We start from the raw sequence: 144,179 nt of genomic DNA, 5'->3' as shown, positions 1-144,179 counted from the left end.
GGTGGGCTCATATGTGTGCGGTGGAGTACAGCTCATCAGAACAACCTCTGCGCACCTGGAGGTACGCAAGTGATCCCACTTGGCGGCAGTGAAGGTGTTTTTTTAATAAACAATATGCAGCAAAAGTCACTGAAAATACGTGTGGATTGGTGGTAGCCAAGTGATCCCACTTGGCGGCACTGAAGGTGCTTTTTTAATTAACAATATGCAGCAAAAGTCACATGAAAATACGTGTGGATTGGTGGTATGCAACTACGCAAGTGATCCCACTTGGTTGCACTGAAAGTGTTTTTTTAATAATCAAATATGCATCAAAAGTCACTGAAAATACGTGTAAATTGGTGGTATTCAACTACGCAAGTGATCCCACTTGGCGACACTGAAAGTGTTTTTTTAATAAACAATACTCAGCAAAAGTCACAGAATATATTTGTGGATTGATGGTACGCAAGTGATCCCACTTGGTGGCACTGTAGGTGTTTTTTTAATAAACAATATGCAGCAAGTCACTGAAAATACGTGTGGATTGGTGCTACGCAACTACGCAAGTGATCCCACTTGGCGGCACTGAAAGTGTTTTTTTAATAAACAATACTCAGCAAAAGTCACTGAATATATGTGTGCATCGGTGGTACGCAAGTGATCCCACTTGGCGGCACTGAAAGTGTTTTTTTAATAAAAAGTATGCTACAAAAGTCACTGAAAATACGTGTGGATTTTTAACAGCCCTGTGGGTGCTGCAGCTGCTGTCAGCGGTGAGGCTGGGGCCCTGTGGCTGGCCTGGCTAGCAGTGAGGCCCTGTGGGTGCTGCTGTCAGCGGTGAGGCTGGGGCCCTGTGGCTGGCCTGGCTAGCAGTGAGGCTCTGTGGGTGCTGCTGTCAGCGTTGAGGCTTGGGCCCTGTGGCTGGCCTGGCTAGCAGTGAGGCCCTGTGGGTGCTGCTGTCAGCGGTGAGGCTGGGGCCCTGTGGCTGGCCTGGCTAGCAGTGAGGCTCTGTGGGTGCTGCTGTCAGCGTTGAGGCTTGGGCCCTGTGGCTGGCCTGGCTAGCAGTGAGGCTCTGTGGGTGCTGCTGTCAGCGTGAGGCTGAGGCACTGTGGCTGGTCTGGCTAGCAGTGAGGCTCTGTGGGTGCTGCTGTCAGCGGTGAGGCTGGAGCCCTGTGGCTGGCACTGGCAGACAGTACGCTGCGCTAAACTCCCTACCTACCCAAAGCTAAACCCCAAAGCAAATGGCGCTGATCACGCGCGTTCGGGTGTTTATGCACCCGAACACGTGACCCACTCGGCCAATCACAGCGCGAGGTGCGCGTTCTGCCGAACGTACGGCCACGTCGGGCCGAACGTTCGTCAAGGACAAATTCAAGCCACGTGGCCGAGCATCCATCACAGACACTGAGGTGTTCGGATGGTGTTCGCCGCGAACTCAAACACCACAAAATTTGCCGAATCCCGAACAGTGGCAAACACTGTTCGATCAACACTACTTATCAGGTGTTTTTCCTCTATGGTCACAGAGATGTTTGCCAGCGGAGCCATCGACTCCTGAAGAACATTAGCTTATGCAGGACTTTAGCCATGCTCCCTGTGCCTGCTTGGTTTCAATGCTGTTGGGTGGCACCCATGTCTGCATCCACTAACCATTTATCACTCCTGTCCATCAGCCTACATATATGTAATTATGTACACTGCCGGTGAGTTGGGTGCAAAGTGAGCCGAATTCCTGTCGGCGTAAAATACTATTCCCCTCTGAGTTACAGCAACTTAGAAGGAAGAAGTAAATCAGGGTCCGGTGGAACCCCGAATTACCAGTGTGCAGGGCGTGCACTTTAGCACTAGTGCTATAGCGGTGCCCAAGTCAGATGCTGCATACCTCGCGCTGGGCGCCAAAAGCACCTGCTTCTTGTCCATCATGTCCTTCCTCCAGCAAGGCCGTCTTTGCTGTGCACCCTATCTCCTGATTGTCTGAGCTCAGACATTTATCCTTTGGCTAGGATTAAAGTAAAGTGAGCCAACTGGCCCCACCCATTTTCTGGTTTACTATGTTTATTCAGGAATCATTTTCTGGCATTGCAAATTTGTATGCCTACTCAGGCAGCTACAGAGAACATAACTATTTGCTTGTTTACAATTTGCTGGAAAAAGAATGATGTCCTTATGACTTCAGTACACTTGATGATGATTGGATATACACTTATATCTAGGTAAATTGTGTCTGTACTTATTTCACTTTATGGTTTTCATTCACCATTCCTTGACAAAAGGGGACCCTGTTTTGCAATCCAATATTATGCCTGCAATTTTATCCAACTTCTGCATAATGGAATAACTCAAACTATCTATATATATAAAATCGGATGTATGTATTGTGTATGTGTGTGTGTATGTATGTGCCGCGATCACTCAAAAACGGCTTGACCGATTTGAACTAAACTTAGTATACGGATCCCTTACTACCTGAGATGACATGTTCTGGGGGTCTTGCGTCCCCCCTGCACATGTGGGCGGAGCTACAAACAGCAAATCAGATTTCACACATTCATGTCAATGGAAAAAATGTAAAAGGCTGCGATTCTCACAGTAACCAAGCCAGAGTCCCCACACTTGGCACAGTTGGTCAGTGGTCACTTGGTGGCCGAGGTTACAAATCCAGGAAAAGTGGGCAGAGCATAAAACAGCCAATCAAATTTCAGCCATTCATTTTAAATGGTAAAATGTAAACTGCAGCCATTCTTAGACTGTTAATCGCAGGGTTTTCAAACTTACCACACTTGGTCACTGGGTGAATGAGATTAAGATTCAAGAAAGTGGATGGAGCCTACAACAGCCAATCATAATTCACCTATTGATTTTCAAGGGGAATATTTGAACTGCTGCTATTCTTACACTGTTAATGGCAGAGGCTTCAAACTTGCTACAGTCAGACATTGGGTGACTGGGGTCCAAATTCACTAAAGGGGCGGAGCCACCAACAGCCAATCAGATTTCCTTGGTGCATAAACGGCTTCCATTCACACATTTTTGATGCCGGGAACTTGAAAGCTCACAAACTTGGTCATTGAGTGACTGTGTGTTCAGTTTACAAAAAGTGGGTGGAGCCAAAAATAAATTTTTCTGGGAAAATATAAACTGCAGCCATTCTTACACCGTTAATGGCAGGGATCTCAAACTTTGCACAGTTGGTCACTGGGTGGATGAGATTATGATTTTGGAAAGTGGGTGGAGCCTACAACAGCAAATAAAAATTCACCTTTTGATTTTCAAAGGGAATATTTAAGCTGCTACCATTCTTATACTGATAATAGCAGATGCCTCAAACCTGGTACAGTTGGTCACTGGGTGACTAGGGTTCAAATTCAGAAAGGGGCAGAGCCACAAACAGCCAATCAGATTTGTTTATTTTTCAATGGGAATATACAAAGTATTGTTACGAAGGACCCCAAAGCTGATAAACTTGATAACTGAGTATGTCGAGGTTAAAAAAAGTGGGCGGCGCCAACAACTTCATTTTTTACATGGCAGGGTTCCCAAACTTGACACAATTGGCCACTGGGTGACTGGGATTAATATTCAGAAATGTAGGTGGAGCCTACAACAGCCACTCAAAATTCACCAATTTATTTTCAAGGGGAATATTTACATTGCTACTATTCTTACACTGTTAATGGCAGAGGCCTCAACCTTGATACAGTCAGTCATTGGGTGACTGGGGTCCAAATTCACTAAAGGGGGTGGAGCCACAAACAGCCAAGATTTGTTAGATTGATTTCAGCCATTCTGTTATTGGCAGGGTTCTCAAACTTGACATAGCTGGCCACTGGGTGACTGTGACTAATATTCAGGAAAGTGGGTGAAGCCTACAGCAGCCAATCAAAATTCACCTTTTGTTGTTCAAGGGGAATATTTACATTGCTGCCATTCATACACTCTTAATGGCAGAGGCCTTAAATCTGGTACAGACAAACAGATGTGTTTAGCTTCAATGGTAAAATGCAACTTATTGATGCCAAAGACCCCAAAGCTCATAAACTTGGTCATTGAGTGACTGTATGTCATAATGTCAATGTTAGAAAAAGTGGGTGGAGCCAAAAACAACTAACTTTTTACATGGGAAAATATAAACTGTAGCTATTCTTACACTGTTAATGGCAGGGTTCTCAAAATTGACACAGTTGGTCACTGGGTGACTGGGAAGCCTACAAGAGCCAATCAAAATTCACTTATTGATTTTCAAGGGGAATATTGAAACTGCTGCCATTCTTACACGGTTAATGGCAGAGGCCTCAAACCTGCTACAGTCGGTCGTTAAGTGACTGGGGTTAAAATTCACTAAAGGGGCGGAGCCACAACCAGCCAGATTTCTTAACTGGATAAACTGCTTCCATTAGCACAATTTTGATGCTTGGAACCCAAAAGCTCACAAACTTGGTCATTGAGTAGTGACTGTGTGTCAAGGTTACAAAATGTGGGTGGAGTCAAAACTGATTTTTTTTTGGGGGGGGGGATTGTAAACTGCAGCCCTTCTTCACTGTTAATGGCAGGTTTCTCAAACTTTGCACAGCTGGTTACTGGGTGACTGGGATTAATATTAAGAAAAGTGGGTGGAGCCTAAAAAAGCCAATCAAAATTCACCTGTTGATTTTCAAGGGGCATATTAAAATAGCTGCCATTCTTGCACTGTTAATGGCACAAGCCTCAAACCTGGTACAGTTGGTCATTGGGTCACTGGGGTTCAAATTCAGAAAAGGTGACAGAGCCAGAAACAGTAAGATTTGTTTCATTTAATGGGAAAATACAAATTATTGATGCCAAGGACCCCAAAACTCACAAACTTGGTCATTGTGTGTTAGGGTTAGAAAAAGTGGGCGGATCCAACACCAGTCAAATATATACACGGACCACGCCGGGTCATCAGTGGGTGGAGACAAATGCAAATTTCACTGGGAAAATGTAAACTGCAGCCATTCTTACACTGTTGATGGCAGGGTTCTTAAACTTTGCACAGTTGGTCACTGGGTGACTGGGATTATTATTTAGAAAAGTGGGTTAAGCCTACAAAAGTAAATCAAACATCACCTATTGCTTTTCAAGAGGAATATTTAATTTCTACCATTCTTCCACTGTTAATGGCACAGGCCTCAAACCTGGTACAGTTGGTCACTGGGAGACTGGGGTTAAAATTCAGAAAAGGGGGTGGAGCTACAAACAGTCAATCAGATTTTTTCATTTCAATGCAAATTATTGATGCCAAAAGACGACAAAGCTCACAAACTTGGTCATTGAGTAATTGTGTGCTAGGGTTAGAAAAAGGGTGGGCGGAGCCAACACCAGCCAAATACATACCCGAGCAATGCCGAGCAATCAGCTAGTCATAAATAAAGATTCATAAACACAAGATTTATGTTGCTGTACCTACTATTTATTTATTGTATTTATAAAGCGCCAACATATTACACAGCGCTGGACATTAGTTAGAGTTACAGACAATATTTAGGGGTGACATGACATACAGCAATAAGATAATACAGGAATACATGCAAACCAGATCACGCAGCACAGTATGAGTACAAGTTAATGCTTAGTCAGTCACTGGATGGGAGCATGGAAATTAGGCAAGTCGAGTTCTCTCAAGAGTTCACGCAAATTCACAGCATGGGTGTACAGTAATGGGAAGAAGGAGAGTGAAGAGGCACTGTCGTTGCAAAAAGAGATACCTTTTAAATCACAGTGAAGAGACACACAGGGGGGGGGGGGGGTGAGGGAGGCCTGACAGCTGTTTCGCTTTAAACAAAAGTTTCCTCAAAGGCCGATAGAAAGAACAACTTGACCTTTTTATGGGGATGGGAGAAAAGATATATCTTCGGGGCAGACATTCCATTCAAGGAGAAAATCGGCCACTGGTACCGTTATGTGGATGATGTGGTTCTGACATGGAGGGGCATGGTAAGTGAATTTGAGGAGTTCCTCATTTATACCAACTGCAATGATCTCAACAGGGGTGCTGGCTAGTCCCAGCTTACATTTTCTCGATCTTGAGCTGTATGTTGAGAACAATCTTGTACTTAGTAAAGGGCACAGAAAAGAAACTGCCACTAATTCCATGCTCCTCCAGTCTTGTTTCCACCCTCTGCATACGATCCAGTCTATCCCCTATGGACAGTTTGTCAGGCTCAAGCGTAATAATGTTAAGAGAGATGATTTCATCCTCCAAAGTAAAGAGCTGGGGATCAGATTGTCCACTAGGGGATACAACATGATTGAGTTAAATCAGGCATTCCGTAGGGCAGTAGGGCAGATGCTTTAAAATCAGAGGAACTGATGACCAACAGAAAAAAGGGCAAGACAAGGTTGGAAATCCACTGGACAATAATTTACATGTGTATTTGATTACTCCCCAATGGCAGAGAAGATTAAAGCCATAGTTCAAAAACATTGGTGCGAATTTTAGGCCAGTGAGGGTTCACTTGGTTTTGTTAACAACAAACCTCTTATCTCTTTTAGGAGGGCACAAACTATTGGTGATACTATCACCAGAAGCGAGATCAGGACGGTACATGAGCAGAATTGGTTGCAGAGACACATTCCAGTTGGAAATTTTAGATGCAGAAATTGCAATCACTGTGCTCAATTTAAAACTGGAAAAAGCACACGTTTGGGCGCAAGGATGATCCATTTTAAACAGTTTTTGCATTGCCGATCTAAAAATACAGTGTATGCGATAATCTGTTTATGTAATCGTTTCTATATTGGACAGACAACCCGTATGATCTGCACCAGGTTCCAGGAGCATGTCAACTCTATTGTGACAGGCGTGGGTGCAGGAAGATTTATCACGCACATGCGTGACTGCCACAGTGGAAGTGCAGACTCCTTGCAGTTTATGGACTTAAAGCAAATCCCTGCCCCTCATAGAGGGGGCAAATATGAACAACTATTACTTCAACATGAAGCAAGATTGATCTCTGAAACTGGAGCTTGTGGCCCCCTTCGGCTGAATGAGAAAAACGAGCTCCATTGTTTTCTTTCAAAATATGAATATATTCATTATGCCTTTTCTGCTCCTTGATATATATTTGTATGCTCTCTTTTTTTTTTCTATAAGTTTATGTCACTCAACTAATGTCTATTGTATCCTAGATGGTTGTGTCCCCTTGTATGCTGTAGCTTCTAGTTAGTGATCGCAATGACAACCATACACCAATTGCAGCCAGTGGGTGGGCAGGCTGTGACGCCAGACTCAAGATGCGTCAACGCGCAGGAAGCGGGGAGACCTGCCGCTCACCAATAGGTTGGAGCAGCGTAGACATCACTTCCAGGGGGGCGGAGCCTACATGCCAGGACGCCGCGGCCACTGTGAGTGGGCGTTGTGCACTGCCTAGATGGCGGTAAGTAGTGGTGCTCAAATACCCCTTTTTAAAATTCGAGTTTGGTCGAATTCGAATAGTAAATTATTCGAGGTCAGTCGAATATTCGAGTCGAATAAATTTTACTATTCGATTCGACCTCGGACTTCGAGCTCACTATTCGAGTCGGTATTCGAGCTCATTATTCGAGCTGACTATTCGAATTGGCCTTAAATAGCTTCCCAACACTTGTTTTGAGGGTTAATGATGCAAGAAACATATTTTTTTCCAAGTGACAACAGCAAGTGATTATGTGGGGATGTTCCTTTAAAAAAAAAAAAAGGTGAAAAGAGAAGTTGTGTCCAGAATTTTGTTCAGTACTGTATATACTTCTTCTTCTTCTTCTTCTTTATCTTCTATATCTTCTTCTTCTTCTTCTATATCTTCTTCTTCTTCTTCATCTTCTTCTTCTTCATCTTCTTCATCTTCATCTTCTTCATCTTCATCTTCTTCATCTTCTTCATCTTCATCTTCTTCATCTTCTTCTTCATCTTCTTCATCTTCTTCATCTTCATCTTCTTCATCTTCTTCTTCATCTTCTTCATCTTCATCTTCTTCATCTTCTTCTTCTTCTTCTTCTTCTTCTTCTTCATCTTCTTCTTCATCTTCTTCATCTTCTTCTTCATCTTCTTCATCTTCTTCTTCATCTTCTTCATCTTCTTCTTCTTCTTCTTATTCATCTTCTTCATCTTCTTCTTCTTCTTCTTCATCTTCTTCATCTTCATCTTCTTCTATATCGTCTTCTTCGTCACTTATTTCTCTTTTCATTTTTTTTTTTTTTAAAGAAATGCAGCTATTTTTGAGCGTAACAACAAATAGCTGGTGGCGCACGCATGTTGGAAGCGCCATTGTATGTGCTCCCTGGCAGTGGAAACACACAGACAGCAGGAGGTAAATTTAGCAGCAGGAGGAGGAGGATGAGTGTGTGGCAGCATGCAGTCAATGAGGCAGGCAGCGTGACATAATAGCCCTGGTACCTAGCGGTGATACCATGGCTGTAAATAAACACAACAGGAGGTCCCAGACAGCGGTCGTGCAGCCCACATTGTGTCCAATACACAACTGGGACAACACAGTTTTCAACCCGGGCACCTCAGAAAAATTAAACCTTTTTTTTTTTTTAATGTTTTTTTGGTTTTTGGTTTTACAACCAATTTAGCTATTGTTTGACGTAATAGCTGGTGGCAGAGTGGCAGCAGAAGGTAAATCATCTGTGTACCCTGGCAGTGGGAAACACAGACAGACAGCAGCAGCAGCAGCAGGAGGAGGTATGGAGGAGCAGTGTGAGTGTGGCAGCAGGTAGGCAGCGTGACATAATAGCCCTGGTACCTAGCGGTGATACCAGGGCCGTAAATAAACACAACAGGAGGTCCCAGACAGCGGTCGTGCAGCCCACATTGTGTCCAATACACAACTGGAACAACACAGTTTTCAACCCGGGCACCTCAGAAAAATTAAACCTTTTTTTTTTTTAATGGTTTGTTTGGTTTCGGTTTTGCAACCAATATAGCTATTGTTTGACGTAATAGCTGGTGGCAGAGTGGCAGCAGAAGAAGGTCATTCTGTGTACCCTGGCAGTGGGAAACACAGACAGACAGCAGAAGGGCAGTACACAGCAGCCCACTGTAGGTGTAAAATGTGTGGCTGCAGGCGACGTAATAGTCAAAGTGAACCAGGCTGGCTTAGTGAGCAGGAGCCAGGAGGTGGTAAAGGGTGGTAAGGCACATTAACGATGGTTCCGGCAGCCAGTTCATGTCCCCCTCTCGCCGACAACAGGGGCCAGGAACTCGCCTTCCACCCACGCCTGGTTCATCTTGAGAAACGTCAGTCTGTCCACAGACTTGTGAGACAGACGTGAGCGTTTCTCGGTGACCACGCCACCAGCTGCACTGAAGCAGCGCTCGGACAGCACGCTGGAAGGGGGGCAGGACAGCACTTCCAGGGCGTACTGCGCTAGCTCGCTCCAGATCTCCATGCGCTTGACCCAATACTCCATGGGATCAACAGGGGCATCGCTGTCAAGCCCGCTGTACGACCCCATGTAGTCAGCCACCATGCGGGTCAGGCGCTGGCTGTGACCGGAGGAGGATGCTGCTGCATGCATCTCCTCTCTAGTCACTGCTGCCGGAGCCTCTACAGTCCTGTAGAGCTCGTGGCTGAGAGACAGCAGGTCTGTGGGGCGCTTGCTGCTGCTGGATGCAGGCACCTGCTGCTGCCTCTGTGCTGGCTGCTGGACAGTGGGGGTGGAAGGCTGGGGGAAGGCTTCCTCCAAGCGCTCAACAAGGGCCTGCTGCAAGCTCCTTATTTGTTGCGCTGGGTCTCCTCCTGCAGGCGGCAGGAACTGGCTCAACTTCCCCTTGAGGCGTGGGTCCAACATCATGCTGATCCAGATGTCCTCCCTCTGCTTCATCTGGATCACCCTGGGGTCCCTGCGCAGGCACGCCAGCATGTGCGCTGCCATTGGGAAGAGGCGGGCCACGTCTGCTGGCACATCGACGTCAGTGCTGTCCTCATCCTCCTCCTCTGCCGCCTCATCCTCTCTCCACCCCCGCACCAACTCAGCTGCGCTGTGCTGATCCCCCTCATCAGCAGCCAGGTCAGGGACCTCCACCAAGTCCTCCTCCTCCTCCCCCTCAGAGGTGGACTGCGCAGCTGGTTGCCGCTCCTGCTGGTCCAAGGCTGCCGCTCCCTGTTCCAGCAAACCATCGAGGGCCCTGTTCAGCAGAGAAACCAGGGGCACCCACTCGCAGACCATAGCATGGTCCCTGCTCACCATGTTTGTGGCCTGCAGGAAGGGAGCCAGCACAAAGCACACCTGCTGCATGTGCCTCCAGTCATCATCGGGGACGATGGACGGGATGTTGCTGGTCTTGTCCCTTCTCCGAGCTGCGGAAACAGTGGCCAGGGCAAGGTACTGGTTGACAGCGTGCCTCTGTTCAACCAGACGCTCCAACATCGCCAGGGTGGAGTTCCAGCGAGTCGGAACGTCAATGATCAGCCGATGGCGTGGCAGATCCAGCTCCTTTTGCACGTCTTCCAGGCTCGCACAGGCTGCAGCCGAGCGCCGGAAGTGACGCACAACATTCCTTGCCGTTTCCAGCAGTTCGCCCATCCCCTGGTAGGTGCGCAGGAACTTCTGCACCACCAGGTTCAGCACGTGGGCAAGACAGGGGATGTGGGTCAGGTTTCCCCTGTCTATGGCAGCAACCAGATTGGCCCCATTGTCGGACACCACCTCTCCGACTCTGAGGCCTCTGGGGGTCAGCCAAATCCTCTCCTGCTCCTGGAGTTTGGCCAACACGTGGGCTGCCGTCAGCTTGGTCTTGCCAAGGCTGACCAAGTGCAGCAGCGCTTGGCAGTGGCGGGCCTTCACGCTGCTGCTGAGGCGGGGGGTTTGGCCAGGTGTGGCGGAGGATGGCAGAGGATCGGAGGAACCCGCTGCAGTTCCCCTGACCCTGCGGGGTGGCACCACCCACTGTGTTGCTGCTGCTGCTGCTGCTGTGCCCGCTGCTGCTCTCCCATCCTCACCCCCTTCCACCAAGCTGACCCAGTGGACAGTGAAGGACAGGTAGCGGCCTGTCCCGAAGCGGCTGCTCCAGGAGTCCATGGTGACGTGGACCCTTTCACCAACCGCGTGCTCCAGCCCTCGCTCCACATTGGCCATCACAAAGCGGTGCAGTGCTGGAATGGCCTTGCGGGAGAAAAAGTGTCTGCTGGGGAGCTGCCAGTCTGGGGCTGCACAAGCAAGCAGCGCCCGCATGTCGCTCCCCTCCTGCACGAGCGTGTACGGCAGGAGTTGGGAGCACATGGCCCGTGCCAGCAAGCCGTTCAGCTGCCGCACGCGACGGCTGCTGGGAGGCAGAGCCCTAACCACCCCCTGGAAGGACTCGCTCAAAAGGCTCTGGCGTGGCCTTTTGCTGACACGGGAATCACCAGACACAGCGGAGGAGGCCACTGAGGACTGGCTGCCAGAACAGGCCTCAGTGTCGGCGGCAGGAGTTGCAGAGGGGGGAGGAGCAGTGCGTTTCCGCACTCCTGCTGGTGCTGCTGGAGGAGCAGGAGGGCGGGTGGCTGCTGTTGCTGCTGCTGAAGGCTGTGCAGTGATGGGTGTGGTGCCACTGCCAGCACCAGATGCCTTCAGCCTCTGGAACTCCTCATGCTGGTGGAAATGTTTAGCCGCAAGGTGGTTGATCAGCGAGCTGGTGCTGAACTTTAAGGGGTCTGCACCTCTGCTCAACTTCCGCTGACAGTGTTTGCAAGTGGCGTACTTGCTGTACACAGTGGGCATGGTGAAAAAGCGCCAGATTGGTGACAGAAACATCCCCCTACGGCATGGAAGCGCTGCTGCCTGTCTCCCTGTGGTGGTTGGGGGGGGGGCTTGGGTGCGGCTGGTGGTGGTACTGGCTGATGCTGCTGCTGCTGCTGCTGAGCCTGAGACACCAGCAGGCTGTGGGTCGCTGCCAATGCTTGCAATGATGCGCCTCCTTGCAAGGCCCACAAGCGCATCCTCCTCCTCCTCCGAGCTGCTGAGGACGACATCCCCTGGAGGTGGTGGCACCCAGTCTCTGTCTGTCACCGGGTCATCAACATCATCCTCCCCCTCCTCAAACATGTCCTGCTGGGATGATGACCCCCCAAACTCCTCTCCTGATGCATGGATGGGCTGCTTGACTGTCGCCACAGTCTTGCTGTCCAATCCCTCATCCCCCAAAGTGCCCATCAGCATCTCCTCCTCAAAATCGCCAACAACAGCAGACAATTGACTCATCATGTCTGGGGTCAAAAGAGTGCTGAATGAGAGGTCGGCGACTGACGGTGAACTGGCCTCCTCCCCAGACCCTGCTGGGCGGCTGCTGCGAACAGGGGTGGTGGTGGTGGTGGTGGTGAGGGTGGAGGCCTCGGATGCAGAGCTGATGGCGGGCTGCTCATCCTCCGTCATGAGTTGCACCACAGTGTCTGCATCCTTTTCCTCAATGGGACGTTTCCGACCCGGCTGGAGGAAAATCGGAGCAGGTGCTACACGCTGCTGCTGCTGTGTCTCTGCAGCGTGAGTTGCAGATGCTCCTGCTGGGCGGCGCCCAAGGCGTCCACGGCCAGTGGCTATGGGAGGAATGTTAGCCACTGACGCTGCTGCTGCTGCTGCGGAACTGTGCATGGTGGCGCGCCCGCGGCCGCGGCTTGCCACAATGCTGCTCCCTCTCCTCCTGATTCCCTTGCTGCCCTTCCCCTTGCCCAAACCGCGCTGGCTGCCACTTCCAGACATCTTCAATGTTTTGGGCGTATAGACAAAAGTTTTTTAAAAGGGCGGGTGAAAAGTGGGGTACTTTAATGGAGTGGGTTGGTTGGTGAGGTGACTGAGTGAGTGTCCCCTAGTACAGTAAGTAAGTAGTAACAGTCAGGAAGTACAACTAGCAGTTACAATAATCAGTAGTAATCACAAGTAAATTTAGTGTGTGTACACTCAGACAGTGAGTGCACGCAGGCAGGAGCTAGTAGCCTATGAACACAGTGACTGAGTGTCCTAGACTCCTAGTACAGTAAGAGTAAGTAGTAGCAGTAAGAAGAACTAACTAATTACAATAATCAATCAGCGATCAGAAGGAAATGGAGTGTGGGTGTGTGAACACTCAGACAGTGAGTGCACGCAGGCAGGAGCTAGTAGCCTATGAACACAGTGACTGAGTGTCCTAGACTCCTAGTACAGTAAGAGTAAGTAATAACAGTAAGTAGAACTAACTAATTACAATAATCAATCAGCGATCAGAAGGAAATGGAGTGTGGGTGTGTGTACACTCAGACAGTGAGTGCACGCACGCAGGAGCTAGTAGCCTATGAACACAGTGACTGAGTGTCCTAGACTCCTAGTACAGTAAGAGTAAGTAATAACAGTAAGTAGAACTAACTAATTACAATAATCAATCAGCGATCAGAAGGAAATGGAGTGTGGGTGTGTGTACACTCAGACAGTGAGTGCACGCACGCAGGAGCTAGTAGCCTATGAACACAGTGACTGAGTGTCCTAGACTCCTAGTACAGTAAGAGTAAGTAGTAACAGTAAGAAGAACTAACTAATTACAATAATCAATCAGCGATCAGAAGGAAATGGAGTGTGGGTGTGTGTACACTCAGACACTGAGTGCACGCACGCAGGAGCTAGTAGCCTATGAACACAGTGACTGAGTGTCCTAGACTCCTAGTACAGTAAGAGTAAGTAATAACAGTAAGTAGAACTAACTAATTACAATAATCAATTAGCGATCAGAAGGAAATGGAGTGTGGGTGTGTGTACACTCAGACAGTGAGTGCACGCACGCAGGAGCTAGTAGCCTATGAACACAGTGACTGAGTGTCCTAGACTCCTAGTACAGTAAGAGTAAGTAATAACAGTAAGTAGAACTAACTAATTACAATAATCAATCAGCGATCAGAAGGAAATGGAGTGTGGGTGTGTGTACACTCAGACAGTGAGTGCACGCACGCAGGAGCTAGTAGCCTATGAACACAGTGACTGAGTGTCCTAGACTCCTAGTACAGTAAGAGTAAGTAATAACAGTAAGTAGAACTAAATAATTACAATAATCAATCAGCGATCAGAAGGAAATGGAGTGTGGGTGTGTGTACACTCAGACAGTGAGTGCACGCACGCAGGAGCTAGTAGCCTATGAACACAGTGACTGAGTGTCCTAGACTCCTAGTACAGTAAGAGTAAGTAGTAACAGTAAGAAGAACTAACTAATTACAATAATCAATTAGCGATCAGAAGGAAATGGAGTGTGGGTGTGTGTACACTCAGACAGTGAGTGCACGCACGCAGCAGCTAGTAGCCTATGAACACAGTGACTGAGTGTCCTAGACTCCTAGTACAGTAAGAGTAAGTAATAACAGTAAGTAGAACTAACTAATTACAATAATCAATCAGCGATCAGAAGGAAATGGAGTGTGGGTGTGTGTACACTCAGACAGTGAGTGCACGCACGCAGGAGCTAGTAGCCTATGAACACAGTGACTGAGTGTCCTAGACTCCTAGTACAGTAAGAGTAAGTAGTAACAGTAAGAAGAACTAACTAATTACAATAATCAATCAGCGATCAGAAGGAAATGGAGTGTGGGTGTGTGAACACTCAGACAGTGAGTGCACGCAGGCAGGAGCTAGTAGCCTATGAACACAGTGACTGAGTGTCCTAGACTCCTAGTACAGTAAGAGTAAGTAGTAACACCAGTAAGTAGAACTAACTAATTACAATAATCAATCAGCGATCAGAAGGAAATGGAGTGTGGGTGTGTGTACACTCAGACAGTGAGTGCACGCAGGCAGGAGCTAGTAGCCTATGAACACAGTGACTCAGTGTCCTAGACTCCTAGTACAGTAAGAGTGAGTAAGTACAAGTAGTAACAGTAAGTAGAACTAACTAATTACAATAATCAATCAGCGATCAGAAGGAAATAGAGTGTGTGTTGTGTGTGTACACTCAGACAGTGAGTGCGCACACGCAGGAGGTAGTAGTAGCCTATATGAACAGTGACAGTGAGTGTCCCTACGGGTACAGTAAGAGTAAGTAGTAAGTAAGTACAACTAACAATAATCAAACAGTAATCAGAAGGAAATAGAGTGTGTGTACACACAGACAGTGAGTGAGTGCACACACGCAGGAGCTAGCTAGTAGCCTATAAACAGTGACAGTCAGTGAGTGTCCTACTCCTAGTACAGTATAACTACAATACTATTAGTAAAGGACAGCAGAAATACTGGTATAGAATATGAGAGAAATAAACAGAGGACAGCTGCCCACAGAGGCAAGGCCCCCCTGAGGCCTAAACCTGTAAGCTTGCAGCAGCTGCCTGCAGTTCTCTAATGTAACACACAAGCTACTAACTAAAATACAATGTCTATCTAACTAACAACAATATAGGTGTATATGGCAGGTGTAGGTGAGCAAAAACGCTAGGTAAATGACCACAATAGAGCACTTGCTAAGCCAAAGCACAAAGGAGCAACTCTCTCTCTGTACAAGTCTCAGGCAAGCATGGAAAAACCGAACATGGCGGCCGCTATTTATAGGGTAGGGGCTGGCCAGGGTCCCCCTCTGTGATTGGCTGCCGTCAGAGGGCCTGGGAGCCCTCTGATTGGCTCTAAGGACATCAATCTGGGCTATGACGCTATTCGAGCTCGGTACCGAGCTCGAATAGCGCCGGGTGGCTCGAATAGCTCGAATAGTGAATGGGCTATTCGAGTGTACTCGGATAGCCCATTCGAATAGCTCCAGCTATTCGGAGCTCGAATACCGAGCTCGAATAGCTGAAAAAGAGCTCGAATATTCGAACTACTCGAATATTCGAGCTCTGCTGAGCACCACTGGCGGTAAGTGACACTATTTTTTGCCAAACATTACTTGGGTCAAGTTGTTGTTCTATTGGCCTATGAGGAAGATTTTGTTTAAAGCAAAACAGCTATCAGGCCTTCCTTCACCCCCACTGTGTACCCTGATGTGTCTCTTCACCATGGATTAAAAGGTATCTCTTTTTGCAACGACAGTGCCTCTTCACTCTCCTTCTTCATATTGCATGTTGATTGCACATGGAAGCATGGAATACATGATCCGGCGAACCCAGTTTTTTTTCTTTTTGCTGACATCTAGTGCCAGTCTTTTCTCTCCTCAATAGTGTACAGTAATGGAGGTGCACGAACAGGTAGGAGACACAAGGAGGAGGACCCTGCTGAAGGCTTACAATCTATGTCATTCCCTGCTTGGGGACCATAGGCTTGCAGCTGAAAAACCTTTGTGCACTTCACTACAAGGAAACCCCTAGATGTCCACTCCATTACAGGTCTATTTTAATCTGTTTCACTCCTTTTGTGGACTTGAATTCTTTAAAGTGTCTTTTTCTTCCACATACTTGTTCCAAAATTTTCATATGTAAACCTCTTTCCCCTTCCTTGCTTTTTGTTCTTCTATTCCCCTGTCTTCTGCCTTAATTATTTCTCTTCTTTCTTCAAATATCTTGACTGCAGAGCCAACACACACTGCTGTTCACCCCAATAACTACTACCAACCGCTTTGAACTGGCTGGCTGGGCTTTCTGTTGGTACAATAGCATCAACACTACAAACATTCCCAACAGGTGCAACAATGTGGACCAATCGGAAATCTACAGGAGAAATTCAAATGATTCCCCATCAGCCCTTCTCCACTGCACCCCTCCTTCCTGTAGTAAATGTAATAGTTACATTTATTGCCTATTGGTTTATTCATATCGCTTTTATTTAGTAAATGTCAGTGCTTTGCCGTACACACCTTAAATTTAAAATGTGAATCACTCTCATTGTTTTTCCTGGATTTGGACTTGAAAATAGAAATTCAGTAAATATTTGTAGGAAAACAGCAATAAAGTAGACAAAGTAGACTAAAAATACATATACTCAGCTCAGCCTGCGGTCACTTTTTCATTAAAAAAAGGGATAAACACTTTTGTGTATAAGAGCTTGTTTTTCTTCTGAAGCATGTTCAGGGTGTGCAGCAACCTATCCATAATAAGCCTCCTCTCTCCCTGTCACTAGCACTCATACCCAAAGCTCTCCTCTGACCCTGTGTAACTAACTTTGCTTATATTGAGAGTAAACAAGCTACAGTGCATGGTAATTCATGCTTGAAAAATGTTCTTTGAAACTGTTCCTACCACCTTAACAGTTGTAAACTACACTAACATCTGCAAACACTGAATTCAGGTCTATAGGCTGGTGATGACTTATTTTTATAATGTAAACAGTGGCAGTGACAAGCTTGTATTTTACCACTGAGGTAGAGGGCTGTAAATACCAACTACTGTTAGTGCAAATGAAAAGACAATCACATATAGTATTCAACTTCTTTGTATGTACCACATAGTTAGAATCAGTAGTGCAAGTACTTTATTTAATACATTATTGATTAGGGCCTCAATTTAATTTTTTTAAGTTAAATTAGGTATAACTAAACTAACAGCAAGAAGACAATCTTTGTTACAAATACCCCAAATTATGTGAATTAAATGGAGTAAGTCAAAATAATAAAGAAATGATGACCTGAATCATAATATAAAATCAGATTGTTTTATAAAAAAAAATTATTGCACTGTATTGAAAAAGCTATTTTGCAAGAATATCCCTTGGGATGCAATATAAAGATTTTGTAATCGACCAAGGAAAAAAAATCTTTATAGATTAAAACATGAGAAAACTAATGTGCCCAAAATCGATGTTTCACAAGGTATACACAAAACTTTAAATTCATTTTCGAAAACTGCTTTTAAAACTTTTCTACCATGGTACCACAAATGACCCTGGCATATGTACTGTAGCAAATCTGGTTATGAATGCACATATGGGAGTTTCACAATGAGCCAAAACCATTTTAATAGGGCTCAAAAATGGATTTTCTGAAAAACTTAAAGGTCTTTTCAAATTGTTTTTGACATCCTTCCACTATTGGTCCTGACATGCGTACCATATTTTGTGATGATGTCGTGGACATGCTTTTTAATTAACTGTGAAAGGCAGCAGCATGGTCTTCAATGCAAAATTCACTGTAAGTTAATTATTTGTGAAAATGCAGTCGGGCGTTCATAAGTCGGGGACTACCTGTACTGCATGAAGAGGGACACGCTGAAGAGGTATATTTCTCTTGTTTTTGTAAGTCCAGACATTGAGTGTCTGCGCCTCCTTCTGGCTCCCTCCAGACATGCCTTTGCTGCATGATCTTGCTAGTATAAATAGTCAAAGGTGGCATGAGGGAGCCCAAGCCATAGATTTGGAAGGAATAGCAGCTCATCTGAAGACTTCAGGACAAGTTCAGCCTGTTACTTTGTATGCTATACTTTGCATTGGGAAGAGAGGACAAGGAGGCAGAACAAGCTCTGGGTTGTTTGGTAGGGGCTACACCGCATAAGGTACTATAACAGACTGTCAGGGCCCCATGCCTCTTAACACAGATGAAACACATGGAGCTTCCCTAGGGCATGGAATCCAAGCAACCACTGTACTTCAACAAAGTATTCCACAATTTGCAGTGGGCAGTGACCCCTAGCAGGCAACAAACTACTTTAGCTTGAGCACCTGATGAATCATGAGGCAGTGACGAAACATGTCGGGCGGGGCTTAGATGAACCAGGAACTGTGTCAGCGAGTGGTGAGGTCCAAACGGAAGCGTGTGAGAGACGCTACCCGAAGCAAGGGCGAGCCTCAGCTGGGACGCAAAGGGGAGACCCTGTACTTAATTACTCTAAGTGCAATATCCTGGAGGATCATGTGAGTGTATTTTAATTAATAAAGTATATTTTTATAACAGCATCACGCTACGGGAGTTTCTTTGCATTTGAGGTTATGACATACTGTTGCATTTGAGGGGCACAAGGGACTGGGATCCTGATGATACAAAGGTCTACCTGTATAAAGCACATCTGACCAATCTAACAGTGGTCACTCATCTCTGGTGAGTTTGTTCCCCGAAGGGTGCCCTGGTGGTGTTCTGATGTCTCCCATAGCAACTGGATTTAAAGCGGATCCGAGATAAAAAACTAACCATAACAAGTACGTTGTCTATATATCTTATCTAAAGTTTAGATAGTTTACACAGAAAATCTGGCTGCATACAGCTTCAACAGTTTATGATGATTTATTCCTGTGATACAATGAGAGTGGCCATGTTCTGTTTGTTTGTAGTTTGTGGTAATCTGCAACTGCATCTACACCCCTCAGCCTGTGAAAAATTCACTCCCCCCTCCCCTCTGCCCCTGAAATCTCTGGCTAGTAACCTCCTCCTCGTCCTGCCCAGACTGAGCTCCCATAAGCCCTTGCTACATGGGTCTGAGTGCCTTGGTGTGTTGGAGAAGCTGTGGGCAAGGCTTGTTTAGTTTATAGGGAATTAGAGTATTAAAAAAAATATATATTTGGCTTGAGGAATGCCCTATAAACTATATGTAAGGAACACAATTATGCAATGAATAAAAGTTCATCTTGGATCCACTTTAACCTATTTTAGTTCCTGGACGTAGAAACTACATCCAGGAACCATGCGCGCTCCCGCGGTCGACTGCGTGTGTGCACGCGTGCTCCCGGCCCACGGTTCGTTAGCCATGCAATCAGTGAATCGGGCTATGGTGCCCGATCACTGATTCCTCCCCCCGCTCTCTCGGAAGCTGCACCTTTTCTGGCTGTTACCTCCCCCATGCGTCTCTCTAAGCGTATGTTACGCTTAGAGTGACGTCATGTAAACAAACTCATGGCCGCCATCTTGTGGCCAAAAAGTAATACTACAACTAAAAGTAAAAAAAAAAAAATCAACACACATTTACATTATAAACCTATTGTTTACATCCCACTCTCCCAAAACTACCCAAATAAAATGTTTCATATTAAAAAAAAACATTACAATAAAAAAAAACATGTAAATATTTACCTAAGAGTCTAAACTTTTTAAATATCAATGTAAAGATGAAATATTTCTATATATTTTTTATTTTAAACTTGTAAATAGTGATAGATGCAAAACGGAAAAAATGCACCTTTATTTCCAAATAAAATATTGTCGCCATACATTGTGATAGGGACATAATTTTAATGGTGTAATAACCGGGACATATGGGCAAATATAATACGTGAGTTTTAATTATGGAGGCATGTATTATTTTAAAACTATAATGGCTGAAAACTGAGAAATAATGAATTTTTTTCCGTTTTTTTTCTTATTCTTCCTGTTAAAATGCATTTACAGTAAAGTGGCTCTTAGCAAAATGTACCCCCCAAAGAAAGCCTAATTGGTGGCGGAAAAAACAAGATATAGATCAGTTCATTGTGATAAAGTTATAGGCTAATGAATGGGAGGTGAACATTTCTCAAGTGAAAACGACGGAACGCGAATGGGTTAAGGAAGAATATCATTGCATTGTGTGATATGATTTTATCATACATAGAATAATAACAAATAAGATTAAAAGTAGTGATTTGCGCTAAAACAGTTCTTGTATGCCAATCCTTCCCTATTTTTCCCTGTCACTGGCTCGGTAGTTTATTGGAGGTATTGTCTCCCACAAAAGTGAAAGATGGTAAATGTACGTTAGTAATATAAAAAGGGAAATGGTGGTGTGCTTGAGTCTGCTGACCAAACAGGTGTTGCCTGGTTTGCTTTGTTTTTGTTAATGTGTTTTGGCAGATTATTGTGTATTAAAGTAATTAGTAAACTCCAATGTTAAAAAAATAGGCAACACCCTTTAAAATGACAATTCTGATGCGGACTCACTTATTTCCTAAACTTTATTTTGCTTACCTGAGCTAATATATGACATCAAGAGACAAACATGGACCAGTCTTACTCAGCCTTTGTCTATGTTCCCTTTTTATTTTATCCTTTTCTGCAAAGGTTAATACACCACTGCTTTTCAAATGGAACAGTTGGACTTGCAGTGAATGCGGCAGCTCTTCTGAAAAGTAAATATAATCAAAACACTCCTGATAACAGAATAGAGCTTAAAATAAAAAAGTTAATTACGGTATTTTTAATCATTTCTGGGTTGTTAATTAATAAATTAACCTGGCATACCTTTTGTTTACACTTCATGACATTTCTATTTACTACTGTACACAGTTAATTATAACATAAGTTTATTTGCATTTCAGATTTGGTTTAAAAGAAATTTAATTTTTATTTTTTAAAATCTTTTTCATGCTGTCATCAGCCATCTCTGGAAAATAAAAGATGGCTGCAAATTGAGAATTAAAAGTAAGTTTTAATAATATATTTAAAAAATAGCTTGTCAGTACTAACATACTGTATGTTTTAATAATTGATTTAACCCTGTAGGGGAATTAACATATTCGTGGGATTTTTTTCTCTTTGTTTCTCTGTTTCCCAGCTTTATTAGAACTCCTGAAATGTCAGCCTTGATTTAGATTAATGAACAGGACCACACTAATTGGGTTTAAATATTTAAACACATTTAAAGATCTGAAACCTCCAAAATTATAAGTGGCACTAAAATCTGCTAAAAATAACAGTCTGCGTGGCAAGGACATGATAAATTTAGAAAAAATGTTGTCTGAAGATGGATGAATATATTGAGAATGTAGGTTTTAGGTGGAAGTTCTTAGGATGGCTGATGTGGTCAACAGCAGGACCTCTACATTCCTAAAAGCTTCTATTTAAAAAAAACTTTAAAAAGCCAATTGTATGGTTGAATCACCGTGGCAATAAATGCTCACACCCTACTGGTGCAATGCCTTGCATTTATATAAAAACAAGAGGCCTGGTCTTTGCTTCTGCCAGTATAAAGTTAAGTTGCAACCGCTTGGCACATGGTGATGGAATGTGGTAATAACCTCAAACACCCTGAGTGAAAGGTCCTCCACAAGTCTACATCTCTTGAATAAAGCATGAACTCATAGCCTTGCCACCATTGCTAAGAACAATGCATGGCTATTTGCAGGTCTAGTAGTTATTTTAACTCTGATACAAACTATGGAACTTTGCTGATAATAAGCAGAGCTGGATCAACTGGACAAACTATTCACAAAAAATCTGTTACCTTTACCTGTCGATCCTGATAAGATAGGACAAGGAGATCTAATTAGCATGTATAAGTACAGAGTACAGAGGGCAATATAAAAGCTTCTGAGAACTCCCTCTAGAACTCTCAGTTAATGAACATTCGTACAGATCACCTGTCAGAACTAAAGATGTTACCACCAGTGATACATTTCAGAATGTAAATCAGAGAGAGAGAATATTTTACAATGGGCTGACACCGACTAAATAATCTACTGTATAAATGAATACTATAAAAAAAAAATCAGCAATTTTATTCAGTGTTATTTTCACTACAGTTCCTCTTTAAGACAAGGCCCTGCCACACCTCCAGCCACACCCCTAGTCACGCATACCACAAAGCATTCTTAAAGAGTAACTGTTAGGCAATAAATACAAAATTAATTCTCTATTGCAGGCTGTTACAATGTTAAAAAGGATGCTAACCAGGCAAATCAAAACTTTAAAATCAAACTTACTTTTTTCCAATTAGGTTTTCTCACCCCATGCCCCCAGGCTCTATATTGGTACACAGATGCAAAAGAGAAGTGACATGGCATGCTGAATCAGCCTGATTGGCTGAAGCCTCTGTAACTCACCTTTCTGGTCTGTGATTGGCTGCCTGATCTCCCCTTCATTGTGGTGGTCGCAGCCGCTGTTAGGGCGCACGGAGGGGGGCCAGAGACTATCTCCTGTCACTGTCCTCGGCCCCCTCTCCTCCAGTGGCATGTCCACTCCCTTTGCTGCATCTGCCGCCCGCCACATTCCCCCCAAAGGCGGCGCACACAGACTCATCTAATAATGGTTCAGGCGCTGCGATTTCCTTCTATACTCTCTGCACTACTGCCGGTGGTAGTGCAGAGAATAGATGGGAACGGCAGCGCCTGGATCCATTATTAGGTGCGTCTATGCCTGCTGAATTTATCCTCCCCACTGTGCTCAGAATTATTGCGGGGAGGAGGGGAATGCGGGGGAGAGGGGGGTTCTTTAACCTGGAGGGTTTTTGTGGGGGGCATATTATGCCTAACGGTTGCTCTTTAAAGAGAAACTCCGAACAAGAATTGAACTTTATCCCAATCAGTAGCTGATACCCCCTTTTACATGAGAAATCTATTCCTTTTCACAAACAGACCATCAGGGGGCGCTGTATGACTGATATTGTGGTGAAACCCCTCCCACAAGAAACTCTGAGGACCGTGGTACTCCTGGCAGTTTCCTGTCTGTGAACCTTGTTGCATTGTGGGAAATAGCTGTTTACAGCTGTTTCCAACTGCCAAAAAAGCATGCAGCAGCTACATTACCTGCCAACAGTAAAAATGTCGTCATGTGCTAAATGTCCGAATGTAAATCAGGGATTTAAAAGATTTTACAATGGGCAAACACTGACTAAATCATTTATACATAATTATTGTAAAAATGAAGCATTTTTTATTACATTATCTTCACTGGAGTTCCTCTTTAAGCAAAAGATGTAGATTTATAATCCCAACCACACTGGCCCTTTCCATCATCAGTAGTTGTACTTCATATTAACATTTAAAAATAAGAAATACTGTATATCAATTTAGAAGACGGAGATAAAATCCAATCATTTAAACATATTTTTCAATAGAAAAATACATATATTTACATAGACCTGTACATCAGTCCTGAAAAAGGGAAGACAGGGGGACATGGCTCCCAAAGAGGGACTGTCCCTCCAAAAAAGGGACAATTAGGAGCTGTGGCTTCTCAGCTGACAGAACATTGCATCATCCCTGTAACCCAACCCCTTATCTCAGGCAATATCACCATAGAGGTGCACATCTCTATGTTACGTCCTCTCTTCCTCGCAGGTAGACATGTCCAGCCAGAAGCAGTGATGTGGCCACATGGCAGCACACTAGAGGGGAATGTTCCTCAGCTACGCAGACCAGGCACAGTGATAAAAAGCAGGGGAAGCAGTACCCATTCTCCTAATGGCTTTCTGTTATTTGAAGGGAATCCTGAGTCACAGGATGGACTTTTCCTGTACTGAGTGAGTAATGGCATACTCCCCAGATTATCTTTACAACCCATGACAAATCTGGGAAGGTGAAATGGTGAAGGAAGGTTTGAAAAATACTGAAAAGCATCACTGTGGTCCAACACTCTACTACAACTTGATTATAAATATAATAAATATACATTTTCTTTTTCCAATGATGTTAATATCCTAATCTTCAGCCGGTGGCCCAGTTAAGGTTTATGACAAAGCTTGTTAGTGTTATATGGAGACTGAATGGGATCCTCATGTCAAGCGATGCTTCACCCACGCTCCCTGGAATCTACGCATATTCAACCTATTTAACTTTATCAGATGTTGGATTCTGCTGCTGGCACAGAACAAAACCACATTTGGATGTTCCCAGGGAAGAAGGAAAAACCTTGTGTTTCAGGCATAGGTCAGCTTCAGTGGGAACTCCTTGTCCTGCTATCAAAGGTCATTCCCAATGCCACAGGCTTCTTTCAGCAATCTCTGTGTATTGATGTACATTGACAGTCTATATCTACAAATATCCTATGGCCTCTCAGCTTTGAATAGGGTATACTGATTAATCTGGGTTACAAAATAATCCTTTAATTTATCTTTTAAGAGCTTTTGTTTACTTCATGGGCAATGCAAAACAGCTGTGTGACACAGCATAGCCAGTGCCATGCATTATAGGGAAATTATAGTCAGTCAGTGGAATATGCAGACCATCTTTAGCCCTGTTTACTTTGTGCTGCTTGGCTGATCATATTGAGCCTCCACCAGGAATGCTTTCTTAGTCAATGGCCCAGAACAAGTATTTATCCTACACTATAAAAAGTTTAGGTCTGACTCACTAAAGCAAAACATATTGGTTGCCTTATACTCCAATTAGACCCTAACTTGCAGTGGGGAGGGGGTGGGGTGTCAGACACCTCTCTCTCCTGTATGCTGCTGCTTCTGCAGTGCAGTGGGCTTAATCTCCTCCATCCCAACCCTCTCATCCTCCTCCTGATGGTATGCTGGCCAGTATTTTGCTTTCAGATTTTCCCACCCTCCCGGCTGCCCGCCTATTTCCCCCATGTGCCGTACATGCATGCAGAGTGAATAGAGCGGACATACTGTACGTTACTTAGTCCACTGTGTCCTCTGATCTCCTCTTCCACATGCCATGAGCGTGCAATAGGGTCTCTTCAGCTACCAGTGTCACATGACGAGGAGGGGTTTATGTCTGTACTTGAGGACCAGGAGAGACTAATGGCTGTACTTGGGCACCAGGAGAGGTTAATGGCTGCAGTACAGACATTAACCCCTCCTGGTCCCCAAGTGCAACCAGTAACCACCATGGCCCCTGCTTGCAGCCATTAACATTCCTGGGCCGACTTATATTTGATGCTTCAAAAAATTCTAGATTAATAAGGTTAATTTTTGGGTCGACTCATACATGAGTTTGACTTATATTCAAGTATATACAGCAGAATAAGTGATCCTATTCACATCTGACTCTACCGTCTGCACGCTTGTTCCAGTTGACATGAAGACATGAAGACATCAGGGTGGCAAGTTGGCAACCAGACATTTAGCATTTGTGAAAGGAAATAAAGATGATTATATGATATATATATACCAGACATTTAGCATTTGTGAAAGCAAATAAAAACGACTATATGATATATATATATATATATATATATATATATATATATATATATATATATATATACACTCAATGGTGGATGACCAAGGTTTGACCAAGAAGTCAAGGCAAGACTAAATAAATTAAACACAGACAAGGCACCTGGCACCGGGTCCTAAGGGAATTAAGTTCAGTTATCGATAAACCCCTTTATCTTATCTTTTGTGACTCCCTTTCAACTGACAACTGGCAGAGTTCCAGTAGATTGGTGTACAACCCACGTTTTCCCATTATTTAAGAAGGGCAAAAAATCAGTTCCGGGAAATTATAGACCTGTAAGCATAACATCAGTTGTATGCAAACTATTCGAGAGGTTACTAAGAGATACTATACAAGACTTCATATTAGAAAATAATCTTATTTCTCAGCATCAGAATGGGTTTACTAAAGACAGTTTCTGTTTGACTAACATGATTTTTATGAGGACATTGGGAATGCTGTAGATGTGATATACCTGGACTTTGCAAAAGCCTTTGACACTGTTCCCCACAAAAGTCTGGTGCAAAAGTTGAGGAAGCAAGGACTGGGGAAGAGTCTATGTGCATGGATAGGGAACTGGCTAATGGACAGAAAAAAAAAGAGTTGTGGTCAATGGATCATATTCAAAATGGGAGACTGTTAGCAATGGGGTCCCACAGGGGTCTGTACTGGGTCCAGTGCTCTTCAATTTATTTATTAATGACCTAGTAGATGCAGTAGTGAGCAATGTTGCTATTTTTGCAGATGATACAAAATTGTGCAGAATCATCAACTCTCAGGAAGATAGGGACATATTGCAACAGGATCTGGATAGAATGGCTATATGGGCACATAAATGGCAGATTAAATTAAATGTTGAAAAATGTAAAGTCATGCATTTTGGTTGTATCAATGGTCTAGCACCATACAAAATAAACGGGATTCATTGATTGGACTCCAGCTGGCAAACACCTCACTCCAATTAGCGCTTATATTTTTTTTTCATTGTTATAAACAATATTTTCATATTGCATTACATGGAAGAAATTATAAAATAAAGTTATACACAATATTATACAATTATAACGATTATACATATATTATCTTTTTCAGTGTTGTAAACAATATTTTCAGATTTTTTATTAAAAGAAAAAGCAATAAAATATTGTATTATATTATAATATTATTGTTATTGATGATATCATAAAATTTCAGCTACACCACGCGCCCTTTTTTCAGGCGCCTTTTTTATGTATATGTTATGGCCAGAACCCGAAGTCTGGCCACATTGGGTTCTGGCCGGTCAAAATGCGAAGTGGCTGTGCCCCTGTGGCCAATGTGTAAAATTAAGATTCCCGCCCGCATAAATGAATGAATTCCGCCCATATAAATGAATGACAGATAAAGTCGGCTCTGCCTCTTCCCCCGGCCCCTCTCCTATGCAGCTGTGGCAGCCGGGAACACGCGTGTCGCCCGGGGTCGTTCGTAACGGCAGGGAATCCTGCCGTTCGTTCCTCTGCAGAGCAGGTGCTGGCAGAAGCAATGTCTGCAGCCTTCCCGCTCTGCTTCCCTGCTGCTACGAACGACTCTGGGGGACACACTTGTCCCCGGCTCTCACTGCTGCATAGGAGAGGGGCAGGGGGAGGAGGCAGAGCCAAAGTGCCGGCTTCATCTGTCAGATTGCTGCTAGGGAATTCATTCACTTATGCCCCCGGGAATCTTAATTTCACACATTGGCCTCAGTGAGACGGCCACCTAAATCACTTATGCGGATGAAAATCTTCATTCCTTACATTGGCCACAGGGGAACAGCCACTTCACATTTTGACCGGCCAGAACCCGCATTTTGACCGGCCAGACTTCAAGGATATATATATATATATATATATATATATATATACACAGTAGCAGTAAAAAGTATGTGAATATATAACTGACATTTATTGCATTTTCAGAAAGTGATTCCAAAACCTTTAGAACTAATTATTGGAACTCAAATTGGCTTGGTAAGCTCAGTGACCTACATACACAGGTGAATCAAATTATGAGAAAGAGTATTTAAGGAGGTCAATTGTAAGTTTCCCTCCTCTTTTAATTTTCTCTGAAGAGTAGCAATATGGGGGGGTCAAAACAACTCTCAAATGACCTGAAGACAAAGATTGTTCACCATCATGGTTTAGGGGAAGGATTGTAACAATCGGTGTAACACAGAGAGGGTCTGATTACCGGTGATCTGCAGTATCACCGAGAATGCAGAATATCCCCGATTATTGATGATCTGCAGTATCACCGATAATCAGATATATCTTCTAACCTCTGGACACCTGAGAGATGAGAGTGTTTGGTGCAACAGTAATAATTTGAGGAAAGCACCCGTGGGATGGGTGCTAGACAGTAGGAGTTACTGTTATGGATCAGCTTCCTTCCACAGGCCTGATGCTCCCCCAGGGGCGGAGCCAGGCTGAGATAGTGGGAAGGACAGAACGTGAGTGACACCAAAGGAGAAGTGTCACTGACAGATCTGTGAACTATCTCCTAACAGGAGAGATAGTTCTCGAGGTCGGACAAGCCAGGTCGTTAACACACGGACAGATACAGTACAGAGACAGTAGACAAGTACAGAATCCAGAGACAAGCCGAGTATTGGCAACAGAGAATCAGAAAGGCAAAGGTACAAAATCAGAGATCAGGAGAATGGTCAGGAATGCAGAAAGTCATAACTGGTAATCAACAATGCCTAGACTTGAGTGTGAGCTCCAAGATTCTCACACTCCGGGAACTAAACTAGATAATACAAATAATACAGATGGTACAGAATTCCTAGACTAAGGTGTGAGTTCCGTGGCCGTCAACACCTTGGAAACTGGTCTAGATAACAATACAAATAATAACAGGATTCCTAGGCTAAGGTGTGAGCTCCGTAATCATCAACACCTACGAAACTGACTAATAAACACAGATACTGACAAGGTCTGAGTGCTACCACGTAGTGATCGCAACGCCAGACACCAGATGAATGACCAGCACCCAGTATATATACACTAGCGCTCACCAGTGCCTCCCCTAAGTGCTGGACCAATGGAAGTTACTGAAATTGTCAGCTGACCAGCTTGGTCAGCTGGCCCTCTTCTGACTGCCATAAAGGCCCTGCCTCTCTGCGCATGCGCGCATCCTCCTAAACCAGTGTGGGCTATCAGTCCCAGCCACACCAGTCATGTGTTGTAATGTTTCTGCTTAGTTGGAATGCGGAAACCGCCGCCCCGCTGTCAGTGCGTGCGGCGTTTTCTCCGCATTCCGCATTATTGAGAGGAGCAGGCCTATGCGAGCAACTTGCCGCGGAATCCGCCGTCCTGTTGTTCGAGCATGCGGCGGTTTCTCCGCGCTCCGACTGCGTGCCAGCTGCCATGTTGAACGCGGAGTCAGTCGCCTCACCTTGAGTATTGGCGGCTTTTCCACGTTTTCTCACAGTACTCCCCCCACCCCCCCTGAGGAGTGGACTCCGGACAACTCCTACCAGGTTTCTCAGGATATCGAGTGTGGAACTCCCTTCTCAATTTGTCCGCATGCATGCGACACTCAGGTACCCATGTTCTCTCTTCTATACCATACCCCTTCCAGTGAACCAGATATTGTAGTGAATTCTGCACTACTCGTGAATCTAAAATTTTCTCTACTTCATACTCAGGTTGGTCGTCTACCATCACAGGAGAAGGAGGATTGGTACCCACATGGACTGCTGGCTTAAGCAGGGATACATGAAAAGATCTTACACCACGCATGCTAGCAGGAAGATCGATGGCATAAGTAACATTGTTGATCTTCCTGGTCACAGAAAAAGGGCCCACAAACCTGGGACCTAACTTGGCCGAGGGTTGTTTCAGAGCCAAATGACGAGTGGAGACCCAGACCAGATCTCCTGGTCGGAATTTCCACTCTAAGCATCGTTTCTTGTCAGCTTGACCTTTCTGACTTTGAAAAGCCTTTTCCAATTGTTTTTCACGATCCCCCAAATGTTTTTGAACGACTTTTGCCAAGCCTCCAGAGCTGGAAACGGAGTGGAGGCTACTGGAAATGGGGAAAACTTGGGCAACTTTCCAGTTACCACCTGAAACTGAGAGAACCCAGAAGAGGCGCTTTTCAGATTATTGTGAGCAAATTCTGCATATGGCAAGAACTTAACCCAATCAGTTTGCGCTTCTGCAACATAACACCTCAAAAATTGTTCCAAAGACTGATTAACCCTCTCCGTCTGACCATTGGTCTGTGGGTGGTAGCCCGACGAGAATGACAGTTCCATGCTCATTTGATGGCAAAATGCCCTCCAAAATCTAGAGACAAATTGGACTCCCCGATCTGACACGATGTTTTCGGAATGCCATGAAGTCGGAAAACGTGAATGATGAAAAGATCGGCCAACTCCTGGGCCGAGGGGAGTCCCTTCAAGGGCACAAGATGGGCCATTTTACTGAAGCGGTCGACTACCACCCAAACGACCGACATGCCTTCAGACCTAGGAAGCTCACCTACAAAATCCATGGACAGATGGGTCCATGGTTCACTCGGGGTGGGCAAGGGCTGCAACGTCCCCACAGGTGCCAGACGGGAGGGTTTACTTTTAGCACATACTGCACACTCTCTGACATATTCCTTGCATTCTGTTGCCAAAGAAGGCCACCAAGCACATCTAGCAATCAAGTCTTGTGTTCTGGAGGCCCCTGGATGTCCCGCATTCTTGTGTGAGTGAAACATCTGTAACACCTGGAGACGAAAAGGCACTGGCACAAACATAACCCCTTCAGGCTTTCCCTCAGGGACATCCTGCTGGAAAGGACCTAAAGTCTCTGTCCAGTCGTTCCAAGTCTCTGTAGCTCCCAGTACTACCTTCTGTGGAACAATGGGTTCAGGTTCTGAGGGCTGTGCTGTCTCTGGCTCAAAACATCTGGACAAAGCATTTGCCTTAATGTTTTTACTACCAGGAGTGTACGTAATTACAAATCTAAATCTCGAGAAAAACAGTGACCACCGAGCCTGACGTGGACTCAATCTCTTAGCCCCCTCAATGTATTCCAAATTTTTGTGATCCGTGTAGACTGTAATCGTATGTTCAGCTCCTTCTAACCAATGACGCCATTCTTCAAAGGCCAACTTAATGGCTAGAAGCTCCCTGTTACCTATATCGTAGTTTTTCTCTGCTGGAGAGAACCTCCGAGAAAAATAGGCACACGGGTGCAATCTTCCCTGCAGCCCAGAGCGTTGAGACAGCACAGCCCCTACTCCAACCTCTGAGGCGTCAACCTCTACAATAAATGGATAGGAGGTGTCAACGTGTCTCAGAATGGGTGCAGAGCAAAACAGTTCTTTCAGAGTGGAGAAAGCGGCCAGAGCTTCGGGGGACCAATGGTTGGTATCTGCCCCTTTTTTAGTGAGACTGGTGAGGGGTGCTATGACTGTGGAGTACCCCTTTATGAACCTTCTATAGTAATTTGCAAACCCTAGAAATCTCTGAAGAGATTTGAGACCTACTGGTTGGGGCCATTCCAAGACAGCAGAGACTTTGGCGGGATCCATAGAAAGGCCTGAGGTGGAAATTATGTATCCCAGAAAAGCGACAGATGTCACCTCAAAAATGCATTTCTCCAATTTAGCATAAAGCCTGTTTTGTCTGAGCTTGTGTAACACGAATCTGACATGAGCCCTGTGCTCAGAGAGGTTGTCTGAGAAGATCAATATATCATCCAGGTATATTAGGACACATTTATCCAATACCTCCCTGAAAACCTCATTAATGAGTTCCTGGAAGACGGCCGGGGCGTTACACAACCCGAAGGGCATCACCAGGTACTCGTAATGCTCGTCGGGTGTGTTAAAGGCCGTCTTCCGTTCATCGCCCTCCCTGATCCGCACCAGGTTCTATGCACCTCGTAAATCCAATTTCGAAAAAATCTTAGCCTTGGTGATTTGAGTGAATAAATTGTCTATCAAAGGTAACGGATAGCGATTTTTAACTGTGATTTTATTCAGTCCCCGGTAATCAATGCATGGCCAAAGGCCTCCGTATTTTTTTCTTACAAAAAAAAACCCTGCTCCGGCAGGCGACCGGGAAGGACGAATGAAACCCTTAGCTAAGTTTTCACAGATATACTCTTGCATGGCCACCTTTTCTGGCCCAGACAAATTGTAGAGATGACCTCTAGGGGGCATACAACCTAATCGGAGATCAATCGGGCAATCGAAAGGGCGATGTGGAGGTAGTTTATCGGCAGCTTTGGGACAAAACACGTCCGAAAACTCCGCATATTGTTCTGGAACACCCTCCACATGAATCCTGGTCTGGCCTAAGGTCACCTTCACCAAACAATGACAAAAACAGTGGGCTGACCAGCTCGTTAGCTGACCGGTAGCCCAATTTATCTGAGGGGAGTGAAGGTGTAACCACGGCATGCCAAAGATGATTGTGGAGGGTGTCATGTGCAATACAAAAAACTGCAATTTCTCTCTATGCAGCACCCCTATAGTGACTTCCACCTCCGGTGTCTGAAACAGCGGACAGTTACGCTGTAGTGGAGAGTCCTCCACTGCTGTAACCTGTAGAGGTGGTTTTACCGGGGTGAACGGAATACCTAATTTCTTAGCAAATTAGTAATCTATAAAATTAGCCGCTGCGCCTGAGTCAATGAAGGCCTCAGCGACTTCCGATTTATCCTCCCATGCAATCCTACAAGGAAAGAGCAACCGCTTATCCTCTAGGGGTGAGAGTTGCACGCCTAGGGTATCACCCCCAACTACTCCTAGGCAATGGCGTTTCCCGACTTTTTAGGGCAATTTCGTACTCTATGTCCCCCCTCTGCACAATAAAGACACAAATGCTCAGAAATTCTGCGTCTCCGCTCCATTTGAGACAGTTTTGACCGACCAATCTGCATTGGCTCGGGGGGAGGAGAAACGGGCGGAGATGGTGTCACCGGGGGTGTAGCATAGGTCAACATTTTAACATTGTCTTTGCCCCTGGTCTGTCTTTGATACCGTAACCTACGATCAATTCTGATTGCCGATGAAATGGCCTCATCGACAGTCTTAGGTTCGGGCAGACTTAACATTAGATCTGAAACCTCATCTGATAATCCTGATAGGAAACAGTCTAAAAGGGCATAGGTGTCCCACCTGGCTGAAACTGACCACCTCCTAAATTCTGCCGCATACTCCTCGACCGGACCCTTGCCTTGACGCAGTAACTTGAGCTTCCGCTCAGAAGTCGAGGCAATGTCTGGATCGTCGTAAATGATTGCCATAGCCTTAAAAAATTCATCTACAGAGTTTAAAGCTACATCTCCAGTGGGCAGACTGTATGCCCAGGTCTGGGAATCGCCTGATAATAAAGTCTTAATAAACGTGACCTTTTGGGTCATGGTTCCTGTAGATCTAGGTCTTAACTCAAAATATGACAACACTCTACTCCTAAAATTTCGAAAGTCAGATCTGTGACCAGAACATTTTTCAGGTACAGGCATACGTATGTCTGTGCTAGGAGGGGATCGCACCTCATCCACTGCCGTCTGAAGGGTACGTAAAGAACCGGACAAAGCGTCAATCATAGCTTTGTGATTACCCAGCACTAGGTTGATAGAGTCCACCGAAGTGGTAAGTGCACCCAGACGGTCAGTGTGTGCGTCCATTTGCATTTTTGATCTGGTGTTCTGTAACGATCGGTGTAACACAGAGAGGGTCTGATTACCGGTGATCTGCAGTATCACCGAGAATGCAGAATATACCCGATTATTGATGATCTGCAGTATCACCGATAATCAGATATATCTTCTAACCTCTGGACACCTGAGAGATGAGAGTGTTTGGTGCAACAGTAATACTTTGAGGAAAGCACCCGTGGGATGGGTGCTAGACAGTAGGAGTTACTGTTATGGATCAGCTTCCTTCCACAGGCCTGATGCTCCCCCAGGGGCGGAGCCAGGCTGAGATAGTGGGAAGGACAGAACGTGAGTGACACCAAAGGAGAAGTGTCACTGACAGATCTGTGAACTATCTCCTAACAGGAGAGATAGTTCTCGAGGTCGGACAAGCCAGGTCGTTAACACACGGACAGATACAGTACAGAGACAGTAGGCAAGTACAGAATCCAGAGACAAGCCGAGTATTGGCAACAGAGAATCAGAAAGGCAAAGGTACAAAATGAGAGATCAGGAGAATGGTCAGGAATGCAGAAAGTCATAACAGGTAATCAACAATGCCTAGACTTGAGTGTGAGCTCCAAGATTCTCACACTCCGGGAACTAAACTAGATAATACAAATAATACAGATGGTACAGAATTCCTAGACTAAGGTGTGAGTTCTGTGGCCGTCAACACCTTGGAAATTGGTCTAGATAACAATACAGATAATAACAGGATTCCTAGGCTAAGGTGTGAGCTCCGTAAGTAATCATCAACACCTACGAAACTGACTAATAAACACAGATACTGACAAGGTCTGAGTGCTACCACGTAGTGATCGCAACGCCAGACACCAGATGAATGACCAGCACCCAGTATATATACACTAGCGCTCACCAGCGCCTCCCCTAAGTGCTGGACCAATGGAAGTTACTGAAATTGTCAGCTGACCAGCTTGGTCAGCTGACCCTCTTCTGACTGCCATAAAGGCCCTGCCTCTCTGCGCACGCGTCCTCCTAAACCAGTGTGGACTATCAGTCCCAGCCACACCAATCATGTGTTGTAATGTTTCTGCTGAGTTGGATGCGGAAACCGCCGCACCGCTGTCAGTGCGTGCGGCGTTTTCTCCGCATTCCGCATTACTGAGAGGAGCAGGCCTATGCGAGCAACTTGCCGCATTGGACGCGGAATCCGCCGTCCTGTTGTTAGAGCATGCGGCGGTTTCTCCGCGCTCCGACTGCGCGCCAGCTGCCATGTTGAACGCGGAGTCAGCCGCCTCACCTTGAGTATTGGTGGCTTTTCTGCGTTTTCTCACAAGGATACAGAAAGCTGTCTCAGAGATTTTAGCTGTCTGTTTCCACAGTTAGGAACATATTGAGGAAATGGAAGACCACAAGCTCAATTCAAGTTAGGGCTCAAAGTGGCAGACCAAAAAAAAAATCTCAGATAAACAGAAGCGATGAATGGTGAGAACAGTCAGAGTCAACCCACAGACCAGCACCAAAGACCTACAACATCATCTTGCTGCAGATGGAGTCAATGTGCATCGTTCAACCATTCGGCGCACTTTGCACAAGGAGATGCTCTATGCAGAGGAAGCCTTTTCTCCACCCACAGCACAAGCAGAGCTGCTTCAGGTATGCTAAAGCACATTTGGACAAGCCAGCCTAATTTTGGAATAAGGTGCTGTGGACTGCTGAAACTAAAATTGAGTTATTTGGGCATAACAAGGGGCATTATGCATGAAGGAAAAAACAACACAGCATTCCAAGAAAAACACCTGCTACCTACAGTAATGCTGTGGGGCTGTGTGGCCATTGCAGGGATTGGGAACCTTGTCAAAGTTGAGGGACGCCTGGATTCCACTCAGTATCAGCTGACTCTGGAGACCAATGTCCAGGAACCAGTGACAAAGCTGAAGCTGTGCCGGGGCTGGATCTTTCAACAAGACAACGACCCTAAACACTGCTCAAAATCCACTAAGGCATTCATGCAAAGGAACAAGTACAACATTCTGGAATGGACATCTTAGTCCCCAGGCCTGAATATAACTGAAAATCTGTGGTGTGAGTTAAAGAGAGCTGTCCATGCTTGTAAGCCATCAAACCTGAATAAACTAGAGATGTTTTGTAAAGAGGAATGGTCCAAAATACCTTCAACCAGAATCCAGACTCTCATTGGAACCTACAGGAAGCGTTTAGAGGCTGTCATCTCTGCAAAAGGAGGATCTACTAAATATTGATTTCATTTCTTTTTTGTGGTGCCCAAATTTTATGCACCTGCCTAATTTTGTTTGAACAATTATTACGCACTTTCTGTAAATTCAATAAACTTCATTTCACTTCTCAAATATCACTGTGTGTGTCTCCTATATGATATATTTAACTGACATTTTTTTATCGTAACAACCAACGATTTATACAGGAAAATCATGACGATTAACGTTTCCCAAACTTTCGCATCCCACTGTACCTTTTCCACCTACACTGTGAATGTTTATATAGTGTGTTCAATAAAAACATGGAAACATTTAATTATTTGTGTGATATTAGTTTAAGCAGACTGTAATTGTCTATTGCTGCGAATTTGTGCAGAAAGCCATAGAATTACAAAGGGTTCACATACTTTTATGGCTACTATATATATATATATATATATATATATATATATATATATATATTTCCAAAAAGTCAGGGAACACAGAACACTTTAGACTCATAGCTTTTACTCCCATTATCACAAAGGTCCTCAAGCATCTAGTCCTTGCCTTCATAAAGTGCTCCGCCAGCGACCTCCTTGATCCACACCGATTCACATACAGGGCCAACAGGTCTGTAGAGGTTGCCATTAACGTGAGCCTGGCATACGTCACAGAACACCTTGACAAACCCAAATCCTGTGTCAGGATCCTGTTCCTGAATTTTAGCTCTGCCTTCAACACCATCTGCCCAGATATCCTGCTCGACAATCTTAGGCAGCTTGGAGTTGACGCCGCTCTGTGCACATGGGTTAAAGACCTCCTCACTAACAGAACACAGTGAGACAAGCTTGGCAACTGCTCCTCCCAGGAGAGAACCCACCAATATAGGGGCTCCACAAGGGTACGTACTATACCCACTCCTGTTCTCCCTGTACACCAACAGAAGTACCTCATCTGCTGACTCTGTTAAGGTCATTAAATTTGCAGATGACACAACCATCATAGGCCTCATCGATAGCAATGGGGAGCACACTTACCATAATGAGATTGAGAGAATCTGCAGGTGGTATACGGATAATAAGCTTGTCCTTAATGCAGAATGCAGAGAAAACCATTGAGATGATTTTGGATTTCAGGAAACACCCCTTCACACTCTCCCCAGTCCTCATTGGCGAGACCAAAGTTTCCTTGGTATCTGACGTGCGGTTCCTCGGCACCAATGACTTAAGATGGGAACAGAACACCACCACAATTCAAAATAAAGCCCAGCAGAGGATATTCTTCCTGCGCCAACTGAATAAATTTGGTATGCCACAAGAGCTGCTGACCAGCTTTTAACTGCTACCATAGAATCTATCCTCTGTCATAGTTCGGTATGCCGGTATGCCGGTATAACTGCAAGAGACAGGTACAAGCTTCAAAGAGTAATTAGCATGGCAGAAAAGATCATTGCATCGGCCCAGGCATCCCTACACCTCCTCCACACTGCAAGAATAAAGTCAAGGGCCTCAAAAATGGCGCATGACCCCTGCCACCTGGACAGGCACTTCCTTGAACTCCTTCCATCGGGCCGACGCTACAGAACATTCCCCTCCTGAATCACCAGGCGCACGAGCACATTCTTTTCTCAAGCAGTACTCCAACTGAACTTCTCCTGCCACACCCGTCCACCTGCACCCGCAGCACTTCAGCCGCTAGACAGTAATAGCTTCCACGCTGCCCACTGTGAACTTTTACCAAACATTACGAGCTGCTCCACACCGTAGCCGTCAGAGGTGCACAATGAACGCACCCCTTCCCCATTGTATACGTCATATCTCCATGTTCTGTCAAATGTCGTGCAATACCTGTGAATGTAATGTCTGTCCTTGTAACACTGCCAATGCCATGTGAACCGCAACTAATTCCAGGTACGATGTACCTAGCAAATAAAGAGAATTCTGATTCTTAAATATACAGTGGAGGAAATAATTATTTGACCCCTCACTGATTTTGTAAGTTTGTCCAATGACAAAGAAATGAAAAGTCTCAGAACAGTATCATTTCAATGGTAGGTTTATTTTAACAGTGGCAGATAGCACATCAAAAGGAAAAATCGAAAAAATAACCTTAAATAAAAGATAGCAACTGATTTGCATTTCATTGAGTGAAATAAGTTTTTGAACCCTCTAACAATAAAATACTTAATACTTAGTGGAAAAACCCTTGTTTGCAAGCACAGAGGTCAAACGTTTCTTGTAATTGATGACCAAGTTTGCACACATTTTAGGAGGAATGTTGGTCCACTCCTCTTTGCAGATCATCTCTAAATCCCTAAGGTTTCGAGGCTGTCTCTGTGCAACTCTGAGCTTGAGCTCCCTCCATAGGTTTTCTATTGGATTAAGGTCCGGAGACTGACTAGGCCACTCCATGACCTTAATGTGCTTCTTCTTGAGCCACTCCTTTGTTGCCTTTGCTGTATGTTTTGGGTCATTGTCGTGCTGGAACACCCATCCACGACCCATTTTCAGTTTCCTGGCAGAGGGAAGGAGGTTGACGTTCAGGATTTCACAATACATGGCTCCGTCCATTTTCCCGTTAATGCGATTAAGTTGTCCTGTGCCCTTAGCAGAAAAACATCCCCAAAGCAAAATGTTTCCACCCCCATGCTTGACGGTGGGGACGGTGTTTTGGGGGTCATAGGCAGCATTTTTCTACCTCCAAACACAGCGAGTTGAGTTAATGCCAAAGAGCTCTATTTTGGTCTCATCAGACCACAGCACCTTCTCCCAGTCACTCACAGAATCATTCAGGTGTTCATTGGCAAACTTCAGACGGGCCTGCACATGTGCCTTCTTGAGCGGGGGGACCTTGCGAGCCCTGCAGGATTTTAATCCATTGCGGTGTAATGTGTTTCCAATGGTTTTCTTGGTGACTGTGGTCCCTGCTAATTTGAGGTCATTCACTAACTCCTCCCGTGTAGTTCTAGGATGCTTTTTCACCTTTCTCAGAACCATTGACACCCCACGAGGTGAGATCTTGCGTGGAGCCCCAGAGCGAGGTCGATTGATGGTCATTTTGTGCTCCTTCCATTTTTGAACAATCGCACCAACAGTTGTCACCTTCTCTCCCAGCTTCTTGCTAATGGTTTTGTAGCCCATTCCAGCCTTGTGCAGGTCTACAATTCTGTCTCTGACATCCTTGGACAGCTCTTTGGTCTTTCCCATGTTGGAGAGTTTGGAGTCTGCTTGATTGATTGATTCTGTGGACAGGTGTCTTTTATACAGGTGACTAGTTAAGACAGGTGTCCTTAATGAGGGTAGCTAATTGAGTAGAAGTGTCTAACCACTCTGTGGGAGCCAGAACTCTTAATGGTTGGTAGGGGTTCAAAAACTTATTTCACTCAATGAAATGCAAATCAGTTGCTATCTTTTATTTAAGGTTATTTTTTCGATTTTCCTTTTGATGTGCTATCTGCCACTGTTAAAATAAACCTACCATTGAAATGATACTGTTCTGAGACTTTTCATTTCTTTGTCATTGGACAAACTTACAAAATCAGTAAGGGGTCAAATAATTATTTCCTCCACTGTATCTATATCTATCTATCTATCTATCTATCTATCTATCTATCTATCTATCTATCTATCTATCTATCTATCTATATATATATACAGTATATATCCCTGCAATTTATTAATAACAGTACTTAAACATTCACATTTGTTTTGTAATAATGATTTTCTTATTAAATTATCAATCTATTTAACCTCCTGAGCGGTATGGACGAGCTCAGCTCGTCCATCACCGCCGGAGGCTGCCGCTCAGGCCCTGCTGGGCCGATTTTCTTCAAATAAAGTGCAGCACACGCAGCCGGCACTTTGCCAGCCGCGTGTGCTGCCTGATCGCCGCCGCTCTGCGGCGATTCGCTGCGAGCAGCGGCGAAAGAGGGCCCCCCTAGCCGCCTGAGCCCTGCGCAGCCGGAACAAAAAGTTCCGGCCAGCGCTAAGGGCTGGATCGGAGGCGGCTGACGTCAGGACGTCGGCTGACGTCCATGACGTCACTCCGCTCGTCGCCATGGCGACGATCTAAGCAAAACAAGGAAGGCCGCTCATTGCGGCCTTCCTTGTTTATTATGGGCGCCGGAGGCGATCGGAAGAACGCCTCCGGAGCGCCCTCTAGTGGGCTTTCATGCAGCCAACTTTCAGTTGGCTGCATGAAATAGTTTTTTTTTAATTAAAAAAAAACCCTCCCGCAGCCTCCCTGGCGATCTCAATAGAACGCCGGGGAGGTTAAAAAAAAATATTTTGTGAAATATAATATGATATGATAGTTTAAATAAAATAATTGCTTAAAGATGTCATATTATTAATAAGCTATTTTACAGCCCATACATTTGAATTTGAAGCTTGTGAACAGTGTTAAATTCTAAAACTGTAATGATGCGGCTTAGCTCACATGCGCAAGCATCTGCATGCAGGGCAGTTTCTAGGCTAAAATGCACCCAGGGCGTGGGTGTAAAAATTGCAGTATAGGTTAGATAGGTAGCTGCCCCCAGAATAGGTTAAATTAGGTAGCTGCCCCCCAGTATAGGTTAGATAGGTAGTTGCCCCCAAGTATAGGTTAGATTAGGTAGGTGCCCCCCAGTATAGATTAGATTAGTTAGCTGCCCCCCATATAGGTTAGATTAGGTAGCTGCCCCCCAGTATAGGTTAGATTAGGTAGCTGCCCCCCTGTATAGGTTAGAATAGGTAGCTGCCCCCCAGTATAGGTTAGATAGGTAGCTGCCCCCTGTATAGGTTAGATTAGGTAACTGCCCCCCAGTATAGGTTAGATAAGGTAGCTGCCCCCCAGTATAGGTTAGATAAGGTAGCTGCCCCCCAGTATAGGTTAGGTAGGTGGTTAGATAGGTAGGTAGGCCCCCCCCATAATGGAGGGGGGAGCCGCAGCAGCGGCGAGGGCAGCCTGACCTCTCCCTTCCTCCCTCTCCCCGGGCTGTCCTTCGTGCTCCCCCCTCAGATGCAGAGTGATTGCAGCAGGGAAGCGCTGTAAATAGTAACTCACCTCCCTGGTTCCAATCGCCGATCACTCACTTGCCGCCGGTCTCCTGCTCTGCATAGGCGCGTATGCACACGCTGCTTCCTGCTAAACAGGAAGCAGCGTGTGTATACCCAGGTATGCAGAGAGGAGACCAGCGGCTAGTGAGTGATCAGCGATTGGAACCAAGGAGGTGAGTAGCTATTTACAGCGCTTCCCTGCGCACTCACTCTGCATCGGAGGCCCGGGGAGAGGAAGGGAGGTAGAGGTCGGGCTGCCCTCTCCACGGCTGCGGTTCCCCCCTCCATTACAGCGCACCCCTCCCAATAGCGTTCAGGGCGGCCGCACGGCTGCACGGCCCCTAGAAATGGGCCTGTCTGCATGCTTGTAGCTTCTGAAATTAGCTCTCCATTTAATCACACAGGGCACTTTTAAACCGTTTTAAATAAATGGGACAATAAAGTAGGGTGATGTGATCCATGACAATGCACATACGCTATTGTAGAACTGAGAATGACTGTGCTTGTGCTTCACTTTATTTCAATGAAAAGGGAGACAAGACTGAGCTGCAGTGCTGGCAACAAAGAATGCATCTCTCACCAATTGGGAAGGACATCGGGGGAAGGAGTTAGGCAATCTGTGCTCACTGGGAATAACTGGCTGGTACACGCTCCAGCTCCTCACTGAGTAACTCATTTCGGTCCAACGGACACAGCATGGATGATCTTCGTGTCACTGCCCTGAGGGGTGGCTTCAAAACGTCAAATTATCGATTAATAGCAGAAACAAAATTTATAAATTGGTTCAAAGCTGTGCAGAACGGTTTGAATAAGGACAACAACTTTCTATATTGGTATGAGATTGATGATATTTGAACTTTCTCAGCCATTATAGCTGAACTTGTGAACTAAGAATTTACGATACCTCTGTGTCAGTCCAACTCCCAGATCTGTGAGTAGGTGTTAAACAAGGATCCTTATCTTAGCTTACAACCTCTAACCCCAGGTCGATGGTCTGTGTGAATTAAGGCATCTTAATGACATGTATTTATGCTTGAAAAAAATATCTGTTTTCCCTTTTGATGTTGCATGTATATAAGCTGTCTGTACCACCAGTTTGCAAACTAACAGGATAGAAGCCAGACGAAGGCTGCAAGGCCGAAAGCTTGCTTATTTTTATTAATTTTTAGTTAGCCAATAAATGGTATCATCCTGGTTTAAAACTTCTTGCTTTAACTCATGTAGGTGAGATTGAGTGAAGAATTTGGAGAGCAACCAGTGACCTGGTCTGTCCAATAAAGTTGTACTGTTGCCTCAAAGAGAAAGAGAGTCATGCCAGGTATTTTCAATATATTTCTTTACAAAAGTAGACATGAAAATATACATAAATGTGTGCATTGCAAATTAATGAAAATGTACTGCCATTAAGAAAATGGGAACTTGGACAAATTATGCAGCAGTGAATCAAAAAAATAGAAATTCATTCACAGTATCCACTCATCAGTCAACCTTTTTATACAGCTATTACCACATGTAGACCACATACAACTAGTGCCAACAAACCAGACTGTTTATGGACCATGAACAGAAACTGGAAAACCCAGAGGAAAGGCACACAAACAACTGGAGAATGCACTGACTTCCAGCATATGCCACCCAGTTGTAAGTGAAAAAAACCTTGGTAACTCATACTCATAAATGCAATTGAAATATACATTTTTGCAGGATCATGTGTACAATCAAATCCATTACTAGGCAAGCAGTGGGGATGACTTAAATGCATAGTAACCAGTGTAAAATTTCCCTGGCTTGGCTAATCCTAACCACCCCTCTGGTGGTGCCTAACCCTAAGATCCCCCCTGGGGGTGCCTAACCCTAACCACCCCCCTGGTGGTGCCTAACCCTAACCACCCCCCTTACTGATCGCTTTATTATGTGGATAATAATGTTTTACAAATAGTGACTGTAAAAAATATATTGCAATTTACGTTACGTACTGATCGCTTTATTTTGTGAATAATAATGTTTTACAAACAGTAAGGGATAACATTTTTAATAATGTTTTAAATACGATAAATACGTTACGTACTGATCACTTTATTTTGTGAGTAACAGTAAGGGATAAAATTTTCAAATAATGTTTTAGTTAAATACGATAAATATGTTTAGTATTTTTATAAACGTTATTGGTCACGGGCGCATTTTCTAAACTTAAATCATCACAAGCACAGTTATAAAACATTAAAAATCTCCGGGCGCCGTTTGTAACACGTTAATAAACTCTGGCGCCCTTTTTTCCTGTTCGGTGCCTATTAAACGATATTTATAATGGTAGTGAATGGTGGCGCCCTTTTTGTCCGCTAGCTGCCGGCGCCCTTTTTTCCTGTTACCACACGGCTGTGCTATGCAGTTACCAAGCGATGTGACGCGCGTGAAGGTCTTCACGCGTAAAGGCTTATGCCCACGTGCTAATGAAGCTTTGCGCATGATAACGTGCGCATCATCGCGTGCAAACCTTCGATTAGCACGCAGGCGTAAGCCTTTACGTGCGCAGACCTTCGGGCGCATCACACCACATGGTAACTGCATAGCACGATTGTGCTGTTAGTTATCATGCTTTTGTGAGTCAAGCCCATAGAGTACATAGTTCTGTCACTAAAGCTGAATACTCAACTGAGGACGCAGGAAGATGGATCCCAGTGACGTCTCCTGACAACCAGCATTCCTTGATCCATCACCCTGAGGGCGGTCCATGCAACAGCATACGACTTGTGCAAACGGGAAGTCAAGCCATCGCATTACTTTGCATGGAATCATCAGGTCTGATCAGCCATGACAGTTGTTATCACAGCACATCGCAATTATTGTTCACACAATTGCATGCCTGTACCCATGTGGCAAGATTGCGGAAACCATCACTCATCATTCAAAACATCGCCACCTAGTGGGTATGGGCCTTTAATGTCCCCAGAAATGCTCACAATCTTATTCCTACCACTATAATCACAGTCCAATGAGGCACATTTATCAAACCAAGTTCATGAAAATCCAGAGTACAACTGGTGCATAAATGGCATGGATGTCAAAATTAAAGATTCTAATCGGTCTCTTTGAGCAACTGACCTGTTTTTGATAAATCTGCCCAAATATCTCTACAATGTTCTAATGGAAATTTTTGGGAACAAAAAAAATGATCAGTATGATTTTGGGATGTGGGAGGAGACAAGAAGAAACCCATGCAACTACTGGAAGAACATAAAAATTCTATGCATATAGTGTAATGGCCAAATTGCTCCCTAGGGCTGAAAGATATGAGTGTTAACCAGTATGACAAAATGTCACACCAATCACATCTTTAACTAATGCATACTGAAATATTAATTCATGGCTTTCACTTTCTTTTCTCGTGTTTCTACATGAAGGGAATGTATTCTACATAACAAAACAAAGCATGTCCTCTAAAACCTTTCAGGCCTGGGCCCACATTTATGTATATATAAAGTAAACCTTAAGTGAAAATAAACTGATCAGATAAACAATTGTATCTATCCTTCTACTCCTAAAATGACTTTTAGATATCCCACAGTTTTATGTTAAAAAAAAGTTGATTTATTGTTTTTTCTCAGCTCAATGGCACAGACTGTACTGTGTCTCGGAGACCAAAAATATGTGAACTATTGACCTTTTTATATATCCACAGCTTTTAGAAGTCAATTTTTCTTCGAGGAAGGTGTTTTATGGCTATGATTCCTTTTCAGTGAGGGGACATTATAGTCTGACTGGGTCCCAACTAGAGATAAACTGTTAGTTGTGTAGGTAAATATTAACTTTTTCAGGAAGAGAAAGAAGAAAAGGAACACATCATAGGTATTTGTATGCTTGTCACTGTACAGCTACATGTCTACATGTCACATGCCGCATAAGGTTCACTTTAACCTCCCTGGCGGTACAATAAATCCACCAGGGGGCAGCGCAGCACTTTTACATTTTTTTTTTAAAGCATGTAGCTAGCCTAGCGCTAGCTACATGCTTCCCCCCTCCCTTCGCTATCCCTTCCACCCCTCCGATCGCCGCCGGTGCTTTTACCCTGCAGGGAATCCCGTTCTGAATGGGATTCCTTGTATGGGCTTCCCTGTCGCCATGGCGACGATCGCGATGACGTCACTGACGTCATCGACGTCATGACGTCAGCGGGCATTCCGATCCACCCCTCAGCGCTGCCTAGCACTGAGTGGACAGACATCGAAAAGGGTCTGGGGGGGGCGGCGCGGATAGCGGCGAATCGGCGGGTAGCGGTGGGGTTACCACTAAGGAGGTTAAATGGAATAAGCTGGAGCCAGCACTGAAGACATTTTAGTCGTGACCTGTCTGTTCTCCTGCAAGCTAAATTAAGCTAGAATTGGCCACTACATGAACTTGGTGCTTGATGACAGTGATGCAAAATGTAAGCATGATGGGTTGCTGCCATTCCCTGAGGTTTAACTTGTGTTCTAAGTGGTAAAGGACATAACTTTCCATTTTTTAATGTTTCAAAAAGAAGGTGATGTCATTCATAGCTGTTTGGTGGAAAAGTTTCATTACCAAGGGTTTACCACCTATTATTTTAGGAGCATCCTGCCCTTCTGGACAACTGTGGAGCAGATTAAGTCAACTAAAAGCAACACACATAGCAAGCAGCACACAGCCGGCTTAACATTATAATTTTCTGAGCAGTGAAAGGAGAACCCAGCTCCATCCCTCACCCCTCTGCAGCTTCCAAGTCACCAGCAAAGTCTGTTTCCCATCATCCCTCCTGCATTAGTTATATTAGTAAAACATTTTATGTTTATTTCCATCAATAATATGAACCATGCATTCTTTAACCGAGCATTTAAGATAAAAGGGAATTTATAATTCTGGCAAATTGTTTGGAATTGTGATTTAATAGCATCTGGTTTTGATATTTTGCAGGGGGAAAAATTGGCTTTTCCTTCAGTGTATTTTATTTATATTGAAAGAAAATGGACTCTGGAACATGTACTCAGCTCCGTTTTTTCTGTTATCAGTTTAATGCGTAATCCACAATGGGTAAGCCACAGCACTCTCCTGGGATAATTGTGCGACTCAATGGATGACCTAATCTAGGAGAGAGTGAGCAAACATGGCTGATCTTCAGGAAACTCACATTGACCACAGCAGTCATAGAGGATGGCAGAAACGCCCTGGTGGGTGGCCATTTTATTCCAAGACCACAGACAAGTAATAGAGAAAAACCAAAATCAAACATATTCTGACATGGTAATGTCATTACAATGTTGTTTGATCCATTAAAAATATCTTTACACCCTCCGCTCTGCCAACAAGATGAAGCTGGTTATTCCCAGGATACACTTAACATTTGGTGCTCGGGCCTTTTCCTATGCAGCCCCTACTCTATGGAACTCACTTCCACAATCAGTACGAGAGGCTCCTTCTCTGGACAGCTTTAAAAAAAGGCTAAAAACTCACCTCTTTTCCCTAGCCTTTGAGACTGCATAATGCAGGGTCACAGCGCTTTGAGTCTCCAGTAGTGTTGGGCGAACACCTGGATGTTCGGGTTCGCGAACGTTCGCCGAACATGGCCGCGATGTTCGGGTGTTCGCGCCGAACTCCGAACATAATGGAAGTCAATGGGGACCCGAACTTTCGTGTTTTTTAAAGCCTCCTTACATGCTACATACCCCAAATTTACAGGGTATGTGCACCTTGGGAGTGGGTACAAGAGGAAAAAAATGTAGCAAAAAGAGCTTATAGTTTTTGAGAAAATCGATTTTAAAGTTTCAAAGGGAAAACTGTCTTTTAAATGCGGGAAATGTCTGTTTTCTTTGCACAGGTAACATGCTTTTTGTCGGCATGCAGTCATAAATGTAATACAGATGAGAGGTTCCAGGAAAAGGGACCGGTAACGCTAACCCAGCAGCAGCACACGTGATGGAACAGGAGGAGGCGCAGGAGGAGAAGGCCACACTTTGAGACACAACAACACAGGCCTTGCATGCGGACAAGAAGCGTGCGGATAGCAATTTGCTCTTTGTCGGCATGCAGTCATAAATGTAATACAGATGAGAGGTTCCAGGAAAAGGGACCGGTAACGCTAACCCAGCAGCAGCACACGTGATGGAACAGGAGGAGGCGCAGGAGGAGAAGGCCACGCTTTGAGACACAACAACCCAGGCCTTGCATGCGGACAAGAAGCGTGCGGATAGCAATTTGCTTTTTGTCGGCATGCAGTCATAAATGTAATACAGATGAGAGGTTCCAGGAAAAGGGACCGGTAACGCTAACCCAGCAGCAGCACACGTGATGGAACAGGAGGAGGCGCAGGAGGAGAAGGCCACGCTTTGAGACACAACAACCCAGGCCTTGCATGCGGACAAGAAGCGTGCGGATAGCAATTTGCTTTTTGTCGGCATGCAGTCATAAATGTAACACAGATGAGAGGTTCCAGGAAAAGGGACCGGTAACGCTAACCCAGCAGCACACGTGATGGAACAGGAGGAGGTGCAGGAGGAGAAGGCCACGCTTTGAGACACAACAACCCAGGCCTTGCATGCGGACAAGAAGCGTGCGGATAGCAATTTACTTTTTGTCGGCATGCAGTCATTAATTTAATACAGATGAGAGGTTCAATAAACAGGGACCGGAAGCGCTAACCCATCACAGATGTTCATTGTTCATGTTACTTGGTTGGGGTCCGGGAGTGTTGTGTAGTCGTTTCCAATCCAGGATTGATTCATTTTAATTTGAGTCAGACAGTCTGCATTTTCTGTGGAGAGGCGGATACGCCGATCTGTGACGATGCCTCTGGCAGCACAGAAACAGCGTTCCGACATAACGCTGGCTGCCGGGCAAGCCAACACCTCTATTGCGTACATTGCCAGTTCGTGCCAGGTGTCTAGCTTCAATACCCAATAGTTGAAGGGTGCAGATGGATTGTTCAACACAGCTACGCCATCTGACATGTAGTCCTTGACCATCTTCTCCAGGCGATCGGTGTTGGAGGTGGATCTGCACGCTTGCTGTTCTGTGGGCTGCTGCATGGGTGTCAGAAAATTTTCCCACTCCAAGGACACTGCCGATACCATTCCCTTTTGGGCACTAGCTGCGGCTTGTGTTGTTTGCTGCCCTCCTGGTCGTCCTGGGTTTGCGGAAGTCAGTCTGTCGGCGTACAACTGGCGGATGAGCGGTGTACTACTATTCCCAGCAGCGACACAGAGCACAATGCTATACAGTGGTGGGTGAGCGGTGTACTACTATTCTTAGCAGCGACACAGAGTGGCAGTAAACACAATGCTATACAGTGGTGGCTGAGCGGTGTACTACTGTTCCCAGCAGCGACACAGAGCACAATGCTATACAGTGGTGGGTGAGCAGTTTACTACTGTTCCCAGCAGAGACACAGAGTGGCAGTAAACACAATGCTATATAGTGTGGCTGAGCGGTGTACTACTGTTCCCAGCAGCGACACAGAGCACAATGCTATACAGTGGTGGGTGAGCGGTGTACTACTGTTCCCAGCAGAGACACAGAGTGGCAGTAAACACAATGCTATACAGTGGAGGCTGAGCGGTGTACTACTATTCCCAGCAGCGACACAGAGCACAATGCTATACAGGGTGAGCGGTGTACTACTGTTCCCAGCAGAGACACAGAGTGGCAGTAAACACAATGCTATATAGTGTGCGTGAGCGGCGTACTACTGTTCCCAACAGCGACACAATGACTGGGGGACCCTGGCTAGCCTGGCTGGAGAGTGAACTACCCTGCCTGCCTACCCAAAGCTAAACCCACAGACCATTGGCGGAGAAATGACGTGGATCGGGTATTTATTTACCCGAACCACGTGACCCGTTCGGCCAATCAGAGCGCGTTCGGGTCCGAACCACGTGACCCGTTCGGCCAATCACAGCGCTAGCCGAACGTTCGGCCATGCGCTCTTAGTTCGGCCATATGGCCGAACAGTTTGGCCGAACACCATTAGGTGTTCGGCCGAACTCGAACATCACCCGAACAGGGTGATGTTCTGCAGAACCCGAACAGTGGCGAACACTGTTCGCCCAACACTAGTCTCCAGTGAGAAAAGCGGTATATAGATATTATTGTTATTGTTATCCACTTAACCCCCCACAGTACGGATTTCTCCGTCCCTTTTTTCCCCCCCTAAAAAAACAGGGACGGAGAAATCCGTACCTTCCATGCTACCGCCGCTGTCCGCACTCCCTCCGCTCGTGCGCACGCTCCCGCCGCCCGCTCACCCGGAGATCAATGAACGGGAAAATCCATTCCCGTTCGTTGATCTAAGCCCCCGCAATGATCCGCTGCTTCTATTAGAAACAGCGCGATCATTGTGATCTTCTCAGCCTCGTACTGCTTCCTGTAAGTGTCCTTCCGGACGCTCACAGGTCGCATGTAAACAAACACACTGTGGCCATCTTGTGGCCAAATAGTGAAACTACACCCTAAAGCATTTTACATATACAAACACATTACATTTCCACAATAAATTAACTCATTACCTCCCACACTCCCCAATTTATTTTTTTTGTAATTAAAAAAAAAATACAATAAAAAAAACATAAATAGTTACCTTAGGGACTGAACTTTTAAAATATTTATGTCAAGAGGGTATAACACTGTTACTTTATAAACTGCGGGCTTGTAATTAGGGATGGATGCAAAACTGAAAAAAATGCACCTTTATTTCCAAATAAAATATTGTCGCCAAACATTGTGATAGGGACATAATTTAAATGGTTTTATAACTGGAACAAATGGGCAAATACATTTCATGGGTTTTAATTACAGTAGTATGCATTATTTAAAAACTATAATGGCCGAAAACTGAAAAATAATTTTTTCCCACATTTTTTCCTATTTTCCCATTAAAACACATTTAGAATAAAATAATTCTTGGCATAATGTCCCACCTAAAGAAAGCCTAATTGGTGGCGAAAAAAACAAGATATAGTTCATTTCATTGCGATAAGTAATAATAAAGTTATAGACGAATGAATGGAAGGAGCGCTGAAAGGTGAAAATTGCTCTGGTGTTCAAGGGGTAAAACCCCTCAGTGGTGAAGTGGTTATTATCGCCTCAGCATTGCCTTGTCCCTGGATCTTGTCCATTAGCACCTCTGTAGTCTGTAACCCTATAATCATGGCACCCTGCACAGAAATTCCTTAGCCCAACCATAACTTAAGGCCTAAGTTCTCAACATGGGCTACGCTACGCCAGAAGGTACTTGTATTATTCTCATGAAGTACTTGCCCAGGCAATCCATTAAAGTGAGTTTTAGGATTCAAAAAACTGTTAATCTATAAATAAACTTTATTTAGTATTTTTGCATAAATGAAAAGATAAAGGAATGTTTGGAAAACATTTATAATTAATTATGAATAGTGTCCTTACAAACACATACCTTGTTTCCCCAAAAATAAGTCCTACCCTGAAAATAAGCCCTAGCAGAAGTGAAAGACGAGGAAGAGGCGGCCAGCATGTGGGGACACAGTGGTGCAGTGCCGACCGGGCACCGGTCCTGTCATCCCAGCACACAGCAAAGTTATCGGCTGTGTGCAGGGATGACAGGGCAGGTACCTGATTAGTACAGTAACATACCTTCAAATACAGAAACAGCATAGTACAAAGGAACAATAAATGTTCTGGTGAGAGATACTTCCTGATAGACATATAAGACATCCCCTGAAAATAAGCCCTAGCACATCTTTTGAAACACAAATTAATATAAGACACTGTCTTATCTTTTAGTGGAAAATTGATTTCACCCTTAAAGTGTACCAGAGACGAAGCACCCTCATGTATTTTACCATATATATCAGTGGGAACATTAGAGAAAACACCTACCCTGCTCTGTGTTTCATCCATCATCATTCACTGCTCAGCCTGCTTGTTATCAGCCCTGATAAAATCCCGGACTGAACATTCAGTCTGGCTTTGCTCAGGAATCATTATAGCTGAGTCTATCTTCTCTAATGTCTTTTCAAGTCCAAGCCCTTCTGGTTCTGCTTTCCTGTTTTGTTTACTGCAGCATCACAGAGAGCTGTGATGAGATGGGAGGAGCTGCTGCTGAAGAGGAAGGAGGTTTTTTTTTATCTATATTTGTTAGTCATAAGAGGTTTTTAGAAATGATGATTTCATTTAGCAAACAGCCCACTAAATAATATGCTTTTCTGATTAACTGTGTTTTGCATGGAGTTTTAGTAAAAAAAAAAAACACAAAAAAACGGCACACCAGAGTGGCGAAAATACCAGGTATAGTATTTATTTCGTAAAATCTATTGGGGGATATGTTTATTTTGGGCCAAAGCGTTCATCTCTGGTTTCCTTTACTAAGGGGTACTTGGCAAACTCTGTCTTTAATATATAATAGGATGCCATTTGGACATTGAGATGGGCTCTGTGGAAAAAGGATGGAGCTTCAATGAATTGTAGCTTGGACATTCTGTGTTTATGAACTGTGATTATGATGTGCTTGCAGGCACTCTTCATTCAGTACATAGCAAGGAAATAAACAGCGCTACTTAAAAACAGGCAAGTGCCTACCTGCAAAAGAGTGCAAGCCCCACTTGTGGGATATAATACACACCGAGCATACACATGACCTGTCTACCACTGGAGGAGGATGTTAGTTTCCTGTAACAGCTTGCATGCAACCTATTAAGTTCTCGTCCCTCCCACTGTGAAGAAGTCGATCCTCCATGGGAGGGGCCTAACACTAACTAAATCCTAACCTATGTATATGCATAGCCTGGGTGTGGCTAATCAAATAAAATCAAAAGGTGCGTTTGTAGTTTCTGGGGGGGCTCAGCGCACCTCTGATTGGAGGCCATTTGGAGGCGGCCTGGTGTTGCGCTGATCCACCTTTTGCGCACTCTTCATTCAGTGTGGACATGTAAAATGCTGTTTAAAAGAATGTAAGTGCTAGATCACATAATCCACCAGAGGAACCAATGGTTAATTCCTTGATCACACAGTAAGCGATTGTTAACCTAATACATATTCCATTTTGAATGTCCCTACATCCTGAATGAATACGAAGATGAAACTGTTGGATTAGTAGGACTTTAAAGGGGACTTTATCATTTTTAAATAATAAAAATTTTAATAATTTTGACATGAATGTCAAACAAGAAAAACTGATGCTTTTGAACTTGGTGTGCAAGGATGAGCTCCGGATAAAATTCAGATGAAATCTGAATGAGTTTCAATCCTCTAATTAGTGCACCTGAGCGGGTGTGTGAGGGGTGTTAAACTTACCCAGCAACCTTCTTCTTTAACCCGTCCCACGCTGCGTTCCAAGCCGCGTCACGTGACTACAAACACTTCATCCTTCCAGGTTGAAGGAGAAATCGTAGTAGTCACATGACGCAGCTCGGAAAGCAGCATGGGATGCGCCGTGGACGCCGCTGCTTATATGTCCAGGTGACTGAGCTGTCAGTGAATGGGCTACTGGATGGAGTCTGAGGAATCCTTCTCAGGCCAAAAGCAACGTTAGGGTGGATTTCTGAGATTATAGGAAAGAGGTTGTGTGTATGGTAGCCGGAGATTTAATTGGATCAGGAGATCTGAAGTTGTTGCCAGGAAGGGTGACAGAAATGATGAGCACAATTTGCTACAACTAGAGGGTCTGAAATATCCGAGGCTCTGCCAAAAACTACATGAAGTGAGCCTGGGATTGTAAGCATGCATCTTTATGTTTGTTGTATGGCAGACTGCTGAGCTGCAGAAAAGTGTTTTTTTTGTATGGCTATTATTTTGCTGAATAGAGCAAGGATCCTAATTTATTTTAACCTTTTTGGAACTGGCAGCAATACTGGAAAATGCCTGCTCCATTTATGAGCTAGTCCCTCACACAATTTTAAGCCAATATGTCAATGACCACTGCCAGTGACCGCTGGTGGGGCCCTATTGGAAAACCAGGTCTGATTTCTAACATGACAAGGAGTGGAGCACTACTGTCGTGTATTACCGTCTTATTCACAATGGCAATAATGCATAAAGTATTGCATGTACAAGAAGATATTAAAATAGGGCTTATTTCAATTACAGGCAGCCTTCACATTCGACATCCACTGCAGCCATTGGGGATAAGCGATCCAAAAACCGTGGAGCTTCTCTGCTAGCCCACTGTGTGCTAAAGGTCTGATGCTGTTTTTCAATGCAACAGAGTCTTCTACAGGTCATGTGACCAGCCACGGAACTATGTCTGTTTTAATGGAGCCCACTCATGAATATTCATGTGAGAGCCTCTCTATCAAAAACGAAATGTTCACTTCAAGTTGTGTCACAATGACAATAATGCATAAAGTATTGCGCGTGGAAGAAGATCTGATTTCTAACATGACAAGGAGTGGAGCACTACTGTGGTGTATTACCCTCTTATTCACAATGGCAATAATGCATAAAGTATTGCATATACAAGAAGAAATTAAAATAGAGTTTATTTCAATCAGAGGCAACCTTCCCACTCAACATCATCACGGCCAACGGGGATAAGCGATCCAAAAATGGTGACGCTTCTCTGCTAGTCCACTCCATGTGCTATCGGACTGACAACATGTTTAAACGTGTTTCAATGCAACAGATTCTTCCTTAGGTCATGTGACCTGCCACGGAACTACGTCTGTTTTAATGGAGCCGGCTCATGAATTTTCATGTGAGAGCCTCTCTATCAATAACTAAATGTTCACTTTCAAGACACGTACACATGTAACATGAAGGCCCGTATATAAACTCAATCAATGTCACCTGACTTGGATCAATACTCATCATTGTAGGGCTGAAGCTGGAACAATACTCTTGGCCTCCGCTTGGCCTAAGTGATCTAGCAGGATGGTTGAGAGGGAGGGGTCGGTGGCTGCCATACACTCATTGGATTTACAGCAGAGGCGGCTAAGTTTTATCTAGTGTGTATATGTAGCTTTAGTGTCATCCGTCAAGATCAAGCTCCATCCCATGGGAAACACTGCAGGGATCAAGCATTGTACATGACGCTGTTCTATACCAGAATGATTCATACTATTGCTATGTAGAGGGGATGAGGGGTGATAGTAAAACACACAACATAGTGGCTTGTGGAAGAAGGGGAGGAATAATGGGCTCAGCCGAAATAATCTGACCCTCCAGACATGTAAGCAATACACCAGGGCGAACGGCTGTACACACTATTACATTCTCAGTAGAGACAGTCCAAATGTCAAGCGTAAGTATAATGGTTAAAGCTAAGCAGTGGTGCTCGGATACCCCTTTTTATTATTCGAGTTTGGTCGAATTCGAATAGTAAATTATTCGAGTTCGGTCGAATATTCGAGTCGAATATTTTTTACTATTCGATTCGACCTCGGACTTCGAGCTCACTATTCGAGTCGGTATTCGAGCTCATTATTCGAGCTGACTATCTCATCTTCTCTTCATCTTCTTCATCTTCTTCTTCTTCATCTTCTTCTTCTTCATCATCTTCTTCTTCATCTTCTTCATCATCTTCTTCTTCTTCTTCTTCATCTTCTTTTTCATCTTCTTCTTCATCTTCTTCATCTTCTTCTTCTTCATCTTCTTCTTCTTCATCTTCTTCATCTTCTTCATCTTCATCTTCTTCATCTTCTTCTTCTTCATCTTCTTCTTCTTCATCTTCTTCTTCATCTTCTTCTTCTATATCTTTTTCTATATCTTCTTTTTCTATATCTTCTTCTTATTATTATTTTTCTATTTCCTCTTCTTCTTTTTCTATATCTTCTTCTCCTTCTTCTTCTTCTTCTCCTTCTTCTTCTTCTTTTTCTATATCTTCTTCTTCTTCTATATCGTCTTCTTCTTCTTCACTTATTTTTCTTTTATTTTTATTTTTTTTAAAGAAATGCAGCTATTTTTGAGCGTAATAAATAGCTGGTGGCGCACGCATGTTGAAAGCGCCATTGTATGTGCTCCCTGGCAGTGGAAACACACAGACAGCAGGAGGTAAATTCAGCAGCAGCAGCAGGAGGAGGAGGATGATTGTGTGGCAGCAGGTAGTCAATGAGGCAGGCAGCGAGACATAATAGGCTGTGGTACCTAGCGGTGGTACCAGGCCGTAAATACACAGCATGAGGTTCCAGACAGCGGTCGTGAAGCCCACATCATGTCCAATACAGAACTGGGACAACACAGTTTTCAACCCGGACACCTTTAAAAATAATATCACAAAGTATTAATAAAAAGTATATATATTTTTATCTTTCTTTTAAAGAAATGCAGCTATTTTTGAGCGTAACAAATAGCTGGTGGCGCATGTTGGAAGCGCCATTGTATGTGCTCCCTGGCAGTGGAAACACACAGACAGCAGGAGGTAAATTCAGCAGCAGGAGGAGGAGGATGAGTGTGTGGCAGCAGGCAGTCAATGAGGCAGGCAGCGTGACATAATAGCCCTGGTACCTAGCGTTGATACCAGGGCGTAAATAAACACAACAGGAGGTCCCAGACAGCGGTCGTGCAGCCCACATCGTGTCCAATACACAACTAGGACAACACAGTTTTCAACCTGGGCACCTCAGAAAAATTAAACCTTTTTTTTTTAATGGTTTTTTTGTTTTGTTTTTATAGCAAATTACACAGATATAGCTATTGTTTGACGTAATACCTGGTGGCAGAGTGGCAGCAGAAGGTAAAATCTGTGTACCCTGGCAGTGGGAAACACAGACAGACAGACAGCAGCAGCAGGAGGAATGGAGGAGTAGTGTGAGTGTGGCAGCAGGTAGGTAGGCAGCGTGACATAATAGCCCTGGTACCTATCGTTGATACCAGGGCTTTAAATAAATACAACAGGAGGTCCCAGACAGCGGTCGTGCAGCCCACATTGTGTCCAATACACAACTGGAACAACACAGTTTTCAACCCGGGCACCTCAAAAAAATTAAAAATTGTTTTTTTTTTAATGGTTTACTTTTTTTTTTTTTTTACAGCAAATTACACAGATATAGCTAGCTATTGTTGGACGTAATAGCTGGTGGCAGAGCGGCAGCAGAAGGTAAATCTGTGTACCCTGGCAGTGGGAAACACAGACAGACAGACAGCAGAAGGGCGGTACACAGCAGCCCACTGTAGATGTAAAATGTGTGGCTGCAGGCGACGTAATAGTCAAAGTGAACCAGGCTGGCTTAGTGAGCAGGAGCCAGGAGGTGGTAAAGGGTGGTAAGGCACATTAACGATGGTTCTTCCGGCAGCCAGTTCATGTCCCCCTCTCGCCGACAACAGGGGCCAGGAACTCGCCTTCCACCCACGCCTGGTTCCTCTTGAGAAACGTCAGTCTGTCCACAGACTTGTGAGACAGACGTGAGCGTTTCTCGGTGACCACGCCACCAGCTGCACTGAAGCAGCGCTCGGACAGCACGCTGGAAGGGGGGCAGGACAGCACTTCCAGTGCGTACTGCGCCAGCTCGCTCCAGATCTCCAGGCGCTTGACCCAATACTCCATGGGATCAACAGGGCATCGCTGTCAAGCCCGCTGTAGGACCCCATGTAGTCAGCCACCATGCGGGTCAGGCGCTGGCTGTGACCGGAGGAGGATGCTGCTGCATGCACCTCCTCTCTAGTCACTGCTGCCGGAGCCTCTACAGTCCTGTAGAGCTCATTGCTGAGAGACAGCAGGTCTGTGGGGCGCTTGCTGCTGGATGCAGGCACCTGCTGCTGCCTCTGTGCTGGCTGGACAATGGGGGTGGAAGGCTGGGGGAAGGCTTCCTCCAAGCGCTCAACAAGGGCCTGCTGCAAGCTCCTTATTTGTTGTGCTGGCTCTCCTCCTGCAGGCGGCAGGAACTGGCTCAACTTCCCCTTGAGGCGCGGGTCCAACATCATGCTGATCCAGATGTCCTCCCTCTGCTTCATCTGGATCACCCTGGGGTCCTTGCGCAGGCACGTCATCATGTGCGCTGCCATTGGGAAGAGGCGGGCCACGTGTGCTGGCACATCGACGGCAGTGCTGTCCTCATCCTCCTCCTCTGCCTCCTCAGCCTCATCCTCTCTCCACCCCCGCAGTAACTCAGCTGCGCTGTGCTGATCCCCCTCATCAGCAGCAAGGTCAGGGACCTCCACCAAGTCCTCCACCTCCTCCCCCTCAGAGGTGGACTGTGCAGCTGCATGCCGCTCCTGCTGGGCCAAGGCTGCCACTCCCTGTTCCAGCAAAGCATCGAGGGCCCTGTTCAGCAGACAAACCAGGGGTACCCACTCGCAGACCATAGCATGGTCCCTGCTCACCATGTTAGTGGCCTGCAGAAAGGGAGCCAGCACTAAGCACACCTGCTGCATGTGCCTCCAGTCGTCATCGGGGTTGATGGATGGGATGTTGCTGGTCTTGTCCCTTTTCTGAGCGGCGGAAACAGTGGCCAGGGCAAGGTACTGGTTGACAGCGTGCTTCTGTTCAACCAGACGCTCCAAAATCTCCAGGGTGGAGTTCCAGCGAGTTGGAACGTCAAGGATCAGCCGATGGTGTGGCAGCTCCAGCTCCTTTTGCACATCTTCCAGGCTCGCACAGGCTGCAGCCGAGCGCCGGAAGTGACGCACAACATTCCTTGCCGTTTCCAGCAGTTCGCCCATCCCCTGGTAGGTGCGCAAGAACTTCTGCACCACCAGGTTCATCACGTGGGCAAGACAGGGGATGTGGGTCAGGTTTCCGCTGTCAATTGCGGCAACCAGATTGGCCCCATTGTCGGCCACCACCTCTCCGACTCTGAGGCCTCTGGGGGTCAGCCAAATCCTCTCCTGCTCCTGGAGTTTGGCCAACACATGGGTTGCCGTCAGTTTGGTCTTCCCAAGGCTGACCAACTGCAGCAGCGCTTGGCAGTGGCGGGCCTTCACGCTGCTGCTGAGGCGGGGGGTTTGGCCAGGTGTGCCGGAGGATGGCAGAGGATCGGAGGAACCTGCTGCAGTTCCCCTGACCCTGCGGGGTGGCACCACCCACTGTGTTGCTGCTGCTGCTGTGCCCGCTGCTGCTCTCCCATCCTCACCCCCTTCCACCAAGCTGACCCAGTGGACAGTGAAGGACAGGTAGCGGCCTGTCCCGAAGCGGCTGCTCCAGGAGTCCATGGTGACGTGGACCCTTTCACCAACCGCGTGCTCCAGCCCTCGCTCCACATTGGCCATCACAAAGCGGTGCAGTGCAGGAATGGCCTTGCGGGCAAAGTAGTGTCTGCTGGGGAGCTGCCAGTCTGGGGCTGCACAAGCAAGCAGCACACGCATGTCACTCCCCTCCTGCACGAGCGTGTAGGGCAGGAGTTGGGAGCACATGGCCCGTGCCAGCAAGCCGTTCAGCTGACGCACGCGACGGCTGCTGGGAGGCAGAGCCCTAAACACCCCCTGGAAGGACTCGCTCAAAAGGGTCTGGCGTGGCCTTTTGCTAGCACGGGAATCAGTGGACACAGCAGAGGAGGCCACTGAGGACTGGCTGCCAGAACAGGCCTCAGTGTCGGCGGCAGGAGTTGCAGAGGGGGAGGAGCAGTGCGTTTCCGCACTTCTGCTGGTGCTGCTGGAGGAGCAGGAGGGCGGGTGGCTGCTGTTGCTGCTGCTGCTGCTGAAGGCTGTGCAGTGATGGGTGTGGTGCCACTGCCAGCACCAGATGCCTTCAGCCTCTGGAACTCCTCATGCTGGTGGAAATGTTTAGCAGCAAGGTGGTTGATGAGCGAGCTGGTGCTAAACTTTAAGGGGTCTGCACCTCTGCTCAACTTCCGCTGACAGTGGTAGCAAGTGGCGTACTTGCTGAAAACTGTGGGCATTGTGAAAAATCGCCCCCTACGGCCTGGAGCCGCTGCTACCTGTCTCCCTGTGGTGTTTGGGGGGGGGGCTTGGGTGCGGCTGGTGGTGGTACTGGCAGATGCTGCTGCTGCTGAGCCTGAGACACCAGCAGGCTGTGGGACCTGCCTACTGCTGCCAATGCTTGCAATGATGCGCCTCCTTGCAAGGCCCACAACAAACGCATCCTCCTCCTCCTCCTCAGAGCTGCTGATGATGACATCCCCAGGTGCTGGTGGTGGTGGCACCCAGTCTTTGTCTGTCACCACGTCATCATCATCATCCTCCCCCTCCTGAAACATGTCCTGCTGGGATGATGACCCCCCAAACTCCTCTCCTGATGCATGGATGGGCTGCTTGACTGTCGCCACAGTCTTGCTGTCCAATCCCTCATCCCCCTCAGCATCTCCTCCTCCAAATAGCCAACAACAGCAGACAATACCCTGATGGTGCCTGGGGTAAAAATACTGCTGAGTGACAGGTCGCCAACTTGTGACGGTGAACTGGCCTCCTCCCCAGGCCCTGCTGGGCGGCTGCTGCGAACAGGGGTGGTGGTGGTGGTGAGGGTGGAGGCCTCGCATGCAGAGCTGATGGCGGGCTGCTCATCCTCCGTCATGAGTTGCACCACAGTGGCTGCATCCTTTTCCTCAATGGGACGTTTGCGACCCGGCTGGAGGAAAATAGGAGCAGGTACTACACGCTGCTGCTGCTGCTGTGTCTCTGCAGCGTGAGTTGCTCCTGCTGGGCGGCGCCCAAGGCGTACACGGCCAATGGCTATAGGAGGAATGTTAGCCACTGACGCAGCTGCTGCTGCTGCGGAACTGTGCATGGTGGCGCGGCCGCGGCTTGCCACAATGCTGCTCCCTCTCCTCTTGATTCCCTTGCTGCCCTTCCCCTTGCCCAAACCGCGCTGGCTGCCACTTCCAGACATCTTAGATGTTTTGGGCGTAAACAAAACAGTTTTTTAAAAGGGCGGGTGAAAAAGTGGGGTACTTTAATGGAGTGGGTTGGTGGGTGAGGTGACACTAATCACTAAGTGATTAGATCGCTAAGTGATTACTAGTACAGTACTAATACAAAATACAATAATTCAGTAATCAGTAAGTGTGAACACTGAACAGTGAGTGTGTCCCCTAGTACACTAACTAGAAAATACAATAATCAGTAGTAATCAGATTAAGTAGAAGGAAATAGAGTGTGTGTACTGAGTACACGCACACACAAACACGCAGGAGCTAGCCTATGAACAGTGACTGAGTGTCCCTAGTAGTAAGTAGTAAGTAAGTACAACTAGGAAATTACAATAATCAGTAGTAATCAAAATGAAATAGAGTGTGTGTACTGTACAGACAGTGCACGCACACACACACGCAGGAGCTAGCCTATGAACAGTGACTGAGTGTCCCTAGTAGTAAGTAGTTAGTAAGTACAACTAGAAATTACAATAATCAGTAGTAATCAGAAGGAAATAGAGTGTGTGTACTGCACGCACACACGCAGGAGCTATGAACAAACAGTGAAAGTGAGTGTCCTAGTACAGTTACTACAAAATACAATCACTCAGTAGTAAAGGACAGCAGAAACACTGGTATAATAAACTAACAGAGGACAGGAGGACAGCTGCCCACACAGGCAAGGCCCTGAGGCCTAAAGTTGTGAGCTTGCCTGCAGCAGCTGCCTGTCTCTATGTAACACACAAGCTACTAACTAAAATACAATGTCTATCTAACTAACAACAATATAGGTGTGTATAGGAGGTGTATGTGAGCAAAAACGCTAGGTAATTGACCACAATAGAGCACTTGCTAAGCCAAAGCACAAAGGAGCAGATCTCTCTCTGTACAAAGTCAGGCAAGGACGGAAAAACCTAACATGGCGGCCGCTATTTATAGGGTAGGGGCTGGCCAGGGTCCCCCTCTGTGATTGGCTGCCGTCAGAGGGCCTGGGAGCCCTCTGATTGGCTCTAAGGACATCAATCTGGGCTATGACGCTATTCGAGCTCGGTATTCGAGCTCGAATAGCGCTGGTTTGCTCAAATAGCTCGAATAGTGAATGGGCTATTCGAGTTCACTCGAATAGCCCATTCGAATAGCTGCAGCTATTCGAGCTCGGTATTCGAGCTCGAATAGCTGAAAAAGAGCTCGAATATTCGAGCTACTCGAATATTCGAGCTCTGCTGAGCACCCCTGAAGCTAAGTGCAGACTGAAGACTTTCATTGCCTTAAACAACAATCATTTGAGGACTGTTGAAGTGATTGTCTATTGATTGTGTAGGCATCCCTGACATCTGCCATCCCCACTCCAGCAATCCTCTGAACTGAATCTCTATTACTATTAGCTGATTGTTATTCAGGAAAATGGCTGACAACTCTGTTTCTTCATTGCAATAGACTTATCATTCTCCCTCTCTGCAATCTCATTATACTTAATGCTCAACTAAACCCAAAACTAAATTAAACTCAACATGGAACAAAACAAATTCTAATAACAGCAGGTGTCTGATCTGTCCTTCTCTGCTACAGCTGCCTGCTCTCCTTGGACCTCTGTCCTGATCTCCTGTATGTAAGCTGAGACACACTATGAAAGCATTAGAAAATAACAAACTGGAGGTCATTGAAAATCACCCACACACTATGGCTCTCTACATAGAGCTGTAAGACACCATGGAAGGCAACTGTTGACGCACTATGTGGTCATGGGAGCTGCCCCACTGATTAGGGCACACCATTTTTACTGTAAGTGACCCCAATGAATTCAATGAAAGTTCAAGATATCATCCTCTCCAACTCTGTAAAAAAAGACACACACACACACACACACATATGCAAATTACCGTAGCTGTATACACAGATGCAGCAGAGCAATTATTCAAAGTTATACAGTACAGTTCAATGGTTAAATCTAAAAATGTTTTATTTTAACTTGAATACAGAACTTCATTTAGCAAGATGTTGTTATTTCCATTAGCTGTCCAGATGGTTACATGATGCAATTAGTTTTGTATATTACACAACTGTGTTTAAAAGTGCCCTCAGGATATCTTTAACAGGTTCAGAGTTACAAACATCCTGAAATCCTCATCATGTATGTCATTGTGACTATACTTTGTTGCAACTTCAGCATTCCTAAAATGCACCTGTCACTGCGAATACACATTTTCTGATGCAATGCTATGTCAAAAATTACTCACATAGAAACTTTTATTTATAGACTCTCAGTTTACTGTATCTTCTGCTTAGAGATAAGATATAGAGATACTGTACATACACTAGTATGCTAATGACTTGGATCACATCAGCTTCACTAGCGTCCACTCCAAATAATGGTATTTTAAAACCAAACCATTACAGCTTCAAGCACAATCACCACCTGGCATACCATAAAAAAACCTTAAAGAGGAACTGTAGTGAAAATAACTCACATTTTCAACTTTTTTTGCACTATTCATTTATAGATTATTTAGTCAGTGTTTGGCCATTGTCAAATCTTTCCTCTCCCTGATTTATATTCTGATATGTATCACTGGTGGTGACATCTTTAGTTCTGCTAGGTGATCTGAACAGAATGGCGCCCAATGCTAGATTCTAATTCTAGATTCTCACAGTGAATGGCCTAATGAAATGAGTTGAATCTCACAAAACGCGTTGCCTAGTGCTCAATAAATTATTTTTCTTACTGTACTGTATGTGAATTCTTGTATGAGGTAAGCTACCTCAATTTGTTTTTAATTTTTTATGTATTTAATGCTCTTGGGCGGCTTTCTTCCATGTGTTGAACAGAATGTTAGTTACTAAGAGTTCTATGCACAGAGGTAGATAAAGCTTGCTTGGCAGTTGGAAAAATGTGTTATTTCCCACAATGCAAAGAGGTTCACAGACAGCAAAGTGTCAGGACCATAGTCATAACATCACACTGTGGGAGCCCCCTGATGATCTGTTTGAGAAAAGGTAAAGATTTCTTGTGGGGAAGGGGGTATCGTCTACTGATTTGGATGAAGTTTAATCCTGATTTAAAGTTCCTCTTTAAGCCTTATACACACAAACGAGGTTTATCACAAAAGAGGGATCCCTTTGACGACAGCGCAGAACCGAGGCTGTACAGGCGTTCTGTTGCTATGTGGTGGAGAGGAGACATTGTGGACCTATCGGTCACTAAAGGGTGTTATGATTTCTAGTCCCCTATGTTACTTTCAGGGCTGGATTTGTACTCTTTACCGCCCAAGGCCACGGTCACTAGCCGCCCCTTTCAGTAGGTAGTGAGATGACCCCACCCCCTTGCCTCCAGTATAGGTAGCCAGATGACCCCTCCCCCTTTCCCTCCGGTATAGGTAGCCAGATGTCTTCTCTCCCGTTCCCTCCGGCATCGGTAGCCAAATGACTTTTCCACCCCCTTTCAGTATAGGTAGTTAGCTACCCTTCTCACCGCAGCAGCCCTCAGTGTCACTCATTTCTCCATTCATCTTCAATGCAGAAGCTTCCTCTTCCTTTCTGTCTCCAATGCTGCCCACATCCATAGCCATTGGCCACAATGCAAACATGCACAGAGAGCAAGGTGACAGCTGCACAGGCGGATAGCAGCAGAGTACAGCAGTCAGGCGCTCACCTGAACTCCCTGCATTACAGCATTTGCAAGCTTGTAAATGCTGCAACAGTTTAGCCTGCTGATTTGGTGCCCTTGCTCCTGTGGTTCCCTGGGCCATGGCCTAGGTGGCCTTGGCCTAAATCCGGCCCTGGTTACTCTAATGGCAAAATCTTTATAGGCAGTACAGGTAGAATCTGTTTTTAGAGATGTAATAAAAGTTACGTTTTATATATCTACCAACTTCCAGTGTATGAAGGCAAGTAAAGGGCATTGCATTGGATCACAAGAGTGCCCATTGTGTGCTTTTAAGTTGGTATTCTTGTAGAAGAAAAACTACAAAAAAAAAACAATTTGGAACAAGCTTTACCTTTCAGCCTTGTTGGTACTGCTATACAAATGTGGTGCCCTAGGCTAATCAAAAAGGGATGCTAATATGTACCCAAAAGCTGATGCTTGCAATGTCATGCCGAACGAATGAGGTTGGTGCCACATGATACTTACTAGCTAACAAACCCAGAAGGCAGAATCTGTTTACTGCAACACATGCCCATCGTGAAGTTCATATATGCTTTCATCTGAAAATCATCTATATAACTACAAAGAAAACAACTTTTTTCTCACTGGAAAGGTTGTTGTAAGGATTTTTGGGGTGCTGACCAATGCACAACTAACAGTGTTTACCAATCTAACACCACCTGAGGGTCAAGCTACAATAGAAAAGCTTTTTACTTTGACTACTACTTCTTTAAAAATCTTATTGGAGTGCTGCTGATGTGTTCGTAGTATTTTTTTAACAAATTACATACAGCGCAATGTGCACACTGCCAACCTGCAGCAGTATTAACATTGTGAGTCTGTAAGGGCCTGTGCTCACTATTGCATATATTCATAAAGCCTCTGGTAAATGTATGTGGGAAGAGAATGAGTATAACGTTTACATTATCAGGCTTTATGTATATAATCTACATAGGCCCATATCCTATTAACTTTTCTCATTACAATTCTCATTTTCTCATTACGTAAAGCCTTATCAATGAAATACCTCTAAAGCTCCCACCCTGCAAGAAAATACTCAATCTAAGGCCTTTCCTGCAGCCACATGCTGCTTGGTTCCACAGTGCTTGCCTTTTTTCACTTTTAATGCATACATTTGAATTCAAATGCCTAATTATTTTTCAGGTAAGTAGTTTTCCATTGCATTTTTGTGCCTCAGTGAAAAGCCTGAGGCCCCTTTCACACTAGGACATTTTCATTGCGTTGCATTACCCTTTTTTACTGCAAGGTAACGCTAAAGCAATGGAAGTCTATGGGACATTTCATACCTGATGCGATGTGCTGGCAAGTGGCAACATCGCATCTGACGCGAAAGTATCAGCGTATTATGAGTCAGCATCCGCAGTGACGTTTGGTGACTGAAAGTCATGTAATTCAATGGCGCCATAGATTGTTTAAAATGTTTTGCGATGCGCGATAGCAAGTATTGTCATTACATTTGCTTGCAATGCGTATTTCCACCACAGGAAGTGAGCACTAGAGAGCCTCACTTAGGATTTAAGAAAAACATGAAGGCTCATTACCACGCATTACCGCAAGAAATTACAATGCCTGTTTTTAGCGTTGTGGTGTGATGCGATAATCTGATCACACTGCATTCAAAGCGCTGGTTGCTAGTGTGAAACTGGCATCAGGCATTACATGGTCTTTCTATAACTCTTCTTTATTTAATTGGCTAAATAGCCCCATATATAGCAGGTGCGGCCTGGTTTCAGAGCGCTTCCATTCCAATCTTAACCACTTAGGGCATGATTCACAACGTTTTTTCACCTGTTTTCCTCTGTTTTCACCTAATCCGTGTTACTTTTTTAAGCTCCCAAAGAGCAAAAAGATATTATAATTAAGGTAAGAAAAGTAATATTGAAATTAAGTTAATCAGGAACAACTTATTTTGAGTGATTATTTTGCTTGTAAATGTGCTGAAAGGTTATTTATATCAGTTAGGTGATAAGTCATTTATGAGAAGTTTTGTGAATAGAGCCCTTAATGTTTATAGTACAGTAAATTAGCAGGGTTGCTCGTAAACTACGCCAGCGCGAATCTACGCATCGTAGTACGCAACTACGCATCGTAGTTCGTAGGCGAAGTTTAAGAACTACACGTACGCATTTCCGCGTAGTCGTAGTCCCGCTATGCGTAGCTTCGCCCGCTACGCGTAGTTGACGTATGTATTGCGAAGTCAACTACGCGTGCAGTAACTGCATTTATATGGGTCATTGCGCATGCGCAGAAATTTTATTGCCCTTTATACGCATACAATTCCGCATTGGATGTTGGAATGTATGCTTATATTAGTTTGTGTATGCGCATAGTTAGCAGATTATTGCGGAAATTTTTCCGCATAAGGGCATAAGCGGTCGCATCACCTACGCTACGCAATACGTGAAGCTTGCATATTTTAATGCGTAGTCTACGGTATGCTAACGTAGCGAAGTGGCTGATTTTGGATCCGTAGATTGCGAAGCGTATTTGCGTAAAAATACGCGTAGTTCCAGCGTAGCCAAGTTGGCTGACTACGACCATCCCTGTAAATTTACCGCGATTCCGCGGTAAATCCGAATTCCGGCATTGCTAATTACCGATTCCGCTTTCCGCTAACAATTTCCGCCGAAAATCGAGGAAATTCCGCACGATTTTCAGAAGATTCAGTTTAATAAACCCTGAAAATGTGGTGTTTCTAGGACTTACGGGGGCTTTGCTATTAACTGCTAAAGTCGGCAGATTTTTACTGTAATGTAAAATGCAGAAAATAGGCAAATGCAGATTTTCTGCATTTTACATTACAGTAAAAATCCGCTGACTTTAGTGGTTAATAGCAAAGCCTCCTTTCAGGGTTTATTAAACGGAAGCTTCTGAACAAGATGCAAAAAAAAGTTTTCAAAAATACCTTATAGTTTTTGAGAAAATCGATGTTAAAGTCGGGTGGAATTTCCGTGGTTTCCGGCGAAAATTTCCGCGATTTCCGGCGGAAATCCGCCTAACGCACTTGCATTACCGAATTTCCGCATTCCGATGCGGAAATGCAATTTCCGATCGGAATTTCGAAAATTGCATTTCCCCAGAATCTGAATGAGCATCCCTACATTAAATCTACACCCCTGAAAACATCACCTAAGCATCAGGTATTCCCAAACTCGTTCTTGCCGCCACCCATTAGCTGTTCCCATTCATTGATCTAGGTCCCTGTGTCCATGATCGCGGCATCAATGAGATGCCTACAGTCATTTGAATACACTGTAAGTTACACTTACACGCATTACTTCCTGTTCGTGTACTAAAAGCATTCGTACATGTAGTAAAATTACAACTACATACATTTATTTCAATAAGGACACCTACACATTATTTAACCACTTAAAGAGACTCTGTAACATTCAAAACATCCCCTGGGGGGTACTCACCTCGGGTGGGGGAAGCCTCCGGATCGTAATGAGGCTTCCCACGCCGTCCTCTGTCCCACGGGGGTCTCTCCGCAGCCCTCCGAACAGCCGGCGACTGTGCCGACTGTCATTTCAATATTTACCTTTGCTGGCTCCAGCGGGGGCGCTGTGGCGGCTTTCCATTCCGAACTACACGGAAATACCCGATCTCATTCGGGTCCGCTCTACTGCGCAGGCGCAGGAAACTTGCGCCTGCGCAGTAGAGCGGACCCGACGGCGATCGGGTATTTCCGTGTAGTTCGGAGCCGACAGCCGTCAGAGCGCCTGCGCAGGAGCCAGGAAGGTAAATAATGACGTCACCGCTGCCCGGACTCCACGGAGGGCTGCAGCGAGACCCCTGACGGATGGAGGACGGCGTGGGAAGCCTCATTAGGATCCGGAGGCTTCCCCCACCCGAGGTGAGTACCCCCCAGGGGATATTTTTATGTTACAGTTCCTCTTTAATGACATCCAGACTTATAAAAAAAAGTCCTGCTAGAGCCTCTGGCTCCAGGACGTTTTTATAAGTGAAACAGTGCTGCTGCAGCTGTGCGTGTGCACGTGCATGCTCCCGCACATGCACATGCATGCTTCCGCGCGTGCACGTGCTTTCCCGTGCGCATGCATGTGAAATTAGTGAGGAAAATAAACACCATCAAAAAAATACACCTTTATTTCCAAAAAATATATTGTCACCATACTTTGTTCTAGGGACATAATTAAAATGTTGTGATAACCAGGACAAAAAGGGAGATAAAATGTGTGGGTTTTATGTACAGTAGCAGTGTTTATATTAAAACTGTAGGGGATGAAATTGGAGAAATTGTGTATTTTTTCATTTTTTTCCTTGTTTTTCCCTTTAAAATGCATAGAAAATAAAGTAATTACTGAATACAAATATCAACCCCAAAAAGCCGAATTGGTGGTGAAAAAAACAAGATATAGATCATTTCATTGTGATTAGTAGTGATTAAGCTATTGGCAAATAAAAGGGATGAGCACTGAAAGGTGAAAATCGCTCTTGTCCCTTAGGGTAAAAACCACTTTGGGGTGAAGTGGTTAAAGTTAACTCCTTACCTCCCACACTCTCCCATAAATACCCAATGAAAACGTTTGCATTAAAAAAATACAATTTAAAAAAACATAAATAGTTACCAATAGTTACCTTAGGGACTGAACTTTTTTAATATGTATGTCAAGAGGGTGTCAATACTTCTTCACTGAGCGACATTTTTTGAACCAATTTTATGCATATGCACAAAAACAAACTCCCCCCCTCCTTTTTTTAATATATGCACATTTTTAAAGGGGACACTAGATTGCTCTAATTGGTGTGAGTGATTGAATATTTGTAAATGAGATTGTTTGGTCTATTATGTGTTTAATCTATTGACAGTTTATGGAAATTGCTTAAAGCTTCTAAGGGTAACAATGGTTAACTTGCATATATTCATCAGTGATGCACTGGGAGACATCTCAAGCTCACTCCAACCTGAATTATCGCACGTTCTTTGTTTTAAGAAAACAAACTTTTGCTTTTAAAGAATTATTAAAATCATGATTATTTAATATCCAGCGCCCCTCTCAGCATCTTTCTATCCCATAAAAACCCAATTAAAACTTTTGCATAAAAAAATACAATTAAAAAAACATAGAAAGTTACCAATAGTTACCTAAGGGACTGAACTTTTTTAATATGTATGTCAAGAGAGTATATTACTGTTATTTTTTAAATTATGAGCTTGGTAATGAAGAATGACCGGCACTATCCGTAATCTTTTGCTCTTTTATTACATAAGTAGATTCAACATAGCCATCAGCGACGTTTTGGAGATACAACTCCTTTATCAAGCAAGGCTCAGAATAAACATATATCTCAATCGTATCATTTGTATACACACATGTCAGGGCGAGCAGCCTATCAAGTGCAGTAAAACTACTGCCCAATCGCATAGGTCCATATTACACACGGACCTGATGGGGAACTATATGTCTGCTCGTTAGAGATGGGCCGAACGGTTCGCCTGCGAACGGTTCCAGGCGAACTTTGGGGGTTCGCCAGGCGAACTTTTGCGGAAGTTCGATTCGCCCCATAATGCTGTATTGAGCAAAATTTTTACCCTCCATTTCACTGTCAGCAGACATGTTATTGTCAAACACACTGCTTTCAGTGCTAGAGAACCTGCCCACCCTCCCTTCAAGCTAGGTCCTTTATACCATTTGACTCAGTTGTCTGCCTACACTAATTAGTTATGGGACAGCTGCTACACACTCTGCTAGGGAGATTTTAATTGGCCTCCTCCCTCCTCCCACCTCCCTCCCCCCACCTCCCTCCTCCCACCTCCCTCCCTCCTCCTCCCTCCTCCCTCCTCCCACCTCCCTCCCTCCTCCTCCCTCCTCCCACCTCCCTCCTCCCTCCTCCCACCTCCCTCCTCCCTCCCTCCTCCCACCTCCATCCTTCCACCTCCCTCCTCCCCTTCTACCTATTCCCTCCTACCGGAGGGAGGAGGGTCTCTTCTGCCAGGGAATTATACTATTTTAGTATTTATGCTCAATACAAGAGAAAAAGTAGACAAGACAAATAACATTTATATCACACTTTTCTCCTGGCGGACTCAAAGGACCAGAGCTGCAGCCACTAGGGCATGCTCTATAGGCAGTAGCAGTGTTAAGAAGACTTGCCTAAGGTCTCCTACTGAATAGGTGCTGGCTTACTGAAAAGACAGAGCTGAGATTTGAACTCTGGTCTCCTTTGTCAGAGGCAGCGCCCTTATCCATTACACCATGCAGCCACTGCTTACAGATATTTAGCCAGACATGTCCTTCTCTTTTGTGTTATTTGTCTTGTCTACTTTTTCTCTTGTATTGAGCATAAATAGTAAATTTTAGGCCAGCAATTTCAGGCCAGCTTCAGTTGGTATAGTGGTTAGTGTGCTTGTCCACCATACAGTGAGACCCAGGTTCAAATCCCAGCCAATGTGAGTTGGCTTTTATGCTACAAATCCTTAAAGGGAACCTAAACGGAGAAGGATATGGATTTTTCCTTTTAAAATAATACCAGTCGCCTGCTGATCCTGTGTCTCTAATACTTTTAGCCACAGCCCCTGAACAAGCATGCAGATCAGGTGCTCTGACTGAAGTCAGACTGGATTAGCTGCATGCTTGTTTCAGGGTGTGATTCAGCCACTATTGCAGTCACAAAGATCAGCTGGACTGCCAGGCAACTGGTATTGTTTACAGGAAACATCCATATCATTCTCAGTTAAGGTTCTCTTTAAAGGAGAACTGTAGTGAAAGGTATATGGAGGCTACCATATTGATTTCCTTTTAAGCAATACCAGTTACCTGGCTATCCTGCAGATCCTCTGCCTCCAATACTTTTAGCCCTAGACCCTGAACAAGCATGCAGCAGATCTGGTGTTTGACATTTTTGTAAGATTTGACAAGATTAGCTGCATGCTTGTTTCTGGTGTAATTCACACTACAGTGGCTGGATAGTGTACTGGTTAAGGGCTCTGCCTTTGACATGGGAGACCAGGGTTTGACTCCTGGCTAGGTCAAGTACCTATTCAGTAAGGAATTCAAGGCAAGACTCCCTAACACTGCAGGGTGGGCTCTTGAGCGCGTCCCTGTGGCTTGCAGCTCTTGAGCGCTTTGAGTCCGACAGGAGAAAAGCACTATACAAATGTTTGGATTATTATTATTACTGCAGCCAAATAGATCAGCAGGGCTGCCAGGCAACTGGTATAGCTTAAAAGGAAATCAATATGGCAGCCTCCATATACCTCTCACTACAGTTCTCCTTTAAGCAACCTAATGGTTCTATTGCATTGAGCATAAATGTAAAATTTTAGGCTAGCTTCACTTACTTCTGTAGTGGTACAGTGCTTAGGGTGATGTGTCCACCACACAGTGAGATCTGGGTTCGATTCCCAGCTATGGTATGATGTATACTCATGTATGTATCCCCAGCTATGGTATGATGTATACTCATGTATGTATTCCCAGCTATGGTATGATGTACCAGCTATGGTATGATGTATACTGGTTTTTAAAATAGTTTAATTCCCTGGCAGAAGAGACCCTCCTCCCTCCGGTAGGAGGGAGGAGGGAATAGGTAGCAAGATAGTGGGAGGAGGGTGGAGGGCAATTAAAATTTCCCTAGCAGAGTGTGTAGCAGCTGTCCCATAACTAATTAGTGTAGGTAGGCAAATGGTATAAAGGACCTTGCTTGGAGGAAGGAGGGAGGGAGGGTGGGTCCTCCAGCAGTGATGTGTATTTCACTCAATTAGGTGGGGCTCCAGGTATTAGAGCTTTTGAAACATGTTTTCTATCATTTTTCCAGTTGATAGAATTTTTTAAAACTTTGAAAGTTCGCCTCCCCATTGAAGTCTATTGCGGTTCGCGAACTTTTTCGCGAACCGAACCTTTCGCGGAAGTTCGCGAACAGGGTTCGCGAACCTAAAATCGGAGGTTCGGCCCATGCTCGTCCATTGGACGCTGAATCTTTCTCCTCCCTCCCTTCCCACGTCACCATGCAGGGAACGTCTCAGTCATCCAGCACCTGCGCATAGTGACACTTGTGCAGCGTCACCACGGCCCACCCAAGGCAGACCTGACGGGGAACTGCATTGAGTGACGTGCGCCCTCCCCTGCGCTTCCTGGAATGTCTGAAAGTCCTTCCTGTGAGGAGCTGGTCAAAAAATCTGTAGATTGAGATCCCCATAGGGGTACTAAATTTAGGATTAATGGTTGTCACTCTTGTGATTCCATGTATGTAGTGTATGCTTTGAAGTGCCCCTACGGGCTAGTCTATGTTGGCCAGACCACACAAAAAATTAAGGTCAGACTTTCTTCCCACAAACATGCCATAAGAGAAAAACTTGTGGATCAGGCAGTGGCAAATCATTTTGTTAAAGATAAAAAAGTTGGATTCTATGGAGCCCAGAGGTCTAAATAGAGAATTGGATTTGATACCTTTTTTATAGACTACTGTTAGTCTTCTGCTCCATCTAATGATGTTCTTGCGGCTGATATAGTTTATTTTGTTGTCTATTTTTTAATTTTAATTTTATTCATTTACTTTTTTCTCTTTTTATTTTTTATTTATTATTTTTTTTTATTATTCTATTATTATTATTTTTTTTTCAATATTTTATTATTATTCATTATTTTTATTTATTTATTCATTATTATTTACATGTTTATTGAGTTTAGTTCACATCTGGATCTTCTGATTGCAGAAACTCCCTTGTATGTTAAATTTGGGTATATAGACGCATACCCGTTTGTGTAGAAGTAGCTATATATGCTAATATACGTGTAGAAGCACTTTCTAGTGCGGGTCGACGCTCTGTTGTCCATTGCCCTAGCAACAACGAGGTGGGAGCGGTTGGACTCGGAGCGCGGCCTCTAGGGGCGGAGCTCTGTGTCCGGCACGGATATCACTGGTCGCATGGTGGTGGAGGCGTGTGCGGCATGAATGCCTCCCACGGCCCACGTCACTCAATGCAGTTCCCCGTCAGGTCTGCCTTGGGCGGGCCGGGGTGACGCTGCGCGAGTGTCACTATGTGTAGGCGCTGGATGACTGAGACGTTCCCTGCATGGTGACGTGGGGAGGGAGGGAGGAGAAAGATTTAGCGTCCAATGGACGAGCAGACATATAGTTCCCCATCAGGTCCGTGTGTAATATGGACCTATGCAATTGGGCAGTAGTTTTACTGCACTTGATAGGCTGCTCGCCCTGACATGTGTGTATATAAATGATACGATTGAGATATATGTTTATTCTGAGCCTTGCTTGATAAAGGAGTTGTATCTCCGAAACGTCGCTGATGGCTATGTTGAATCTACTTATGTAATAAAAGAGCAAAAGATTACGGATGGTGCCGGTCATTCTTCATTATCTTGGATATTTCTGCAGTGCTGGCAGATAGACCAAGGCACATCCCATCAGGAAGCAAAAGAAGGGTGTTGCACTTTCGCTATCCATTTAAATTATGAGCTTGTAAATAGTGATGAACGCAAAACTGAAAAATTGTATCTTTATTTCCAAATAAAATATTGGCACCTTACATTGTGATAGGGACATAATTTAATTGTTGTAATAGCCGGGGCAAATTGGCAAATAAAATACGTGGGTTTTAATAATGGTACCATGTATTATTTTGAAACTATAATGGCTAAATTGTTTCTATTTTTTTCTTACTATTCCTGTTAAAACGCATTTAGAAAAAATAATTCTTAGCAAAATGTACCACCCAAAGAAAGCCTAAATGGTGGGGGAAACACCAATAAACAAGATATGGATCATTTGGTTGTGTTAAGTAGCATGGTGGCGTAGTGGTTAGCGCTCTCGCCTTGCAGCGCTGGGTCCCCTGTTTGAATCCCAGCCAAGTCAACATCTGCAAGGAGTTTGCATGTTCTCCCCGTGTCTGTGTGGGTTTCCTCTGGGTTTTCCGGTCTCCTCCCACATCCCAAAAACATACAGATAAGTTAATTGGCTTCCCTCTAAAATTGGCCCTAGACTACGATAGCACTTCCGGACGCTTGCAGGTCACATTAACAAAATGTTACTGTGGCCATCTTGTGGCCAAATAGTAAAACTACACCCTAAAGCATTTTTCAAATACATTACTTTTACACAAAAAATTAACTCATTACCTCCCACACTCCCCAATTTTTTATTGTAATTAAAAAAAAAATTACAATTAAAAAAAATACATAAATAGTTACCTTCGGGACTGAACTTTTTAAATATTTATATCAGGAGGGTACAACACTGTTACTTAACCACTTCAGGACCACAGTCTTTTCGCCCCTTAAGGACCAGAGCCTTTTTCTCCATTCAGACCACTGCAGCTTTCACGGTTTATTGCTCGCTCATACAACCTACCACCTAAATGAATTTTACCTCCTTTTCTTGTCACTAATAAAGCTTTCTTTTGCTGCTATTTGATTGCTCCTGCGATTTTTACTTTTTATTATATTCATCAAAAAAGACATGAATTTTGGCAAAAAAATGATTTTTTTCACTTTCTGTGCTGACATTTTTCAAATAAAGTAAAATTTCTGTATACATACAGCGCGAAAAATGTGGACAAACATGTTTTGGATAAAAAAAAACCCATTCAGTGTATATTTATTGGTTTGGGTAAAAGTTATAGCGTTTACAAACTATGGTGCAAAAAGTGAATTTTCCCATTTTCAAGCATCTATGACTTTTCTGACCCCCTGTCATGTTTCATGAGGGGCTAGAATTCCAGGATAGTATAAATACCCCCCAAATGACCCCATTTTGGAAAGAAGACATCCCAAAGTATTCACTGAGAGGTATAGTGAGTTCATAGAAGATATTATTTTTTGTCACAAGTAAGCGGAAAATGACATTTTGTGACAAAAAAATAAAAAAAAAAAAGTTTCCATTTCTTCTAACTTGCGACAAAAAAAAAATGAAATCTGCCACGGACTCACCATGCCCCTCTCTGAATACCTTGAAGGGTCTACTTTTCAAAATGGGGTCATTTGTGGGGTGTGTTAACTGTCCTGACATTTTGGGGGTGCTAAATTGTAAGCACCCCTGTAAAGCCTAAAGGTGCTCATTGGACTTTGGACCCCTTAGCGCAGTTAGGCTGCAAAAAAGTGCCACACATGTGGTATTGCCGTACTCAGGAGAAGTAGTATAATGTGTTTTGGGGTGTATTTTTACACATACCCATGCTGGGTGGGAGAAATATCTCTGTAAATGACAATTTTTTAATTTTTTTTACACACAATTGTCCATTTACAGAGTTATTTCTCCCACCCAGCATGGGTATGTGTAAAAATACACCACAAAACACATTATACTACTTCTCCCGAGTACGGCGATACCACATGTGTGGCACTTTTTTGCACCCTAACTGCGCTAAAGGGCCCAAAGTCCAATGAGTACCTTTAGGATTTCACAGGTCATTTTGCGACATTTGGTTTCAAGACTACTCCTCACGGTTTAGGGCCCCTAAAATGCCAGGGCAGTATAGGAACCCCACAAATGACCCCATTTTAGAAAGAAGACACCCCAAGGTATTCCGTTAGGAGTATGGTGAGTTCATAGAAGATTTTATTTTTTGTCACAAGTTAGCGGAACATGACACTTTGTGGAAAAAAACAATTAAAATCAATTTCCGCTAACTTGTGACAAAAAAATAAAATCTTCTATGAATTCCCCATACTCCTAACTGAATACCTTGGGGTGTCTTCTTTCTAAAATGGGGTCATTTGTGGGGTTCCTATACTGCCCTGGCATTTTAGGGGCCCTAAACCGTGAGGAGTAGTCTGGAAATCAAATTCCGCAAAATGACCTGTGAAATCCTAAAGGTACTCATTGGACTTTGGGCCCTTTAGCGCAGTTAGGGTGCAAAAAAGTGCCACACATGTGGTATTGCCGTACTCGGGAGAAGTAGTATAATGTGTTTTGGGGTGTATTTTTACACATACCCATGCTGCGTGGGAGAAATAACTCTGTAAATGGACAATCGCGTGTAAAAAAATCAAAAGATTGTCATTTACAGAGGTATTTCTCCCACCCAGCATGGGTATGTGTAAAAATACACCCCAAAACACATTATACTACTTCTCCCGAGTACGGCAATACCACATGTGTGGCACTTTTTTGCACCCTAACTGCGGTAAAGGGCCCAAAGTCCAATGAGTACCTTTAGGATTTCACAGGTCATTTTGCGGAATTTGATTTTCAGACTACTCCTCACGGTTTAGGGCCCCTAAAATGCCAGGGCAGTATAGGAACCCCACAAATGACCCCATTTTAGAAAGAAGACACCCCAAGGTATTCCGTTAGGAGTATGGTGAGTTCATAGAAGATTTTATTTTTTGTCACAAGTTAGCGGAACATGACACTTTGTGGGAAAAAACAATTAAAATCAATTTCCGCTAACTTGTGACAAAAAAATAAAATCTTCTATGAACTTCCCATACTCCTAACTGAATACCTTGGGGTGTCTTCTTTCTAAAATGGGGTCATTTGTGGGGTTCCTATACTGCCCTGGCATTTTAGGGGCCCTAAACCGCGAGGAGTAGTCTGGAAATCAAATTCCGCAAAATGACCTGTGAAATCCTAAAGGTACTCATTGGACTTTGGGCCCTTTAGCGCAGTTAGGGTGCAAAAAAGTGCCACACATGTGGTATTGCCGTACTCGGGAGAAGTAGTATAATGTGTTTTGGGGTGTATTTTTACACATACCCATGCTGGGTGGGAGAAATAACTCTGTAAATGGACAATCGTGTGTAAAAAAATCAAAAGATTGTCATTTACAGAGGTATTTCTCCCACCCAGCATGGGTATGTGTAAAAATACACCACAAAACACATTATACTACTTCTCCCGAGTACGGCAATACCACATGTGTGGCACTTTTTTGCACCCTAACTGCGCTAAAGGGCCCAAAGTCCAATGAGTACCTTTAGGATTTCACAGGTCATTTTGCGACATTTGGTTTCAAGACTACTCCTCACGGTTTAGGGCCCCTAGAATGCCAGGGCAGTATAGGAACCCCACAAATGACCCCATTTTAGAAAGAAGACACCCCAAGGTATTCCGTTAGGAGTATGGTGAGTTCATAGAAGATTTTATTTTTTGTCACAAGTTAGCGGAACATGACACTTTGTGGAAAAAAACAATTAAAATCAATTTCTGCTAACTTGTGACAAAAAAATAAAATCTTCTATGAATTCCCCATACTCCTAACTGAATACCTTGGGGTGTCTTCTTTCTAAAATGGGGTCATTTGTGGGGTTCCTATACTGCCCTGGCATTTTAGGGGCCCTAAACCGTGAGGAGTAGTCTGGAAATCAAATTCCGCAAAATTACCTGTGAAATCCTAAAGGTACTCATTGGACTTTGGGCCCTTTAGCGCAGTTAGGGTGCAAAAAAGTGCCACACATGTGGTATCGCCGTACTCGGGAGAAGTAGTACAATGTGTTTTGGGGTGTATTTTTACACATACCCATGCTGGGTGGGAGAAATAACTCTGTAAATGGACAATTGTGTGTAAAAAAATCAAAAGATTGTCATTTACAGAGGTATTTCTCCCACCCAGCATAGGTATGTGTAAAAATACACCCCAAAACACATTATACTACTTCTCCCGAGTACGGCGATACCACATGTGTGGCACTTTTTTGCACCCTAACTGCGCTAAGGGGCCCAGAGTCCAATGAGTACCTTTAGGCTTTACAGGGGTGCTCAAAATTTAGCACCCCGCCCACTTGCCAGGACAGTTAACAAACCCCACAAATGACCCCATTTTGGAAAGAATACACGCTAAGGTATTCCATGAGGGCCATGGTGAGTTCATAGAAAATTTTATTTTTTGTCACAAGTTAGCGGAAAATGACATTTTGTGAAAAAAAAAACAAAAACACAAAACCACAATTTCTGCTAACTTGTGACAAAAAATAAAACATTCTATGAACTCACCATGCACCTCACGGAATACTTTGGGGTGTCCTCTTTCCAAAATGGCATCATTCGTGGGGTCTGTCCTGGCATTTTAGGGTCTCTGCAATCATTACATGTATGGCCAGTATTAGGAGTTTCTGCTATACTCCTTATATTGGGCATAAGGGTAATGCACTGTGGGCTGAAAGGAAAAATGAACGTCAAACAATCAATCAATGTGGATGCCAAAAAATTTTGAAAAAAAAAAAGAGGAGGAAGGCGTCTGCCAGGACATAGGAGCTGCCGCCCCAAAAATCCAAACCCACCAGCTCGTATGCCCTGGCAAACCTGATTTATCCATTCACACTGATCGATGTGGATGAACAAATCATTGCCAGAGTTCTTTTTTGATACAAAGTGTTTGCCAAAGCATATGAATCCCCAACACCACTCCTCGGCCCATATGCCTCGGCAAACGTATCTTTTTGACTGCGGAGGAGAAATCTCGTCCTGCAGCGCTGCATGCACCGACTTGTGTGTAAGCTGACAGACGCGCAACGTTCTGTCAGGATGCACCATCAGTACTGCAGCTGGTTAGTCGTTCGCTCGGTCCACCTGGAAGGTTATTGGATGGAAAAAGAGAAAAAAAACCCCAAAAAACAAGCAAGCAGCAAAGCAATTACTTCATTAACATTAATAACCTTTGAACTTTTTTAATAAAAAACTTAACATTGCAAACCAAACATTAACTTCTTTGCTTACCTGTTTTTTGTTTTTTTTTAACTTACCTCCCGAGGACAAACCTCTCCTCCCCCATGGAACAATGTGCGAAGTGCAAATCGCACAGAGTTGTGGCGAAATACATTACGCAATTTGTCCCAAGTGAAAGGAGAGGTTTCTGGCAGCCCTGTGTATTAGGGTCTCTGGAAACCCGATGTTTGGTTTCACACTGCATATTGACATATCCGGTGGGTCGAGCCCGCCGCACCGTATCGTCCAAAACAGACCTTCAGGCAATACCACAAGAGTAGCATTCGGCCTAGTAATGAACTGCGTCGCCATAGACTAACATGACTTCCGCGCCGATCGATATTGCCACAGAAGCCACGCAGTAACGTAGGCATGCACTAGCGTTAAGTCAAGCACTTCCGGCGTAGGGGGGGACCGCAAAGTGTGACTTTTGCTAGGCATTTTGCCCTAACGCATCGCAGCAGTGTGAAATAGCACTGAGAGACCCTTGTGTGCCTACCGCTGTGTGTGGAGTTCCCTATTCTCTAATAGTGTACCTGCTCGTGGTACCTCTCAAAACACTCCCCTAGGCATAGGCCAGGCTGGTCAGGACAGGTGGGACAATAAACAGTGGTGTCACGCCTTATTCCAGCCCTGCTGCAGACACGACAGCGTTTTCTTCGGATTCGTTGACCTGGGGTAGTCGGAATTGGATAGGCGTAATGCCTTCCATGTAGCCGGCTAGTTGCATCTTGGGGTTGGGCCACGGCACCTCCTGGATACAGGAGTTCCATCACGATCTGTTTATTAAATTGAATAAACGAGCCAGTTCTCCCAGCCTTACTGTAGAGAACAAAGCTGTTGTAAATTGCCAATTGAATGAGGTAAAAAGACACTTTTTTATACCAGCGTCTTGTTTTTCGGGCAACTAAATAGGGCGCTAACCTCTGGTCATTGAAGTCCACCCCTCCCATGTTAGTATTATACTCGTGGACGACAAGGGGTTTTTCAATGACCTTAGTTCGCCGTTGAATTTCAACTGTCGTGTCTGCGTGAATGGTGGACAGGAAGTAAACCTCCCTCTTGTCCTTCCATTTCACCGCGAGCAGGTCGTCAGCACACAAGGCGGCCCTCTGCCCCCGTTGAAGTTTGGTGGTAATGAGCCGTTGGGGGAAGCCCCGGCGACTAGGCCGCACGGTGCCACAGCATCGGATTTTTTCTATTTTTAAGTGCTGAAAGAGGGCCACACTTGTGTAATAATTGTCCACAAAAAGATGGTACCCCTTCTGGAACAAGGGTGACACCAAGTCCCACACAACCTTTCCACTGCTCCCCAGGTAGTCAGGGCATCCGACCGGCTCCAATTTTGAGTCTTTTCCCTCATAGACCCTAAAATAAGATGTATAGCCTGTGGCCCTTTCACAGAGCTTATACAGTTTCACCCCATACCGGGCGCGCTTGTTTGGGATGTACTGTTTGATGCGAAGGCGCCCGGTAAAGCGTATGAGGGACTCGTCTACGCAGATGTCCTGGTCAGGGGTATAAGCATCTGCAAATCTGGATGACAGGTGGTCTATGAGGGGTCGAATTTTGTGGAGCCGGTCAAAAGCAGGGTGGTCACTTCGATGACAGGTTTCGTTGTCATTGAAGTGCAGGAAGCTCAGGATGTTCTCAAATCGTGTCCTGGACATGGCAGCAGAGTACAGGGGAACATGATGTGCTGGGTCCGTAGACCAATAAGACCGCAACACATTCTGCTTTACTAGTCCCGTGTGAAGGAGAAGGCCCAAAAAAATTTTCATTTCGGAAACTTGGACTGGTTTCCACCGAAAAGGCTGGGCAAGGTACTTTTCTGGATTGGCGGTTATATATTGTGTGGCCTTACGGTTGGTCTCTGCCACAATTAAGTCCAAGAGATCCTGGGTGAAGAACAGATAGAAAAAGTCTAGGGCCGATCCTAGATTATCTGTCTCCACCTGGACTCCAGACTGGGCGGTGAAAGGGGGAAGTACGGGTGCGGCGGAATCAGGGGATTGCCAATTTGGGTTTGCCAGCACCTCTGGTAAATTAGGGGTAGTACGGGCCCGTCTTCTTGGTGGCTGCGACTGGGATCTTACTGCACGTGCCACCGAACCAGTTTCAACTTCCATGCTGGTGCTCGCCACTTCACCAGGGTCTACGGAAGTACTGGTGCTAGGTCCAGGAGATGTTGTGCTGCTGGTGCCTGCCCCACTATGAAATCTCAGACCAGCACGAACACCACTCTGCTGCCCTTGAGGCTGATCCTGCGCCACCTGCGGTCCAACAACATGGGGTGTGGTACGCCTGGCTTTAGCCGGGACCTCAACCTCGTCATCACTATCGGTCAGTGAGCCACTGCTCAATTCAGGTTCAAACTCTGACCCGGAAGATTCGTCGAATGAGGCGTCCCAATCGTCCTCATCCGACTGGGCCATGTACCTGAGAACCTCATCATCGGAATACCCCTTTCTTGCCATGGTGGGCTGCTAAATTTAGGGGGTATTCCTCTGAGACTACGCAGAAAAAAGAGCACCTACCTAGCAAAAGGGAGTATTTGAGAGGTAGAAAGCTGTGCTCACTGAGTTTTGATAAAAAAAATAAATCAAAACTGAGGTTTACAGTGCCACAGCTATTGTACAGTGTTTTTTGCAGTGATCAGAAAAAAAATTCTGTCACTGCGGTGGGGCGGGCTGAACGCAAGTGCAGGCGAACGATCAGGCCTGATCGGGCAAACACTGCGGTTTTTTTTTTGTGGATCCTAGTGACCCTAATAGATCTGACTGCGATCAGTAATGATCACTTACAGATACTATATAGTACCAATGTTGATTAGCGACAGTGATGACGCTAATTAGTGACTGTGGTGCAGTGGGCTGAGCACTAACTGACACTTACAAAGGGGCCTAGCTAACTGGCCTAACTGCTAACACTAGTGATACTAAAAAAGTGACAGTTTTCACTGTTTTTAGATCACTTGGATAGTGACAGGGGGGTGGTGGCGAGTGGGGAATCGGAGGCAATCAGAAACAATCACAGGACAATCAAAGGCAATCACAGGGCAATCGCAGGCCAATCACAGGGCACTCAATTCCCGGGACAATCAAAGTCAATCACAGGGCAATCAAACCAATCACGACACAATCAAAGCCGATCACAGGCCAATCAAAGCAAATCACAGGCCAATCACAGGCCAATCACAGGGCAATCAAACCAATCACGACACAATCAAAGCCGATCACAGGCCAATCACAGGGCAATCACAGGGCAATCAAAGCCGATCACGGGACAATCAAAGCCGATCACGGGACAATCAAAGCCGATCACGGGACAATCAAAGACGATCACAGGCCAATCAAAGGGCAATCACAGGGCAATCACGGGACAATCAAAAAAATCACGGGACAATCAAATACAATTACAGCACAATGAAATTGAATGTCAGCACAATGAAATTGAATGTCAGCACAATCAAATACAATTGCAGCACAATCAAATACAATGCACTGGGAAGGTGATTGGGGGGGGGGGGCTGAGGGCGATCTAAGGGTGTGGGGGGTTGATTAGGTGCCCGCACGGGGCAGACTGGGTCCTGATCTGGTGGGTGGCAGACACAGGGGGTGACGATAGGAGATCAGTGAGGGATTACAGGGGAGAATAGATGTAAACAATGCACTGGGGAGGTTATCAGGAGGGGGGGGTCTGAGGGCAATCTGAGGGTCTGGGTGGGTGATCAGGTGCCCCCAAGGGACAGTTTAGGGTCTGCGCTGATGGGTGGTGGTGACAAGGGGTGATAGACAGGTGATAGATGGGTGATAGACAGGTGATCAGTGGGTAAGACAGCTATATAGCTGTATACAGCATACAGGGGGGTGGTCTGGGAGGGGGGTCTGGGGGGGATCTGAGGGTAGGGGGGGTGATCAGGGGACCCTAGGAGGCAGTTAGGGACCTAACCTAGGGGATAGCGTCCCTAGATAGTGACAGGGAGTGATTGATGGGTTTTTAGGTGGGTGGTGGGGTGCAGATGCTGGTGTGCTGGGGTGGTCAGGGGGGGTTCTGAGGGCTGGGGTGGGCGATCGGGGGGTCTGTGTGGGGCAAAGTGTGTTTTGCTTTCACCTAGCTAATGGCTGCCGTCCTCTCTGATGGTCGCACGACGAGTGACCATCAGCGGAGGAGGCAGCCAGTATAATACACTTTGTTACAATAACAAAGTGTATTATACTCCTCTGATTGGCCGGATCGCCGCATTTGAAACCCGCCGGCGCTGCTAATTGGCCGGCGGGTTTCCGTGCAGAGTGGGCACCATTGATGACGCGATCGCCGCACAGCCACCGCTGATGCCGCCCCCGCCGATGGGCGTATTGCGGTCGTTTGGGCCCGGACTTTGCCGCCGCCCATCGGCTGGGGGCGGTCGTTAAGTGGTTAAACTATGGGCTTGTAATTAGGGATGGACGCAAAACTGAAAAAAATGCACCTTTATTTCCAAATAAAATATTGGCGCCAAACATTGTGATAGGGACATAATTTAAACGGTTTTATAACCGGGACCAATGGGCAAATAAATTTCATGGGTTTTAATTACAGTAGCATGCATTATTTAAAAACTATAATAGCCGAAAACTGAAAAATAATGAATTTTTTCCCACATTTTTCCTATTTTTCCATTAAAACATATTTAGAATAAAATAATTCTTGGCATAATGTCCGACCTAAAGAAAGCCTAATTGGTGGCGAAAAAACAAGATATAGTTCATTTCATTGCGATAAGTAATGATAAAGATAGACGAATGAATGGAAGGAGCGCTGAAAGGTGAAAATTGCTCTGGTGTGCAAGGGGTAGAACCCCTTAGTGGTGAAGTGGTTAAAAGGCATTTTATTAATAAAATGTGAAAATATCAACTAGGAGAAAACTTAGGAGAAAATATTCAATTCACTTTTTCCCCTACGTTTTCTCCTACATTATACAGTATTTTCTCACCTTATCATTAAAATACATTTTAAGGCACCAATTGAAATACATCATGTTGAGAACATTAAAAAGGCACCATAATGACATACAGTAGAATTTAATACAATATTCAGAGTACCAAATTGAATGTTAATTAGCCTGGCTTCAGCATCAGAAACATTTATTGTTTCTATATATTGCTGTATATTGGCATGAAACCCTCCCCTCCTAGTGGATGTTTAGCCTACCTAGGTTGCTGAGGTCACACAGCATTCTGCCCCAGAGCACCCTAGGTTTTGTGTCTCTTCGGAACACAAAGCAAACAAACATTCCCCATTGATGCACCTTGCCAGAAGGTAGCATGTGGCCACCTGTGTTAAATTTAAGGATGTAAATCGGGTTGAGGAAAGATTTTATAATGAGCAAACAATATGTAAATTATTATTGTAAAATGTAAGCAATTTTAATCATTAACCTACATTCAGTAAAGTTCCTCTTCAACCTCTCTGCGACTGCCTAACGCCGATTGGCGGCCGCAGAGTGGCTCCGTTGTTCCTCCAGGACACCATATAGTGACATCTTGTGAGGAGCGAGATTAGACGGGAGCTCGCATGAGCGCGAGCTCCCGTCACTGTAAACAGACGGCCACAGCGATCAGCCTGCCAGCGGCTGATCAGCACTGGCAGGCTGTTATTTTTATTTATAATAAAAAAGAAAGTGTATATAGCGCTGACATCTTGTGCAGCACTGTACAGAGTATATTGTCTTGTCACTAACTGTCCCTCTGATGGACTCACAATGTAATCCCTGCCATAGCCATATATAAGTATCGTAGTGTAGAGCCAATTTTTGATATACATATTTAAAATGTAAAAATGTAGGTCTTTTTAATTAATGAAAAAAAGTGTAAATCGCAGCAGCAATTAGATACCACCAAAAGAAAGCTCTTTTAGTGAGAGAAAAAAGGAGGTAAAATTCATTTGGGTGCTAAGTTGTATGACCAAGCAATAAACCGTTAAAGTTGTGAAGTACGGAATTGTAAAAAGTGGCCTGGTCACTAGGGGGATATAAACTTCTGGGCCTTAAGTGGTTAAATTACCAAAATATGTAAAATTTTATTTTATTAAAGAAGACGCATTCTTCTTTACGGGTGGTATTTGCCTTTTATCCACAATGATTTTCAGACAGTAAATTAAAAAAACTGGAGCAAGAATATGGAAACAGAAGTTGTGTCTGCATGTGCCAATTATGCTTTGAACATCTCTCTCACCTCCAAGAAGTGCAATGTTGTAACTATAAATATCTGCTGCTCAGTTTTCACTTAGCCATTCTTTTCTATGATTTGGAATTGTTGTAAAGTCACCAGGCAGGCCGCCATCAGCTTTTGATTTCTCTGTGTCTGTATTCAAAGGCGTTTTTCATCTAATGTAACAAAATGATTCTACCTTCTAGTTCTGGTTTACTTCTACAGACACTTTAGTATGTCCTATTACAGTAATAATTTTGTTTCCTGGAATTATGAACTGTTTTTACACAAAGCCCACCCACATTTTCAAAGAAGGCTTGAGTTGGAATAATCCAATAAAATCATCACATTGTCTGAGGACTGGGAGTGAATTGTTCTGCCAACTAATCGGAAACTACTATTGATAAAAGACTGTTTTTTAAGTTGTTTAGTAATTGGATACAGCAGTTAGTATGACAGAAGCAGGATGCCCATCAGATCTTGCTGGGAACAAAAAGTTTAATAGAAGAGACATTTGGTGCCGATCAACTGTTGATCAGAAAATCGATCACAATGTTTGATTGCCCAAAAGGTGATCTAGGGATCCTGCTTTTAGGCCTCTTTCACAGTGCAACGTTAAAGTCGCACGTTAAAACATTTTAACGCAGAATAACTCACTGCAATGAAAAATCAATGCCCCATTCACAGTGCACACGTTGCGTTGGTGACTAACGCTGAACGTTAAGTGAAAGTACTGCATGCAGTGCGTTATACACGTTATTAGCTCCGTTGGACTGTTTGCACATGCTCAGTATTACCTTGGAAGCATACTTTTCATTGCCTGTATGCTCTACTGTATGCGACCATAACTGGGCATTAAGTTGCATTGCGACTTTTTTGGGGCGTTGCATTGTAGATTTGTGTTGCGACTTTAACGTTGCATCAAAACGCAACGTCCTACTGTGAAAGAGGCCTCAAAGAAAACCAGTTACAAATAAGATTTGTAATAATTACAATTCTATTATCAAAATTGTTATAATACCATTACAGTTCTATTATCAAATTGTTATATTCATTTTTTATTGTTTATTCATTTTTAGTTAGCCAATAAATGGTATCATCCTGATTTAAAACTTCTTGCTCAAATTGTTATATTACCACATCCTTGCTTATCAATGATATGTGTTTATCCTATTGTGTTTGCATTAGTAGAAGGAAGAACAGTTGGCACTATGGGGTCCTTAACTACTTGAGACACCAGAACGTGACTTTCATGTCCTAACCTGTCCCCCTGTAGATTGCAGAGTGTGAGAGTCAAGTCTTGCACTAGAAGCTGCCGCCACACGCTCCCACGTGCCCACGTGAATTTGTTTAAAAGTGAGTGATTGCTGCTGTAGTAAATAGCAGCAATCATTCATTGAAAGTAAAAAAAAAAAAAAAGTTGTGGTTAGATTTTAACCCCTACCTAACTTATTAACTCTTGCGTCACTCCTTTCACCCACTCTGATATGTGCAAGTTCAATGAACTGTATTCACAGAGTAATACCACAGTGATCAACTGTGCACAATACAATTAAAAGCATCTTATGCTGACCACCACTCTATGTTTGTTTGGATTATCCAATTGTGCATCCATGTTTTCTCCTAAATTGCTGTGAATCCGACAATCCTATGGACAGGAATAGACTTATGGCTCTTCAGCCTTATGCAGTAAGCGGGCTCCTACTGTCTCTGGGGCTCATTGTGTATGCACTTCCCTTGTCCCATTTCTATTGCCTTATGTAGAGCAGGAACCTTAAAGTAACATAGACATAGCTACCTGTCACGGCTCCCTCTGGTCCTCCTCTCAAGTTCATCTACAGTGTTGTATGTAGTATCACATGCAAGCAAGCACCCAAGGTGAATAGGAGAAAAGTATCAGCAAAGATAGGGTGAAAGGAAGGGTGAAATAATGGCTACACTAGAAGGGGAGATGATTCATGTACTAGAAAGGGAGATGATGTGTGTACTAGGAACGGTGGGGAGATAATGGCTACACTTGTTATATGGGGAAATGATAAGTACACCACTTATAGGAGAAAAAATATGTCTGCAATACAGGAAGATATTGGCCACTCTTTTTATGAGAAAAGAGATGGTAACTGATATTTTTATACAGGGGAGTTGGAGTCAGCACTTGGGGGAGGATGATGGCTACCTTTTGTAATAAGTGGAAAGAATATGGCTGCGCTAGAGGTAAAGCTTGCACATATAATGGGGGGTAGGTTGGCTACACTAAAGAGCAGATGATAACTACATTAGAGAGAAAGAATAGCAACACTTGTTATGGTGAGGGAGATGATAGCTTCACCTCCTGTGCTACAACTGTTATGGAAAATGATTGCCGCAGTTGATTTTTTGGGGGGAGTAATGGCTAGGTATTGGTAAAAACCCACAAAAACCGAGGAAAAAATATAGACTCCATGCACATAGATACCTGGCCAAGATATAACCCAGGCACTCTAATGTTACAAGGCAAAAGTACTATCCATTACACCTTTATGCCGCTTGGTGGTAAGTTTTGTTATAATTAGATGATGACTGCACTTGGGAATAAATAAATATGTTATAGGGGAAATGATGGCTTCACTTGAAGGAGCATAATCAATGTTATAAGGGTGAGATGACTGTAAAGGTGGCCACATAAGATACAATAAAACATTCAAGCTTCCCTTTTGTTCGATAAAAATCATCAGTTGTATAGAAAAAACGAATGTCAATCAAGAAATATGATCACATTTCCCATTTGCTTCTATATTTGTCGATAATCAAATTAAAACAATCTGGGGTAAAAAAGGGGGTAAAAAAGGGAGGAAAATGTTTTTTCTCGTGGTGACCCAAAATTGGTTTTTCAACAGCTGTAGTAGCGTGATTGCACAAAAAAATATTGTACCAAAATAGTGGTGATTTGGCAGTGTGACACTTGCACAGTGATTTTCCTATGGAGGGTAGAGGTTCAAAGTGACTGGTGCTTTAAAGTCCAGCGAGCAGTGTCCAGAGAACAATATAGCTACATGCAGTATTGTTAGGAAGTCTCGGGTGTTGGTAGTGAGTGATTATTCATTAGTGTCCTATTCGTTTAATGTGTCAATAGAATATCCAACACTTGTAACATGTAGATGAAATAGATCTCACCACTCTTAATCCATGCGCAGGCAGCGGGGTTATCTTCAAGGGAGCCGCTCGATCTTACCCGCCCCGGCCGGCGGCGAGGTAAGAGAGACTGGACGGCTTGGCTGCGTCAGGCTGGTTAGCCCGGCTCCCCTAGAGGGCGGAGGTGATGTTCAGCAGTATATTCCGACGGTGAGTAGTTCCGTCCTTCCGTGCGGCGTGAGCAGCCGCGAGTCTCCGATGTAACTCCTTCCCCTCTGTTTGTGTGACGTCACAGATGCAGCCACTGCTGACGTTTCGGGAGGAACGCCTCCCTTTCTCAAAGCTAGGCTGCTGAGGGGGATTGGAGACTCCCTTATGAAGCCTTGCCTAATTGAACAGTTCTTATTCAAAGGCATATAGATCTAAATCTTTGTTTAATCCATGTGGTATCAAAGTATTCAGGTTGAAGATCCACATGGTCTCCCGCCGAGACATTTCTAACATATAATCTCCACCTCTCCACGATCTATTTACCTGCTCCACTATACAGTATTTGGTTCCCTTAAAGGAGTATCCATGCTCCTTCCTATAATGCGCTGAGAGAGGATGTTTTTTATTTCCTTTTATAATGTTTGTACAGTGTTCACTGAGTCTTTCTTTTAACGTACGCTTGGTCCTTCCCACATAGTGTTTTAGGCAGGGACATGTTAACACATAAATTGCTCCTTTTGTGTCACAATTGGTGACATCTTTGATTTTAAAAGTTTCTTTGTTGGATGTTGATGTGACATCGTAAATTTTCTCAACAGGTGGGCCCGATTCTCGACATGCCCTGCAGAATCCACACTTTTTAAAGTAGCCATTCTTCTTCTTCACTCCAGTTCGTTTAGTAGTAGGAGCCAGTATACTGCCTAAATTTTTTGATTTTCTAAAAATCATTCTTGGGTTCTCTGATAAAATAGATGTAAGTAGAGGATCCTCTCTTAATAAATGCCAATATTTGCCCACTATCTTCCTAACCCGTGGGGCTTGAGATGAATACTGCATGATCAAACTTGGTTGTTGATCATTGTGACTAGTTTGCATCTCTCTATCTTCCAACAGCTTATTCCTTTCTGTATTTTCAGCCCTTTCCTTAGCTCTCATTATTAACTCTTCCGGGTATCCTTTGTTGTCAAACCTCTCCTGTAATATTTCCGATTCTGCGTTAAAGTCAGTGACCTTAGAACAGTTCCTCCTTAGCCTTAAGAACTGGCCTCCAGGGATATTCATGAGCCATTTTAAATGATGGCAGCTGTCTATTCTGATGTAACTATTAGTGTCAACTGGCTTTAGATAGGTTTTGGTAAGTATCTTCTCCTCTTCTATATAAATTGTGAGGTCCAGAAAATTAACTTGCTGCTGGCTGCAATTGTCCGTGAATTTCAGGTTATAGCTATTCTGATTGATCCATCCCAGGAAAGCGTCAAGACTTGATCTACTTCCCTGCCAGATGAAGAAGGCGTCATCTATAAATCTCCTCCAGAGCACCAGGGCGGGTCCGGGGCCCCCTGGGCCAAATAGTTGGAAACGTTCCCAGTGGGCCATATATAGGTTCGCGAAAGAGGGAGCAAACCATGTCCCCATCGCCGTCCCGGTGCCCTGGAGGAAGTACTGACCTTCATGGATGGATGCTCCTTTAAGGGAACCAAATACTGTATAGTTGAGCAGGTAAATAGATCGTGGAGAGGTGGAGATTATATGTTAGAAATGTCTCGGTGGGAGACCATGTGGATCTTCAACCTGAATACTTTGATACCACGTGGATTAAACAAAGATTTAGATCTATATGCCTTTGAATAAGAACTGTTCAATTAGGCAAGGCTTCATAAGGGAGTCTCCAATCCCCCTCAGCAGCCTAGCTTTGAGAAAGGGAGGCGTTCCTCCCGAAACGTCAGCAGTGGCTGCATCTGTGACGTCACACAAACAGAGGGGAAGGAGTTACATCGGAGACTCGCGGCTGCTCACGCCGCACGGAAGGACGGAACTACTCACCGTCGGAATATACTGCTGAACATCACCTCCGCCCTCTAGGGGAGCCGGGCTAACCAGCCTGACGCAGCCAAGCCGTCCAGTCTCTCTTACCTCGCCGCCGGCCGGGGCGGGTAAGATCGAGCGGCTCCCTTGAAGATAACCCCGCTGCCTGCGCATGGATTAAGAGTGGTGAGATCTATTTCATCTACATGTTACAAGTGTTGGATATTCTATTGACACATTAAACGAATAGGACACTAATGAATAATCACTCACAACCAACACCCGAGACTTCCTAACAATACTGCATGTAGCTATATTGTTCTCTGGACTTTAAAGCACCAGTCACTTTGAACCTCTACCCTCCATAGGAAAATCACTGTGCAAGTGTCACACTGCCAAATCACCACTATTTTGGTACAATATTTTTTTGTGCAATCACGCTACTACAGCTGTTGAAAAACCAATTTTGGGTCACCACGAGAAAAAACATTTTCCTCCCTTTTTTACCCCCTTTTTTACCCCAGATTGTTTTAATTTGATTATTGCTAATTTTTATATATTAAAGTATCTTACGAATTTTTAATCAGCGCAGTCCGTTACATATTATTGTTCGCTACACATACAAGGTATTGGGATCTCTGAACGAGACTAGCAGCTTTTGGAGCAGGCGCAACACCATCTGAACATTATCCTTCTATATTTGTCGATCGGCCATAGTGTAAAATTCTGATACATATTTACAGAAAATTGAATGGTGCAGAATAGCTTTTACGTATCTTTTAAAGTGTAACTGTCGGGCACAAAATCAAAAATGCTTTATTTTTATCTGGTAAACAAGTAATACGGATGCTAACCAGGCAATCCAAAATTTAAAATCTCTATTACTTTTCTTGTTTATAAATGATCATTCCCCAGTTTACATGACTCTTATTTGGTACAATGCCGCACAAAGGAAGTTGCAGGACATGCTGGGTTGTCTTTTTTTGCTTCTTTATTTCCCCTCAGACTTAACTAATGTACAGAAGCAAACAAGACAACCCAGAATGCCCTGCAACTTCTTTTGTGCGGCAACGTACCAAATAAGAGTCAGGTAAACTAGTCAATGATCATTTATAAACAAGAAAAGTAATAGAGATTTTAACTTTAGGATTGCCTGGTTTAGCATCCATATTACTTGTTTACCAGATAAAAATAAAAAATTGATTTTTGATTTTATGCCCGACAGTTACTCTTTAAATTTAAAAGTTATGGCTGCTTTTGTGGTGGACCAATTGCAATTCTTGCTAGGAAGGAGTTGATGACAGCTACAGCTGTGGAGACTTGATGTTTGTACTTGTCATAGGCAGGGCCGGTCCTGGACTTTCTGCTGCCTGAGGCAAAGATAGTGAAGGCACCCCCACCCCCCCGGGCCCCCGCCCCCTTTCCTTAAAGCATTAGGAGCACATACGGCTATCATATTGGGGGAGGGGGGGCATTAAGAGCATATATGGCTATCATATTGGGGGAAGGGGAGTGGACAATAGGGGCACATATAATTATCATTGTTTGTTAGGGACACATATGGCTATAATACTGTGGGGAGGGGTGGTTATTAGGGGCACATATAGCTATAATATTGGTAGGGGGTAATTAAGGGTTCATTTGGCTATAATACTTAGGGGAGGGGGGCAGTGCTTGAGCAAATGCTCCAGAGCCTGTAAGTGCTGCTGGGCCCTGCTAGGTCTCCTCCTGACTTGTCTCAGTGTCTGGAGGGGGGGGGGGTTGCCGGGGTAGGTGTCGGGGGGGCCCCCAGGTTACTTGCCCAGGGGCCCCATTGTAGCTAGAACTGGCCCTGCAGTCTACTACCACATTCCAAATAAATATACACCAGTCAGTGTCAGTCTGACTACATAACATTAGAAAATACAAAAGGAATACGACCTGACCGTGAAGAGCAGCCAGAGCCAGGGGCAGCCGCAGCAAAGTGACTCACCGGGGATGGTGGGGTCCGGCGACGACGATGGCGGAGGGCAGGCCAGGCGTCGGGCACGAGCCAGTATCCATGTTGCGCTGGCGGCCAGAGGGCAGCAAACTTGCTCCTCCATCTCTCGCTGGTGGCGGGCAAGGCCGGGGGGCAACAGCGGGCTCATCATTGTCACGGTCACGGCAGCACTCAGTGACCGTGACTATCATGGCGATGGCGGGCAGCGGGCGGCAGGCAGCGTGACTCCTCCAGTCACTTCCGGTCCCGGATTCTGCAGGCGGAGCGGAAGCAGCGCAGCGGTGCAGCCAGGTCAGCCTCACAGAGGCCTAGTAGGCGGCAGAGGCAGAGCTCACCTTGGACTCGGAAGTCCGGCATGGTGGGTGGGCGTGGGCGGCACGTCATGCAAGTGGCAGGGCTGGCGTCACTGTGCACACAGGGTGAGGGTCACTCACCGATTCGGTGTGCTGCGTGCTGCCACTGCCAGGCAGGGAGACTTCACTGTCTGCAGCGCAGGCAAATTGAGGCGGCCAGGCGGGCGGCGGCAGTAGCCGGTAGGTAGCACACACTCCAGTGTGACCAGTCAGTCTCTCCAGAAAGGCGGCAAAAACCAGGCACAGGCACTTCCTCTTAATGCCTGGTGCCGCCCCTCCACTTCCTGCCGCCTGAGGAACCCGCCTCACCCCGCCTCATGGGTGGGCCGGCCCTGGTCATAGGAGGGTGATGTTGCGGTACTTATTATTGTGGGGCACTAAGATTGCACTCAGTACAGGGAGAAATATTGCTGCAATTTTTAACGGGGGAACATTATAACACCACTTGCTGTAAAGGGACATAATGGAAGCACAAGTACATTCAAAGGAGGTATATCTTGGACAGTAGTGTGTAGGTGCGGGAACGGCTGAAGGAAGGACAGAACTATAGAAGGACAATATCAGGGAAAGAGGGTGTCACAATACCTTGAACCAGTGACAGTTCTGAAAAGTTCTGGAAGCTCAAGAAGCTTTGATATTTTGTTATTGACTTACAAATTGATAACCAGGATAGTTTAAACATTGTCTTCTGTTCTAATGCTGTTACTAACCTTAGGCCCCGTTCACATTGCACGCGTTCCCGTCCGCGTTTCGGGAACGCGTGCGGAAGGCCGACACGCACAACATCAGACAGTGCATAGAGTGCACTGTCTGATGTTCACACTGCATGCGTTCCAGACCTGTGCGGTCCGGGAACGCATGCTGCACGCGTTTCCTAGCAAAACGCGCGGCTGTCCCATTCACTTTCAGTGAATGGGATCAGCCACGCAACACACAGAGACGCACATGACGTGCGTTCCTGTGCGTTGTGTTCTGAACAGAACGCGCCTGCGTTCCGTGTTATGAACGGGGCCTTAACTGAATTTGAAAGTTGCTTTGCTTGCTGCCTGTATTGAGCCTTCCCTGTAAAACAAACTAGTCTTGTTTGCTGCATGCCCTGATATTGGACTGTTTACCGACTTCTTCCTGATTGCTGCCAGTCTTGACCTCAGCGTGTTATATGATTCTGATACCTCTATCAAGTCTCCTATTTTTGGACTCACCTGTTTTCTTTGTTTCCTGTGGGGGAATCTCAGGGATTGTGAAATGGTGGCCACTTGCAGCAGAGTAGTCTTTGACTCTGTGCCTTCAGGTAGCCTGTGCCAATTACCATTGCTGAAATCAACTGCCAGTAAATGGCAGCTGCTGGAGACCACCCTTTAATAGAAAGACTGTGCAAACAAAATCCTGCTTTCCAAATTTCTCTGCAAGAAACTCGCTAAGGTTACTTTCAGATGGAAAATCAACTTCAGATGGAAAATCAACTTTTTGAATTGCCACTGCGCTTCTGTACCATGTGACACCAGCACATGTTGTGACGTCTGTGCATGTGTCAGTATCATTTGGTATAGGCACTTGTAGTGACAATTCAAAAGATGCCAGACATAGGAGGAGGCTAGGAATCACGCCAGTGTGACAGGTGAGCCTGCAACATTGTTTGAGAAGTACATGTACACTTGGGTGGAGACCAGCCGGGGGTCTGTCAGTCATCAGGAAATCAAACTCAGTTACTGCGAAACACCAAATTAAGCCCTTGGGACGGAGCTTTTCCAGCATGCCCAATCGATCCTTTCGACCTAAAATGATCAAAATGATCGCTCACCTGGACATGTTATGGCATGGATATCTGCCAGATGATTACATTTCCCAAGATATCAATGACAAAATCTGAGTAATGTATGAGCACCAGTGAGGATCGCAATCTGCTAATTACGATTTTGAAAAATTCTGCTTATATTTTGCAATCACAGAAATACGTAATTATGCTTTGAAAATTCAATGGATTTTAATATTTGCGTTATCCATTCATAATTTCATGTAATTACTCAAAAGTTTGCATATTTTTGTGCTGACTTTCGTGGTTAGTAGCGAAGCCACCATACATGCTTTCGTCACCATTGCTATGTATGCAAAGGAAAAAGAAAAAAAAATTACTGTTTAAAAATAATTTTTCCTTTGCATTCTTAATCAATTTTCTCAAAAATTAAAAGGTCTTTTTGAAAAAAAAAATGTATTACTTGTTCCTATTATTCTCCTAAACATACAATGGTGATGATAGCATGTATGGGAGCTTGCTATTAACCGCTAAGGTCAGGACAAAATTACATAAAATTACAATTTCTGATTACGGGTACAAATTAAATTAATTACGATTTTTCATGAAATGTCAAATTACAATTTCCCATCATAATTGTGAATTACAATTAGAAATTATGTTTAGGCAAAATTTGTATTCATCACTAATGGGCACCCTTACAGGTCTAGGACAGCAGTGGCTAATTAATAAGTATGCTTTATCACTATGCATAAAATACCCTGCTCATTACACGTTTAAACTGAATATGACTGTAAGGATTCCCATAAATATAACCTCAGCAAAACTGAGGTTTGAAGGAGACATCACGTTCTAAGAATGGGCATGATGAAGTCTAAAAGCCCATTTCCACAAATATTTTAACTATGTACCCCACAACTTACCTATCTGGGTGCACCCCTTCCCCCTCCATGCTTACCTCCAAGGGCCCTTAACTTTGGGGTCACATGACACTGTCTTCCAGATGGACAGTCTTAAAGTGCCCATTAATGGTACAAATTTTTCATTAGATGTGTTCTTTCCACACACTTTTTACGATCATAACTAATTGGAAGGTAATTATCGATTGTTTTCATACGGGTCAATTAGGGCATTTTCTCTCTTCAGATACGATCATAAAATCCAACTTTTGAATCAATTACATTTTCTGTTCCAATTGACCAAACAATTATTTTACATCCATTTTCACCACACACTGCTCAGTTTTCTGTACAATTTGATCAATTAAATGTGTAGAAAGACCGTATCTGATGTAAAAAATTGTACCGTTAATGGGCACCTATAGAGTCACTTAAGTATCCAATCTGCTTTGCCCATACTATCATACTACCATTACACTATCCAGCCACTGCCATATATATAGCCATATGTGCACCTTCCTCCATACAGATAGCCATATATGCCCCCCTTTACATAGCCAAATGTGCGTCCCTTTAGATAGCCAGATGTGCCCTTCTTTAGATAGCTAGATGTGCCCCCTTTAGATAGCCAGGTGTGCACTCCTTAAGATAGCCAGATGTACCCGCCTTTAGACAGCCAGGTGTGTGCCCCTTTAGATAGCCAGATGTACCTGCCTTTAGATAGCCAGATGTGCCCCTCTTTAGATAGCCAGATGTGCCCCCTATGGATAGCCAGATGTGCCCCCCTTTAGATAGCCAGATGTGCCCTGCTTTCTCTGCTGCTGTTAATGCTTCTGCACTTCTCTGCAGATGGAGGGAGAGACTCGGGGGCTGCCAGTGAGCTGATTCTCATGCATGTGGGGGTGCAGCAGCTATGCTGAGCGCCTCACAGTGTCTCCCTTTGCCTCTAGCTCCCCCATAGCTATGCTTCTGCATCAGCCAAATTGGGTAAAAATCTAATACTAGCTAGCTTTACAGATACGTTAAATATAACAAACAAACAAAAAAAAACAGACTAATATCAGTTTAGTCAGAAGACTTTCAGTCCCCTATACCCTTGTAAAAACTATTAGCTTTCAAAAATCTTTTAATTGTTTTGTTTCCAAATAAATGTCAGCAATAAAAGGGTGTTGTTTGAAAAAGGTACATCGGAACTGGCAAGAGCAAGAAGTAACATATTTGAATGATGGCCTAAGCACAGTAAAATGGTGATGACAAAAAGGCATCAGCGATACCCAACGTTCTTGTGAAAATGAAATATAACTACTAAGACAATGTCCTGGGCTGCCCTCCTTTTATTTTTCCATAAACTGTGAAAAGGAGAAAAACAAACATTTAAAACTGAAAGCTTCATTTATTAAAAGTGTATGGAAGCCTAATTTCTGTATTGAATAAATATCTTTTTATTTTCGTAACCATAACAAATTGGCTTTTCGTGTGAAAACTCTGCTGTATGGTTGGACACTGGATTCCTTTTGGGGGTACGGAAAGAATTAGTGGTATTTTTGCTGACTCTGGGACAAATTAATTAAAGAGACTCTGTAACAAAATTTTCAGCCTTATTTCTTCTATCCTATAAGTTCCTATACCTGTTCTAATGTGGTCTGTCTTACTGCAGCCTTTCCTAGTTGCACAGTGGCTGTATTATCTCTGTTATATAATCTAATCTTCTTTCCTGTGACGGCTTTGTCAGGCTCAGGCACTCAGGCAGGAATGTGCTGCTCTTCTTGTGATAGGATAGAAGCTATACACACCCTCTCCACGCCCCCTGCAGGCCTTGTGTGAGTCACAGACTGAGCTCCTCTCAGCCTATCACAAGCTGGTTAGAAGCCATGTCTTTTGTTTGTAAACAGTGTCTAAAACTGACAATTACAAGCCAGGATTGCAGCAGGGAGTGGCAGAAACAGCACAAAGGGGCCCAGGAGAACATAATGAATAGAATGGTATGCTTTTTATTGTAAGAATTTTAGAGTACAGATTCTCTTTAAAGGGCAATCCATTCAAATCTCTCTGGCTCTTGTTTAAAACACAGTTTATAAGTAAGAAAGTCTGTGTGTGTATATATACAGTATATATATAGATATATATAGATATATATAGATATATATAGATATAGATATCTATCTATCTATCTATCTATCTATACATATATATATATATATACAGTATATATACAGTATATATATATATATATATATATATATATATATATATATATATATATATATATATATATATATATATAGTATATGCCTCGATTTCTGCATTCACATACATTATTTCCAAACTGTATATGCTTTTCCTTCACAAACTTAAAAAGTGTACCTCCATTGTAAAATAAAAGGTCATTACTTTTAGGGTCTATAGAGTGGTACAATTTGTTTCATTAGCTTTTAGACACTAAAATTCAGGAAACTCATACCCCAGAAATATCTGCAGCAGACCCTGCACATTACTCATCTCCGGAAGAAGATTGGCAGAAAGCGCCCACATTCCGGGGGATGCGAGTTACAAATGCTGCTCCTCTCCAGGCTCTGCATATACCTCGCGATTACCGTTCCTACGATCTTCTTTCAAATCTGAGCCTGGGTTGGGAATACCACCAAGGAGGTTAAGACAAAATTTTCTTTAACTATATTCTTATTGGAACAATAAAGAAGCCATTTAAGAGTCCTCTGTCCTCAGCATATTGAACTGATATTGGATCCTTGTGACCAGGAACATCAATCTTGCCGGCGGTCGACAGGGCAATGCCCTGGCACTTTTCTATCAGTTAGGGTGTGGTAGAAAGAATATATGTATCAGATAAGGGGAGAAAGAAAAATGTTACAATGGCATTCATGATTTAGTGGCTTTTATACAATATTACACAGTGGAAGTGATTGCAAAACTGAGGGTGATGTCCCACATAAGGCCTTATTTACTAAGGTTCTCCATGGCTGGAGTGCATCAGAGAACAGTGAGAACTTAAAGAGGAATGGTAGAATGTAAAGTAGTATGTAATAAAGTAAAGTAGTGTTGGGCGAACAGTGTTCGCCACTGTTCGGGTTCTGCAGAACATCACCCTGTTCGGGTGATGTTCGAGTTCGGCCGAACACCTGACGGTGCTCGGCCAAACCGTTCGGCCATATGGCCGAACTAAGAGCGCATGGCCGAACGTTCCCCGAACGTTCGGCTAGCGCTGTGATTGGCCGAACGGGTCACGTGGTTCGGACCCGAACGCGCTCTGATTGGCCGAACGGTCACGTGGTTCGGGTAAATAAATACCCGAACCACGTCATATCTCCGCCATTTGTCTGTGGGTTTAGCTTTGGGTAGGCAGGCAGGGTAGTTCGCGCTCCAGCCACGCTAGCCAGGGTCCCCCCTGTCATTGTGTCACTGCTGGGAACAGTAGTACACCGCTTGCTCAGCCACACTATATAGCATTCTGTTTACTGCCACTCTGTGTACCTCGCTCAGCCACACTATATAGCATTCTGTTTACTGCCACTCTGTGTCTGCTGGGAATAGTAGTACACCGCTTGCTCAGCCACACTATATAGCATTCTGTTTACTGCCACTCTGTGTACCTCGCTCAGCCACACTATATAGCATTCTGTTTACTGCCACTCTGTGTCTGCTGGGAATAGTGGTACACCGCTCGCTCAGCCACACTATATAGCATTCTGTTCACTGTTCTGTGTCTGCTTGGAATAGTGGTACACCGCTCGCTCAGCCACACTATATAGCATTCTGTTTACTGTTCTGTGTCTGCTGGGAATAGTGGTACACCGCTCGCTCAGCCACACTATATAGCATTCTGTTTACTGTTCTGTGTCTGCTGGGAATAGTGGTACACCGCTCGCTCAGCCACACTATATAGCATTCTGTTCACTGTTCTGTGTCTGCTGGGAATAGTGGTACACCGCTCGCTCAGCCACACTATATAGCATTCTGTTCACTGTTCTGTGTCTGCTGGGAATAGTGGTACACCGCTCGCTCAGCCACACTATATAGCATTCTGTTTACTGTTCTGTGTCTGCTGGGAATAGTGGTACACCGCTCGCTCATCCACACTATATAGCATTCTGTTCACTGTTCTGTGTCTGCTGGGAATAGTGGTACACCGCTCGCTCAGCCACACTATATAGCATTCTGTTCACTGTTCTGTGTCTGCTGGGAATAGTGGTACACCGCTCGCTCAGCCACACTATATAGCATTCTGTTCACTGTTCTGTGTCTGCTGGGAATAGTGGTACACCGCTCGCTCAGCCACACTATATAGCATTCTGTTTACTGTTCTGTGTCTGCTGGGAATAGTGGTACACCGCTCGCTCAGCCACACTATATAGCATTCTGTTTACTGTTCTGTGTCTGCTGGGAATAGTGGTACACCGCTCGCTCAGCCACACTATATAGCATTCTGTTTACTGTTCTGTGTCTGCTGGGAACAGTAGTACACCGCTCGCTCAGCCAGAGTATATAGCATTGTGTTTACTGCCACTCTGTGTACACCGCTCAGCCAGACTATATACCATTGTTTACTGACACTCTGTGTACACCGCTCAGCCAGACTATATACCATTGTTTACTGACACTCTGTGTACACCGCTCAGCCAGACTATATACCATTGTTTACTGCCACTCTGATTCTGCTGGGAACAGTAGTACACCGCTCGCTCAGCCAGACTATATAGCATTGTGTTTACTGCCACTCTGTGTACACCGCTCAGCCAGACTATATACCATTGTTTACTGACACTCTGTGTACACCGCTCAGCCAGACTATATACCATTGTTTACTGAAACTCTGTGTACACCGCTCAGCCAGACTATATACCATTGTTTACTGCCACTCTGATTCTGCTGGGAACAGTAGTACACCGCTCGCTCAGCCAGACTATATACCATTGTTTACTGACACTATATAGCAGACTATATAGCATTGTGTGTACACCGCTCAGCCAGACTATATACCATTGTTTACTGACACTCTGTGTACACCGCTCAGCCAGACTATATACCATTGTTTACTGCCACTCTGATTCTGCTGGGAACAGTAGTACACCGCTCGCTCAGCCAGACTATATACCATTGTTTACTGACACTCTGTGTACACCGCTCAGCCAGACTATATACCATTGTTTACTGCCACTCTGATTCTGCTGGGAACAGTAGTACACCGCTCGCTCAGCCAGACTATATAGCATTGTGTTTACTGTCACTCTGTGTACACCGCTCAGCCACACTATATAGCATTGCGTACTCTGCCAGTCAGTGTGTATATTGCTGGGATCAGTAATACTCCACTCACCGTCAACCACTATATGAGCTCAACATGAGTTCCCCAGAGACCTCCGCTGTGAGCAGCACTCCCAACAACAGCAACAGCCAACGCCCCACGCAAGCTATAACATCCACCCCAGCAGCCAGTGGTCAGCAGCAGCCCTCCCCGGAGGAGAACGTTGTGTCCATCAGTCCGTCGCCAGAGCGATTAATGAGGGCTGCCATTGAGGAGATGATGGGGCCTGATGTGGAGGAGGAGGTCTGGCTCAGGCCAGCATCCCAAGTTAATGTTGAGGACGATGAGGGGTCTGTGTCTGGGGATGTTGGGGTGGCAGAGGTGGTGGGTGGGTCAGACTCAGGAGAAGAGTTGTATGATGAGGATGATGATCGGGACCATCTGTATGTGCCTCAGAGTCCGACCCCGGAAAACATGTTGTATCGTGTGTTTAGGTACTAAAATCTGCGTTCCCTCCCAGTAGTGTTGGGCGAACAGTGTTTGCCACTGTTCGGGTTCTGCAGAACATCACCCTGTTCGGGGTGACTATATAGCAGACTATATAGCATTGTGTTTAATGCCACTCTGTGTACACTGCTCAGCCACACTATATAGCATTGTGTTTACTTCCACTCTGTGTCTGCTGGGAACAGTAGTACACCGCTCACCCGCCACTGTATAGCATTGTGCTCTGTGTCACTGCTGACAATAGTGGTACACCGCTCACCCACCACTGTATAGCATTTCTGTACTGCCACTGTACTGCTGCCAGTCAGCGTGTACTTTAAGGATAAGTGAAATGAGGAAGAAATCCGGTGAAAGAGGGAGGGGCAAGGGAAGAGGTGTTTCCCCTGACGGTTCACGTACAGGCCACAGGGGAGCACCCAAGAAAACCCACTCAATACTGCCCATGTTGTCCAGGACAACAACCCTCACAGATCCAAAAGAACAGGACCAGATAATTACTTGGATGACCTCTCAAGCGTCCAGCAGTGGGTTAAGCAGCACCAGCACATCACGCACGAGGTCCGAGTCCTCAGCCAGTTAAAGTCTGGGCTTTCTTTGAAGACTGCACTGAGGATGTTACCATGGCGATTTGCAAGGTGTGCAAGACCCGCCTGAGCAGGGGGAAAAGTATTAACAACCTCTCCACCACCAGCATGAGCCGCCACATTCTATCCAAACATCCCACTCTGTGGGCAAACGCGGCAGGACAGGGTACCACCAGCAACACTGCCTCCCTTGGGTTCACCAGACTCACCACCAGACCCGCCTCAGCAGCAGCAGTAGCCCAGCCATTGCGTGGTTCACAACATTCACAAACATCAGACGATGCTGACACTGTCACTTTCCGGACTAGTGCTCTTGAGGTCTCCCAGTGTTCATCAAACACAACAACCAACAGCCCTTCGGTGTGCAGCGCTACGGTTGAGTTGTCTGTCTCTGAGATGTTTGAGCACAAGAGGAAATTGCCAGCAAATGACCCCCGGGCCGTGGCAGTAACAGCCAGCCAGCATAGCCAAGCTTCTGGCCTGCGAAATGCTGCCATATCGAGTGGTGGAGACAAACAGCTTCAAGGGCATGATGTCAGTGGCCATCCCACGTTACGTGGTTCCCAGCCGCTACCACTTTGCGCGCTCTGCAGTGCCTGAGTTGCATGAGCACGTGGTCAGCTAAATAACCCGAAGCTTGAAGAATGCCGTTGCCTGCAAGGTTCACCTCACCACTGACACCTGGACGAGTGCGTTCGGCCAGGGTCGATACATCTCCCTTACCGCGCACTGGGTGAACCTTGTGGAGCCTGGCAGCGATTCCTCACCTGCTACGGCGCGGGTGTTGCCCACGCCGCAAACAGCTGGATAACAACAGCAGCACCTACCTCTCTGACTCCTTCTCCTCCAACGCATCTCAAAGCTGTACCTCATCCGGAAATGCTAACCCAGCACCAGCAGCAGTAGGATCGTGGAAGCAGTGCAGCACAGCTGTTGGCATGCGTCAGCAAGCGTTGCTGAAGCTGATCTGCCTTGGGGATAAGCAGCACACAGGGGAGGAAATTTGGAGGGGAATAAAGGAACAGACGGATTTGTGGCTGGCACCGCTGGACCTGAAACCGGGCATGAAGCTAGACACCTGGCACGAACTGGCAATGTACGCAATAGAGGTGCTGGCTTGCCCGGCAGCCAGCGTTATGTCGGAACGCTGTTTCAGTGCTGCCGGAGGCATCATCACAGATCGGCGTATCCGCCTCTCCACAGAAAATGCAGACCGTCTGACTCAAATTAAAATGAATCAATCCTGGATTGGAAACGACTACGCAACACTCCTGGACCCCAAGCAAGTAACATGACCGATGAACATCTGGGATGGTTTAGCGTTTCCGGTCCCTGTTTATTGAACCTCTCATCTGTATTACATTTATGACTGCATGGCGGCAAAAAGCATTGCTGCTATATCCGCACGCTTTTTGTCCTCATGCAAGGCCTGGGTTGTTGTGTCTCACAAAGCGTGGCCTTCTCCTCCTGCGCCTCCTCCTGTTCCATCACGTGTGCTGCTGCTGCTGCTGCTGCTGCTGGGTTACCGTTGCCGGTCCCTGTTTATGGAACCTCTTATCTTTATTACATTTATGACTACATGGCGGTACAAAGCATGCTATCCGCACGCTTTTTGTCCTCATGCAAGGCCTGGGTTGTTGTGTCTCACAAAGCGTGGCCTTCTTCTCCTGCGCCTCCTCCTGTTCCATCACGTGTGCTGCTGCTGCTGCTGCTGCTGGGTTAGCGTTGCCGCGTGGTCCCTGTTTATTGAACCTCTTATCTTTATTACATTTATGACTACATGGCGGTACAAAGCATGCTATCCGCACGCTTTTTGTCCTCATGCAAGGCCTGGGTTGTTGTGTCTCACAAAGCGTGGCCTTCTCCTCCTGCGCCTCCTCCTGTTCCATCACGTGTGCTGCTGCTGGGTTAGCGTTGCCGCGTGGTCCCTGTTTATTGAACCACTTATCTTTATTACATTTATGACTGCATGGTGGTACAAAGCATGCTATCCGCACGCTTCTTGTCCTCATGCAAGGCCTGGGTTGTTGTGTCTCAAAGCGTGGCCTTCTCCTCCTGCGCCACCCTCCTCCTGTTCCATCACGTGTGCTGCTGCTGGGTTAGCATTACCGGTCCCTTTTCCTGGAACCTCTTATATGTATTACATTTATGACTGCATGCCGACAAAAAGCATGTTACCTGTGCAAAGAAAACAGACATTTCCCGCATTTAAAAGACAGTTTTCCCTTTGAAACTTTAAAATCGATTTTCTCAAAAACTATAAGCTCTTTTTGCTAAATTTTTTTTTCCTCTTGTACCCACTCCCAAGGTGCACATACCCTGTAAATTTGGGGTATGTAGCATGTAAGGAGGCTTTACAAACCACAAAAGTTCGGGTCCCCATTGACTTCCATTATGTTCGGAGTTCGGGTCGAACACCCGAACATCGCGGCCATGTTCGGCCTGTTCGGCCCGAACCCGAACATCTAGATGTTCGCCCAACACTAAAGTAAAGTAAATAAAGTAGTATGTAATATAATGAAGTAGAATGTAATAAATTATTCACGAGACCCTACTTTACAGAACACCTGTAATCAGGTTTAAAAAATAAAGTTAGATACTTACCTTTACAGCGGGAAAGTTTTCTTAATCTTCGTACATCCCTCCTGCGCTGCAGGACTATCTAAACAATCTTTGTTTGACTTTAATGTAGAAGATTGCTCACAGAAACACTTCCCTCCGTGTACAAGTGAGGCTGCACTGCGCAGATGCACAGGACGATCTGCACCTGCAGAGTAGCATGGAGCCTCTTGTGCATATCTTTTTTTCTCCATGCACAAGCGGCTTCATGCTACTGCGCCGGTGCGAACCCACTAACACCTGAGCAGTGTGGCCACGCTCGTACAAGGAAGGGAGCGCAGGTTCAGAGCAAAGGGTCCTGGCTGGCATCAGAGGGTTTGCAGATGATCGGTGTAGCCTCTGGAGCAAGGGGGAAAAGTTCTCATTTGGTTTTCTATAAAATGGCAGTTAAAGTTACAGCTGGCAAATAGGCATTTTGCATGATGGACAGCGTACAGAACAGCGCTGGGCACTCTATGGCTTGCTGACAGGCGGCCGGATTCCTCTCCCCCCTCCTCCCTTCCTGCAGAGTCGCGAACGCGCAGTAAGGGGAGAACTTTAAACTCACCTGATCGCCAAATCCAGCGTGGCATCTCCATGGCAACAGGGCATCACATAACACGACATCGGGATGTGCCAGCGTATTACACGCTGATTGCCAGCATCTAATACGCTGCCACATCCCAACGTTGTGTCATGTGATGCCTTGTTGCCATGGAGATGCCACGCTGGATTTAACAATCAGGTGAGTTTCAAGTGCCCCCTTACCGCCCGTCATGACTCTGCAGGGAGGGAGGGGGGAAGGCGAGAGGATGGGGAGAATTTTAGGAATGTGAGCCACGGTCCGCAGAATGTGGCGTAAAGTTTGCACAGCACTAGTATAGAATGTAGCGGGAAAATTAGGCTATGGAAGCAGGACCTAAGATTGAGAAAACGTGGCGTTACATGTCAGCTCAGCCATCTAGCAGCAGTCCAAACAGCAGTAAACAGTATTGCTAGTTGGCATCATGAACTGGGTGACGAGATGAATGCATCCATAAAGTTGTCTAGATAGCACTGTAAAATTATTAGGCAGAAGGATGGAGGACCTGAGATGGAGCACGGATCAGCATGAGCAGTATCAGTCTGTGGCCTCTGGTCAGCTATCGCCATGGAGACAGCATCCAGAAGCGTACAAACAAGCTGCATCAATGGAGTACAGATAGATAGCAGCAGCCGCAAAGGAGGTGGTGGACACTGAGACGCAGCATGAACCGTATTGCTAGCTGGCAGCATGAGCTGGTGGGGAGCTGCATCAGCAATCCCATCCAGAAGTGCACAAGTAAATAGCAAAAAATATTAAAGTAGGAGGGCCAGTCGGAGATGGTGTGTGCCAGCACTGCTGCTGTGGTCTGTACTCCAGGAAGTGGTAGGAAGGTAGACTATATTGCTAGTTTGCATGAATGCCACACATTAATCTTACAATGCCTAGCGTTAAATTTAGGCAAAGGCAACATTACCTATCCGTGTAGTACTGGGAGTTTTCATCTGAAGTTGCACAGCCTCCCAGAACCAGTAGATGGAAAGTAGATTGCAAGCTGGTAGCATAGCAAGTACAACAATGGCTATTAATGACACTTATCTATTTTAAGTAAAACAGAAATATTACACAGAGGCAGTCGCAGGGGGTGCATTTGTAGGTTCACAAATGCACCTTAGTTAGCCAATAAGTCCTTGTGTCAGTCAATCAGTGTCAATCACTTCACTGTTCAAAAACGTGAGGCGTGACATTCACTTGTCTGTGAGCACTCCGACAGCAGCACTGAAGGTTCTTTTGGACAGGACACTAGATGCTGGGCATGAGAGAAGCTTGATGGTATATTGTGCAAGCAAGGCACTTGGATGCTCAGTCAGATAAGAGTCTCAAGGCCTCCAAACCTACAGGCCATCCCCTCCCCTATGGAAGGTGGAGAGGGGGGAGTAGTGGTACACAGGCTGACCAAATGGAGCTGTGTTTAGTGCTTTACTTTGCTGCAATGGGGGATGGCGCCCACCTGGGCAGTTAGAGACAGGGACAGGGCCTCTCCTGTGCTTGGTTGACCCAGGGGTGGTTTCCACATCCATAAATCAATGTCGCATGGGGCTTAATTTAAATATTTTCCCAATATCTCTGAACAAGTTGTATTCTTTATTGTCTATTATAACCATGGTCCCACCATATTTATGAAGCAATACCTTATCACCAACAGGCTTCTTAAAGAGACACTGAAGCGGAAACAAATCTATGATATAATGAATTGGTTGTGTACTATGAATAATTACTAGAAGATTAGCAGCAAAGAAAATATTCTCATATTTTTATGTTCAGGTATATAGTGTTTTTTCTAACATTGCATCATTCTATAATATGTGCAGATTACACAACACTCAGCATTCAAAATGATTCTTTCAGAGCAGTCTGTGAACTTATGACCTCTCCTCTGGCAGAGAAAAATAAACTTGTTCACTAACAGTTGAGATAATAAAAGTCAGAAAACAGCCCTCTCCACGACTTTGAAAGTCATAGAGCTTAATGGCTTTTTTGCATAGAGATAACAACTGGAGTTTCTTAACTCTTCCTGTACTGGAAACAATTAGACTGATGTATTTGATCTTAATGTTTTCTTTCTTAGCTGTACAACACATACAAATCATAATATCATAATTTTTTTTTCGCTTCAGTGTCTCTTTAAGAACCTTCTCCAACTACTTCCAATGTTACCTTTTTTTGTTGAGGCCCAAACTTCCTTTGGTGTCAGTTCCTTGCAGGACTGCTTGACAAGGACATGGTCAAACAAAGGAAGACATTTTTTCACTGCTTTTCCTGCCATGACAAATAAACCTCACTCAATGTAGCAACAGGATGATTTTAGGCGTAACATCAATCCGATTCTCGTACCTTCAAAGTTTTCAACACACATGCGTCAGTGTCCTAAACAGTAAAATAAATGAATAAACAACTTTTTTCAACACCTGTCTGGTGCAATCACTGCTAGTGCAATGCTTTACAACACGTCAGTGTCTTAAACAGTGAAATGAATGAATGTAAAAACATTTTTTTGCTACACCTATCTGGTGCAATTAGTGGTAGTGTAACACTATCTAATATTTCAGTGTCTTTAACAGTGATATAAAAGCATGTACAATTTAATTTCAAACACCGTTCTGGTGTGATCACTGCTGGTACAACACAATCCAACATGTCAATGCATTAAACAGTGAAATAAAAGAATGTACAACCTTTTAAAAAAACACTTGTCTGATGTAACCACTGCTGCTTACAGCATTTCAGCATCTGAAACAGTGAGATAAATTAATATACTATTTTTTACTACACCTATTTTGTGCAATCAGTGCTGGTACAACACTATCCAACAAGTCAGTGTCTTAAAAAGTGAAATAAAAGAATGTATTTTTTAAACACTTATTTGTTGGGATAAATACTAATGAAACACAGCCCAATACATCAGCGTAATAAACAGTGAAATAAAAATTTTCAAAATACACTTTATTACAAACATCAAAGGGGTAATGTTTGGGGTGCTAATCTGTAGAATGCTAATGCAGTCACCAGAATGCAGTCACCCTGATTGAAAATGTCAGAATGGAATAAAATGGAGAGCAGTGCAGTGTACAGCTATCAAACAAGTTGGAGCACTACAGGTACCTTACTGTAATTAGTAACTAAACACACACAGTTCAAACCTATGTACATCTGCAGTGAATGAATCCTATAGCTGACAGTTCTTCTAGATGCAGTGTACAGCTAGAAAACAAGTTGGAGAACTACAGGTAACTTACTGTAATTAGTAACTAAACACACCTATGTACATCTGCAGTGAATGAATCCTATAGCTGACAGTTCTTCTAGATGCAGTGTACAGCTAGAAAACAAGTTGGAGGACTACAGGTACCTTGCTAAGCACACGCCATTCTAGTACATCTATAAATCACAGTTGTAAGTTGGTAAAACAGACTAACCATCAGCTATCTCTCCCTGAAGCATAGACTTCTCTCCCCCCAAAGTTTTGCTCATGATTATTCAGTGGGAAAGCGACCACATGGCAAATTACCGGGCCTGTCTAGTGGGAAACTTTGGTAAGTGAGAAAGGCCCAATGTGCCGTGCGGTCATATTTTGTATTCTCACTCGCTCATCCTTACTGCCTAGATCAGGCATGGGCAAACTTGGCCCTCCAGCTGTTAAGGAACTACAAATCCCACAATGCATTTGCCTTTATGAGTCATGACGGTGACTGTCAGACTCCTGCAATGCATTGTGGGACTTGTAGTTCCTCAACAGCTGGAGGGCCAAGTTTTCCCATGCCTGGCCTAGATGAAACCCACATGAGCATAGGAAGAACATACAAATTCACTGTAGGTAGAATCTGTATAAGATTCAAACCCAAGCCTGCAATGCAAGAGTGTTAGCCACTACACACACAAGTTTATATCCAATATCCACAGTTATAGAACACAGACAAAACTAAAACTGACATATATTCATATTTTCAATATCAAACAAGAAACTTAAGATCGAATGTCAACTGCAAATGGCATTAACGTTAGCATGCCTAATGATCTATGGGTTGCTGGGAAAACAGGACATAAAATAAACATAATAACCAGTGTAAATGATGGAGTATTTTAATGTTCCTTATGTCTATTTATAAGAATTTCTCAGCCTTCATGCATGCAGATGGTAGCATAGTTCTAGTTCATTGCTGTAAAAGATTTAATATTTGATTTTTTATTATTTTTTTGTTTGTCTGCAAATGAGTAATCTGTTGTAGAGGAGTTGAAGAAGAACATTCTCATGGGAAATTATGAGAGATAGTAACATGGCTGAGGGCAACTGAAATTGGTAAAAGAATAAAGGATGCACAAAAACTTATGCATGGTTTTAAACACAATTTTTCTAAAAATAAATAAATAAATATGCAATTAATTAGTGGTATTTAGGGACATAATTTGCCTTAAAGGATAACCGTACTTCTAAGCATACGTAAAGTTATTTATTTTGCAAGTTCCACTTCTCCTCCTCCCTCCCCCCTCCCCAAGTTATTTAAAAAAAAAAAACTAAATTAACCCATTCAGGTTCCGTCGTTTTCACTTGAGAAATGTTCACCTCCCATTCATTAGCCTATAACTTTATCACTACTTATCACAATGAACTGATCTATATCTTGTTTTTTCCGCCACCAATTAGGCTTTCTTTGGGGGGTACATTTTGCTAAGAGCCACTTTACTGTAAATGCATTTTAACAGGAAGAATAAGAAAAAAATGGAAAAAATCATTATTTCTCAGTTTTCAGCCATTATAGTTTTAAAATAATACATGCCTCCATAATTAAAACTCACGTTTTGTATTTGCCCATATGTCCCGGTTATAACACCGTTAAAATTATGTCCCTATCACAATGTATGGCGACAATATTTTATTTGGAAATAAAGGTGCATTTTTTCCGTTTTGCATCCATCACTATTAACAAGTTTAAAATAAAAAAAATATAGAAATATTTCATCTTTACATTGATATTTAAAACGTTTAGACCCTTAGTTAAATATTTACATGTTTTTTGTTTTTTTATTGTAATTTTTTTTTTTTTTATATTAAACATTTTATTTGGGTATTTTTGGGAGGGTGGGATGTAAAGTATAGTTTTATAATGTAATTGTGTGTTATGTTTAACTTTTTTTTAATTTTAGTTGTAGTTTTACTTTTTGGCCACAAGGTGGCGGCCATGAGTTTGTTTACATGACGTCACTCTAAGCGTAACACACGCTTAGAGTGACTCATCGGGGAGGGAACGGCCAGAAAAGGCGCAGCTTCCGAGAGAAGCTGTCGCTTTTTCAGCGGGGGAGAGGAATCAGTGATCGGGCACCATAGCCCGATACATTGATTCCTTGGCTACCGAATCCGCGGCCGGGAGTGCGCGTGCACGCGCGCGATCGGCTGCGGAAGCGCACGGTAGCGCGCATGGTTCCTGGATGTAGTTTCTACGTCCAGGAACCAAAATAGGTTAATGATGGTGACCACCTAACTAGAATGCCTATAAAAATGCCTCATACTGCTGCAACTTAGCTTGACCTGAGGCATCCTGGCTTAAAATTTATTAACTTCTACATTTATTTTTTGATTTTTCAATAGCAATGAAGGAATATAGCCATTTTGCTCTGCTGCTTTTTTTTTTTTTTTTTTTTTTTGGTCTTGATTTGTGATAAGAATTCTCACAAAAAAATTCTTAGATTTTAATGAAGAAGTCAAAATGACTTTACAAAATGCATTTTTGTAATAATGTAAATTTATTTGCAAATTTGTATTTTGCAAATATTTGCAAATTTTATAAAACGATCACCATTTCTCTTCGAACTGTTGCTTATGGATAAAATAGGGCATTGAGTAAATAGGTAAAATAGTAAATAGGGCATTATTGAGTAAAAGTTGCACCAGTATCAGGTATTTACATAGCACAAACAAATCAAGAGGCCCCAAGTGCTCCCTCTACATATTTACCTGTCCCACTCTACACTTTAAAAGACTTAAAGAGTAACTGTTAGCCCAAAAAATCAAATTTAAATCTCTATTGCAATGTGTTAAATAGTTTGTAAGGGAGCCAAAAAGGCAATGCTGAAGTTAAAAAGCAATCTAATTTTTTTACTGTGTGGCTATCATTCAGCCTTTTCTCCAAGCTCCTAAGGAGGACGCAAAGCCGCATAACAGATACTGCAGAGCATGCAGAGCATGCCCATGTCTGCCCGACCCCCCTCTCCCCCCCAGGACCAGGTGCCGATGTCTGCCCGACCCCCTCTCCCCCCCCAGGACCAGGTGCCAATGTCTGTCCAGGCATGTGCTAATAACAGGAGAAGAAGGAAGAGGAGGAACACGGTGTGGGAGGGATCTGTGTGGAGGGGGCTGGAGGAAGCCCCAGGTATGTATAAATCTTTTATGATTTGTCATCTCAGGGTCACAAACAAATCTACGTATGAGATAATGAATTGTATGTGTAGTACAGATAACAATTGGAACATTAGTAGCAAAGAAAAAGTCTCATGTTGTTTTCCAGTACACAAAGAGTTAAAAAACTTTTGTTTGTTATCTTTAAAAAATAACTTATCTGAGCTATTCGACCAACTTGGTCGAACTCAGTCCTGTTTTCTAAAAAGCTTAAATATCAAAGATACAGTGAGAGACAGCTTGAGATAAGGTTTTACTACAGGAAAGTTGAAAGGGTCATAAGCGCTGCTCTGTTCTACAGCTTTAAATACAGAGTGTGGATTCTAAACTGCAAATATGACAGAATGATGCAATGGTATAAATAAAACTATATAACTGAAAATATTAATTATTTTCTTTGCTACTAATGTTCTATTAATTATCCGTACTACACATACAATTCATTATATCATAAGTTGATTTTTGCTTCAGTGTCACTTTAACCACTTCAGGACCACAGGCTTACACCCCCCTAGTGACCAGGCTATTTTTTACAAAATGGTGCTCTGCAGCTTTAATGACTCACTACAGAGCCAAACAACTGCGCACACAAATGGATCTTGTCTCCTTTTTTCCCCACCATCAGAGCTTTCTGTTGGTAGGCTCTGATCACTGCTGGAGGCTTTTTTTTAATTTATATTCATTTTATTGTTATTATTTTTCCTAATAAAATTTACTAATTTTTTCTTTACACTCCCCCCTCCCTCCGTCCCCCGTCAGCCAATCCCTGCGATCGGCTGTCATAGGCATCAGCCTATGAGAGTTGATCACTCTTGAGCATCTCCAGGGGACAGCCGAGTGACATGGCTGTCCCCAGTACATCGCTGCCGTAGATCGCAGTGCTGTACAATGTAAATAGACAGCGGTTTAGCCGTCTAACAGTCTTCTAGTGGTGATTGCTGCTGGGAGACTAATGACGGAGCAGAGCTGCATCGGCGTGTGCGATCTCCTGCAAAACCCTGCCACAGAACTTGACGCCTTTCGGAGTTACGTGGTCCTGGGGCTGCCAGCTTCCCAACGCCTATCGGCGTTAGGCAGTCGGAATGCAGTTAAATCAAATATTGATAGAAACTTTGGACTGGACTTCTACACAGAAATAGGTACAATCGTTTGAAATCGCCAAGGGTTCTTATTCTGACACAGCACTAGCGAGTTAGCTAGAGTTATGAATCAAGCTGCTTGGCAGACAGTTATAAATCTCTCACACACTCTCTGATTTTGTGCAGGTGGTGTGCGACAGATTTGATAAATTTCCCCTCAATGTGCTTAAATCCCAACTTGATGTTTACTTTACCATATTAATATATAATATAGACCATGCCAACAACGCTGAACTTTCAAAGTCATGCTGAAAATCTGCCTTTATCTGCTGTCAAAAGTAGTCATAAGCAAATCCCCAGGATTTTTAATCTCTATAAATCTTTCAAACAGCTCCTGTTTAAATAAGGCTATGACAATTCAATTTTCACGTCAACAGCAGAGCGAGCATGAAAAACCATTTCTTCAGAGTTCAGTCTTTTACAAATAATAAAAAGAAAATGAATAAAAAGAAACTTTGAAAGCAAAAAGTAGTGATGCTCATCTGAGCTAGGATATCCGAGGTACTCGGATATCCTAGCTCTTTTTTCACTATTCGAGCTCGAACACCGAGCTCGAATAGTATTAGCTATCCGGGCTGTGCTATCCGAGCGCACTCGGATAGCAAGCAGCTATCCGGAGATATCCTATAGCTATCCGAGCTCGGATAGCGTCACGAGCTCGGATAGCGTCACGGCAGACGTCACCTCGAGTCCTCACAAGCGAATCAGAGGGCTCCCAACCCTCTGACAGCCCTCTGACTGCAGCCAATCACAGAGGGGGAGCCTGGCCAAGCCCCCCTCTATAAATAGCGGACGCCATCTTGCCTCACTCGTCCTGCTTGCGACTTACTGACTGATTGTACTGAGAGAACTGCTCCAGTGCTTTTTGTCTGTGTGCAAGTGCATTGCTATTGTTCTAAACCTAGCGTTTTTACACTCCAACACTTGATATTCAACTGTATTGCTTTGTATTCTAGATAGATTGTATTTTAGGCAGTTTAGGTTGTGTGATTATTCTCAATTTATTGCTCCATAAGCACGTGTAAACTTGACAATTGTTTCGGGGCCACGGCGGGTCCCCTTCTTCAGAAAGTGCAAATCGTTTTTTGTTTGCACTTTCTGAAGAAGGGGACCCGCCGTGGCCCCGAAACAATTGTCAAGTTTACACGTGCTTATGGAGCAATAAATTGAGAAAAATTTCTATTTGGTGTGCTGACCTGGACTTTTCTACCCTGCTGTTTGAATCTGGATACTAGGGCTCAGTATCCTCAGGCCATAGCACCCACGCCTTGGGTAAGGTGTGCCACCTCCGCACTTGAACTTTATAGGTTGTGTGATTAGGGACTAGGGAGGGAGATTGTCACTGGTGCTGCTGCAGGCCTGCAGCCAGCAGCTAGGCCCTGTGCCTAGGCAAGGCAGCCTGCCCTGTTTTGTGCTCTAGTCTCTACCTTACCTGTGCTCTCACCTGTCCTAATCTACTCCTGTACTACTACTTCTGTGTTAGATAGATTATTGTACTATAGTATTTTGTAGTTAGCAAGGCCCAGCTTTACTGCTATACCTGTCCTGCTGTATCTGCTCTCTGTAATCTAGTCACACCTGTTGTATTATTTAGCTAGATTCTTCTATTGTTTAGTTAGTAGTACTGTGGTGTACTCTAGTCTGTGTATAGGGACCGTCCGTCACCGCGTTACCTAGGGTCTTTGTGTGCGCAGTGCACGTCTGCGCTGTCCGCACCCTCTCGTTAGTGCTACAACTGTCCTATTGTTTATATTACTTCTATTGTGTATTAGCTGACTATACTGTACTGTAGTCTGTGTATAGGGACACCGTCAGTCAGCGTCAGCTAAGGTCTTTGTGTGCGCACTGCGCACTCTCTCGTTGGCGCTACACCGATCTCTGCTGTAGAGTACAACACCTGTCCGTCACCTCACACACCCACCACCACCAGTCCCACCCCATTAAAGTACCCCACTTGTCCCACCCACCTTTACATACATAAGTTTTTTTGTTTTTCATTTGTATAATAATAAAAATATACAATGTCTTGCACTGGCAGCCGCAGTTTGGGCAGGGGCAGCAAGGGTATCGCCAAGAGAGGAGGTCGTGGGCGTGGCAGCCGCGCCACCACCACCATGCGCAGTTCTGCGTCTGCACCAGTGGCTATTCCGCCATTAACAACTGGCCGTGGACGCCTTGGCCGCCCAACAGCTGGGAGTCACGCTACAGAGACACAGCAGCAGCAGCAGCGTGTGGCGCAGATGTTCCTCCCACTGCCAGGTCGTAGCCGTCCTATTGAGGAGAAGGGCGCAGACGCTGTGGTGGAACTGATGGTGGATGAGCAGGCCGCCATTAGCTCTGGAACCGAGTCCTCCACCCCCGCCACCACTCCTGTTCGCAAGAGCAGCAGCAGCCGACCAGCACTGCCTGGGGAGGAGGAGGAGGAGTGCAGTTCTCCAGCCCCAGCGGGCGACACCAGCACCCTGTCACTCGGCACCTTCTTATCCCCAAGCACAGCGGGGTTATGGAGTGCTGTTGCAGCAGAATTGGAGGAGGAAGGAATGCTGATGGGCACTTTGGGGGATGTGGCTTTGGACAGTCAGACAGTGGTGACTGTCCATCCGCCCATGCATGCAGAAGGGGAGTTTGGGGGATCCCAGCAGGACATGTTTGCGGAGGGGGAGGATGATGATGACAGGGTGAAGGACAGAGACTGGGTGCCAGGTCCTGGGAGTGGGGATGTTATCAGCTCTGAGGAGGAGGAGGGGGGTGCATCTGTAGGCCTTGCTAGAAGGATCAGCATCGCAGGCATGGGCAGGATCACAAGTGGGCAGGCCAGACAGCGTGCTGATCAGGAGACGAGTTCTGCCAGTGCCACCACCAGCCGCACCAAGAACCCCCCCAACCACCACAGGGAGACCAGCGGCAGCAGCACCTTCCAGCCGAAGGGGCAACTTTACCTCCCCAATATGGAATTTTTTCACCCTGCCATATTTGGAGTGCAAGTATGCCACCTGCTACCAGTGCCACAAGCAGCTCAGCAGAGGGAAGGAGCCCTCTGCATTTGGCACCACCTCTCTGGTCAACCATCTTGCAGGGAAAAACTTTCACGAGCATGAGGAGTTTGTGAAGTTGAAGGAAGCTGGCAGTGGCAGTGGCAGACCCGCCACCACTGCGAAGCCGTCGGCAGCAGCCACCTGCCCTCCTCCACCTCCTCCAGCAGCACCAGCAGGAGTTTTTCAGAGACGCACTGCTCCTCCTCCGTCTGCAACTCCTGCCGCCGACACTGAGGCCTGTTCTGGCAGCCAGTCCTCAGTGGTCTCCTCTGCTCCCTCCAGTGATTCCTGTACCAGCAAAAGGTGTCGCCAGACCCTGCTCAGCGACACCTTCCAGGGGGTGGTCAGGATTCTGCCTCCCAGCAGCCGTCGCGTGCGTCAGCTGAACGGCTTGCTGGCACGGGCCATGTGCTCCCAACTCCTGCCTTATTCCCTTGTGCAGGAGGGGAGTGAGATGCTTGCGCTCCTGATGTGCGCAGCCCCCGATTGGCCGATCCCCAGCCGACATTATTTTTCGCGCACGGCCATCCCTGCACTTCACCGCTCTGTGAGGGCCAATGTCGGGAGAGGGATGGATCACGCGGTGGGTCAACGGGTCCACGTCACCATGGACTCGAGGAGCAGCCAGTTTGGGACAGTCCGCTATCTGTCCTTCACCGCGCATTGGGTCAGCTTGGTGGAAGGGGGTGAGGAGGGGGGAGCAGCATCGGGCACTGTCAGAGCAGCAGCAACAACGCAGTGGGTGGTGCCACCATGCAGGGTCAGTGGAATTGCAGCAGGTTCCTCTGATCCGCTTCCATCCTCCGCCACACCAGCCCAAACCCCCCGCCTCAGCAGCAGCGTGAAGCCCCGCCACTGCCAAGCGCTGCTGGAATTGGTCAGCCTGGGGAAGACCAAACTGACGGCGAACCATGTCCTGGCCAAACTCCAAGAGCAGGAGAGGAGTTGGCTGACCCCCAGAGGCCTCAGAGTCGGAGAGGTGGTGTCCGACAATGGGGCAAACCTTGTTGCTGCCATCAACAAGGGAGACCTGACCCACATCCCCTGCCTGGCGCACGTCCTGAACCTGGTAGTCCAAAAGTTCCTGCGGACCTACCAGGGGATGGACCGACTCCTTGAGGCAGCAAGGAAGGTTGTGCGTCACTTCCGGCACTCGCCTGCAGCCGTAGCGAGCCTGGAAGAGGTGCAGAAGGAGCTGCACCTGCCACAGCACCGGCTCATGCTCGACGTTCCAACTCGCTGGAACTCCACCCTGGCGATGTTGGAGCGTCTGGTTGAACAGAGGCAGGCTGTCAGCCAGTACGTTGCACGAGCAACAGTTGCCTCGATCACTGCAACTGGGTGTGCCGCCACCAACCTCCCGTCCATCATCTCCACGGAGGACTGGGGGCACATGCAGCAGCTGTGCTCAGTGCTGGCACCCTTCCTGCAGGCCACCAACATGGTGAGCAGGGACCATGCAATGGTGTGCGAGTGGGTGCCCATGGTGTGTGTGCTGGACAGGGCCCTGTATGCACTGCTGGAAGAGGGAGCAGCAGCCTTGGACCAGCAGGAGCTGCAGGCAGCTTCACAGGCCACCTCTGAGGAGGAGGGCTCGGAGTTGGTGGAGGTCCCTGACCTTGCTGCTGATGAGGGGGAGCAGCAGAGCGCAGCTGGACTGGTGCGGGGGTGGAGAGAGGATGAGGTGGAGGAGGCAGAGGAAGAGGACAGCACTGTCAGCTCTGGGGCTGCCGATGATGTGCCAGCAGACGTGGCCAGATTCTTCCCAATGGCAGCGCACATGCTAAGGTGCCTGCGCAAGGACCCAAGGGTGATCCAGATGAAGAAGAGGGAGGACATCTGGATCTGCATGATGCTGGACCCACGTCTGAAGGGGAAGCTCAGCCAGTTCCTGCCTGCAGGAGGAGACCGTGCACAACAAATGAGGGATTTGCAGCTGTCCCTTGTTGAGCGCTTGGAGGAAGCCTTCCCTCAGACATCCACCCCCACTGTCCAGCCAGCACAGAGGCAGCAGCAGGTGCCTGCATCCACCAGCAGCAAGCGCACGCGCACCACAGACCTGCTGTCTCTGACCCAAGAGCTCTACATGAGTGTAGAGCTGCCAAGGACTAGAGAGGAGGTGCCTGCAGCAGCATCCTTCTCCAGTCACAGGCAGCGCTTGACCTGCATGGTGGCTGACTACATGGGGTCCTTCAGCGGGCTTGACAGTGTGGCCCCTGTTGATCCCATGAAGTATTGGGTCAAGCACCTGCCGATCTGGAGCTAGCTTGCGCAGTACACCCTGGAAGTGCTCTCCTGCCCCCCTTCCAGCGTACTGTCAGAGCGTTGCTTCAGTGCAGCCGGTGGAGTCGTCACTGAGAAGCGATCTCGTCTGTCTTACAAGTCTGTGGACAGACTGACGTTTCTCAAAATGAACCAGGCTTGGGTGGAAGGCGAATTCATGGCCCCTGTTGTCGGCGAGAGGGGGACATGAAGTGACAACTGGCACACACACATACACCTGCTGCTGCTGCTGTTGTATTTCATCCCAGTGCTGGGCCGAAATTACGCATGAGCGTAATTACGCATCGTAATTCAATGTGAATTTACGCGTAAGCGCTACGCGTAAATTACGGTCTTACGCGTAATTATTTACGCGTAAGCAGTAAAGTGGTATCGTAATTACACTGTCTACCGTAATTGCTAGGCATGCGTAATTTTACGAACACTTACGCGTAATTTTGCGCGTAATTACTAACGTAAAAACTCACCTTTTCTAAGAGTAGCCAATCAGTCAACATCCTAAGCAACCAATAGTATCTTCTCCCGCCCTTCAGTATAAGCGTACAATTTGACGCATACGAATGATATGTACGCAATAACTGTCATATTGACGGCTATTGCGTACATATCGTCCGTATGCGTCAAAAAATACGCATTAATGGGTATTACGGCACTACGCGTAACATCGTAGTGTAAGCGCCTACATTACGGTATCCTTACGCGTAACTGCGTAAGTTTACGCGTAATTACAGTGATGTACCGTAGATAATTTCCTACGCCGTAACCGTAATTGCGTAATGCGTAATAGCGTAAAATTACGCGTAATGATCCGTAAGCGTAGATTTTTCCATTACGACCAGCACTGTTTCATTCTGCTGTCTGTGTCTCCACTGCCAGGGAACACATTACAAGGTGCTGCTGCCCATGCACCACCAGCTATTACACTCAAAAATAGCTGCATTAAATTTGAAATTTTTTTTTAAAAAAAATTGTAATTAATTTAGAGGTGTCCGGGTTGAAAACTGTGCTGTCCCAATTGTGTATTAGACCCAATGTGGGCTTCATGACCGCTGTCTGGAACCTCATGCTGTTCATTTACGGCCCTGGAACCACCGCTAGGACCCAGGGCTATTATGTCTCACTGCCTGCCCTCCTGCCTGCTGCCAGTCTGCCACACACTCATCCTCCTCACGCTGCCTGCTGTTTTATTTACTCCTGCTGTCTGTATGTTTCCCCTGCCAGGAAACACATTACAAGGTGCTGCTGCCCATGCCCCACCAGCTATTACGCTCAACAATAGCTGCATTATTTTGAAAAAAAAAATTGTAATTATTTTATAGGTGTCCGGGTTGAAAACTGTGCTGTCCCAATTGTGTATTGGACACAATGTGGGCTTCACGACCGCTGTCTGGAACCTCATGCTGTTCATTTACGGCCCTGGAACCACCGCTAGGACCCAGGGCCTACTATGTCTCGCTGCCTGCCCTCCTGCCTGCTGCCTGCTGCCAGTCTGCCACACACTCATCCTCCTCACGCTGCCTGCTGTTGTATTTACTCATGCTGTCTGTGTCTCCTCTCCACTACCAGGAAACACATTACAAGGTGCTGCTGCCCATGCACCACCAGCTATTACACTCAACAATAGCTGCATTTTTTTGAAAAAAAAATAATTTATAATTAATTTAGAGGTGTCCGGGTTGAAAACTGTGCTGTCCCAATTGTGTATTGGACACAATGTGGGCTTCACGACCGCTGTCTGGAACCTCATGCTGTTCATTTACGGCCCTGGAACCACCGCTAGGACCCAGGGCCTACTATGTCTCGCTGCCTGCCCTCCTGCCTGCTGCCAAATGCCAGTCTCCCACACACTTAACCTCCTCACGCTGCCTGCTGTTATATTTCCTCCTGCTGTCTGTGTTTCCTCTCCACTGCCAGGGAACACATTACAAGGTGCTGCTGCCCATGCGCCACCAGCTATTACGCTCAACAATAGCTGCATTAATTTGAAAAAAGAAATTGTAATTATTTTAGAGGTGTCCGGGTTGAAAACTGTGCTGTCCCAATTGTGTATTGGACACAATGTGGGCTTCACTACCGCTGTCTGGAACCTCATGCTGTTCATTTACGGCCCTGGAACCACCGCTAGGACCCAGGGCCTACTATGTCTCGCTGCCTGCCCTCCTGCCTGCTGCCAAATGCCAGTCTCCCACACACTTAACCTCCTCACGCTGCCTGCTGTTATATTTCCTCCTGCTGTCTGTGTTTCCTCTCCACTGCCAGGGAACACATTACAAGGTGCTGCTGCCCATGCGCCACCAGCTATTACGCTCAACAATAGCTGCATTAATTTGAAAAAAGAAATTGTAATTATTTTAGAGGTGTCCGGGTTGAAAACTGTGCTGTCCCAATTGTGTATTGGACACAATGTGGGCTTCACTACCGCTGTCTGGAACCTCATGCTGTTCATTTACGGCCCTGGAACCACCGCTAGGACCCAGGGCCTACTATGTCTCGCTGCCTGCCCTCCTGCCTGCTGCCAAGTGCCAGTCTGCCACACACTTAACCTCCTCACGCTGCCTGCTGTTATATTTCCTCCTGCTGTCTGTGTCTCCTCTCCACTGCCAGGGAACACATTACAAGGTGCTGCTGTCCATGCGCCACCAGCTATTATGCTCAACAATGGCTGCATTTATTTGAAAAAAAAAATTGTAATTATTTAACCACTTGCCGACCGCCTTAAGCCGATGGGCGGCGGCAAGGGCTGGGCCCAAACGACCGCAATACGCCCATCGGTGGTGGCGGCGGCGGGCGTGGTTATGCGGCGATCGCATAATTCGTGACGCGATCAGCCGCCGGCGACTGGCTCCGCCCCCCCGCGCTGTAACCCTCTGGCCGTTCGGAAGCGCCGGTGGGTTACTAGCACCCCGATCGCCGCACGGAAAGTGTATAATAGGCTTTGTAATGTATACAAAGCCTATTATACAGACTGCCTACTGCCCTGGTGGTCCCAGTGTCCGAGGAACCACCAGGGCAGGCTGCAGCCACCCTAGTCTGCACCCAAGCACACTGATTTCTCCCCCCCTGCCCCCTGATCGCCCAGAGCACCCCTCAGACCCCCCCTGCCCACCTCTTAGACCCATATTTACACCCAATAACCCCCCTAATCACCCATCAATCACTCCCTGTCACTATCTGTCAACGCTATTTTTTTTTAACCCTAAACTGCCCCCTGCTCCCTCCTGATCACCCCCCCACCCCTCAGATTCTCCCCAGACCCCACCCCCAGACCCCCCCTGTGTACTGTATACCTCTATCCCCCTGTAATAACCCACTGATCACCTGTCAATCACCTGTCAATCACCCATCAATCACCCCCTGTCACTGCCACCCATCAATCAGCCCCTAACCTGCCCCTTGCGGACAATCTGATCACCCACCCACACCAATAGATAGCCCGCAGATCCGACGTCAGATCACAGTGTTTACATCTGTTCTCTACCCTAAACACCCACTAATTACCCATCAATCACCCATCAATCACCCCCTATCACCACCTGTCACTGTTACCCATCAGATCAGACCCTAATCTGCCCCTTGCGGGCACCCAATCACCCGCCTACACGCTCAGATTGCCCTCAGACCCCCCCTTATCAATTCGCCAGTGCAATATTTACAACTGTTCTTCCCTGTAATAACCCACTGATCACCTGTCAATCACCCATCAATCACCCCCTGTCACTGCCACCCATCAATTACCCCCTGTCACTGCCACCCATCAATCTGCCCCTAACCTGCCCCTTGTGGGCAATCTGATCACCCATCCACACCAATAGATCGCCCGCAGATCCGACGTCAGATCACCTCCCAAGTGCAGTGTTTACATCTGTTCTCTACCCTAAACACCCACTAATTACCCATCAATCACCCATCAATCACCCCTTATCACCACCTGTCACTGTTACCCATCAGATTAGACCCTAATCTGCCCCTAGGGCACCCAATCACCCGCCCACACCCTCAGACCCCAGCTCTGATCACCTCGCCAGTGCATTGCTTGCATCTATTTCCCCCCTCTAATCACACATTGAGACACCCATCAATCACCTCCTGTCACCACCTGTCACCCCCTAGCACACCTACTCATCAGATCAGGCCCTAATTTGCCCCGTGTGGGCTCCTGATCACTCGGCCAAACCCTCAGATCCCCCTCAGACCCCCTTCTGATCATCTCCCCAGTGCATTGATTGCATCTATTTTCCCCTCTAACCGCCCCCTGAGACACCCATCAATCACCTCCTGTCACCCCCTAGCACTCCTATCCATCAGATCAGGCCCAATACAACCTGTCATCTAAGAGGCCACCCTGCTTATGACCGGTTCCACAAAATGTGCCCCCTCATAGACCACCTGTCATCACAATTTGCAGATGCTTATACCCCTGAACAGTCATTTTGAGAAATTTGGTTTCCAGACTACTCACGGTTTAGGGCCCGTAAAATGCCAGGGCAGTATAGGAACCCCACAAGTGACCCCATTTTAGAAAAAAGACACCCCAAGGTATTCTGTTAGGTGTATGACGAGTTCATAGAAGATTTTATTTTTTTGTCAAAAGTTAGCGGAAATTGATTTTAATTGTTTTTTTTCACAAAGTGTCATTTTCCGCTAACTTGTGACAAAAAATAAAATATTCTATGAACTCACCCACTCAGCATGGGTATGTGTAAAAATACACCCCAAAACACATTATACTACTTCTCCTGAGTACGGCGATACCACATGTGTGGCACTTTTTAGGGGCATTTTAGTGGCCCTAAACCGTGAGGAGTAGTCTTGAAACCAAATGTCGCAAAATGACCCGTGAAATCCCAAAGGTACTCATTGGACTTTGGGCCCCTTAGCGCAGTTAGGGTGCAAAAAAGTGCCACACATGTGGTATCGCCGTACTCAGGAGAAGTAGTATAATGTGTTTTGGGGTGTATTTTTACACATACCCATGCTGAGTGGGAGAAATATCTCTGTACTGTAAATGGACAATTGTGTGTAAAAAAAATAATCAAAAAATTGTCATTTACGGAGATATTTCTCCCACCCAGCATGGGTATGTGTAAAAATACACCCCAAAACACATTATACTACTTCTCCTGAGTACGGCAATACCACATGTGTGGCACTTTTTTGCAGCCTAACTGCGCTAAGGGGCCCAAAGTCCAATGAGCATCTTTAGGCTTTACAGGGGTGCTTACAATTAGGCACCCCCCAAAATGCCAGGACAGTAAACACACCCCACAAATGACCCCATTTTAGAAAGTAGACACTTCAAGGTATTCAGTGGGGAGCATAGCGAGTCCGTGGCAGATTTCATTTTTTTGTCGCAAGTTAGAAGAAATGGAAACTTTTTTTGTTTTGTTTTTTTGTCACAAAGTGTCATTTTCCGCTAACTTGTGACAAAAAATAAAATCTTCTATGAACTCACCATGCCTTTCACTGAATACTTTGGGATGTCTTCTTTCCAAAATTGGGCCATTTGGGGGGTATCTATACTATCCTGGAATTCTAGCCCCTCATGAAACATGACAGGTGCTCAGAAAAGTCAGAGATGCTTCCAAATGGGAAAATTCACTTTTTGCACCATAGTTTGTAAACGTTATAACTTTTACCCAATCCAATAAATATACACTGAATGGGTTTTTTTTTTTATCAAAAACATGTTTGTCCACATTTTTCGTGCTGCATGTATACAGAAATTTTACTTTATTTGAAAAATGTCAGCACAGAAAGTAAAAAAAAAAGACAAAATTCATGTCTTTTTTGATGAATATAATAAAAAGTAAAACTCGCAGCAGCAATCAAATAGCACCAAAAGAAAGCTGTATTAGTGAGAAGAAAAGGAGAAAAGGAGGTAAAATTCATTTAGGTGGTAGGTTGTATGACTGAGCAATAAACCGTGAAAGCTGCAGTGGTCTGAATGGAAAAAAAGCCTTTGGTCCTTAAGGGGCGAAAAGACTGTGGTCCTCAAGTGGTTAAGAGGTGTCCGGGTTGAAAACTGTGCTGTCCCAATTGTGTATTGGACCCAATGTGGGCTTTACGACAGCTGTCTGGAACCTCATGCTGTTCATTTACGGCCCTGGAACCACCGCTAGGACCCAGGGCCTACTATGTCTCGCTGCCTGCCCTCCTGCCTGCTGCCAAATGCCAGTCTGCCACACACTTAATCTCCTCACGCTGCCTGCTGTTATATTTCCTCCTGCTGTCTGTGTCTCCTCTCCACTGCCAGGAAACACATTACAAGGTGCTGCTGCCCATGCGCCACCAGCTATAACGCTCAACAATAGCTGCATTAATTTGAAAAAAAAAAAACAGAGGTGTCCGGGTTGAAAACTGTGCTGTTCCAATTGTGTATTGGACACAATGTGGGCTTCACGACCGCTGTCTGGAACCTTATGCTGTTCATTTACGGCCCTGGAACCACCGTTAGGAACCAGGGCCTATTATGTCAGTCACATCACACTGCCTGACACACACTACTCCTTCTCCTGTAGCTGCATTGAGCTTCTGCTGTCTGTGTGCTGCTAGTACCACTGCCAGGGAGAACAGAAGAAGAACTACTTTCTGATGCCACCCACTCTCCTACCAGCTATTGCCACACTACAATAGCTGCAACTACTTCCTCCTCCTGCTGATGTCTGTGTTTTACCACCGCCAGGGTACACAGAAAAAGGCGCTGTGGCTTGCAATGTGCCACTAGTAGTACCTATTATGCCATCAACACAAATATAACTATGGTGTTATTAAAATAAAATATTTCCACAAATGAAGTAAAAAAAAAAATTACAAAAGAAAGGAAAACCAAGACACATAATATAATGAAGAAGAAGAAGAAGAAGAAGAAGAAGAAGAAGAAGAAGAAGATATAGAAGAAGAAGAAGAAGATATAGAAGAAGAAGACGAAGAAGAAGATATAGAAGAAGACGAAGAAGAAGATATAGAAGAAGAAAACTAAGAAGAAGAAGATATAGAAGAAGAAGAAGATATAGAAGAAGAAGAAGATATAAAAGAAGAAGAAGATATAGAAGAAGAAGATATAGAAGAAGAAAAAGATAATTGAAGAAGATACAAGAAGTAGAAGATGAAGAAGATTCGAGTAGAAGAAGATATAGAAGAAGAAGAAAAAGAAGAAGATATAGAAGAAGAAAAAGAAGAAGATATAGAAGAAGAAGAAGAAGAAGATATAGAAGAAGAAGAAAAAGAAGACGATATAGAAGAAGAAGAAGAAGATATAGAAGAAGAAGATGAAGACGGCGTAAAATGAAGACTTCCAACTTACAACCATTTTGGACACACCTTCTCATGCAAACACTTTTCATGAAGTTAATTTACTATTTTTGATACCTTTTTTATTACTACTGCATCACCACATAATCACTTGATGTTTTTCTTCATAAAAAAGGTGGTTTCATGCATCATTGACCTCCAATACAAGTTTTAAAAGCTAATTTAAGGCCATCTCGAATATTTTACTCGAATACAGAATCGGATAGTGACGTCGGATATCCGAGGTCGAATCGGATATTCGATTAACTCGAATATCAAACTTCGAGTGAATTTTTCAGTTTACTATCCGAATTCGACCAAACTCGAATAGGATAATGAGGTATCCGATCAACACTAGCACAAAGTTACAAAGGTGATTTTAGTGGCTTAGCATGATTGTGAAGTACTGTAGATGAGGCATGTCATGAGTCATGACTGTACAATATGACCATTTGGTGCTACAATTTTACCACACATTAGTTGTACCAAAACAGAATTTAATGGAAACCTAAAGTGAGTGAAATATGGAGACTGCCATCTTCAATCTCTTATAAACAATGCCAGTTGGCCGTTATGCTGAGCTTTTGGCTTTGGTTGTTTTTAAGTCAGACACCTGCAACAAACAATTTAGCCCAGGGGGCGTAACTAAGACCCACCGGGCCCCCCTGCAGAAATTCTGAGCGGGGCCCCCCTGGGGCCGGCTCAGGGCCGTTTTGGGGAGCTGGAGGGGTTGCAGCATGAGGGGAAAGCCATGGTCACACTCGGTGGGGAGGGGGGACGGTCCCCCCTCCCTCACCTCGGGCTCTCCCCTCTGCGCTCCCCTCCAACTTCAATAACTGTGGGTGTGCAGCGGTGGGCAATGTCAGATCCACATACCTTCCGTGCGTTCCAGCGCGGATGCTTCTCTCTCTAGTGTCTGACGCTAATTCCTGTTTATTCAGCCCCTATTGTTACGCCCATGATTCAGCCAGTGGAGTCAGACCATTTGATCTGCATGCTTATTTTGGACCAGTGACTTAAAGTCCTAGAGGTTGAACATCAGGTTCAGCATAGACATCAGGCAGCTGGTATTGTTGATTAGTAAATTAAGATACAATACAATACAATAACATTTGTAAAGCGCTTTTCTCCCATAGGACTCAAAGCGCATAGTTGTGTCTCAGATTAATACAGGGTTGCCAGACTGAAGAGGTAGGTTTTCAGTTTAGACTTAAATGCTTCCAGGGATGGAGCTGTCCTGATTGGGTGTGGCAGGGAGTTCCAAAGTGTAGGGGCAGCATGACAAAAGGCTCTATCTCCAAAGGTTTTGAGGTGGACTCTGGGGGTGACCAAGGTGTTACGTCCTTTTGATCTAAGATTGTGGGGGGTGTGATGCAGTTGCAACAAGTCCTTCAGGTATCCAGGGCCCAGATTGTGCAAGGATTTGAATGTCAGTAAGCCAATCTTAAACAGAATTCTCCATTTTATCGGTAGCCAGTGGAGTGAGCACAGGGTTGGTGTTATGTGGCAATGGCGGGGTTGGCTCGTTAACAGCCTTGCGGCGGCATTCTGTACTAATTGCAGGCGGCGTAAGTCTTTCTTATGCAGGCCTGTGTAGAGGACGTTGCAGTAGTCTAACCTTGATGTGACGAAGGCATGAACTAGAGTTGGAAGATCCTCTGAAGGAATGAGGTGTTTAATCCTTGCAATATTCCTTAGGTAAAAGAAGGAATGTTTCACAACAGCTGAGATTTGATTCCTGAAGCTTAATTTTCCATCAATCAGTACTCCCAGGCTGCGCACACAGTCTGAGTTGTTCAGGTCTGAGCTCCCTATCCTTAGCGGTGTTGGTTGAGACTGGGGCTGCTTTGCTGTTGAGCCCTGGCCCTCGATAACAAGAACCTCAGTTTTGTCAGCATTAAGTTTTAGCCAATTATTATTCATCCACTCCTGAAGCTCAGCTAAGCATGAGTTTATTTGTGGAGTAGGGTCTGTGATGCCAGGTTTGAATGACAAATATAGCTGGGTGTCTTTAGCATAGCAATGATATGTCAGCCTCTGTAGTGTATTCTTCTCACTTCAGGTTTCAAAAGCAAATACTTAGTGTTTTGTTTTGATTTATCAATTTGCCTTTTACTTATTTAGTAGGTTAGTTCTAAAATAGTTCAGACAGGTGCCCAATGTAGGTACTTTTGGTTGTGGACAAGGCTCATCAAGAGCTCTGTCATTGGTCTGCAGCTACACAATCGTACATCACAGGTGTTATAGCAACAGCAGCTCAAACCAAACCTGTTGCTCTGTGCCTTTTTGGATGTTTACCCATTTTAGGGACGCATGTAGATAAAGTGGTCTGAAACTCCGACATAACATTCAAACAAAATGTGTTTTCTTACTTTTTATTACTCGTACAATCATCATACTGTATTTGCTTTTGTGCATAAGTAATATTGTCTGTTTACAAATTACAAGTTTCCAAAGTGTAGTTTATCTTGCCCTGAAACCTGCCATTGCATTTTATTCAAACTGCTTTTTATTGTATATTAACATCTTCTAATTAGCTGTTCTGAGCTGTTTGTGTGCTTGAAGTACAGAGAGCTTCACAGAGAGCTCCTTTTCACTTGTTACACTGTGTTTACACACATGTATCAACATTGGAATGCAAACAAAGATACTGTTATCTCCAGTGTGGATGCGGATTTGAAGCTGGATAGCAGGAGAAAGTGCTTTGTTTAACCATTTCAGTGATATTCTGCTAAACAAACAAAAAATCTGGGATACTAGCTTTCAAGTTGTGAGGAACCTTTTAGAGCAAAGTAGAAATGCTGACTTTCAGACCACTTTAAATCTATACTTGTTTGTGGATGTTTAATCCTGACATGACATGGACTTGCACAAAACGCAGCTAAACTCAACTAATTGCAGCATGCTGCTAAACTCAGCTAATGACTCCATGCACTGATCAGGAGCTAATTGAATTAGCTTTTGACCCTTTGGTCACTGTCAGTCAATTACAGTAATCACAGAGTAAAAAAAAAAAAGTATCTGGTCCGTAACAGGGGTATATTAATACCCCTCTGAGCCCCCCAACAAAAACAACAAACATGGGGCCCCCTGCAGCAGGACCCCACCTCCTCCCCAGGAGGCTTTGATGGCCCAATCCTCCTCTTTTGCAGAGTAAGCACAGCAGAGCTGTGTAGAAATATTTATCTGTCAGCCACTCGCTCTGCTATATACCTGCAGGTCATGTGATTGGGAGCCAAAAAAGGGCAGCAAAGAGTGAGTGGCTGCCAGGTGTAGGAGGACACCCAGTGCAATTGGAGCAGGTAAATATTTTTACATAGCTTTGCTGTGCTTACGCTACATGTGGCGGGGATGAGGAGCAGACTCTCAAAGCCCCGTGTCACGGAGGCTATATGTACATACCTGTTCCTTAAAGAGGGCAGAGCCTTTTGATACTTGGAAGGTTAATACAAATGATTTTATTCACCTGGGACTTTCACTGAATTGGCATTTCTGGTCCCATGTGTAGCACTGTGTGTTCTGATACCTCTCTTTCTCATGACCAACATTAACTTTTAACTATCTAATCCATACTGGGATAACTATACTAGCTACCTATATTGGAGGCACCTACGTAGCTAACCTATACTGAGTGCAATTTTACTGGCTACCTATACTGGGGGCACCTATGCTTGGCTACTTATACTGGGGTGGACCTATAGCTGGCTACCTATACTGGGGTAACTAGACCTGGCTAACCTATACTGCGGGCACCTATTCTTGGCTCCATGGGGGGTGCGCAATATTTACACCCTCGCCCTGAGTGCAATTTAGCCTAGAAACTACCCTGGGCACAAGACTTTGCAAAGTACTGTGTGTGTATACTGTGTTAGCGTGTGCCTATATATATATATATATATATACATATATATACACTGTATGTTGTGTGTGTACTGTGTATACACAGGTGTGTGTGTGTGTGTGTGTGTGTGTGTGTGTGTGTGTATATATATATATATATATATATATATATATATATATATATATATATATATATATATATACTACCTACAAGTACAGTAGCTTATAGCGGTGCAGACTTTCTTGGCACTGAGCAATTGCAGTAAGCCCTGGATTTCATGAGGTGTAACTGGATTTCCTGAATTACTTGTGACAGCTGTGGAGAGCTGCCTTCACTGTCACTGTCTGCCTCTGCAGCTGTACAGCCATTGGCAGAAGAGGAGGAGGGGGCTCATGCTCAGGGAGGACAGACACAGACAGAATGCAGTGTAATGCACAGATGTAAGAAGGAGGGTTTTCTCACAATCTTATTAGAGGAGGAGACATCTCAAGGCGTTTGGCTCTGCTGGGTGATGAAATATGTCCATAGTATTAGCACAGAATGTGAACACACTTCAGGCTGCACTTGGTTGTTGAGTGCAAAGGAAACTTTTTTTCCACTGTAAAAAATATTTAGCAGCAAATTTCCTGTTATGTGTCCACAGCAAGCTAAGGCTGAAAAGTAACAATGTCATATATGTGTTTGACCGTAAACCAGACGCTATAGAGATAAGTATGGACTTACAGTAATAGCAGCTCCTAATAGTGCATTTTTTCAGATTGAACAAGTACCTCTTTTGGAGTCAAAAGTTCACATGAAACTAAACTTTATTCCCATTCTGTAGATTGATACCTTGAATGTTGTAAGGTGTGAAGTGAAAGCACTGATAATAGAAACGGATCACTGCAGCTGATGAAAACATGCCATTTCATTTTCTCATGCATTTTTAGTGGTATGCACAACTTATATATATCAGCAATGGCCATGGCAGTAAATGACTGTGTAAGTGTACTGTTTATGTTTACAACCAACAAAATAAATACTACTACTGTCTGTATACACTCACTGGCCCTAGTGAAGGCAAGAAACAGAATGAGAAAACCCTCCCACTCCCCCTTTAAAGGGAATGTCCAAGCAAAATAAAAAAAATGAGTTTCACTTACCTGGGGCTTCTACCAGCCCCATGCAGCCATCCTGTGCCCTCGTAGTCGCTCACTGCTGCTCCAGTCCCCCGCTGGCAGCTTGCCGACCTGGGAGGTCGGTGGGACGCATTGCGTACATTTTTACGCATTCCTGCTAGGGCAGGAACATTAACACATACATTTTTACGCATTACTGGTTCAATGCGTACATTTTTACGCATTGAACCAGTAATGCGTAAAAAATTATGTGCTAATGTTCCTGCCCTAGCAGGAATGCGTAAAAATGTACGCAATGCGTCCCGCCGACCTCCCAGGTCGGCAAGCTGCCAGCGGGGGACTGGAGCAGCAGTGAGCGACTACGAGGGCACAGGATGGCTGCCTGGGGCTGGTAGAAGCCCAAGGTAAGTGAAACTCATTTTTTTATTTTGCTTGAACCTTCCCTTTAAGGGATGAGGATGTCCTAATTCCTATTGGTTGCTATGGGGGCATGCTGCATGGTCTGATTCCTTTGCACGAATACCTGGGAACACACTGTTAAATCTAAAAGAAAATGGACAAAATTCCCCAAAATATGTCTTATGGCAAATTTTGGCCCCAGGTGTGTGAATAATACACATGGCGAATCAGATTTTTGCCTTCATCCCTATTTCTTAGTTCAACAAGTTTAGATGCAAGCTCTGGGCAAAAATAGAAATGTGCATTTACCTAAAATATTAGGTATGGATTGCACTCTCTATTAGGATTTTACTGCTGTCTGTTTTCTTAAAGAGAATCTGTATTGTTAAAATCGCACAAAAGTAAACATACCAGTGCGTTAGGGGACATCTCCTATTACCCTCTGTCACAATTTCGCCGCTCCCCGCCGCATTAAAAGTAGTCAAAAACAGTTTTAAAAAGTTTGTTTATAAACAAACAAAATGGCCACCAAAACAGGAAGTAGATTGATGTACAATATGTCCACACATAGAAAATACATCCATACACAAGCAGGCTGTATACAGCTTTCCTTTTGAATCTCAAAAGATCATTTGTGTGTTTACCTTCTGTCCACTTCTTCTCTCATGCACTGAACATTACAGGCTTCCTGCAGACAGCTCTGCCTGTGCCTGTGTTTGTAATTCCTCAGTATGTGTCAGCCAGCTACTTTCACAGCCTAACAGAGGAGGATTTTTATCCAGCTCTCTTCTATCACTGATAAGATAGCAGAGAAGCTGCTGGCTTATGTAAATAAAACACACAATGGAGTGTGCATAGAGGAACAGACCAGCACAGAAGAGTTGGCAGCCTTCCAGACACAGGCCGACAAGTCTGACAGGGGAAAGATACATTGATTTATTACAGAGACCTTGATAGTACAAAGTGCTGCAGTGAGCCAGAACAGATTAGAATAGGTTTAGGAACTTGTAGGATGGTAGAAAAAACGTTGTAATTTTTGTTACAGAGTCACTTTAATGCACCTCCAGACTCAGATATACGAAATAAAGTTAAAGAGGAACTGGATTACAAAAAACTCTTTGAACACATCACACTCACAGCATTAGAAGCAGAAAATAGAACATTTTGATGAGTGGGCTGCTGAAGCAAATTCAGTGGGCTGCTGAAGCAAAAATACACCATCTTGAAAAAAGCAAACACACACGTATGCAAATTTTCAACATGATTCTGCCGAATCCCTGGCCTCAGTAGGACGTCCAGGAGGGCAGAGGCTTCAGCTTGCAAATAGTTAAGAATGTCTATGCTTAAAAAAAATCAGGATTTCATATTAAAATTTAAAGTGTACCAGAGATGAAAAATATTTAAAAGATAAAAACAGATACTTACCTAAGAAGTGAGAAGCATATGGATCCTGCATAGGCTTCCCACGTCCATCTGGCCCCCAACGTTGTCATGCATGGACCCCATGAACATATCCGGCAAGTGCTCCTCTTCTTCATGCACAAAACCAGCCATACTGCGCCTATGCAAGTATGGCTATGTCTGTGCAGTAAGCCAGAGATGCTCATCCATGAGCCGATAGCGTATCACAGGAGGGACATCAGTATGGGGCTCAAGATGAGGGTGGGGCCCTAACAGTGGCAGTGCTGCATGGGCCCCAGCAGCAGCTTGTGATCGGCCGCAGCTGGGATATGCACCTGCGGTAGAGGGAGTGGAAGGGGTAGTGTGTGTAAGGGAAAAACAGACCAGCAGATCATTAATGTGGCGTTCATAACTCACCTAACTCCACAGTGTGAGAGTCCTCTCTTCTCTGAATTCTCCTGCAGCCTCTGACCATTCTCCTCTGCCGTCATCTGCTTCATGTTGGGTGACATACGAAAGACCAGAGCAGATGAAGGCAGAACAGAATTATTGGAGGACTGCAGGAGAATCCAGAGAAGAGAGGACTCTCACGCTGTGGAATTAGGTGAGTTATGAATGCTGAATATTACAACACACACACTCCCCCACTTGGGCTGGTGAGTAGCAAAAATCTGTCGATCTGCTGTGGAAGTAAGAGGGACCGCATGGCAAGGGGGGAGGGGCTTGGGGTAAAACTGTCTGTGGCTCCCTCCACATTAGAATTTATGGGGGGAGGGGGTCTGATTAAAGAGTAGCACTGACCAATTTTTGTAGGGTGGGGGTGGGGCAGCTTTTTCCAATATGGGGTCCAGAAATTTTCTGATGGCGGCCCTGTCCATACTGCTGTGCATGCGAGGTCATACTTGTGTGGTTGCAGCACAGCTGCGCTCATACATGAATTTACAAAGGGGTCCCGGGCAGCGGTGGTGGTCTGCAGGAGGGCTTCCCTCCTCTTAGGTAAGTATCTAGTTTATGTTATTTGGCTTGCCTCAAGTTTACTTTAATGTTAATTATTGTACGGGGGAAGATCAGTTGTAACTTTGGTACACTTTAAAGGAAATTTTTTTTTTAATAATTGTAGGTCAGTGTTGCTGAGTCACATGTTCTCCACAGGTCTCTAGCCTCGGAGAACGTCTGTAAATTAAGTCCAATGTGAGCTGTGAGTGTTATCTGCAGGAGTTCTGCATGTGCAGAATTAGGGCATAACAAACTCTATATCTAGAGGAATATAGATGACCATGGTTTTTAATATATTCCCCATGTCATATTCAATCAATCCAAAGGTTTCCTTGGTTTCTTGTCCTATAGAATATGTCCTCTGAAAATTAATGCTTTGGGTAGCATTAGTATTTAATTGGTTTTATTTGATTTAAGGGATTTGTGGTGTTTATGTTTCATGCAATCGTGAAGGATTACTGCATAATAATATACACTGTGCCACAACACATGATATCACCTAATTTCCTTTCCTGAGCTTAGAAACTGGATCACTTCCAATACACTTGGAGGCTTATTCCTTTAATTTCATTTTCCAACATGCTGAATAATGATGGCAGAATTAGAATATTATTACATTTTGTTTGGAGGTCCCATGAATTGTTAGGCCCGGTTCACATTAGCGGTGGCTATCCGGAATAGCCGTGCCGCAGCCGCACCGGAGCCGCACCGCATGCTGGCCGGACGAAACGGACGCACGGCATAGCAATGTAAGGCTATGCCAGGGTTCACATGCGTCCGTTTCGTCCGGACCGGAGCCGGACCGGATCCGGACTCCGGTGTCCGTTCCAACATGCGCTATTTTTGGGTCCGGCTCCTCCGGCAGCCGTATCCGGGGCGGAGCCGGACTGCACCATCCGGCCAATGGAAACCAATGAGAACCGGAGAGCGCACAACACACTGGCAAAAAATCCGGATGTTCTACCCCACTTCCTATGAGGATTGTTGCGGCGATATTTGCTGGGGACACATGGGCAACCATTTTGGAGTGGAGCAGCACGAGCTGGAGATGTTGGCAGCATGTTGGAGGTGGAGGTGAGTGCTAAACAGCGGAGGGCCTGATTCCACAGGTCCCCCTTCTGCTGACCTCCCAGACCCCAACATTTTTTTTTTTTTTTACGTGACTTTTGCCAAACGGATCCGGATCGCATCCGGATGAACACCTGATGCAACCTGACCGGATCCGGATCGGATCCGGATCAGAACCGTACGGTTCCGATCCGGATCCGGTCCGGATCCGGTCAGGCCATCCGGTCCGTTTGGCTGAAAACCGCTAATGTGAACCGGGCCTTACATTGGAGCAGATCCCTGTATCATAAAAAGGACAGACTGTATACAAAGAGTACTAGTGAAAATAACAGCAAAGGATGAAAACTAAAACAAGCAAAAATTATTTACTGATACCATGGCCCATATGCAATTCACTTTTTTGCCTGAGTTCTCTCCTAGGTGACATTTTCGCGTACGTCAAAAAAGTGCATCGAGAAAAAAGGGGTCTAAACGATAAGCATTAATAGCGTTTATAAAAAATATTGTGCTGTATTTCGTTTACAAATAATGTTTTACAAATTTATAAATCATTAAATAATGTGTATGAAATTGGCAATTGTGAAAACGTTAATCTTCCCTGTTTCAAAAGTGAAACTTATAATTACGTTTCTTAAAAAAACGATAATATATGTTTAATCGTTATAATTGTATATTATTGTGAATAACCTTCATTTATTGTTTCTTCTTATAATAAAATCTGAAAATATTGTTTATAACGATGATATAAATATAACTACGTTCGTTATAAGTGTTGTAAAACATTAGTAAGTATTACAAAAATTTTACTAAAATTATACCTAACCCTACTCTCACACAGAACCCTCCCTGTATCTTTCCCTAACCCCTAGACCCCCCTGGTGGTGCCTAAACCTAAGACCCCCCTGGTGGTGCCTAACCCTAACCACCCCCCTGGTGGTGTATATTGTACTGTAACTATACCTAACCCTACTCTCACACAGAACCCTCCCTGTACCTATCCCTAACCCCTAGACCCCCCTGGTGGTGCCTAACCCTTAGACTCCCCTGGTGGTGCCTAACCCTAAGACCCCCTGGTGGTGCCTAAACATAAGACCCCCCTGGTGGTGCCTAAACCTAAGATCCTCTGGTGGTGCCTAACCCTAACCACCCCCCTTAGTGATCACTTTATTATATAAATAATAATGTTTTACAAATAGTGACTGTAAAAAATATATTGCAATTTACGTTACGAACTGATCGCTTTATTTTGTGAATAATAATGTTTTACAAACAGTAAGGGATAAAATTTTAAATAATGTTTTAGTTCAATAGGATAAATATGTTTAGTATTTTTATAAATGTTATTCGTCACGGGTGCATTTTCTAAACGTAAATCATCACAAGCACAGTTATAAAAGATTAAAAATCTCCGGGTGCCATTTGTAAAACGCTATTAATCTCCGGCGCACTTTTTTCCTGTTTGACGCCCAGTTAAATGATATTTATTATGGGAGTGAATGGCGGTACCCTTTTTGTCCACTAGCTGCCTGCGCCCTTTTTTCCTGTTACCAATATTTTCCCAACGTATAAATAAAATGCCTTTATTCCACCAGCAAGCAAACAAATACTCAAAATAATTTTGGCAGTACTTTTTAGTACTTTTCCCATTGTAAAGTGCTACAAAGTTAATTTAAATTGAAGATGATAAATTATCTCCTAGGAGAAAACTCAGGAGAAAAAGTGAATTGCATATGGCCTCCTGTCTAGGCCAATACCAACTACAGGCGGTCCACATTCAAAATGGATGCATTCCAGGAGGTTGTTTGTAAGTTGAATTTGTTTGTAAGTTCAGTCCTGTGTTATACATAGTGGTTGTTTTCCATGTACTTTTAATGTGTTTTAAACTACTTATAGCAGTTTACATGATACTGTAACATTTAACAACAAATATTCGCAATAAAATACAGTATTGTATATTTTGTAAATTAAAAAAAAATTTCTGTATGAATCATTGTAACTCGAGTCGTTTGTAAGTAGGGAACTGCCTGTACAGTCCAATGGCAAGCCTTACGTCAAATGGACAACAGCAACAAAACATTTGTAAAGTGCTTTTCTCCAATGGGATCCAATGAAGACACATTGGGCCATATGCAATTTCCTTTTTCACCAGAGTTTTCTCCTATGTGATATTTTAAAATTTGTCAATAAAATGCATTTTAAACCTCCATCAAGCAAAAAAAAAATACTCAAAATAAATTTGATAGTACTTTTTACCTACTTTTTGATATTTTTTCCGTTGCAAAGTGCTAAAAAGTTATTTTAAATCAAAGATGACATTTTTTCTCCTAGGAGAAAACTCAGGTGAAAAAGGGAATTGCATATGACCCATTGGCCCATATGCAACTAAATTTTTCTCCTAGGAGAGAATTATTCATCTTTTTAAAATAACTTCACAGCACTTTGACATTTAAAAAAGTACCAAAAAGTAGGTGAAAAAGTACTATCAAAATTATTTTAGTATTTTCTGATTTCTGGTGGCTTAACCTCCTGAGCGATAATCCCGAGCTGAGCTCGGGGTATATCGCGCAGGAGGATTTCTCAGGCCCTGGTGGGCCGATTTGCATAATTTTTTTTTTGTTACACGCAGCTAGCACTTTGCTAGCTGCGTGTAACTTCCGATCGCCGCCGCTCGCCGCCGATCCGCCGCCGCTCGCCGTGCTGTGCAGCCCCCCCCTCCCCGACCCCTTGCGCAGCCTGGCCAATCAGTGCCAGGCAGCGCTGAGAGGTGGATCGGGACTCCCTCCGACGTCACGACGTCCATGACGTCGGTGACGTCATCCCGCCCCGTCGCCATGGCGACCGGGGAAGCCCAGCAGGAAATCCCGTTCTGAACGGGATTTCCTGCTTACTCTGATCACCGAAGGCGATCGGAGTGGGTGGGGGGATGCCGCTGCGCTGCGGCTATCATGTAGCGAGCCCTGGGCTCGCTACATGATTTAAAAAATAAAACATTTAAAAAAATAGTGCTGCGCCACCTCCTGGGCGATATAATTGTATCGTCCAGAGGGTTAAAAGTCATTTTATTGACACAATTAAAAATGTAACCTAGGAGTAAACTCAGGAGAAAGTGTTAATTGTATATGGGCCATTGTTTGTGAATCTAATATTCAGTATGTTGGCCCATATGCACTTAACTTTTTCTCCTGAGTTTTCTCTAAGGAGATAATTTTCAAATTTCTCCATATTAATTTTTAAGCATTTTACAATTGAAAAAGTAAACAAAAGTTGGTGACAAAGTACTATCAAAATTATTTTGAGCATTTTTTTGCTTGCTTGGGGATTTAAAAATAATGTTGTTACAAGGTATGAAAATATCACCTAGTAGAAAACTCAGGTGAAAAAGTGAATTGCATATGGGCCATTATCTGCTTCACAAACATATCTAGGCTGTTAAAGTTAAAGTTTTCTCCTAGGAGATATTTTTTCATCTTCTGTTTAAAATGACTTTTCAGCACTCTACAGTTGAAACAGTACAAAAATGGAAGAGAAAAAGTAAACAAAATTATTATTAGTATTTTCTTGCTTGCTGGCGGCTTAAAGGACACCGGAGGTGAAAATAAACTAATGAAATAAACAATTGTATCTATCTACCTTCTCCTAAAAATTACTTTTTAAGATATGGCAGTTTTATTTTATGTTTAAATCTACTTTTTAAGTTTTAACTGTTTTATTGTTTTTGCTCAATGACACATTCATCGAAGTATGCCACAGCTAAAATCTATGAACTACAGAACCTTTTTATCTCTTTCCTGCTCTCAGAAGCCATTTTCTGCTAGGAAAGTGTTTTACAGTTGGAATTTCTTATCAGTGAGGGTCAACCTGTAGTCAGGACTGAGTCAGCCACTTACATACCTGATATTTAACTCTTTCAGGCAAAGAAAGAAAAAAAGAAACACAGCATAGCTATTTGTGTGCTAGGCACTGTACATACCCATGTCTATCTCATCATGTCACATGTCACATGAGTATCCTTTAAGGCCTCTTGCACACTACATGCGATTATGATTTTTTTATAAGATCCGATTTTTTTTTCCGATTAAAAAAAGTACTGCATACTGCTACATTTCTGCATACTGCTACGGAATCAAAAATCGGATCGGATACAAAAATTGGAATTGCATGTAGTGTGCAAAAGGCCTAAAAGGCATTTTATTGATAAGGTGTGAAAATACCACCTATCAGAAAATTTGGAAGAAAAGTTAATTCAATAAGTCTCCTTGACCCATATGCAATTAACCTCTTAAGGACCATAGGCTCATCCGACCGTGACCAGGTGATTTTTTTACAATTCAGTGCTCTGCAGCATTAATAGTGTGCTTCGGAGCCATACAACTTAGCGTACAAATGATTCTCCCTCCCTTTTCTGTCCACCAACAGAGCTTTCTGTTAGTGGGCTCTGATCGCTGTTGCAGGGCCTTGTTTTATTTTGTATTAATTTTTTTTTATTTCCCCTAATCCCTCCCTTCCCCCGATGGCCAATCAGAGCAATCTTCAGCTTATGAGAGGGGATCACGATCAGAGCCTCTCCAGGGTATAGCCGAGTGGCACGGCAGTCCCCAGTACAACGCTGCATTAGATCGTGGCTCTGTACAATGTAAATAGATGGCGTCTAACAGTCTGCTAGCGGCGATCGCTGCTGGTAGACTGATGATGGAGCGGAGCTCTGTGACTCAAGCGGGGATGCGCGTGCATCGGCACGCATGATCCCCTGCAAACCACTCCCCCCCACTCCCCCAGGACTTGATGCCAGTCGGAGGAACACGGTCCTGGGGGAGCCACCTTGAGTTTTCTCCTAGGAGAGAATTATTGATCTTTTTAAAATAACTTCACAGCACTTTGACATTTAAAAAAGTACCAAAAAGTAGGTGAAAAAGTACTATCAAAATTATTTTAGTATTTTCTGCTTTTTGGTGGTTTAAAAGTCATTTTATTGACACAATTAAAAATGTAACCTAGGAGAAAACTCAGGAGAAAGTGTTAATTGTATATGGGCCATTGTTTGTGAATCTAATATTCAGTATGTTGGCCCATATGCACTTAACTTTTTCTCCTGAGTTTTCTCTAAGGAGATAATTTTCAAATTTCTCCATATTAATTTTTAAGCATTTTACAATTGAAAAAGTAAACAAAAGTTGGTGACAAAGTACTATCAAAATTATTTTGAGCATTTTTTTGCTTGCTTGGGGATTTAAAAATAATGTTGTTACAAGGTATGAAAATATCACCTAGTAGAAAACTCAGGTGAAAAAGTGAATTGCATATGGGCCATTATCTGCTTCACAAACATATCTAGGCTGTTAAAGTTAAAGTTTTCTCCTAGGAGATATTTTTTTCATCTTCTGTTTAAAATGACTTTTCAGCACTCTACAGTTGAAACAGTACAAAAATGGAAGAGAAAAAGTAAACAAAATTATTATTAGTATTTTCTTGCTTGCTGGCGGCTTAAAGGACACCGGAGGTGAAAATAAACTAATGAAATAAACAATTGTATCTATCTACCTTCTCCTAAAAATTACTTTTTAAGATATGGCAGTTTTATTTTATGTTTAAATCTACTTTTTAAGTTTTAACTGTTTTATTGTTTTTGCTCAATGACACATTCATCGAAGTATGCCACAGCTAAAATCTATGAACTACAGAACCTTTTTATCTCTTTCCTGCTCTCAGAAGCCATTTTCTGCTAGGAAAGTGTTTTACAGTTGGAATTTCTTATCAGTGAGGGTCAACCTGTAGTCAGGACTGAGTCAGCCACTTACATACCTGATATTTAACTCTTTCAGGCAAAGAAAGAAAAAAAGAAACACAGCATAGCTATTTGTGTGCTAGGCACTGTACATACCCATGTCTATCTCATCATGTCACATGTCACATGAGTATCCTTTAAGGCCTCTTGCACACTACATGCGATTATGATTTTTTTATAAGATCCGATTTTTTTTTCCGATTAAAAAAAGTACTGCATACTGCTACATTTCTGCATACTGCTACGGAATCAAAAATCGGATCGGATACAAAAATTGGAATTGCATGTAGTGTGCAAAAGGCCTAAAAGGCATTTTATTGATAAGGTGTGAAAATACCACCTATCAGAAAATTTGGAAGAAAAGTTAATTCAATAAGTCTCCTTGACCCATATGCAATTAACCTCTTAAGGACCATAGGCTCATCCGACCGTGACCAGGTGATTTTTTTACAATTCAGTGCTCTGCAGCATTAATAGTGTGCTTCGGAGCCATACAACTTAGCACACAAATGATTCTCCCTCCATTTTCTGTCCACCAACAGAGCTTTCTGTTAGTGGGCTCTGATCGCTGTTGCAGGGCCTTGTTTTATTTTGTATTAATTTTTTTTTATTTCCCCTAATCCCTCCCTTCCCCCGATGGCCAATCAGAGCAATCTTCAGCTTATGAGAGGGGATCACGATCAGAGCCTCTCCAGGGTATAGCCGAGTGGCACGGCAGTCCCCAGTACAACGCTGCATTAGATCGTGGCTCTGTACAATGTAAATAGATGGCGTCTAACAGTCTGCTAGCGGCGATCGCTGCTGGTAGACTGATGATGGAGCGGAGCTCTGTGACTCAAGCGGGGATGCGCGTGCATCGGCACGCATGATCCCCTGCAAACCACTCCCCCCCACTCCCCCAGGACTTGACGCCAGTCGGAGGAACACGGTCCTGGGGGAGCCACCTTGAGTTTTCTCCTAGGAGAGAATTATTGATCTTTTTAAAATAACTTCACAGCACTTTGACATTTAAAAAAGTACCAAAAAGTAGGTGAAAAAGTACTATCAAAATTATTTTAGTATTTTCTGCTTTTTGGTGGTTTAAAAGTCATTTTATTGACACAATTAAAAATGTAACCTAGGAGAAAACTCAGGAGAAAGTGTTAATTGTATATGGGCCATTGTTTGTGAATCTAATATTCAGTATGTTGGCCCATATGCACTTAACTTTTTCTCCTGAGTTTTCTCTAAGGAGATAATTTTCAAATTTCTCCATATTAATTTTTAAGCATTTTACAATTGAAAAAGTAAACAAAAGTTGGTGACAAAGTACTATCAAAATTATTTTGAGCATTTTTTTGCTTGCTTGGGGATTTAAAAATAATGTTGTTACAAGGTATGAAAATATCACCTAGTAGAAAACTCAGGTGAAAAAGTGAATTGCATATGGGCCATTATCTGCTTCACAAACATATCTAGGCTGTTAAAGTTAAAGTTTTCTCCTAGGAGATATTTTTTCATCTTCTGTTTAAAATGACTTTTCAGCACTCTTAAACAGTACAAAAATGGAAGAGAAAAAGTACTAACAAAATTATTATTAGTATTTTCTTGCTTGCTGGCGGCTTAAAGGACACCGGAGGTGAAAATAAACTAATGAAATAAACATCAAACACTGTGAGATATATATGGGTGGGTATGGTCCAAATCAAACAAAAACTGCTCAGACTATTTTTAAGAAAATATCTACACAAACTTTTATTAATCACTGTATCAAAAACAATTTAAAAATGTGAGCCTCCCGAGCCTCCCCAAAGAAGCACCCACCCCACCTAACAAGCCCCTCCTCTACAGCCTTCAATTACCCTCATCCAATAACTAGCCCCTATTGGACCTGTAATCAAAGAGATGAAGTGAAGCATGTGCACCTGCCTCACTGCAAAAATTCAAACACCAGTGTATCCGTCTGGGCTCAGACTCCTAATGTCCGGTTATTGGATAATCTCATCTGGTCCTCACATTCATATTAAATCGTGATACCAAAAGAGGGGGGACCAAATCCTCTCGGAAAAAATATATATATGAAAGTTCCAATTATGGGACAAGCGGATAGTTCAATAATGATGCAATATCTTCAAATGATGGTAGGTTGATTCATATATTCCTAGTGTATAAGCCACAGATAGGGACATTAAGTCAGCAGATGTATAGGCCAGGGTCATCTTATCCAATAGAGAAAGGTAAGGCAAGGAAATCCAACAGGAGTAGTAAGCCACAATAGCATAAGCCTCTAGTTCAAGCAGTAGAGATAGACATCCATGCGTACAAATTCTCCCTCATAGGGTAATGCATGTAATTCTCATTGCCTCAGCACAATTCAATCAGGTTAATGCAGCACAAGCAATATAGCAAGCAGGCCACCAGCACAGTGGAATCCGTTTGGCAGCAGCAACAGCACAAAACAGAAGAGAGCAAGCAAGCCTTAAGTAACATGGATTGTTCTTACATATGCTGTAGCTCCTCTCTAGGATCAACCAGAAGTTGCCCGCCGGATGGCCTCAATACTCTGTGGCTGGATAATCATTGCAGGCTGATCTTCGGCTGGGGCTAGTGGATGCTGGATGAGGCTGCCGGGTGGACTAGATGCCCAGGTGTACGGCCATTGGCCAGGCAAATCACAGGTGCGTGGTGCGGGGAGGCCGGGACGCAGCACATGCGTCCTCGACCGGTTTCGCCGGACTTCCGGCTTCCTCTGGAGGTATGACACTTCCTGTGTCGCCTCCTATTTATTCCCCCCGAGGTCCCGGCAAGGGCAGAGAGGCCAAGCCGCGCCCGCCCCCACCGGCGGCCAATGCCGGGCGGGAGGGCGGAGCCGGCCGACACCACGGGCAGGCACCAATCATCCACCCGAAGCGTCAGCACGGCACCGCCCACCCGCCCGAACACCCGCCGGGCGACGGGGCGGGGCAGGCAGACACCACGCGAAAGTCGCCAAGCAACCAACACGGCGCGTCCGCCAAGCCCCGCCCCCACGCCCAGACATGCCGCCGGAGGGGGCGGGCGAGGACGAGCACAACACCAGCCCACGCCAGACCAGGAAGGGAAACAGCACAGGGGCGGCATCAGGTAAACAAATCTCAGATCCTCCCAAATGCAGCATACAGAACATTGAATCTCAGGTTCTACAATAACATAATACCTAAAACCCATTATATAGTGACAGTGGAAAGGGTCATGTCTATATTGAATCAAATACCCAAGAGCTCAACATAGATCGCGGCTCATATTAACACAAGTCGCGTATGTAAACATTCCTGGTAATAGGGGAAACATCAGCCCATAATATGGCAAATACCTATACAGCGATCACCCATCTAGATGTCTGGCGATGTGCGGCAGGAAAACCCCCCATCCACGGGGTCGGCCAAGCATGCCACAGATACCAGATCAGCTATAGATCCCACAAGCCCATCAGAGTGGTAAAAACGAAGCATAACTAGTATGCTCGTTCAGACCAGGGGGCCTGGTAGCCTCCAGTTCGAAAATCCAGCGTGACTCCTTTTGCAGTAATAGGCGATCCATGTCCCCACCTCTAATGGAGGCATGGATCCGATCAAGGCCTACAAACCGCATTGCGGTAGGGCTACCCGCATGCATAGTTTTAAAGTGTCTGGCTACCGGAGTGAAACTGGAAAGGCTTTTACTTTTCACATTGGTCACATGTTCAGAAATCCGTGAACACAGTTCACGTTTGGTTTTACCTATATAAAATGCACCGCAAGGGCACAGAAGAAGATACACTACCAAAGTGGTATTGCAATTAACATAATGTGCCAATTCCCAGTTTCTACCATCCGGCAGCCTGACACTTTTTCCCACCTGTATATACCTGCACATGGTGCAGCCACCACAGGTGTAAGTGCCTGTCACTTTACAATGTTTGGATCCAATAGAAGGATCCGAAAAGTGGCTACCAACCACCCTATCTCTCAAAGAAGGAGCCCGTCTAAAAGAAAATAAAGGTTTGGTAGGAATGATTTTGTTCAATCTGGAATCATTGGTCAAAATATGCCAATGTTTCTCAATTATGTGGGCAATCTTGGAGTGTTGAGCTGAATATCTGGTGCAAAAGCGCACAGTTTGTCCACCACTGTCCCTCACACGGGAGCCAGTCGCGAGCAAAGAAGCCCGCGCACTGGTATCCGCTCTTCTAAAAGCTTTCTTCAGGGTGCCCTCCGGATATCCCCTTTCCCTGAATCTCCTCCTTAGGGTGTTGGCCTCTTCCCTAAAAGTCGCATCTTCAGAACAGTTGCGTCTTATTCGCAAATATTGGCCAGTAGGGATACCCCTTAAAGTGTGCGAGGGGTGAAAACTGTCCGCCCTAAGAAGTGAGTTAGTTGCGGTTTCTTTTCTGTACAGGCGTGTTGCCAACTGGCCATCCCCATCTATCCGGATGGAGATATCCAGGAAGGGGACCTCCGAGGTGCTAAACTCCATGGTAAATCTCAGATTGCTGGAATTTTCATTCAAAGTCCCTACAAACTTCTCCAATAGGGGACCACCCCCTGTCCAAAACATGATGATGTCATCAATGTACCTGTGCCACGCCAAAATGTGGCACAGGTACATCGAGAGACCATCATTGGCAAAAAGCCACCGTTCCCACTCCCCCAGGTACAGGTTTGCATACGACGGGGCACAGGTCGTCCCCATCGCTGCCCCCTGCACCTGGAGGTAGTGGGAGCCCTCAAAAATAAAGATATTATTAGTCAACAAAAATTCCAGCAGAGTCAGTAGGAACTCACTGTGCGCAGTGCACTGTATACCCAGCTCGCTCAAAAATACGCCCACCGCCCGTATTCCGAGTTCATGCGGAATGCTTGAATAGAGGGCCTCCACGTCCAAGGTCACCAATAGCGTCCCCATGGGCAGCTGCAATCCATCTAAGACGCGCAAGAGATGAGATGTGTCCCGGATATATGAAGGTAATGCCTGCACATGCGGCTGTAAAAAACGATCTATATAAACGCTGATCTTTTCAGTCAACGAACCCCGTCCCGAGACAATTGGACGACCAGGAGGTTTATCCAATCTCTTATGCACCTTTGGTAGCGCATAAAAGGTGGGACATATGGGACTCACAACCTTCAAAAACTGCGCCGTATTGTCATCTATTACCTTCCTGATGACTGCCTCGTCAATGATTGAAAAAAGTTTATGCTTACACATGGTGACCCTGGACGCCGGGACCCTCACATAACACTCACGTCTGCTGAGGATGTCCAGACACATATTTCTGTACAAATCCACAGACAGAATGACAATGTTGCCCCCCTTGTCTGAAGGTTTCACAATCCACCTCCTATTCTCTATTAATTCATTAAGTGTCTCACGTTCCTCCAATTCAAGGTTATCGACGGATGACCTGTCGCCCTTCAATTTCACCAGATCTTTTTCTACCACATCAATAAATGTTTTAAGATTTGGACTTAAGTTAAACGGGGGAAATTTCCGTGATCTATTTCTTAGTCCGACATCCTCCAGCCGGGGAAGGAAGAAGCGAGGACCCAACCCAAAGGGAACCAATTCCGTGTCATCAGGGTGAACCGAACTCTCAGACGCCAGCTCCTGCAGATGCTGTAGAGCTGCCAAATCCTCCTCAGACCAAGGCTTATCATCTTGAGTTAGCATTGACCGTTTCTGAGAGTTATCATAAAACGACTGTAGTAGGATTCTGCGACCAAAAAGGTGCAGGTCTACCACAGTTTCAAAAATATCTGCATTATACGTAGGGCAGAAGCCCAAACCCTTAGACAACAATTTAAGATAAGATTGAGGAATGGTTTCGCCTGTTAAATTGATGACCCGTAAGTCCCCACTCGACACAGATTGTCCCGAGGGAGGGCTCGCTTCGACTATTTCCCCGACTGGGCACCGACCAAAAAATCCGACCCCGAATAAGAGGAAGATGAGGGGCCACAGGCCGGGCCCCCATCGCTTCCATGGGGCCCCCGGCCGACGTCCCCCCCCACCCCCCTCCCATCCGAATCTTCTGAGCATGAGGGATTCTGTTTTTTAGGTTTTCTCTCCTTCTCCCTCTGTTTACTTGTTCTAGGGGGTTCACGTCC

This window comes from Hyperolius riggenbachi, chromosome 3, assembly GCF_040937935.1.
Source record: "Hyperolius riggenbachi isolate aHypRig1 chromosome 3, aHypRig1.pri, whole genome shotgun sequence".
Taxonomy (NCBI): Eukaryota; Metazoa; Chordata; class Amphibia; order Anura; family Hyperoliidae; genus Hyperolius; species Hyperolius riggenbachi.
This window is presented reverse-complemented; position numbering follows the sequence as displayed.